This window comes from Bufo bufo, chromosome 9 (genome assembly GCF_905171765.1).
Source record: "Bufo bufo chromosome 9, aBufBuf1.1, whole genome shotgun sequence".
NCBI lineage: Eukaryota > Metazoa > Chordata > Amphibia > Anura > Bufonidae > Bufo > Bufo bufo.
This window is the reverse complement of record NC_053397.1, coordinates 62804238-62943661: the sequence shown is the minus strand read 5'-3', so window position 1 is coordinate 62943661 and position 139424 is coordinate 62804238. Positions and strand designations below refer to the sequence as shown.

Below are 139424 nucleotides of genomic sequence, written 5' to 3'. Positions count from 1 at the left end.
GAATTGTTTTCCCGGTTATAAACACGCCACAGTGTTTGGGGTTTTTGAGCATTACCTTCCATTTAGGCCACTTTATTTCAGTTATTTCACTGAACGCTTTCACCACAAATAACTGCAGAAGTGAACTGAGAATATATTTGTATTTTTGTACTGAAATAAGCCACTAAACGCTTTCACCACAAATAACTGCAACAGTTAAAAGCGTACACATGTATATTTTTCTTTCTGTACTGAAATAGGCCACTAAACGCTTTCACCACAAATAACTGCAACAGTGAAGCGCGTATATATTTTTCTTTCTGTACTGAAATAGGCCACTAAACGCTTTCAACACATCTAACTGCAGGAGTGAACGTAGATTATATTTTTCTGTCTGTACTGAAATAGGTCACTAATTGCGATCACCACATATAACTGCAGAAATGAAATGCTTATATATTTTTATATTGTACTGTAATAGGACATTAAACACTTTCACCACAAATAACTGCAACAGTGAAGTGCGTATATATTTTCTTTCTGTACTGAAATATGCCACTAAACACTTTCACCACAAATAACTGCAACAGTAAAGTGCATATATATTTTTATTTTTGTACTGAAATAGGCCAATAAATGCTTTCACCACAAATAACTGCAACAGTGAAGTGCGTAGATATTTTTCTTTTTGTACTTGAATATGCCACTAAACGCTTTCACCACATATAACTGCAAAAGTAAGATGCGTATATGTTTTTATTTTTGTACTGAAATAGACCACTAAACGTTTTTACCACAAATAATTGCAACAGTGAAGTGCGTATATATTTTTTCTTTTTGTACTGAAATAGGCCACTAAACACTTTCACCACAAATAATTGCGGAAGTGAACAATAACAATAACTGCAGAAGTGGAATGCTTGTATATTTTTCTTTTTTTTACTGAACTAGGCCACTAAATGCTTCAAAGGGCTTCTGTCACTTCACTAAAGTCATATTTTTTTTTTGGCTACTTAAATTCCTTATACTGCGATATATCAATATATAATGCTCTTACTGATTTTCGTTCTGTAGTTTCTTCAAAAAACGGACTTGTATAATATGTAAATTACCTCTCTACCAGCAAGTAGGGCGGCTACTTGCTGGTAGCAGCCGCATTCTCCTTTCATAATGATGCCCCCTCCTTATGTTGATTGACAGGGCCAGCGAACGCGCTCGTCCTCTGACTGGCCCTGTCTGCGTTCAAAATTTCGCGCCTGCGCCGTACGGGTCTTCAGTCGGTGCAGGCACACTGAGAGGAGGACGCTTGCTCGGCCGCTCCATCCTCAATGCGCCTGCGCCGATGACGTCACATCTACACCCGGTGCAGGCGCACTGAGGAAGGAGCGGCCAAGTGAGCGTCCTCCTATCAGTGCGCCTGCGCCGACTGAAGACCGGTACGGTGAAGGCGCGAGATTTAAAACGCAGACATGGCCAGTCAGAGGACGAGCGCGTTTGCTGGCCCTGTCAATCAACATGACGAGGGGGTGTCATTATGAAAGGAGAATGCGGCTGCTACCAGTAAGTAGCCGCCCTACTTGCTGGTAGAGAGGCAATTTACATATTATAAAAGTCCGTTTTTTTAAGAAACAACAGAACGAAAATCAGTAAGAGCATTATATATTGATATATCGCAGTATAAGGAATTCAAGTAGCCCAAAAAAAATAAATGACTTTAGTGGGGTGACAGAAGCCCTTTAACCACATATAACTGCAGAAGTGAACTGCGTATATATATATTTTTTGGAATGAAATACGCCACTAAACGCTTTCACCACATTTAACTGCAGATGTGAACTGAGAATATATTCTTCTTTTTGTACTGAAATAGGCCACTAAATGCCTTCACCACATATAACTGCAGAAGTGAACTGCGTATATATTTTTCTTTTTGCACTGAAATACGCTACTAAATGCTTTCACCACATATAACTGCAGAAGTGATCTGAGAATATATTTTTCTTCTCGTACTGAAATGCGCCACTAAACGCTTTCACCACATATAACTGCAGAAGTGAACTGCGTATATATTTTTCATTTTGTACTGAAATATGCCACTAGGCTTTTCAACATAGCACTTGCAGCTCAAGAACAAAGTGTTGGAATGACAGAGCTGTCTAATGGATATTTGGATCCCCAAATAATCTTTCCCTGCATTTGTAAATCACTTTTTTTTTTACAATGAGGTTTTTCCTATTACTTTCTCTAGAGCCGTCTGACGTCTCTCCTTGAATTAAGATGCTGTGAAATGATTCCTTCCTATCCTTTCCCTGCACTTATACATCATTTTTACAGTTTTTTTTTTTTCACAATGAGGATTTTCCTATTGCTGTCCCTAGCGCCTTCTCACATCTGTCCCTGCACTCAGAACGCTGGAAAGTGTCTGAATCCAAGATGACTGCCGTATTTATAGGGCTGTGACATCACAGGGCTGGCTGGCTGCTGAATGGCTGCTTGCAGGCATGTCAATCTGGGTGATACCGCCTTCCCAGAGTTCCTCACCCATGTTTTCACACGTGCAGCAGCCATTTTAGGAAATTCCCATTCATTGCAAATCAAATTTTTCCTGAAATTCGGATCGAATTCCACTTCATCAGCTTCGATTCGCTCATCTCTAATAGATACGCTCAGTGCCAAGATGACTTCTAGTTATAGAGGAAAGCTACCAGTGTCCTCTTCTCCCCAGGTTCTACCTTCTCAAAGTTGCTGCAGGGGCCCCCGTATTCAATCATCTAGTAGCATCTTGCTGCTCTGTGAGCAGGCAATATTTGAATGTATCTGTACGCTGGGCCCCCAAAATAAATTTTACTGGTGGGCCCTAGGCACCCCAGTCTGACACTGGTAAAAGGAGTGCGCTTCTTCTTGACGCTAATATCGACCTGTACGGCTGAGTTCATATTTGAGTTATTTGGTTAGTTTTGGCTCCGTGACTGCCCAAAAAAGTGAAGTGTACAGTGATTCTAAGAGCGACGCCTGTAATCTGCATGTCATACTGACTCACAGTATTATTTCACTACCACAGCAGACTCCCTCTGCATGTTACTGCAAGGCACATTGTTCTACACCACTATAAAGGCTCTCTGCAGCCAGGAAATTGTCGTTTTTTAACACAATTCATCGCTAATAAATTTGGATAGTCGGCGAATCGGCGAATTGAATTTTTGAAAAATTTGCTCATCTCTAGTAGGTACCACCCAACAAAAGTTATAAAATAATGAATTTACTACCAATTCAATCGATTAAGGATCCACACTGGGAGAACAGCTGAAATCTGATCATTTCTGAATTAGATGTATATCCAGGTTCTGACCCTGGGTGTCAGTTCATGAGAACTTTTAAAGGGGTCCAGGCATAGCCATGTTTGCCCTCCCCTTAGTCATTTGACTAGAGGCTGAGTAATCATATGCACAAATCTCACAAGCCATATGATTTTGGATTGTGCCATAACTTTTGATAGAAGATATGACCAGCAGATTTCCTATCATGATTTTACCAAACATGCTCATGAAGTATGAACATTTTAGTACCAATATATGATTCCAGGTTCCCCAAGGCCGAAATTTCTAGGACTTGCAACTAGAGAAGCACCTGAGTCTCTTGATTCTCCATATTTTGGTGGATAATTCCCAACATGAACAACGGCTGTGAGTTTTTTCAAATGTTAAAAATTATTTTGTCCTGTAGAAAGTTTTTTTAGACTGTATTAACCTCATTTAGATTATAGAGTCTAGTGATCTTTTTTATTAGTAGCCAGGTGTAGAATTAGCAAGCAATTCAGGAAGAACCTTTTCTATACAGTTGGCGATCTGAACTAATTTAATCAACATCCTAGAAATGTAATCACCCCTCTGCCCTGGAATGCAGAAAGGGGATCTGGATTTATACAGAGGAAATGTGACCCATATTGAATACAATATGATTTATAACATGCCTTCTACAAATAGCTCATATAGAATGAGTTTTAACAAAGACTCACTCCTCAATGTAGGATGATGTCGATGTCACCTCAGAGTCTGACACAGTGACTTTGAGCCAAGGAACAATGCATTTCTCATGCTTTTCCTTGTCACCAGAAAAGCCATTCAGTTGTATCATCTCTCTCTTCAATATCCCCTCCTAGGGCACCTTCTTTTATCCTAAGAGGAGGCAACAAAACCCCATGTGCTATTAAAGATACTCAAGATACATGAGACATGGGATCCAAACAGAGATGCTAAGGAGGAGGTTACATTCAAGTGAAAGAGACGAGCAGTTTAGTTACACAGCACCCCTGCTATGGATAGCATGCAGTTAAACAGTGAAGAGGCTGCAGCACTTGCACAAGCACCTCTTCAAACAGCTGATCAGCAGGGTGCCGGGAGTCCAACCACTGCCAATCTGACAGTGAACATAATTTTCAAGCCATAGTAACATAGTATATAAGGCCGAAAAAAGACATTTGTCCATCCAGTTCGGCCTGTTACCCTGCAAGTTGATCCAGAGGAAGGCAAAAAAAAAACTGTGAGGTAGAAGCCAATTTTCCCCACTTAAGGGGAAAAAAATTCCTTCCCAACTGCAATCAGGCAATCAGAATTCCTTAATTTCCCTAATAGATAGAGGGTATAACGATAAAATACTCACTAAGAAAGAAACTCAAATCCTTAAAATAGCATTTCCATCCACTCCGTATTTTTATTTCCTACCCAAAATTCGCAAACCCATGATTAACCCCCCCGGTCGTCCAATTATTTCAGGGGTCGACTCCCTAACCTCGAATTTATCTGCATACGTAGACCAAACGCTCCAGACGTATGTAAGTTTTATCTACAGAAATGTGGAACAGCAATTGGCACTAAGTTTGCTCCGTCATACGCCAACCTGTTCATGAGGGCATTTGAAAGTAGGGAGGGTCTTCTAGATCATGAGGACATCGTCTTTTATAAGAGATTTATTGATGTCCTCTTCATTTGGAAAGGGGAAATATCTCCCCTTTCCACACTCATCCATAAATTGAATCATAATGACTGGAATCTATCCTTTACTAGTGATGAGCGGCAGGGGTCATATTCGAATTCGCGATATTTCGCGAATATTTTGTAAAATATTCGTCGAATATTCGCAAAATCGAATATTCGTTATATTCTACGATTTTTTTAATAGAAAAATCGGCAAGGTAATGATCGTGTAATATGCGAATTTTAGTAATGCAAATTTTAGTAATGCGAATTTCATTGTGAATTTTTCAACTTACAACTATTAGACAAAGAAGATTATAGCACTATATTAGCTAGATTGCTCTATATTCGCTATATTGCTATAACTTCGTTTTTTAGAATATTCGTAAAATTCTAAAACAAGAATATATAGCAATATAGCGAATATTCGAAAAAAAAACGAATATAGAGCAATTTAGCTAATATAGTGCTATAATCTTCTTTGTCTAATAGTTGTAATTTTTTTTCTCATCTGAAGTTCAGATTGGAAAAAAATTACAACTATAAAAAAAAAGATTATAGCACTATATTAGCTAAATTGCTCTATATTCGTTTTTTTTTGAATTTTCGCTATATTGCTATATATAGTTGTCTTAGAATATTACGAATATTCGAAAAAACAAAGTTATAGCAATAGAGCGAATATTCGAAAAAAAAACTAACTAATATAGAGCAATTTAGCTAACATAGTGCTATAATCTTCTTTGTCTAATAGTTGTAAGTTGAAAAATTCGCAATAAAAATTAGCATTACAAAAAAATTCGCAAACAACACTACTCCTAAAGTCAAATATACTGCAGCCTTCTCATTGGCCCACAAGCTAGAAGCAGGGAGGGATCATGTGTACTGATTAAAAAAAAAATCGAATATTCAAAATTACGAATATATATCACTATATTCGAAATATTCATTTGAAATTTGAATATTCGTGATCAACACTATCCTTTACTGTTCATTCAGATCCAAATCAAATTCTCTAGTGTTTTTAGACCTCCATCTTCAAGTTTAAGAGGGTAAAATCACAACTAGTACACACTTTAAAGAAGTAGACGCAAATAGCTACTTAGATTTCAACAGTTGTCATTTCCATAAATAGAAAAAGAACATTCCCCACAGACAAATGAAAAGGGTCCGGAGGAATTGTTCAGATGATAAGATCATAGAGAAACAACTAGTACTACTCCAGAAAAGATTTAGAGACAAGGGGTATCCGAAAAATCTGATACACGACGCTAGATCCCGTATTCTAAAAGAGAGCCAAGACGATTGCTTGAAACCCCGCATAACTACCCCTGAAACAGAACCACTAGACATACAATAAAAAATTTTAACCAGCTACAATTCCCTCCACAATTCCATCAAATCAATTCTCCAGAAACATTGGTCCATCCTCTGACGGGATCCAGTCATTGGCACAACACTCCCCACTAGAGTTCAGCGAACCCGAACTGTAAAGTTCGGGTTCGTACCAAACTTTAGGTTTTTCAGCACCCGGACCCGAACCCGAACATTTACGTAAAAGTTCAGGTTCGGTGTTAAGCGCTTTCTTTGCGCTTTTTGAAAGGCTGCACAGCAGCCAATCAACAAGCGTCATACTTCTTGCCCCAAAACGCCATCACAGCCATGCCTACTATTGGCATGGCTGTGATTGGCCAACTGCAGCATGTGACTCAGCCTCTATTTAAGCTGGAGTCACGTAGCGCCGCCCGTCACTCTGCTCGGATTAGTGTAGGGAGAGGCTGCAGCTGCTGTGAGGGAGAGATCAGGGAGAAATCTTATGAAGAACTGCGTTTTTACTCAGCGATCTACAGCAAATGTGTTTTGTGGGTGCAGTGCACAATTTTTTTAAGCCTGCCCTGAGCCAACTACTGCTAAAAACAACCTTTTTTTACTTCAGTTTGTCTATATCAATACATAATCGGCAGCCATGTTATGCAACAATAGTTCACCAGCACAGGATATCTGCATGTCTGCAAGTCCAGAAATACAACTTTTTGCTTACTGGGGTTAAAAAAAAACTTTTTTTCATATAGTGCACATCTAGGATTAGACGTGCATAAGTGAGTGTCACATTTAGGCCAGAAATACAGCTTTTTGCTTACTGGGGTGAAAAAACCCCAATGATATACTGCACATCTGGGATTAGACATGCATAAGTGAGTGTCACATTTAGGCCAGAAAAACGGCTTTTTGCTTACTGGGGTGAAAAAACCCTCTGATATACTGCACATCTGGAATTAGACGTGCATAAGTGACTGTGAAATTTAGGCCACAAATACAGCTTTTTGCTTACTGGGGTGAAAAAACCCTCTGATATACTGCACATCTGGGATTAGAAGTGCATAAGTGAGTGTCGCATTTAGGCCAGAAATACAGCTTTTTGCTTACTGGTGTGAAAAAACCCTCTGATATACTGCACATCTGGGATTAGAAGTGCATAAGTGAGTGTCACATTTAGGCCAGAAATACAGCTTTTTGCTTACTGGTGTGAAAAAACCCTCTGATATACTGCATATCTGGGATTAGACGTGCATAAGTGAGTGTCACATTTAGGCCAGAAATACGGCTTTTTGGTTACTGGGGTGAAAAAACCCTCTGATATACTGCACATCTGGGATTAGACGTGCATAAGTGAGTGTCACATTTAGGCCAGAAATATGGCTTTTTGCTTACTGGGGTGAAAAAACCCTCTGATATACTGCACATCTGGGATTAGACCTGCATAAATGACTGTGAAATTTAGGCCACAAATAAGGCTTTTTACTTACTGGGGTGAAAAAACCCTCTGATATACTGCACATCTGGGATTAGATGTGCATAAGTGAGTGTCACATTTAGGCCAGAAATACGGCTTTTTGGTTACTGGGGTGAAAAAACCCTCTGATATACTGCACATCTGGTATTAGATGTGCATAAGTGACTGTGAAATTTAGGCCACAACTACGGCTTTCTCATACTGGGGCATACTGGGGTGAAAAAAAAAAAGCTGTTTCATATAGTGCACATCTAGGACTAGACGTGCATAAGTGAGTGTCACATTTAGGCCAGAAATACAGCTTTTTGGTTACTGGGGTGAAAAAACCCTCTGATATACTGCACATCTGAGATTAGACGTGCATAAGTGAGTATCACATTTTAGCCAGAAATACGGCTTTTTGGTTATCGGGGTGAAAAAACCCTCTGATATACTGCACATCTGGAATTAGACGTGCATAAGTGAGTGTCACATTTAGGCCAGAAATACGGCTGTCATATAGGGTTAAAAAAAAATAATAATTTGAGTGCAATACCCTACATCAGGGTTTTTATTGGCAGTTAATTATTTTTAACAGACTTAACCACTTTTTACTTTGCCTGGTGAACACTAACTATGAGGCAAACATCTAATAAGGGATGCGGTCATGGTCGTGGTGGTGGTGTTAGTGGAGCCTCTGGTGCAGGGAGAGGACGTGGCCATTCTGCCACAGCTACACGTCCTACTGAACCTACTATCTCAGGTCCCAGTAGCCGCCAGAATCTACAGCGATATTTGGTCGGGCCTAATGCCGTTCTAAGGATGGTAAGGCCTGAGCAAGTACAGGTGCTAGTCAATTGGGTGGCCGACAGTGGATCCAGCACGTCACATTATCTCCCACCCAGTCTTCTTCAGAAAGCGCACAGGTGGCGCCTGAAACCCATGCCCATCAGTCTGTCACATCACCCCCGTGCATATCGGGGAACCTGTCTGAGCCTCAAGTCATGCAGCAGTCTCTTATGCTGTTTGAAGACTCTGCTGGCAGGGTTTCCCAAGGGCATCCACCTAGCCCTTCCCCAGGGGTGGAAGACATAGAATGCACAACCACTTATGTTTCCTGATGAGGACATGGGAATACCACCTCAGCACGTCTCTGATGATGACGAAACACAGGTGCCAACTGCTGCGTCTTTCTGCAGTGTGCAGACCGAAAAGGAGGTCAGGGAGGAAGACTGGGTGGAAGACGATGCAGGGGACGATGAGGTCCTAGACCCCACATGGAATAAAGGTCGTGCCACTGACTTTCAGAGTTCGGAGGAAGAGGCAGTGGTGAGACCGAGCCAACAGCGTAGCAAAAGAGGGAGCAGGATGCAAAAGCAGAGCAGTCGTCGCCAAAACAGTTCACCTGCTACTGGCCACCGTCACCAGGGACCAAGCACACCAAAGGCATCTTCAAGGAGTTCCCTGGCATGGCACTTCTTCACACAATGTGCTGACGACAAGACCCGAGTGGTTTGCACGCTGTGCCATCAGAGCCTGAAGTGAGGCATTAACGTTCTGAACCTTAGCACAACCTGCATGACCAGGCATCTACATGCGAGACACAGGCTGCAGTGGAGTAAGCACCTTCAAAACCAAGAAAGGGCTCAGGCCCCTGCTGCTCCCTCTTCTGCTGCCTCGGCCTCTTCCTCGGCCTCTGGAGGAACTTTGGCACCTGCCGCCAAGCAAACAGAGAATGTGCCACCAACAACACCACCTCCGTCACCAAGCATCTCCACCATGTCACACGGAAGCGATCAGCTCTCCATCTCACAAACCTTTGAGAGAAAGCGTAAATTCCCACCTAGCCACCCTCGATCCCTGGCCCTGAATGCCAGCATTTCTAAACTACTGGCCTTTGAAATGCTGTCATTCAGGCTGGTGGAGACGGACAGCTTCAAACAGCTCATGTCGCTTGCTGTCCCACAGTACGTCGTTCCCAGCCGCCACTACTTCTCCAGGAGAGCCTTGCCCTCCCTGCACAAGCATGTATCGGATAAAATCAAGTGTGCACTGCGCAACGCCATCTGTGGCAAGGTCCACCTAACCACAGATACGTGGACCAGTAAGCACGGCCAGGGACGCTATATCTCCCTAACTGCACACAGGGTAAATGTAGTGGCGGCTGGGCCCCAGGCGGAGAGCTGTTTGGCGCACGTCCTTCCGCCGCCAAGGATCGCAGGGCATCATTCTTTGCCTCATGTTGCCTCCTCTTCCTACTCAGCTTTCTCCTCCTCTTCTACCACCTCCTCATCCGGTCAGCGACAGACCTTCACCACCAACTTCAGCACAGTCAGGGGTAAACGTCAGCAGGCCGTTCTGAAACTGATGTGTTTGGGGGACAGGCCCCACACCACGCAGGAGTTGTGGCGGGGTATAGAACAACAGACCGATGAGTGGTTGCTGCCAGTGAGCCTCAAGCCCGGCCTGGTGGTGTGCGATAATGGGCGAAATGTCGTTGCAGCTCTGGGACTAGCCGGTTTGACGCACATCCCTTGCCTGGCGCATGTGCTGAATTTGGTGGTGCAGAAATTCATTCACAACTACCCCGACATGTCAGAGCTGCTGCATAAAGTGCGGGCCATCTGTGCGCGCTTCCGGCGTTCTCATCCTGCCGCCGCTCGGCTGTCTGCTCTACAGCGTAACTTCGGCCTTCCCGCTCACCGCCTCATATGTGACGTGCCCACCAGGTGGAACTCCACCTTGCACATGCTGGAGAGACTGTGCGAGCAGCAGCAGGCCATAGTGGAGTTTCAGCTGCAGCACGCACAGGTGAGTCGCACTGCGGAACAGCACCACTTCACCACCAATGACTGGGCCTCCACGCGAGGACTGTGTGCCCTGTTGCGCTGTTTCGAGTACTCCATCAACATGGCCAGTGGCAATGACGCCGTTATCAGCGTTACAATACCACTTCTATGTCTCATTGAGAAAACACTTAGGGCGATGATGGAAGAGGATGTGGACCAGGATGAGGAGGAGGAAGAGGGGTCATCTCTAACACTTTCAGGCCAGTCTTTTAGAAGTGGCTCAGAAAGAGGATTTTTGCAACAGCAGAGGCCAGGTACAAATTTGGCCAGCCAGGGCCCACTACTGGAGGACGAGGAGGATGAGGATGAGGAGGAGGAGGAGGAGGATGGGGATAAAGCATGTTAACAGCGGGTGGCATCCAACGCAGCTTGGGCCCATCACTGGTGGGTGGCTGGGGGGATACGGAGGACGCAGACGATACGCCTCCCACAGAGGACAGCTTGTCCTTACCTCTGGGCAGCCTGGCACACATGAGCGACTACATGCTGCAGTGCCTGCGCAACGACAGCAGAGTTGCCCACATTTTAACGTGTGCTGACTACTGGGTGGCCACCCTGCTGGATCCCCATTACAAAGACAATGTGCCATCCTTAATTCCCTCACTGGAGCGTGATCGGAAGATGTGCGACTACAGGCGCACGCTGGTAGACTCGCTCCTGAGAGCATTCCTGACTGACGCCGGGGGACAAGTGGACAAGGCGAAGGCAGGGGAGGAGGAAGAGGTCTCCAAAGCAGCTGTGTCAGCGCCAGCACCTCAGAAGGCAGGGTTAGCATGGCCGACATGTGGAAAAGCTTTGTCACCTCGCTGCAACAACCGGCCTCAACTGCTGATATGGAGCGTGTGAGCAGGAGGTAGCATTTGAACAACATGGTGGAACAGTACCTGTGCACACGCCTACACGTACTGACTGATGGTTCTGCCCCATTCAACTTCTGGGTCTCCAAATTGTCCACATGGCCAGAGCTTGCCCTGTATGCCTTGGAGGTGCTGGCCTGCCCTGCAGCCAGTGTACTCTCTGAACGTGTATTTAGCACGGCAGGAGGCGTCATTACAGACAGACGCAGCCGCCTGTCCACAGCCAACGTGGACAAGCTCACGTTCATTAAAATGAGCCAGGCTTGGATCCCTCAGGACTTGTCTGTACCTTGTGCAGAATAGACAGTTCTAACAGCCTCAACCATCCATCCTTGTACTCAAGTGCACTTATTCCTTTTTTTTTTTATATGTCCCAATATTTTGGGGGATACCCCTATGTAAAAATGCTAAATAACACACATCTGTGTTGGCTACCTATTCCTCCTTCGCCACCGTTTTCACCTAGACCGCCACGTTAGCCTACACGGCCACATCCACCCATTCACCGCCTCCTCAGTGGTGGTCGTCTTTCAGCCTTTCTTACCTTGGCCATGTCTCTGAGTATTGCACACCTTGTGCTTTTGGGCACTCCACTGAAATATGGCCAAACTGGTGGCAAGTTTTTTTTTGCCTGTTCCCAAGTACTTGCCTGTACTTGGGAACAGGCAAGTAATTTATTCACCCATCTATTTATTTATTCAAGTACTTTTCTTTCTCTTTTTGGTCTTATCAGCCAGAGTTTATACCTACTTTTATCTATCTATTTAACATTCATTTATTGATTTGGGGGGGTTACCCTTTAAAAAAAAACTTGAGAAAAATATATGTGCATATATATATATATATATATATATATATATATATATATATATATACACTGCTCAAAAAAATAAAGGGAACACAAAAATAACACATCCTAGATCTGAATTAATTAAATATTCTTCTGAAATACTTTGTTCTTTACATAGTTGAATGTGCTGACAACAAAATCACACAAAAATAAAAAAATGGAAATCAAATTTTTTAACCCATGGAGGTCTGGATTTGGAGTCACACTCAAAATTAAAGTGGAAAAACACACTACAGGCTGATCAAACTTTGATGTAATGTCCTTAAAACAAGTCAAAATGAGGCTCAGCAGTGTGTGTGGCCTCCACGTGCCTGTATGACCTCCCTACAACGCCTGTGCATGCTCCTGATGAGGTGGCAGATGGTCTCCTGAGGGATCTCCTCCCAGACCTGGACTAAAGCATCTGCCAACTCCTGGACAGTCTGTGGTGCAACGTGACGTTGGTGGATAGAGCGAGACATGATGTCCCAGATGTGCTCAATTGGATTCAGGTCTGGAGAACGGGCGGGCCAGTCCATAGCATCAATGCCTTCGTCTTGCAGGAACTGCTGACACACTCCAGCCACATGAGGTCTAGCATTGTCTTGCATTAGGAGGAACCCAGGGCCAACCGCACCAGCATATGGTCTCACAAGGGGTCTGAGGATCTCATCTCGGTACCTAATGGCAGTCAGGCTACCTCTGGCGAGCACATGGAGGGCTGTGCGGCCCTCCAAAGAAATGCCACCCCACACCATTACTGACCCAATGCCAAACCGGTCATGCTGGAGGATGTTGCAGGCAGCAGAATGTTCTCCACGGCGTCTCCAGACTCTGTCACATCTGTCACATGTGCTCAGTGTGAACCTGCTTTCATCTGTGAAGAGCACAGGGCGCCAGTGGCAAATTTGCCAATCTTGGTGTTCTCTGGCAAATGGCAAGCGTCCTGCACGGAGTTGGCCTGTAAGCACAATCCCCACCTGTGGACGTCGGGCCCTTATATCACCCTCATAGAGTCTGTTTCTGACCGTTTGAGCAGACACATGCACATTTGTGGCCTGCTGGAGGTCATTTTGCAGGGCTCTGGCAGTGCTCCTCCTGTTCCTCCTTGCACAAAGGCAGAGGTAGCGGTCCTGCTGCTGGGTTGTTGCCCCCCTACGGCCTCCTCCACGTCTCCTGATGTACTGGCCTGTCTCCTGGTAGCGCCTCCATGCTCTGGACACTACGCAGACAGACACAGCAAACCTTCTTGCCACAGCTCGCATTGATGTGCCATCCTGGATAAGCTGCACTACCTGAGCCACTTGTGTGGGTTGTAGACTCCGTCTCATGCTACCACTAGAGTGAAAGCACCGCCAGCATTCAAAATGGACCAAAAAATCAGCCAGGAAGCATAGGAACTGAGAAGTGGTCTGTGGGTACCACCTGCAGAACCACTCCTTTATTGGGGGTGTCTTGCTAATTGCCTATAATTTCCACCTGTTGTCTATCCCATTTGCACAACAACATGTGAAATTGATTGTCACTCAGTGTTGCTTCCTAAGTGGACAGTTTGATTTCACAGAAGTGTGATTGACTTGGAGTTACATTGTGTTGTTTAAGTGTTCCCTTTATTTTTTTGAGCTGTGTATATATATCGTGGCAATGTGAACATTGAAATGTGCAGTAAAGTCCCGGGGAAGCATAATAAAAGGGGTGTTGTTTGCACCGGGAGCGTGTCACCAAGGGGCCCGGCCTTGGTGGAGTAAAGGCCCCTAGATTGGTGGCCACTAAGTTAGCTGGTGGACACCAAAATAGTTAGAATAGCTGGTTCCAGCTAGTCCAGGGCGGGTTTTTACTGGGAACAGGCAATGTGCTGGGTGGGTGCCTGTTCCCCATGCTCCAGTCTGGGACTTTGGGCATGCTCATGTCCAGGGATTCCATTTAATCTAGTTTCTGCAATTGGGTGTGTCTCACTCTGGAGAGTGTGCAGACAGAGGCCTGGTGAGGTTCTGTCAGCATTGTCTCAGCTACGCAAGGCTGAGGTGCCACGAGGCTATGTAATAGCCTGAAGTTTGGGGGACCTAGCGATGCCTAGAGAACGAGGGTTGCACTGGCCGTGCAACCCTCGTCTGGAGGACTACTGGGCCACACTCCCCCAAAAGGTAGTAGAGTTGCCACAGCCTGGAGGCTGCTGTATTGATGTTGGCTGAGGAAAGCCGCATTAAATGTCCATGTGTGAACTGTGCTCTACGAGTGAGGTAGGGACGTATTTTGTTTAGGTAGCGCCTAGACGGGCAGGAGTTTATTTGTGTTTTAAGTGTTGGCGATGCGGGAACCTCACCCCACCCAGTGATGTATAACTGGACTATCCTTTATGAGAAGACTGTCAAAATAAATGCACAGTTTGGACACCAAAATCCGTTGTCTGGTGAGATATTTGTGAGTGTGACCGCCTGAAAAGAGACGATCCCTTACTATATATTATCCCTTATTAGCAAGTATTGGCGTCATGTATTTGACCCTGTTCACACATTCACCTGTTCACTCAGTCTTAGTGCATTTAGTGGTGTGCTGCTACTTTATGTTTGCTGTATTATTGCCGGGTAGCTTGCACCTGCGATTTGTCTCTGGAGGTGCTGTTCCGTTTTTTGACTATATGTATATTATAAAGGACTAGGCATCCTCTTTGGAACTTAGCACTCCCCGCCCATCCCACACCCCTTGGTGTTTTTAATCAGAGTAACAATGGAGCTGGACACTCCGTGTTAGAGTAGGTCCCATCTGATAAGAAGCTACCTTGTCGTCTGGTAGGTGGGCCCGACATATTTTTGATCAATAATTTGCGCTAAGAGCTTCTTCACTGCTTTTTAGCAAGTATTGGCGTCATGTATTTGACCCTGTTCACACATTCACCTGTTCACTCAATCTTAGTGCATTTAGTGGTGTGCTGTTACTTTTTTTTGTTTTATATATATATATATATATATATATATATATACACTACTCAAAAAAATAAAGGGAACACAAAAATAACACATCCTAGATCTGAGTTAATAAAATATTCTTCTGAAATACTTTGTTCTTTACATAGTTGAATGTGCTGACAACAAAATCACACAAAAATAAAAAACTGGAAATCACATATTTCAACCCATGGAAGTCTGGATTTGGAGTCACACTCAAAATTAAAGTGGAAAAACACACTACAGGCTGATCCAACTTTGATGTAATGTCCTTAAAACAAGTCAAAATGAGGCTCAGTAGTGTGTGTGGCCTCCACGTGCCTGAATGACCTCGCTACAACGCCTGTGCATGCTCCTGATGAGGTGGCGGACGGTCTCCTGAGGGATCTCCTCCCAGACCTGGACTAAAACATCTGCCAACTCCTGGACAGTCTGTGGTGCAACGTGACGTTGGTGGATAGAGCGAGACATGATGTCCCAGATGTGCTCAATTGGATTCAGGTCTGGGGAACGGGCGGGCCAGTCCATAGCATCAATGCCTTCTCCTTGCAGGAACTGCTGACACACTCCAGCCAAATGAGGTCTAGCATTGTCTTGCATTAGGAGGAACCCAGGGCCAACCGCACCAGCATATGGTCTCACAAGGGGTCTGAGGATCTCATCTCGGTACCTAATGGCAGTCAGGCTACCTCTGGCGAGCACATGGAGGGCTGTGCGGCCCTCCAAAGAAATGCCACCCCACACCATTACTGACCCAATGCCAAACCGGTCATGCTGGAGGATGTTGCAGGCAGCAGAACGTTCTCCACGGCGTCTCCAGACTCTGTCACGTCTGTCACATGTGCTCAGTGTGAACCTGCTTTCATCTGTGAAGAGCACAGGGCGCCAGTGGCGAATTTGCCAATCTTGGTGTTCTCTGGAAAATGCCAAACGTCCTGCACGGTGTTGGGCTGTGGACGTCGGGCCCTCATATCACCCTCATGGAGTCTGTTTCTGACCGTTTGAGCAGACACATGCACATTTGTGGCCTGCTGGAGGTCATTTTGCAGGGCTCTGGCAGTGCTCCTTCTGTTCCTCCTTGCACAAAGGCGGAGGTAGCGGTCCTGCTGCTGGGTTGTTGCCCTCCTACGGCCTCCTCCACGTCTCCTGATGTACTGGCCTGTCTCCTGGTAGTGCATCCATGCTCTGGACACTATGCTGACAGACACAGCAAACCTTCTTGCCACAGCTCGCATTGATGTGCCATCCTGGATAAGCTGCACTACCTGAGCCACTTGTGTGGGTTGTAGACTCCGTCTCATGCTACCACTAAAGTGAAAGCACCGCCAGCATTCAAAAGTGACCAAAACATCAGCCAGGAAGCATAGGAACTGAGAAGTGGTCTGTGGTCACCACCTGCAGAACCACTCCTTTATTGGGGGTGTCTTGTAATTGCCTATAATTTCCACCTGTTGTCTATCCCATTTGCACAACAGCATGGGAAATTGATTGTCACTCAGTGTTGCTTCCTAAGCGGACAGTTTGATTTCACAGAAGTGTGATTGACTTGGAGTTACATTGTGTTGTTTAAGTTTTCCCTTTATTTTTTGAGCAGTGTATATATATATATATATAATTTTAAAATATTTCCTAAAACCTCTTAATTCATTGTGTGTTTTAGTATATCCTTAGATGGATTTCCCTCTTGAGTCCCATAAGTTTGTGCATATGGATTTAATTTTATATATACGTATGTTTTTTGCACTATTTTCCTCCCTTTTCCCATTAATTTTCCCCTCAACAGCTAACAGAATGGATGACCACAGGATGTGTACAAATATATATATATATATATATATATATATATATGTATATATATATAATCTTTATTTTATTTTATTATCCATACTTATTAAATGTTCCCAATTCTCCAGGTGGCACTACCCTAAGGCCTCTTCTATCCGGGAGGCATCTCTGTCCATGATGTGGTCCACAGGCCTCCATATTGGAGTGCTTCTTACTGTTATAACACACTTCCGGTTATGATGCCCTCCACGAGTGGAACGCACTTCCAGTCCCCACTAGTAGGGACCGGTGGCCTGGTTAGAAGCCCGAGCATACTCAAAGCCACTCCAGCCCTCAATATACATATCCCGCCAAGCCATTTTAATTATCTACCACATCTATATATTTTCTACGGCTTTTAGGGAAAATGGGGCTTCTGTACATTGCGGCCGAGGTGTACTTCCGGTTCCGAGTTGCGGGACAGAAAATGAACCCTTCATCACGCTTTACAGCAATTTTAATTTGATTAACTTCAGGCTACATTTTTTAATTCACCATATTTATCAGACCTTGTAACCATAGCCATACATAGACCAATTTTAAATGGTTATACTGAATATGTTCCACCGAATGGAGATCACTTTCAGTTCCGGATTTCAGGACAGGAAGTGAATCCCCCACCATGTGGAACACACCTATCCATGTGTTCTTAGACTATAAAACACTGTATTCCTGTATGTACCCTTTGATGCTCCTGAAAAAGGGGTTTTAATTGCCCCGAAATGCGTCAAGCTGTTTGTAACAATAAAGAAAATGACTTTGTACCTTGGAAGTCCGTTGGGTCATCTATCAATAGGACGACAAAGGAATTGCCAACCTATAGGCGACCTCGGCGAGGGAGGGTTCGGTGTCAAGTGTTATGTGCTTATCTTGCACCACCCTCCCTGGTGATGTGAGTACTAAACAAGATTGTTTGTACTTTCTTTGACTGAAGACATGAGAATTTGTTCTAGATTGGTTTTAAGGCTATAGCCTTATGTTAGTTCCTTATTCATGATTCTATTTTGTGATTTCACCCTTTGGATACATGGGTTCACGAACATAATTTTCCTCGACTGGACTCTGATCACTTGGCGCTCCATCAATCATCTCTTTTTTTTTTGTCCATTAACTATAGCCTGTAATATTATTACACTCCAGAAATACATCCAGGCCCCTCTTGAAGTCTTTTAGTGAACTCACCATCACCACCTCCTCAGGCAGAGAGTTCCATAGTCTCACTGCTCTTACCGTAAAGAATCCTCTTCTATGTTTGTGTAGAAACCTTTTTTCCTCCAGACGCAGAGGATGTCCCCTCGTTACAGTCACAGTCCTGGGGATAAAAAGATGATGGGAGAGATCTCTGTACTGACCCCTGATATATTTATACATAGTAATTAGATCTCCCCTTAGTCATCTTTTTTCTAAAGTGAATAACCCTAATGCTGATAATCTTTCAGGGTACTGTAGTCACCCCATTCCAGTTATTACTTTAGTTGCCCTCCTCTGAACACTCTCCAGCTCTGCTATGTCTGCCTTGTTCACAGGAGCCCAGAACTGTACACAGTACTTAATGTGTGGTCTGACTAGTGATTTGTAAAGTTGTAGGACTACGGTATGTTCTCATCACGGGCATCTATGCCCCTTTTAATGCAACCCATTATCTTGTTGGCCTTGGCAGCAGTTGCCTGACACTGGTTTTTACAGCTTAGTTTGCTGTTCACTAAAATTCCTATGTCCTTTTCCATGTCAGTGTTACCCAGTGCTTTAGCATTTAGTATGAATGGGTGATTTGCATTATTCCTTCCTATGTACATCACCTTACATTTGTCAGTGTTAAACCTCATCTGCCACTTCTCTGCCCAAGCCTCCAATCTATCCAGATCCCCCTGTAGCAATATATTGTCCTCTTCCGTGTCATTACTTTACACAGTTTAGTGTCATCTGCAAAAATGTATATTTCACTGTGCAAGTCTTCCACAAGATAATTGATTAATATATTGAAGAGAATAGGGCCCAATACTGACCCCTGAGGTACTCCACTAGAGACAGTGACCCAATCTGAGTGTGTACCGTTAATAACCACCCTCTGTTTTCTATCACTGAACCAGTTACTTACTGTGGGGTTTCACTCTGGTAGACAGGATTAGCGGATGCAGTATAGAGGCAACAACAAGTTCTTTGGATTAAACAGTTCAGTGTTTTATTCACAATTTAGGCAAGTGACAAAACAAGTAGTCATATCAAACAAAAAGTCACCTTGTGGTGTTGGTGTTAATTCACACCATGCGGCAATTCTGCCTCAAAGAGTCCTTGCTCATAGCAGCACCAACCTGTTTTCACGCAAAACAGGTAGCAAGCCTTCATCCAGACACACGGCTCCCAGATCCCAACACAGAGACCTGGCTTCTGAGCCCATCTGCCTATTTAAGGATTGCCAGGTGCTGCCAAAACCCGGACCGGTATTTGACCTCACCTGGCTGTAAATCAGCCCAGCAGCACATGCTGGGAGGAAAATACCTGCCTTGCCAGACAAAACCTCTCACTGTGTCACATTACCCACAGACAGACATTTTCTCCCAGTCCAAGCATTCTCATTTTATATACTAACCTTTTATGTGGTACAGTGTCAAGTGCTTTGGAGAAGTCCAGATATCCGACATCCATTGATTCGCCGCTGTCAAGTCTAGAACTTACCTCCTCATAGAAACTGAGTAAATTAGCTTGACATGACCGATCCCTGATCCCGAAGCCATGCTGATATGGCGTTATTTGCTTATTTTCATTGACATACTCCAAGATAGCATCTCTTAGAAAACCTTCAAACAGTTTACCCAGGACAGATGTTAAACTTACGGGCCTATAGTTTCCCAGCTCTGTTTTTGTACCCTTTTTGAATATTGGCACCATATATGCTATGATGCTATGCGCCAATCCTGTGGAACACTCCTTGTCAGTATAGAGTCCTTAAATATCAGAAATAAGGGTCTGGCTATGACATGACTTAATTCTCTCAATACAATTGAGTGAGAATAAACACATTTTTATTAATTAAGTGATATTTCTTTTGCCACAATTGACTACATGGTAAATACAAATTGTGGCAAAAGAAATATCACTTAATTAATAAAAATGTTGACTAAATTTGAGAAGGTCAGTATTTTCTTTAGTTCCCAAACTCGCCAGTCCGCAAAAAAAAAAGTTTTGGCACAAAGGATCTTTTACATATGGGCAGACAGGCGTGAAAGCTTTATTAGGTAATGGGAATACGACAGGAAGGCTACTGACTAATTTGGCCAAAGGACAAGTCTGTTTAAATAAATAAACCTACCCCAGAAACTTGATGTGTTTATTGTCACAATTACCATGGAAGAGGCCCAAAAGATAATCAGTTCACTACCATCTGGCAAGGTTCCCGGCCCTGATGGATAAACAAGCAATTTTTATAGGGTTTTAAGCATACATATCACTCCAATTCTATCAAGCCCTGCTTTAGCAGTGATGTTGGTAACTGGTCTCTCTTCCTGGTCAACACAGTTTACATAAAACAGCTCCCTAAGGAGGGTAAAGAGCAGCCTTCATCTTACGCCCTATCTTACCCATCAGGACTGAAAAATCATATCACAACTAATGGGAAAAAGATTAGTGGAGAATCTTAACAGTTTGATTACTTCATCATAGGGAGGTTTTACAAAAGGGAGATCTACTGTACCATTACTAATGTTCGAAAAGTGTTATTGGCCCTGACTGCTCTAGTAGAAATGGCGGGGAATTGTAGTGCCTGCCTTTGTCTCCAAAAGGGGTGTAGCGTGGGGGAGGCCGGGGGGGGGGGGGGGGGGGTGTTGCCCCGGGCGCCAAATTGCAGGGGGCACCAGGCAGCTGAATTTTCAATGAGGGCCACGGGAGCCTAAGGCTCCCGTCCCCTCTGTTATGCCTCATAGGCTTCAGGCCACTAGGCCTGAAGCCTATAAGGCAGTAGAGCGACGCAGGACTCGGTCAAGAATCGATTACCTCACTGTGACCTCCTGCGTCGGATCTCGGGAGATGACGCGATGATGCGGCGCGGGAAGGCACAGTGAGTCGTTCGTGACCTCCTGGGCCGGGACGCCACATGCTGTGATGGAAAGAGGTAAGTATTAATTTTTTTTTTTATGTACCCTACCCTAATTGCAGAGCCACTGGGGGCACTATGGGGGTGGGGGAGGAGCAGAAAGAGGAGGACCACTGACTGGACATCATAGTAATAAGAGTGGGAAGGCGGCCATTACATTAATAACAAAGAGGGGGGCATTATATTAACAAAAAGGGGGCCATTATAATAATAATAATAAAGAGGGGGCCAATACATTATTATTATTATTATTATTATTAATATAATGGCCCCCTCTTTATTATTAATATAATGTCTCCCTCTTTAATATAATGTCCCTCTCTTTATTATTAATATAATGTCCCCCTATTTATTAGTAATATAATGGCCCCCTCTTTATTATTAATATAATGGCCCCCTTTTTATTAGTAATATAATGGCCCCCTCTTTGTTATTAAAGAGGGTCCATCACATTAATAATAAAAAGAGGGCCATTATATTAATAATAAAGAGGGGGCCATTATATTTATTTATTTTTCTTATAAATATCTTTATTAATTTTCTTGAGCCAAAACAATATAAAAAAGTATCTGGTCACAGAGAGTGTGCACATACAACAAGTACATCTGTACAGTATATCCCTTGCTACCGGGCTGCGTGTATAAACACATAGACATCAATATCAAAAACACTTCAGTTTAGTGCCAACTCTCTGTCACTCATGTCAGAGCAAAACCGCCCCCCCCCCCCAAAAGCCTGTTCCCGCCCACCCCCCCCCTAAGAACGCCACCCCCGCCATCCCCCCCCCCCCCCCAGCGTACCTGGCCTGGTACGGCCGCCACGAGGGGCTGCAGGCTGCTCACGCCCCACTTCTGGGTATTCCCCAGACAGTCATAGGGCCAGTTCCTATTTAATTTAAGCAGGTTATGATAATGTTTTATTATTTGAAAATTGTTGAAGGTTTATTTATGTGGGAGCTTAGACTCTAAAAGTGGTGGGTCATCAGTTCCAGTCCGGTAGTACATCTCTTTCAGTCATTTCTCCTGACTATACACCTATTCCTGTCGTATGTTTCACGCCGTGCCGTTTCATGCACTCAAAGTCTGTTACTCTTGCCATTAAGTTTTGCCATTCATGTTTTGTTGGTGGTCTATCTTTCACCCAGTGTCTCAGAATTATTACCTTGGCCAATAGGAGTCCCTTCAGCCAGTAGACCTGTTCACTTTGGTTGTTTTGTTTTTATATTCGGGGGGTTAAAGGGGGGTTATATTAATAATAAAGAGGGGGACATTATATTAATAATAAAGAGGGGGACATTATATTAATAATAAAGAGAGGGACATTATATTAAAGAGGGGGGCATTATATTAATAATAAAGAGGGGCCATTACATTAATAATAAAGAGGGGCCATTATATTAATAATACAGAGGGGGCCATTATAATATACAGGGGGAATAATATTATGGGGAATGGGGAACTATCTGTCTGGCTCTAGCACAGTATTGGGGGGCAGCAGGATGACAGTGTTGAGACACCAGGAAGGAGAGGATGATAGTAAAGTGAGGAGCCTAAACTTTTTTCAGTGAAACTCTGCAGAGACGAGAAGCGGCTGAAAGAAGGTATCATGGCGGTCTAATCTCTGAATGAAGACGTTGAGGAAAGTCTACATCACAGAAGACGTCACTGGATGTAACAGGTATGGTGCGGTATTCCACTGTAATAATAATGTCCATGCACATATTTGTTTCACGGTAGGGTTGGGGGAGGAGATTGAGAATATGGCCCACCCTGCCGCATCCTGGCCCCAGACTTCAGGTCACACTGTGTTTGTTCTGAATTCTGGGGGCTCACACCCATCTACTACATTATCTGTACTCAGAGTTATCACTGTTTTATCTGAGGTGTTACATAGGACTGTAGGGAACATCTATTACATTATCTGTACTCAGAGAGTTATCACTGTGTTATCTGTGGTATTACATAGGACTGCTAGTGATCTACTACATTATCTGTACACGGAGAGTTATCACTGTTATCTGTGGTTTACATAGGACTGCTACTGATCTACTACAGTATCTGTTAAAAGGGGCGTGCCCGGGGTAGGGGCGCAATTTTTGGCTTGCCCCGGGTGCTGGCAACCCACGCTACGCCACTGGTCTCCACAGATACCAAAAATGTGATAATGTATGATGGGATGGCTAGGTCAGGTGCTGGATGTGATGGGGATTACGGAATTAATTTAATTTATGAGTGCTTCAAAATTACTTTACCCCATACAGATGGTGCCCCTTTTACTTAAAGGTGTTATCCCATGAATAATGTAAAAAATGAAAATCAGACATCATACAGTACACTACAATCTCTTTCTAACAAAGCTAGAACCAGCCCTGTACCTCACATGGATCCAGAGATCTCTCCTTTCATTGCTCTGCTAGATTTTTATCAAGCTAGAAGCTCAAGGGGAGTGTCTTTTCTGCTGTAGCTAAGGGGGTGTTTTAGCTCTCCCTATCACGGCTCAGGACGCAGTTGAAGGATGAAACTGAGCAGGTGTGGCCATCCCAGTGAGCAGGTCAAAGAAATAATAAGAAAAAAAACAGCAGGTGGTGCTATACAGATACATGCTAAATTTTACATTGCATGCAGTTACAAAAAAATTCTGATCCAGGTGCTGGTTTGAAAATTGTAGAATATTTCATGGGACAACCTCTTTGAACATACGGACATAATGATACTATATAAAGACTTATCTCATTTCTTATGGAAGTGGAATAGGCCACACATTCATATACAAAAACTAATGGAAAAGGGAAGAATAATGGCACAAGGGATAGGTTTGCCTTATAACAAGATAAAATGTAGTCTGTATTACCAAACATCTATTTGACTGGATAAAGGAGGCCAACCACTACTCTGCTTTTGATTTTTAGAGATTAGCTTTTGTCCTCTGTTGGCTTTTATTATGTTGCTGCATGCTACAAAAAGGAAGGACAGTTTCCACCTGTGGTTAAACAGTCAGTGGTTCTAAGGCTACGTCTACACGACGACATTTGTCACGCTACAATAAGTCGCGTGACAGATAGGGCACAACTACACTGCAACATTTGTAGCGCAACATTTTGTTGCACTAATGACGCGCGACAATTTTTATAATGGCAGTCTATGGTGTCGCACTGCAACATGCAACATACTGCGACGCAACAGTCGCAGAAAAATCCATCTCGAATGGATTTTCTGCGACTGTTGCATCGCAGTCGCAGCATGTTGCAGTGCGACACCATAGACTGCCATTATAAAAATTGTCGCGCGACATTAGTGCAACAAAATGTTGCGGTACAAATGTTGCAGTGTAGTTGTGCCCTATCTGTCGCGCGACTTATTGTAGCACCGCAAATGTCGTTGTGTAGACTTAGCCTAAGGCATACAATCACAGTGTGCAAGGCAATAACAAAGACATATTGCCTATCATACCAAATATCCAACTAGTAGTGTTGATCGAGCACCCGAGTATAATGGAAGTCAATGGGAGAACTCAAGCATTAAACCAGGCACCCCCTGCTCTGAAGAGGGTGCCTGGTTCATAGTAAAAGGTCAGAAATTGATGGAAAAACCACTGAAATGGTTCGGGAACAGCATTGGAAGGATGTCTGGATACATCTTGGACTCCTAGGTCGCTGCTGGTAACGATGTTGTTGAAGTAGTACGCCACTTTTACAGACTGACAATAATACGCACCAAACCAAAGATAAAATCGATTTTTGAGGAAAATTTTTTAGGAAACATTCTTTCCTGTAGATTTACTTGTATATGAAGTGCAAGTGCTTCTAAAAATTACAAGGAATAGGCACTCCGATACAACCTGTATATCACACTGTGGTACAATTGTTCAGGTAGTGGGACTCCTACACTCATAAAGCCTATGCACTAAGTGAAAGGTCTGCCAAAAATTACAAGGAACCAGCACTCCAATACACCCCTTGTTACACATAAAGGAGGGCATCATGCGCAGCCTTGAAAAATGATGATTGATGGCCAGCTGGTTACCCTCAAAAACATTTGGAGCAAGGGCCTACTGATCTGACCATCTAAAACATTATGGGTGAGGGCCTGCTGCCGTTTTGGTGACTCTAGTTAACCTGGGGCCGATCGCACGTTCCCGTGACAGCGACGATGCATTCGGATGTCTGGCCTATCAACTTTCGATGTTATTGTCAGCGCAAACCATGGTGACTACAGGTAACGGGGAATCAGGGTTTGATTCCGGACAGGGAGCCTGAGAAACGGCTATGGCTACCACATCCAAGCAAGGCATCATGCACACAAATTACTTATTAGGTATAATTGGGTGTGGGCTTGCAGGTGAGCTGACCCTGTAAAAGATTTTAGGTGCAGGCCTGCAGGTGAGCTGACCCTGTAAAAGATTGTAGGTAAAGACCTGCTGGTGAGCTGACCTGGTAAAAAATTATCTGAGAGGGCCTGCTGGTGAGCTGACCCTGGAAAACATTATATGTGAGGGCCTGCGGGTGATCTGACCCTCTAAAAAACTATATGCGAGAGCCTGCTGCTGAGCTGACCCTTTAAAACCTTATGGTTGAGGGTCTGCTGCTGAGCTGACAATTAAAAAAATTATGGGAGAGTGCCTGCTGCTTAGCTGACCATTGAAAAAATTTACAGTGTTCAAAGCAGGCCGGGTCACCTGAATACTTCAGCTAGGAATAATTGAATAGGACTCCATTTCTATTTTGTTGGTTTTCGGAACTGGTGCCATGATTAAGAGGGACGGCCGGGGGCATCCCTATTGCGCCACTAGAGGTGAAATTCTTGGACTGGCGCAAGACGAACCAAAGCGAAAGCATTTGCCAAGAATATTTTCATTAATCAAAAACGAAAGTCGAAGGTTCGCAGATGATCAGATACAGTCGTAGTTCCGACCAAAAAAGATGACGACCGGTGATCCGGCGGAGTTACTCCCATGACCCGCCGAACTGCTTCCGGGAAACCAAAGTCTTTGTGTTCCAGGGGGAGTATGGTTGCAAAGCTGACAAAGTACAGTGTATGTCACAGAAAAAAATTTTAAGCGCACACATTACACTGCAGATGTGGCCCTGGTAAGGTCAATGTCAGGAGCGGACACCATCTACGGAAAAAAAAAAATTTATGTCACAGAAACATTTTTGAAGCGCACACGTTACACTGCAGATGTGGCCCTGGTAAGGTCACTGTCAGAAGCGGACACCATCTAGGGAAAAATAAAATTGTATGTCACAGATACATTTTTGAAGCGCACACGTTACACTGCAGATGTGGCCCTGGTAAGGTCACTCAGAACAGGACACCAACTATGGAAAAATTTTATTGTATGTCTCAGATAAATTTTAGAAGCGCACATGTTACACAGCAGATGTGGCCCTGGTAAAGTCACTGTTAGAGGCGCACACCGTGTAGGGAAAAATGAAATTTTATGTCACAGAAATTTTTTTGAAGCGCACACGCTACACTGCAGATGTGGCCCTGGTAAGGTCACTGTCAAACGCGGACAACGTCAAGGGAAAAATTAAATTGTATGTCACAGAAAATTTTTAGAAGTGCACACTTTACACAGCAGATGTGGCCCTGGTAAGGTCACTCAGAAGCGGACACCATCTATAGAAAAATTTAATTTTATGTCACAGAATTTTTTTTGAAGCCCACACGTTACACTGCAATTATGGCCCTGGTAACGTCACTGTCAGAAGCGGATACCGTCTAAGGAAAAATTTTGTTATTTGTCACAGAAATGTTTTTGAAGCGCACATGTTACACTGCAGATGTGGCCCTGGCAAGCTCACTCAGAAGCGGACACCGTCTACAGAAAAATTACATTTTATGTCACAGATAAAGTTTTGAACCGCACACGTTACACTGAAGATGTGGCCCTGGTCACTGTCAGAAGTGGACACCGTCTATGGAAAAAGTACACTGGATGTCACTGATGTTTTAGGGATGCGCACACTTTACACAGGAGATGTGGCACGGATGATTTAACTGTCCGCAGCGGACACTGTCTACGGAAAAAGTACACTGGATGTCAATGATATTTTAGGGATGTGCACACTTTAACCACTTCACATCTGGGCCATTTGCCCCCTTCCCGACCAGGCCTAATTTTGCAAATCTGACATATGTCACTTTATGTGGTAATAGCTTTTCAGAGATTGTTGTGACTTCATTGTACTTCATGATAGTCAGAAATTTAAGTCAATATATTTCACTTTTATTTATGAAAAAATCCAAAATTTACCCAAAATTTGGAAACAATTGCAATTTTCTAAATTTCAATTTCTCTGCTTTTAAAACAAAATGTGATACCTCATAAAATATTTAAAATTTAACATTCCCCATGTGTATAATTTATGTTGGCATCATTTGGTAAATGTCATTTTATTTTTTTAGGACGTTAGAAGGCTTAGAATTTTAGAAGCAATTCTTAAAATTTTTAAGAAAATTGCCAAAACCCACTTTTTAAGGACCAGTTCAGGTCTGAAGTCACTTTGTGGGGCTTACATAGTGGATACCCCATAAATGACCCCATTGTAGAAACTACACCCCTCAAGTTATGTAAAACTGAGTTTACAAACTTTGTTAACCCTTTAGGTGTTCCACAAGAATTAAAGGAAAATAGAGCTGGATAACAGTTAGAAAGCGTGGTAGAGGAAAGAGTGCCAGGGAGGCTAGCCCTGATCTGACACACCCCAACAAGTTTGCACATTTGGCAGATGAGGGGGATGTCAGTCCAGGGACAGCACTGCTGCAGCCGGACGCTTCCTCTGCCAGTCAGGGGAATGTCAGCTCCAGTAAGCAGGGAACCAGGAGAGCAGGGCAGGCCAGACAGGTGCTGGTAGTGGGAGACTCCATTATTAGGGGAACAGATAGGGCAATCTGTCACAAAAACCGTGATCGCCGAACAGTGTGCTGTCTTCCAGATGCTAGAGTTCGACACATCGCGGATCGGGTTGACAGATTACTGGGAGGGGCTGGAGAAGATCCAGCGGTCATGGTTCATATCGGAACCAATGACATAGTTAGAGGTAGGTGGAGAGTCCTTAAAAATGATTTCAGGGATTTAGGTCAAAAGCTTAGGGCAAGGACCTCAAAGGTAGTATTTTGCGAAATACTGCCTGTACCACGGGCCACACAAGAAAGGCAGTGGGAGATTAGGGAGATTAACAAGTGGCTCAAGAACTGGTGTAGGAAGGAGGGGTTTGGGTTCCTGGAGAACTGGGCTGACTTCTCTATCGGCTACAGGCTCTATCGTAGGGATGGGCTGCACCTCAATGAGGAAGGGGCAGCTGTGTTGGGGAGAAAGATGGCTAGAAGGTTGGAGGAGTGTTTAAATTAGGGACTGGGGGAGGGAAATTACATTATAGGAGGGGAAGATAGTGCAGATAGAGACCGGGGGCAAGGTAATAGGACTGGGGAAGGAATGAAAGGAGGGACTAGAACAGTTCAGAAGGAAAGGTGTAGGGTAAAAACTATACATAAACCTCCCAAATGTATGTATACTAATGCCAGAAGCCTGACTAATAAAACTGGGAAACTGGAATTAGGGATGTGTGAGAGGAGAACTATGACATAGTGGGAATAACTGAGACATGGCTGGATGATAGCTATGACTGGGCAGTTAATGTACAAGGTTACAGTCTGTTTAGAAAGGATCATCAAAACCGGAGAGGGGGAGGGGTTTGCCTTTATGTAAAGTCTTGTCTAAAGCCCACACTCCGTGAAGATATAAGTGAGGGACATGAACATGTTGAGTCACTGTGGGTAGAGATACATGGAGCTAAAAACAATAATAAATTACTAATAGCAGTTTACTATAAACCACCTAATATACCAGAGTCCACAGAAAATCTACTACTAAACGAGATAGACAAGGCGGCAAATCATAATGAGGTGGTTATTATGGGGGACTTCAACTACCCAGATATAGACTGGGAAACTGAAACTTGTATATCTCATAAAGGAAATAGGTTCTTGGCAATAACCAAAGACAATTACCTCTCCCAACTGGTTCACGACCCGACTAGAGGGACGGCCATACTGGACTTAGTATTAACCAATAGGCCTGACAGAACAACAGACGTGCAGGTTGGGGGACACCTGGGAAATAGTGACCATAAAGTAATAACCTTACAATTATCATTTAAAAAAGCGTTTCTACAGGGAGGAACAAAAATACCAAACTTCAAAAAAGCTAAATTTAGCCAACTAAGAGAGGCCATAGGCCTAACTAACTGGGACAAAGTCCTCAAAAATAAAAAATACAGCCACAAAATGGAATATCTTTAAAGCATCCTAAAATCTCATTGTGAGAGGTACATACCGTATGGGAATAAATGGTTAAGGAACAAAAAGAAACCAATGTGGATAAATAGAACTGTAAAGAAAGCAATAAATGACAAGAATAAAGAATATAAATCACTAAAACAGGAGGGTAGCACGGAGGCACTGAAAAACTATAAGGAAAAAAAATAGAACATGTAAAAAACAAATGAAAGCAGCCAAACTAGAGACCGAGAGATAAATTGCCAAAGAGAGTAAAACTAACCCTAAAATGTTCTTCAATTATATAAATGGTAAAAAGTATAAATCTGAAGGTGTCGGCCCTTTAAAGAGTAATGAGGGGGGAGTCGCAGAGAGCGATGAGGAGAAAGCAAAGCTGTTTTTTCTCCAATATATTCACTGAGGAAAATAAACTGTCAGATGACACGCAGAATGTAAAAATAAATTCCCCATTAAAAGTGTCCTGTCTGACCCAGGAAGAAGTACATCAGCGACTTAAAATGTCAGCCCCTTCTGAGCAGGAGCCCATGCAGCTGGGGTTGATTGCCTCTGACAATAGAAGATTCAGCCCGCATGGGAGGGTTTGTTTTTGTTGTGGAGGTATAAATCATTTGGCAAATGTTTGTCCCTCTAGGAGATTCAGGCAGTCTTCTGGGAGTAATAAAGAAACAAAAAGGAAAAAATCTTTTAAAAATGTTCCGTCTGTTACTATTGGCAGGGTTGAGGCGGAAATTGAAGGTTTTCAGTTTGCTTGTAGTTCCCGTTTTGTCCTGCCTGCTAGGGTGGCGCTAGAGAGCAAGAGCATTTTTTGTGAGATTTTTGTGGATAGTGGAGCAGCTGTCAATCTCATTGATAATCAATTTGCAATAACTCATGGTTTCCAGGTATGCACTTTGGGAAAGGATATTCCTGTTTTTGCTATTGATTCCGCTCCACTTTCTCAGAAATCATTAAAGGGCATAGTTCACAATATTTGTTTAATTGTGAGTGATGCTCATATTGAGGATGTGTCATGTTTCGTCCTTAGCGGTTTGCCTACTCCTCTAGTGTTGGGGCTACCCTGGCTCACTAAACATAACCCCACCATTGATTGGCAAGCGAGGCAAATAAATGGTTGGAGTGACTTTTGCAGAGAGAATTGCCTCATGACATCTGTTTCTGAGGTTTCTACTAAGACTGTACCACCTTTCCTCTTTGAATTTTCGGATGTCTTCTCTGAGAGTGGAGTTCAGGATTTGCCCCCGCACAGGGAGTACGATTGCCCTATTAATCTCATCCCAGGCGCCAAACTGCCTAAATCTCGTTTATACAATCTTTCCCACCTGAGAGGGTCGCTATGCGTGCTTATATCTCTGAGAGTCTGAGAAAAGGGCACATACGACCCTCGAAGTCACCTGTTGCCGCTGGTTTTTTCTTTGTTAAGAAAAAAGATGGCTCTTTAAGACCTTGTCTGGATTTCAGGGAGCTGAACAGTATCACTATTCGTGACCCTTATCCGCTTCCTCTGATCCCGGACCTGTTTAACCAGGTTGTTGGGGCTAAAGTATTTTCCAAATTAGACCTAAGAGGGGCATACAACCTGGTCAGGGTCAGAGAAGGAGACGAATGGAAGACGGCTTTCAATACCCCTGAGGGCCATTTTGAGAATTTGGTTATGCCTTTTGGTTTGATGAATGCCCCAGCCGTTTTTCAGCATTTCGTGAACAGCATTTTTTATCATTTAATGGGAAAATTTGTATTAGTGTATTTGGATGACATTTAGATTTTTTCTCCTGATTTCAAGACTCATAAGGAACACTTACGTCAGGTCTTGCTCATCCTGCGGGAGAATAAATTATACGCGAAACTGGAAAAATGTGTGTTTGCGGTTCCAGAAATTCAATTTCTGGGGTTTCTTCTCTCCGCTTCTGGTTTTCGCATGGACCCTGAGAAGGTCCGCGCTGTGCTTGAGTGGGAGCTTCCTGAGAATCAGAAGGCGCTGATGCGTTTTTTGGGCTTTGCCAATTATTACAGGAAATTTATTTTGAATTATTCCTCTGTTGTTAAACCACTCACTGATATGACCAGAAAGGGGGTAGATTTTTCTTCCTGGTCGGTAGAGGCGCGTAAGGCCTTTTCTAATATCAAGGAGAGTTTTGCTTCCGCTCCCATCCTGGTACAACCTGATATTTCGTAACCCTTCATAGTTGAGGTTGATGCTTCTGAGGTAGGGGTGGGTGCGGTCTTGTCTCAGGGTTCCTCTCCTGCGAAATGGCAACCATGTGCCTTTTTCTCGAAGAAACTCTCCTCCGCAGAGAGAAATTATGATGTGGGAGATAGGGAATTGTTGGCCATCAAGTTGGCTTTTGAGGAATGGCGCCATTGGCTAGAGGGAGCCAGACACCCTATTACCGTGTTTACTGACCATAAAAATCTGGCCTACTTGGAGTCAGCCAAGCGTCTGAACCCGAGACAGGCCAGATGGTCTTTGTTCTTTTCAAGGTTTAATTTTGTTGTCACGTTCCGCCCTGGGGTTAAGAATGTGAAGGCAGATGCCCTGTCACGTTGTTTTCCGGGAGGTGGGAATTTTGAAGACCCGGGTCCCATTTTGGCTGAAGGTGTGGTGGTCTCTGCTCTTTTTCCTGAATTGGAGGCAGAGGTGCAGGCAGCCCAGTCAGAGGCTCCTGATCTTTGTCCTCCTGGGAGGTTGTTTGTGCCTCTCGCTTTGAGACACAAGATTTTTAAGGAACACCACGATACGGTCCTTGCTGGGCACCCGGGGGCAAGAGCCACACTGGATCTCATCGCTCGGAGATTCTGGTGGCCTGCGCTTCGTAAGTCGGTTGAGGGTTTTGTGGCAGCTTGTGAGACTTGCGCTCGTGCCAAAGTCCCTCATTCACGGCCATCAGGTCCTCTCCTTCCCTTACCCATTCCTTCCCGTCCTTGGACACATCTGTCCATGGACTTCATAACGGACTTGCCTCGTTCCTCGGGGAAGACTGTGATTCTGGTGGTGGTGGACCGTTTTAGCAAAATGGTGCATTTCATCCCTTTTCCTGGTTTGCCCAATGCTAAGACGCTGGCGCAGGCATTTATTGACCACATTGTCAAATTGCATGGTATTCCTTCAGACATAGTCTCTGATAGGGGCACGCAGTTTGTTTCCAGATTCTGGAAGGCTTTCTGTTCTCGCTTGGGGGTTCGGTTGTCATTCTCTTCTGCTTTCCACCCGCAGTCGAATGGCCAGACAGAGCGCGTCAATCAGAATCTGGAGACATATCTGCGCTGTTTTGTGGCGGAGAATCAGGAGGATTGGTGTTCTTTTTTGCCCCTTGCTGAGTTTGCTTTAAATAACCGTCGTCAGGAGTCCTCTGATAAGTCACCATTTTTTGGTGCATATGGGTTTCATCCGCAGTTTGAGACTTTCTCGGGAGAGGGGTCTTCTGGTTTACCTGATGAGGACAGATTCTCCTCGTCTTTGTCATCTATTTGGCAAAAGATTCAGGATAATCTAAAGAGCATGAGTGAGAGATATAAGCGTGTGGCAGATAAGAGACGTGTGCCTGGTCCGGACCTGAATGTTGGTGATCTGGTGTGGTTGTCTACCAAGAATATCAAATTGAAGGTTCCCTCCTGGAAGTTGGGTCCTAGGTTTATTGGGCCTTACAAGATCCTGTCTGTCATCAATCCTGTTGCCTACCGTCTTGATCTTCCTCAGACTTGGAAGATCCATAATGTTTTTCATAAGTCCTTATTGAAACCTTATGTTCAACCTATTGTACCCTCGCCTTTGCCTCCGATTATGGTTGATGGAAATCTTGAATTTCAGGTCTCTAGGATTGTGGATTCTCGTCTTGTCCGCGGTTCCCTCCAGTACCTCGTTCATTGGGAGGGTTATGGTCCTGAGGAGAGGATGTGGGTCCCAGTGACGGACATTAAGGCCACTCGTCTCATCAGGGCTTTCCATAGGTCCCATCCTGAGAAGGTGGGCCCTGAGTGTCCGGAGTCCACTCATAGAGGGAGGGGTACTGTCACAACTAGACAGCTGAGAAGCTCTGACAGGAGCTTTCCAGATCCTCCTCCTTGAGTTTCTTTGTTTTGGTTAAGTTCCTCATCTCGTTAGTCTATCTCAGCTGTCATGCAGTTGGACTGATTGCTTCCCTTTAAGTTCCTCCCCATGATGCATTAGGTTGCGCCTTATACAACTTCCTGGAGTGTGTGTGCATGCTGTTTCTATTCCTCAGTCCTCTGCAAGATAAGTGCTGCTCCTTTATTTGTGATTTTCTGTCTGCTGGATTTTCAGGTGACCCTGACTCCCTCCGTGTCTTGTGTAGTGAGCCGGTGGTCGTGTCCCCTCACTATTGTAGGGTCTTCAGGTATTAGATAGCCGAGGTACGTGGATATGCGCCCATCCACCTTTGGGGTGTTCGCATAGGCTGAGCAATTAGGGAGAGTGGCAGGTCTCATGTAGGGGTCTCCCTTTTGTTCCTTAGTTGTGGATCCAGTGAGTCATTAATTGTATTGCATTGTCTTGTTTCCTGTACACCATCCGTGACACCTGGATTGACCTCAGCTCTGACTGTTGACTTTACATTTACCCGCTCCATTTGTACTCTCGCTTCTCCTGTTTCTGACCCTTGGCTTGTTGACCTTCCATATCTTTCCTCTGTGCACTTATGTAAGTAAGGGACCGTCGCCCAGTTACGCCCCGTCGCCTAGGGCGGGTAGTGTAAGTAGGCAGGGACAGGGGTTGTGCACCCTCTTTCCTTCCTCTCTGTTCCCTGACATTTTGTGATGTAAGGTGACAAAAAAGACTTCTTTTGACACCGTTTTTATTACATTATTTTACGGTGTTCACCCTGCGGGTTAGAACATGTGATATTTTTCTAGAGCTGGTTGTTACGGACGCGGCGATACCTAATATGTATACTTTTTTTATTTATTTCACTTTAACACAATAATAGCATTTTTCAAACCAAAAAATTATGTTTTAATGTGTCCATGTTCTGAGAGCTATAGTTTTATTATTTTTTTCTTTTTGTGATTTTCTTATTTAGGGGCTCAATTCTTGCGGGATGAGGTGATGGTTTTATTGGTACCATTTTGTGGGACATACGTCTTTTTTGATCACTTGGTGTTGCACTTTTTATGATGTAAGGTGACAAAAATGGCATTTTTTTACACAGTTTTTATTTAAATTTTTTTAATGGTGTTTATCAGACTGGGTGGATCATGTGATATATTTATAGAGTTGTTGTGTGGTGAAGTGCTAAAATTACAGCCCTTTTTGTCGTGTATTAGTGGCAAAAGTAAAATATATTTGCTGGTCAGCGGTGCAGTTATATGTTGTAAAGCATTTTTTGGCGTGCATTAGTGGAAAAATAAAAATATATTTTCTAAATCCCTTTCAAACTATCGAATATGCACACGCTTGAAATATGTTAGAGAGGAACGGGGCCAGACCATATGTATTGTCCATATGTTACCAGAAGATATTTATTGCAGCTTAGGCCTCAGCCAAGCAATCTTACTCTGCTGACAGTCTTAGAATAACTGAAACATCTCCTTACTATAGAATGCATTGAGATGGAAGTGCTTAAAGAAAAACATTTCTTTAGGAAGTGGAAATAATTTATTATTCATTATCTAAGTATAACAGGTCACAGAGCATGCCTAGAAAACCTCCCAGAGAAGTCAATGAGTTGTGAGTCCTGTCCATTAGTTATGAGCGGCAGGGGCTATATTGGAATTCCCAATATTTCACGAATATTTTGTAGAATATTCGTCATATATTCGCGAATTCGAGATTATTTTATTGAATGCGAAAAATCGGCAATGTAAAAATTGTGGAATGCAAATTCGGAATCTGAAATACAGACGTGGGTCACTTTGGCTAAATTTTTCAAGCTGCTAGAAGTTTCATGAGTTTCTCCTGAGACTGGAGAAAATGGTTGGAACGGCAGAACAATACAATAGCTTTATATTCAGATAGACTCAAGTCCTCCAATATATTTGCAATTGCGCTAATCGGCAGTGATTAGAATATTTTTTCGCACTACGTGCAACTTCACATTTTAGCAGGTCTGACTACAGATTACTGATTGGTGCACTAAGTATTGTTGTGAACTTGACATTGCTTCCTTCTCATTGGCCCATAAGCAAAAAGCAAAGATTTGTTCAGATGGAAAAAAAATGCAGAATATTCGATATAATGAATATATAGCACTATATTCTAAATATTCGCAAATTCTCGAAGTGGCGATATTTGCGATAAAAATTTGCAATTCGAATATTTGCACTCAACACTACTGTCCATTGCGTCTATGGCCCATAGTGGCTGCTGTAAAGCATATCTGTAAATGAGGTTAAGATATGTCATATATATGATGGTTCTGTCCACTTATTCAACCTTACTGGAAAACAGTCGAGTCCAACTGCAGAATAATTAAGGGTCTACTCTTCTCACTAACTCCCATACTTATTTTGATCTGGTTGCCTTCTGATAACTTCCAGCCTAAACACCATAATCTACAGTACTTAGACGGCTGATCACTGCAGCCAAACTTTTTACACCCCCCTCTACTGGAAATCTCAACATACTTCCTGCATTCTAGAATGGCTGTCTAAAGTGGACATGATATGCAGAACGAAAGAGCTTCTAAGCTGGGAATTACCGTACTCAACCATAGCAAATTTCAAAAAAGCTCCTGGCTGGGCTTCCGATACTACACCTTAAAAAAAAAAAAAAGGTTAGGCAAGACGGCATCCCCATAATAAAGTTCCGGAAATAGAATTAAAAAATCTGCAATCAGAAAATAAAAACTGATTTGGAAAAAAGGATATATGTCGCTAACTGGCAGAAAAAAATATGATTTTAAGAAGATTTTTGTGAGAATTTCTGGTAGTTCCTCTAATATAAAAGATACAGCACAAATAAACAATTACATGCCCTATTCACACATGCTATTCCTTGTCATTTCTGAAGTACCACATTGTCTTGCTTCGGGGAAATATACCATTAAACTTTGTTTCTATTGTAAACCTTTGTCTCCTTATAACAGGAAGAAAGTGTTTTAATATATCCAGATAACTTGTAACCTTTGATCAAAATTTTACTTCCTTTTCTTAGAGCAAACATATTCAGACTGAAATACGTAATCTAACTATAAAATACAAGGTTGTGGAGCACTATGACAGCAGCTGGACTAAAATATTATACCTACAAGGCCAGGCCTAAAAATAAAAATATTTGACATCATTGAGTTGGTTTCTCTGGGGGATGAGTTCTAATCACTTTCAGCTCCTAATATATTCCCTTACATGCATTTCCAGTACCTAGATATTGATGGTCTGTCCTCAGGATAGGCCATCAATAGTTATTAACAAATTTCTTGAAAGTCTATTTGAATTTGGTTCGGCCGAATTTGATTCAAGTCCGAATAAATTCACCCCAAATTGAAAGTGCTCCAATTGCCCTGAAAAGTTGTGGATGATACTCTGATGTCTCCTAGGATTGTATGAAAATACTTTCAAGCTTCTTAAAGTGACAACGATATATATGGCTATGGATAATAATTTTTTACATTTTTTTTTTTTTAAATGGTTTGAAAAATGTTTAGCTTTTTCACAAAAATGAGCTGAGCTGCAGCAGGCATGGACAGAACCTTATGTTTTGGCTCAGTCTACTGTAACGTTTCTGGATTTGGTGGCTGCCCAAAACTGATTGGCAGAGCTGCCAGGTGTTGGACCACCAATGATCTGATATTGATGACCTGTCCTGAGGCTAGGCCCTCATTATTTAAGTACCGCTAAAAAACTAAAAGTGTCTTTGTCATGTACTGTTACTTGACTGCATTCCAGTGACGAGCCAGCCATTCTGACAGTGCAGCTGGTCGACCTATCAGGGAGCAAGGACTCCAGACAAATGAGGCTTGGTGTTGGCGTCACATGCTTCCAGTGCAGGCCAAACCTGGAGCTGAAAGAATGGGGGAAGGCCGGGCACGATTAGGTTTGGAGGGAGTGAAATGGGAAGGAAGGCTAGTAAAGGGTTAACATGTGGACAGGAGGGGGCGGCGATTTAGGGGAGGGGTGTAGGTGTTATAAAGGGGGAGTTAGAAAGGTGTCATCTTGAGGGGACAGCAAAAGGGAAGCAGCCGTGAACCCGAGTACCTGTTGCTGTTGATGTCTGTCCCAGGCGCGATGTCTGATGTGGAAGCGCTGTTGGTGCAGCTCCGGGCTGCAGCGGTGAGCAGAGGGACGGAGTGGCTGCAGGAGTCCATCCAAGGATTGCTGCCGGGCTCGGGGGATGCAGGTGCCACATCTTTCTCCCATTGCCGGCCATGGAGGACTAGGCTTCTGGCGCGCCTTAGTCCCAACGAGACCCCGCGGGTCCAGCGCCGAATCAGGAGACCCTCCGGCACCGCGACCGCAGTGGCCCGATCACGTGCCGTGCCGGGAGGAATCCTATCTTTAGACGGGACCCGGGGAGGACATCTCCTCCTCAGCTGCAGATGGCAGGGACGCAGGACCGGGATCGGTGAGGGTGCCTGGCGTGGGAGGGTGATTCAGTTGAGTCTGGGTGATCAGCGGGGTCAAGATGACGGCCCTGTGCTGGAGGATAGAGTCGGGCAGCATGTGGCTGGCCTGAAGGCGACATCAGCCCCTGCGGTAGCGGCCCCTGGTGGCGAAGCTGTGGTACTGCAGGCTTGGAGGACTGAGATGGCAGGGGAGGGCAGAGGCGGTGCTGAAGAACCAAGGACGTCCAGAGGAGAGGTCTGCGCCGGTCAAGCTCCACTGCATCATGTTGCGGCTGGTGGAATCACAGCGTCCACGCAATTAGGTGAGACACATGGGAATTTCCCTTTAACGGTTTCTTGTCTTGGGGGGGAGGTACCGGTAGTCGGGGGGGGGGCCCTGGGGCGGCTGTCGTGGGCGGTCTGGGGGAGTTGTTATTGGGTTCACGGGATTTGGCTAGGGGGCTGGTAGGGACTGGGCCGGTGCCCGGGGTGCCATTGCCTGCGTGGGGTTTACCGGGGCTTGGACCAGCAGATAATAGTGGGACGGGTGGAAGGTGTTCGGAACCGCGGCTAGTGGATCGTCGGGGACGGTGCTGCAAAGTTCGGCTGATAAGGAAGGGGAGAAGGAGGGGGGAGAAGGAGGGGGCTAAGGATAAACAGGAGCCTCGTCTGGACGATCCTGGGAAGCGTTATTGGGGAGAAGGCACTTTTTTGTTACCTGGATGCGGTTGGGGAGGCGTATCGGGTATACGGAGACCAGGGTTGGCTGCGATATGATGAGCAGTTTCGGCAACGGAAGGTGGTCCATATGAATATCCGTTGGGACCACAAAGACATTGGCTTGTGGATGCGGGTGATGGCTCTGGTTATGGCAGGGCAGGCTTTTCAGGGAGGAGCCGGGGGTTCCTGGCAATCGGAGTGCTCGGCGGCCTCTCAAAAGGGGTTATGTTTCCAGTTCAACTAAGGGGGATGCAAATATTGGGACAGGTGCAAGTTTAAGCACGAATGTTCCTCATGTGGGGGGGGATCACGGAGCACAGAGGTGCTTCAAGGGATGCAAGGGGAAGAGTTGGGGGGATGCAGCTGGAAAAGGGGCGGGGACGCAAATTCGGGTGGCCGAAATGGCGCCGTTTCTAAGTAGGTACCTGAATGCGGTGGCGGCAGAGTTAATTTTGGCGGGTTTTAGGTAGGGTTTTCTTATTCCGTTCGTGAAGGGCGAGGTTTGACAAGGGGGGAAGAATCTGAGGTGGGCGGCGGAGTTTCCGGGGATGGTGTCTGAGAAGTTGCGGAAGGAAGTGGAGTTGGGTCGCATGGCGGGACCCTTTGGGGAGTTGCCGATGCTGGAGTTATGGGTGTCGCCGCTGGGTCTGGTACCGAAGAGGGAGAAATTTCATCTTATACATCACCTTTCTTTTCCAAAGGGGGGTTAGGTTAATGACGGGATTGTGCTGGAGTTATGGTCGGTGGTTTACACATCGTTTGACGAAGCGAGCGGTTTGTTGGGTTAGGGAATATGGGCAGGGGGCTCTGTTAGCCAAGGTTGACATTGAGGCTAAATTTCGTCTTTTGCCTGTGCACCCTGAGTGTCAGCATTTGCTGGGTTGTTTTTGGGAGGGTGGGTTTTTGTTGATAGGTGCTTACCCATCGGTTGTTCGGTTTCGTGTGCTTACTTTGAGTCGTTCAGTACGTTTTTGGAATGGGTGGCTCGGGAGTGGTCGGGCTGGGGTTCCATCATCCATTATTTGGAAGATTTTTTGTTCATCGGGCCGCCAAACTCAAAGGGTTGTTCGGTTAAGTTACGCTCCTTCGAGGCTATGGCACATCGTTTTGGGGTTCCCTTGGCGTAAAATAAAACGTTGAGTTTTTTAGGGATAGTTATTGACACGGTGGCAATGAAGTGTAGGTTGCCTGAGGATAAGGTGGAGGATTTACGGCAGGTAGTGGCGGCGGCATGCGGGTGCAAAAAGATGCGGCTGTGGGAGGTTCAGTCGTTTTTAGGGAAGCTCAATTTCACATGCCGTATCATGCCCATGGGGCGGACTTTTTGTAGAAGGTTGGCTAGAGCAACAGCGGGAGTTCAGTCCCCTCATCATTTTGTGTGGCTCTATCTGGAGCTGCTGGATGATTTGGGGGTGTGGGCGTCCTTTTTGGAGACGTAAAATGGGCGTTCATTTTGGATGGCGGACGTGATGGTGGCAGCGGATCTCGACTTGTTTACTTACAGATGCGGCGGGGGGGTATGGTTTCTGGGCTTATTTGCAAAGTCGGTGGTGCATGGGGGAGTCGCCAGCGCATTGGAGAGAAGAGGGTTGGGTGAAGAATCTGGTGTTGTTAGAGCTCTTCCTCATTGTGGTGGTGGTGGCTATTTGGGGGGATTTTTTCCGGAATAAAATTTGGGGGTGGTAGAGTCCATTAATCATGTCACCGCCAGTTGTGCGCTTGCTGCAGCACCTGGTTTTCGGTTATTTGTCTTTAAATGCTTGGATAGTCGCAGCCCATGTTCCTGGGGAATGGTTTCGGGTGCTGGCACCGGAGGCGGATGTGGAAGGAACAGGCTTCCCTCAGGAATTGTGGAATCTGCCATTTGGTCGGTAGACAAGTTGGTGAGGGGGTCATTGGCGTCAGGTACCTCGGCGGCGTACGAGAAAGCATAGGATCTGTGGGGTACATGGAAGCAGCGTTTTCAGGGGTGTGGGCTGGAGGACAGGGTTTTGTTGCTGATGTTTGTGGGGCATTGACGAGAGGAGGGATGCTCAGTATCCAGGATGAACAAGTTTATGTCAGGGGTGGCATTTGGTTGCAGGAGCCGGGATGTGCAAGATGTTACAAAATCATTTTGGATTGTTCAGGCGCTAAAGGGTTGGAAGAGGACGTCGTCCGGGGGTTATCACCGCCAGCCGGTCTCCTTTGAGTTGTTAGGGGATCTGATTGTACAGTTGAAGCAAGTTTGTGGGTCGGTAGGGGAAGAGAGGTTGTTTAAGTTGGCTTTTTCTCTAGCATTTTTTGGGGCATTGCGTATTGGGGAATTGGTTAGTAGTGTGTTGATCACGAATATTCGAATTGCAAATTTTTATTGCGAATATCGGCACTTCGAGAATTCGCGAATATTCAGAATATAGTGATTTTTTTAAATCAGTACACATGATCCCTCCCTGCTTCTAGCTTGTGGGCCAATGAGAAGGCTGCAACATCTTTGACTTTAGGATTTTTCGCAATCAAGAAAATAATGACTGGAGATAACGAATTCTCGAATTCGCGAAAATATGGCAAATATTCGCCCAAATATTCGCCAAATATCACGAATTCGAATATTGCACCTGCCGCTCATCGTTGTTGGTTAGCCCAAGCAGGTGCCGCGCTGGGGGTTTGCGAAGGGAAGACGTGGTCTTGTTTCACGATAGGATTGAGTTTTGTATCAGGAGGTCGAAAACTGACCAGTTGGCTAGGGGTTGTAGAGTGGTTTTGTTTCCGGTAGAGGGATCGGTTGCGTGCCCTGTAGGGTGTCTTAGGGAGTTTAGGGTGTGGTGAGTTGGGGTAGAGGGGCCGTTGTTGGTTCATGAGGATGGATCATTCTTGTCTCGTTTTCAGTTCATAGCCGTTTTAAGAGGGTGTTTAAAAAAGTTGGGTAGGGACCCCTCGCTATTTGGGAGTCATTCATTCCGTATTGGGTCGTCTACTGAGGCAGCTCGTAGGGGTCTTGGGGACGATGTTATTCGTCATATTGGGCGATGGGAGTCCATTCGGTTTCGGTCGTATGTCAGGCCGGCGTTGTTATGAGAGTAGTTGGCTTGGGGGCATGAGTCAGGTTGGGGGAGGGAGGGGGCCTTCTATTGTTGACTTTGTGTTTTGTAGGTGGTGCGGCTTGTCTGGATTATGGGCCCTATGTATTTTGGGTGGCTTTGCGGGTGGATGTCAGGCCGTATGGAAGGTTGGGGAGGCGTATCGGGTATACGGAGGCCAGGGTTGGCTGCGATATGATGAGCAGTTTCGGCAACAGAAGGCGGTCCATACGAGCATCCGTTGGGACCACAAAGACATTGGCTTGTGGATGTGGGTGATGGCTCCTGTTAGGGCAGGGCAGTTGTTTCAGGGAGGAGCTGGGGGTTCCTGGCAATTGGAGCACTCGGCGGCCTCTCAAAAGTGGTTAAGTTCAACTAAGGGGGATGCAAATATGGGGACAGGTGCAAGTTTAAGCACGAATGTTCCTCATGTGGGTGGAATCACGGAGCACAGAGGTGCTTCAAGGAATGCAAGGGGAAGAGTTGGGGGGATGAAGCTGGAAAAGGGGCGGACGCCAATCCGGGTGGCCGAGATGGTGCAGTTTCTAAGTAGGTACCCGAATGTAGTGGCGGGTTAATTTTGGCGAGTTTTAGGGACGGTTTTCATATTCCATTCGTGGAGGGCGAGGTTTGACAAGGTGGGAAGAATCTGAGGTGGGCTGCGTAGTTTCCGGAAGGCCGGCATTGTTATGAGAGTAGTTGGCTTGGGGGGATAAGTCAGGTTGGGAGAGGGAGGGGGCCTTCTATTGTTGACTTTTTGTTTTGCAGGTGGTGCGGCTTGTCTGGATTATGGGCCTCTCCTATGTATTTTGGGGGGCGTTGCGGGCGGATATCAGGATGGAAGGTAACTGAGTTTTTCAAGAGACGTAGCGGTGATTAGGTGGTTGGGGTTGAGGGGCATGCTGTGGAGTTGGGTGCTACCAGAGTTCCACAGGTTTGCAAGATTGGATGCTTCCCCAGGGGTCTTAGTGTTGTATGTGGGGGGCAACGATTTGGGTGTGGCCCCTGCCGGGAGCTCACAAAAGATATAAAATTCAATCTGCTTCAGCTGTGGGCGCAGTTTCCAGACGTAGTGACGGTTTGGTCTGACATTGTGCCGAGGAAGCATTGGAGGGAAGCCAGGTCGGTGGAAAGACTGAACAAGGCAAGGATAAAGGTCAATAGGGTGGTAGGCCGTTTTGTGGCGAGGAATGGCGGTGTTGTCGTGAGGCTCAGGGAGCTTGAGGCAGGGGAAGGGGTGTTTTGGAGAAGTGATGGGGTGCACCTCAATGCAGTGGGCATTGATTTGTGGTGGGCAGGGTTGCAAGACGGGATTGAGGTGGCTTTGTGGGTTTGGCGGGACGCAAGGGGGTGAGGTGTTCCTCCCCCTTGGATCGTGGGCGGTGGGGAGTCCTTGGATTTAGTGGTTATGGTGGCTCTGGCGTGCTTGGGAGGGAGCCAAAGGAGGCTCTGGACTCCCCAGGGATTGGTTTATGGAGTGGCATATGGCGGGTATCTGCCCTCGTTGTTGCCCATGGTTACCAGTTCTGCCTCTGAGCTGGCGTTTAACGGCTAGAGGTAATTTGAAGGAGGGGCTGGGCAGTTACCCGTCAGGTTTGCGGGGCTCCAAGGACCCCCCTTCCCGTGATTTCAAGTCAGGTTTTAGGTTGGTAAGGTTCTGCGGGCAGGCCTTCAGGTGGGAAGGCCTTGGATATGTTATTTAATATTTATGTTATCTATGTTTAATAAAAAAATGGGTGCTGTGGCCAATAAAATCCACCTATGTTGTTGTTTCTTATTAGGGAAATGGGGTATGGGAAGGGAGAACGAATTGACAATACGGTAGTCAAGTGCAGGCCGGACCAGGAGCTGAAAGTCTGGGGGAAGGCCGGGTATAACTAGATTTGGAGGGAGTGAAATGGGGAGGAAGGCTAGTAAGGGGTTAACATGTGGGCAGGAGGGGGTGGCGATTTAGGGGAGGGGTGTAGGTGCTATAAATGGGGAGTTGGAGCGGGAAAGGTGCCATCTTGAGGGGACATTAAAAGGGTAGCAGCTCTCACCCACCCACCCTGAGACTGCAAAATTCGCTGAAAGTGATGTGGTGTTCTGGAAGGCGGGGCTTGGGGTGTTATGGAAGGGGTGGAGTTTATTTTGGCCAGGCAGGACGGTCGGGGCGGTCGGGGGTCCTTGGAGTTAGTGGTTATGGTGGCTCTTGCGTGTTGGGGAGGGAGCCAAAGGAGGCTCTGGACTCCCCAGGGATTGGTTTATGGAGTGACATACGGTGGGTATCTGCCCACGTTGTTGCCCATGGTTACCAGTTCTGCCTCTGAGCTGGCGTTTAACGGCTAGAGGTAATTTGAAGGAAGGGCTGGGCAGTTACCCGTCAGGTTTGTGGGGCTCCAAGGACACCGTGATTTCAAGTCAGGTTTTAGGTTGGTAACGTTCTGGGGGCAGGCCTTCAGGTGGGGAGGCCTTGGGTACGTTGTGTCCTTTTGGGGAAATGGAGCATGGGCAGGGAGAACAAATTGACAATACACTAGTCATAAGGTTGGGCTATTTAAACCGGCTGCTGCTGGCTACAGTTCCCTGTGATTGCTATTTCTGCCTCACTACCTAGCTTTATGTTTGTTACTCTGGATGGCTGATCTTTGGCCTGTTTCTCTGACTTTGCCTCTGTATACTGATTTTACCTCTGATGTGACTTCCTGGTAATAGACTCTGCTTGATCTTGACCTCGCTTTGCCTAGTGACTTTGTCTGTCATTCTCTCCTGGTTTCACTCTGCTGTGTATTTAACTTTAGCTTTTGGATTATGATCGGGTCCTGGTTTTGCCTGTCTGCTTTTGACCTCATTCTGTCTGACTTCTCTTTACCCCTCTAAGTTAGGCCTCTGCGCTTAATTAAGTCAGGGAACGCTGTCAAATTGTGGGCCACCGCTTAGGGCAGATAATGCAAGTAGGCATGGACAGTGGTGTGGGTGGAGTTCAGGGTTGCACTGTTCCCTACCCACCCATGACAGTTTTAGTTAACTAATATCTAAGGGGTTAGTCTATGTCTGAAGAAGTCTGACTCTAGAAAATGGGGTTTATAGATTTGTTCAGAGGGGCTTTGACCAATGAAGTTTACCGTTCACATAAAAAGTAAATAAATTGTGGTGACGCCAGTGCTGTTTTGTGCCAACGTGTGCTTCTATCCCTTTTTTGACCCCTCACCATTTTTAAAGAAAGTGGGTTGGAAGGCAGGTCAAAGGCAGTACCTCCACAGCCCAACACATAATGAGTGCACCAGCTCTACCAGTGACATCTATACTAGCTCCTTAATTTTCTGGCACATCCCAAGGGTATGCCAAAATTATAAATTCTGGTGCATCAGAAATAAATTGCCTCATAGATACTGAAGGATGCAAGCACATAGGCAGACTTTCCCACACAATAGATTATTTATCTGATTGCTGTATACATTATCTTGTTGCTACATAATACTATTAATCTGGATATTATATAGCCTACTAGCAAAAGGACCCGGCTTCGCACGTGTGTTATTAAAAGATATCGACAGTATCCACTATAACAGTGATATCTACAGTACCTCGCCCCTTTAACAGTGACCTCCACAGTGGCCTGCCCCCTTAATAGTAACATCCACAGCGCCCTCCCCTTTAACAGTGAACTTCACAGCGGCCACCCCTTTATTAGTGACCTCCACAGTACCCGGTCTCGTTAACAGTGATTTCCACAATAACCCGCCCCCTTAACAGTTACCTCTACAGAGCTCTGTTCCCTTAAAATGGGACTTCAACAATACCCTGCCTCCTTAACAGTGACCTCTACAGCACCCCACCCCACTGACATCCATAGTGGACCGTCCCCTTAACTGTGACCCCCACAGTTCCCTGTCCCCTTAACAGAGACCTCCACAGAGCCCATCACTTTAACAATGACCTCAACAGTATCCCGCCCCCTTAACAGTGACCTTCACTGCATCCTACCCATTTAACGGTGACCTCTACAGCCATTTGCCCCTTAATACTGACCTCCATAGCGGACCGTCCCCTTAACTGTGACCTCAACAGCAGCCAGAGGTCCGGTTTTAGGCCGGACAGTCCGGCTTCCAGACTTCCTGTCCTCTGTCTGGCACAGGGCCTGGATGGACACACGGATGTTTTTTTGAATTGCTTAACCTCAGACAGCAGCACATTGCTGTCTAAGCGTGAGCTGCAGGGAATAGATTTTTACATTCATTTTTTTCAATCCCTGTTGGCTGCGGAGTGGGAGGGGGCGTGACCTAACCAGATCGGGCCGTGGCTTAGTCAAACCTGGGGGCAGGGTTTTTAAGTCTGTCTTTTGAGGGTGGCCTGAATGGCCACCCTACCTGCCCCCTGAACTGTGACCTCCACAGCACTCTGCTCACTTAACAGTGTCATCCACAGCGCCCTGCCCCTTTAAAGCTGACCTGCAGCAGTGAAGAAAAATGGCTGGGTTGTTATGGAAACCTGGTGAAAAACTGTGTATGTGGAGACTAAGGACCTGCGATCTTCTATTGGCTGATAAGGGACATGTGACCGTGTGTATGGCAGTTCGGATATGAAGAGAAAGACCTGCAGGCTTCTATTGGCTAATGTAGGTCATGTGATGTGCCGTATTTGCATTTTTTTGGGAATATCTCAGGAACGGTACGTGCTAGAAAGCTGAGACCCGGTCTAAAACCTTCCCGGACACCTGATGTACCTGTGTGCCAAATTTCATGATTTTAAATGCGAAGGTGCAGATTCCTTTAGCGGACATACATACACACATCCACACACATACACTCAGGTTTATATATTAGATTTATATGAATGCTATATAAACAGTTAATTTGTATGTTGTATGAATTGTATCTTGATGTTGTATATAATGTGCCACAATATCGTATCCGCACTTGCTCATCGGTGATGTGTCGCCAAGCAGCATGTCACTGATGAGTCATGTGCTGCTTGGAGAAACATGACAGCTGAATTCGGTCAATGGCTGCAGCAGTGAACATGACCCCATCCATCCTTAAGATAACAGGACAGGAGCCAGAAGACTGCAGAAGGGAGCTGATGAGCTAAAACTCAGGTGAATCCTCTCAACTGGTACAAAAGGCCTCTAGTGACAAAAAAGCACAAAAATCTGGACAGCCCCTCTAAATCTTTGTAACTTGTTCTGCACCATTTAGCCTATGAAATTTGTGTCTGACCAAAGATGTAATTTCAACACTCACAAACAATTCTGCTTAAATGTTGCCTTCAAGTGGTTCACTCATGAGACTGGTCCTTGACATTTTTGCTTTGCCTGCCTACCAAGTCTTCAAGCCAAGTACCAGTCAGTACAATATACTTTACAGGAGAGGAAGTGTTATAGATGAGTATCAGTACTCAGTAGGCCAGTGTTTCTAAGTCACAGTTTGTTGGCGAGCCTTTGTTGGGGAGATATAATTTGACAAAATTGATTATAAGCTGCAAAAGCCTTTCTATGGCTCTGGTTTAGCACCGTAACCAACTTCTTCTGGACTTACTTTTTGTTCTTACAGGAGTGAAACAAACTTTGGCATAGACTAAAACCAATAGTGCACTAAGTCATATTTCTGGTTGTGTCCAGAGTATATTAGAAAATGTAAAAAATATTTTTTGTAGAAATTAAATATCAAATCGCACTTTGTTTTACCTTAAGCAATCAACGGGAAATCTTAAAGGGGTTATCCAAGACTAAAAAATGTCCCCCATTTGCCCGGGGCCCTCACACTAAATATAATCACCTGGCTCCCGCTCTCTGCGCCGCTCCTGGACCCCACATTGCCGCTGCAGCTTCTCCCCATGCGCGGATGAAAATTATCCAGTGGTGGTGGGGGGAGCAGCCAATGACAGATGGGGATGGGGACGACAATATATATGAGAGAGCGGCTCACCCTCTGGTTGCACTGGATAAGGTGCTCTATCTATGTGACTTCACCTCATCACAATAAAGTTAATTGGATAATTAAATATAGTTATAGATAGGCACACTTCACCTGGAATTACTCAGAGATTTGAATATCCCTGAATACTATTTAATAGACATTCCCTAACAATAAAAAATAAAAATATTGACCCAAAATAAATTTCTCCCCAAAAAATAAGTTTGTAATCTCTTCTCTGTATATAATAGGTACAATCAATTAAAATAAAATACATCACTTATAAGGCCGGTGAAGACAACATACTCCTTTTTACACCAACTTCCAATATGGCTATGTAGGTGACCACTGCTATTGTATATGACTCATACGTATATAATATAGTGGTTAATTATACAGTATATAGCTGTATTGTTGTATTCACATACACAATATAGCTATTGGATATATATGGTTAAAGGATATATATGGTTATCTTCTTGTATATTATAATACAGTATATAGCCAGGTCCATAAATATTGGGACATGGACACAATTCTAACATTTTTGGCTCTATACACCACCACAATGGATTTGAAATAAAACTAACAAGATGTGCTTTACCTGCAGACTGTCAGCTTTAATTTGAGGGTATTTACATCCAAATCAGGTGAACGGTGCAGGAATTACAACACTTTGCATATGTGCCTCCCACTTGTTAAGGGACCAAAAGTAATGGAACAGAATAATAATCATAAATCAAACTTTCACTTTTTACTACTTGATTGCAAATCCATTGCAGTCAATTACAGCCTGAAGTCTGGAACCCATAGACATCATCAGATGCTGGGTTTCATCCCTGGTTGGTGATGCTCTGCCAGGCCTCTACTGCAACTGTCTTCAGTTCCTGCTAGTTCTTGGGGCATTTTCCCTTCAGTTTTGTCTTCAGCAAGTGAAATGCATGCTCAATCGGATTCAGGTCCGGTGATTGACTTGGCCATTGCATAACATTCCACTTCTTTCCCTTAAAAAACTCTTTGGTTGCTTTTGCAGTATGCTTTGGGTCATTGTCCATCTGCACTGTGAAGCGCCGTCCAATGAGTTCTGAAGCATTTGGCTGAATATGAGCAGATAATATTGCCCGAAACACTTCAGAATTCACCCTGCTGCTTTTGTCAGCAGTCACATCATCAATAAATACAAGAGAACCAGTTCCTTTGGCAGCCATACATGCCCACGCCATGACACTACCACCACCATGCTTCACTGATGAGGTGGTATGCTTAGGATCATGAGCAATTCCTTCCTTCTCCATACTCTTCTCTTCCCATCACTCTGGTACAAGTTGATCTTAGTCTCATCTGTCCATAGGATGTTGTTCCAGAACTGTGAAGGCTTTTTTAGATGTCGTTTGGCAAACACTAATCTGGCCTTCCTGTTTTTGAGGCTCACGTGTTGGTTTACATCTTGTCTTGAACCCTCTGGTGAAGTCTTCTCTTGATTGTTGACTTTGACACACATACACCTACCTCCTGGAGAGTGTTCTTGATCTGGCCAACTGTTGTGAAGGGTGTTTTCTTCACCAAGGAAAGAATTCTTCGGTCATTCACCACAATCTTTTTACGTGGTCTTCCGGGTCTTTTGGTGTTGCTGAGCTCACCGATGCGTTCCTTCTTTTTAAGAATGTTCCAAACAGTTGTTTTGGCCAGGCCGAATGTTTTTGCTATCTCTCTGATGGGTTTGTTTTGTTTATTCAGCCTAATGATGGCTTGTTTCACTGATAGTGACCGCTCTTTGGATCTCATCTTGAGAGTTGACAGCAACATATTCCAAATGCAAATAGCAGACTTGAAATGAACTCTGGACCTTTTATCTGCTCATTGTAATTGGGATAATGAGGTAATAACACACACCTGGCCATGGAACAGCTGAGAAGCTAATTGTCCCATTACTTTTGGTCCCTTAACAAGTGGGAGGCACATATTCAAACTGTTGTAATTCCTACACTGTTCACCTGATTTGGATGTAAATACCCTCAAATTAAAGCTGACAGTCTGCAGTTAAAGCACATCTTGTTCGTTTCACTTCAAATCCATTGTGGTGGTGTATAGAGCCAAAAATGTTAGAATTGTGTCGATGTCCCAATATTTATGGACCTGTCTGTATATTCCTGCCATATATCTTTATACTTCTACATTCAAAGTCTGTTGGTACTGGTTGAATTCAAATAGTCCACATTAGTGAGGATGTGGACGAGCCTCTCTAGCGTCACCCACGATGGAGAGGAGAGGAGCACATACTGTCTGCTCCCTACCTCCTTCTAGCTCTCCCTAGAACTCTCTAGAGCTAGGGGTTGGAGCCATCCCACACCCTAAGAGCCCTTGAGCCAGGATTATTTTTTATTTTTTTTTTAAATTTGTCTTTATTTTAAATTTAAGAAAATGACATAAAATTAATACATAACCAATATTAATCATATTAGTATATAATATATATAAATACATCACATAACAAATCACGATCATGTATATAATATAGAAATCAAAAATATCCCTATAGCCCCCCCCCCCCATCATTGGCTGTCGTTCCCCTCTGTTCAATCAAAAAACAGAAAACACAATTACTTATTTCTACTTATTTCTACGTGGCTCTGCGTGCAACTCTCCGATTCCTTTCAATCTCTTCATATACTTTGATTTGCTGATAGTATAGAGCCCACTCCCTTGACGAAGGCTGGGAGGCAGAGCCCCAATACCTAACCAAAATAGCTTTTGCTACCATCAATCCTCTCAACCAAATCCGTCTAACCTGAGGGGGAACTTCTGTTTCAGAACCATAATCTCCAAAGATCACTATCAAGATCCCCGGATTATAATTCATTGTGGATTCCTTTTGTAAAGCAAAAAAGACCTCATCCCAAAATTTTCTTACTTTGCTACAGCTCCAAAGCAAATGGCCATAATTCGCATTCACATATCCACATTTTGGGCAACAACAGTCCCGATCCCGATTCTGGGGGAACGTTCCCTGAATTTTGGGCGTATAATAGAGTCTATGGAGGATCTTAAATTGAATTAATCTATGAGCACTGGAGACTGTCACCTTTCTCACGTTCTTATAGATAGTAGGCCACTGTAAAGGAGGGCAATTCAGCTCTTGCTCCCATTTACTTGGACTTTTAAAAGGTGTTACAGTAGCCAGTGCCCTACGAAGTTTAGCATATAAACTAGATATCTTCACCCTCTCGTCCTTCTGAGCGTCACAATAATCAAAAAATAAATTATCTTGTGGAAAAATACGGCCCCTATTCCTAGAGGCTTCAAATATATGTTTCAAACGTGCATACATGAATAAATCTAATGGTGAAATATCAGTTAAACCAAATTCCAGAAGTGATTTAAAGCGACCTAAATAAAGTAGGTGGGACACCCTATTGATGCCTTTACGTGACCAATAACCGAAATCTGTAATTTTACAAAATTCCTCTAGCCCCCCATTTCCCCACAGCGGGGTGAAGGCGAACGGGCCGGGGACTCCAAGGATCTCCTTCAACCTATTCCACAACCTCTGTATTGAGCAGGGGATCAACAACGACTTCCTCATTCCCATAATCCCTGTCTCCAAACATGCGAAAATATTATCTATTGACTTATTAATAACAATATTCAAATAACGTGTGAGTAAACTCTCTTTCCAATTACAGCAGCGCTGAATCTGTGCACAAAAATAATACCCCTGAAAAAAAGCTAATGACAGCCCACCATCTTCCTCCGACAACCATAAATATCTCTGCTTTATTCGCACCCTCTTCCTGCCCCAAATTAGATCATTAATCAAGGTCTCCAATCTATGAAAAAAGATGTCCTCAATCCAAATAGGGGACGCACACATTGGAAACAGGACCATAGGCAAAATAATCATCCTGATCAATGCGATTCGATCTGTCTGTGCCAGCCTCAATTTACGCCAAGTCCCAACTTTGATCCTGACTTTATCCAGCACTGAGGCCAGATTGAGCTCATAAAACCTACTTATCGGAATCCCAATCTTAACCCCCAAATAGTCTAAAGTATCATCGGGGGCCAAAACACGGACTCGGGTCCCTACATCCACAGCTTTCCTGTTCAGCGGAAGAAGCAATGACTTCATCCAATTAATCATATAACCTGATAATTTACCATAATGTTCTATTACCTCTATGACATACGGGAGAATTTTACAACCCTGATCCAGAAAGAGAATCACGTCATCTGCATATAGGCTTATTTTGTCGCTCACTCCTGCGACCCCAAAACCCTCTATGCGCTTATCAAGACGAATCCGACAAGCCAACGGTTCTATAAAGAGAGCGAAGAGGAGAGGAGACAGGGGACAACCCTGTCTCATCCCTCTCCGCATCATAACAGGAGAAGTACCAATACCATTAATATTAATATATGCAACCTGCTGTTGATATAGCATTTGAGTCATTTCCAAAAAAAGTTTCCCAAAACCAAAATAAGACATTGTAGCCCACAAAAAAGACCACTCCATCCTGTCAAACGCCTTTGCGGCGTCTAATGACAGGACGGAGTGGTCCACACTGCCCCCTACAGACAGGTTCAAATAGACCCTATATATACTCGTATGTATTTGTCAACCCGGGATAAAGCCCGTCTGGTCAGGATGTACCAGCCCGGCTATAACCCGCTTCAGGCGACCAGCCAAAATTTTTGCGAAGAACTTATAGTTGGTATTTAGGAGCGATATAGGTCTATATGACCCCACATCGCATATATCCTTATCCTTCTTCAAGACCAAAACAATCACTGCCTCTCTAAAAGATGGTGGTAAAGAACCGAATAAGCAGGATTCATTAAAAACCCGAAGAAGGATTGGCAGAAGTGATTTGGCATGGTACCAGTAGATTTCAAACGGTAAACCATCTATTCCGGGAGATGAACTATACTTTAGGGACGGGAGAGTCGCCTGAAGTTCCTCCAAAAGAATGGGGGAATCCAGCATTTTTCTGGCTTCAATAGATAACTGGGGGAGCGCCAGTTGTTGGAGATAGTAGTCCATGTCAGAACGACTAACCGTAGATTCAGATTTGTATAGAATAGAATAATATTTCACGAATTCCTCTCTAATCCCGTCTGCTGATCTCACTCCAATTCCCTGTGGATTCCTAATTTCTTTTATACTGATATCCTCTCTCTGGTTGGCCACCAAACGGGCCAAAAACCCACCTGTTTTTCCCGACTCGCAAAAACGGTTTTGGCCCTGAAATAAAAGCTTGTGTTGTGCTTTTTCATATAAAAGTGTCTTAAGCTGAGAATTAGCCTCCTTTATTTGAGTGATAAGCTGCTCCCTGTGACAGCCAATCAATGCGGCACGCAAACTCCTATTTAAATCTGTCAGTTCTTTCTCCCTTCGTCGTGCTTCCTTTCTGAATCTATGAATTTTATTAAAGTACAGACCCCTAATGTGGGCCTTCAACGCGTCCCACACATAATGTATGTGTGTCGAACCAACGTTGAAGCCCCAAAATTCTGAATATCCTGATCTACTTGGGCTTGCTCCCCTATCACCTCAAACCAATGTGGGTTCAATTTAAAAGTCTTTACGGAGGATGAAGCTTCCGAAAACACAATCAGAACTGGGGAATGATCCGATATTCCGTGAGGTTCATACTTCATCCTCAGGATGCGACCGCACAGATCCCGACTTGCAAAAGCCAAGTCAATACGGGACATCGATCCGTATGACTGGCTAAAGCAAGAGAAGATTTTTTTATTGCCATAGAGGTGGCGCCAGATGTTCACCAGCGCCAGCTCCTGGCACACAGCGATCAAGGGAGACCCACTGCGGCCGCGCCCAGCAATTGAAGAAAACCGGTCCAACTCAGGGTCTAGAACTGCATTAAAGTCACCCGCCACCAATGAGGCACATTGATTTTTGGTAGATATATATTGGGCTAGATGAGAAAAAAACGTTGATTTAAATGGCGGGGGGACATAAATAAACGCCAATATCACCTCCTGCCCTTTCCAATACCCATGAAGAAATACGTATCACCCTTCTTTATCAATGATACTGTCTAATGGTTGGAACTCCGTCCCACAATGGATATATACGCTAACCCCTCTTGCATAAGCAGAATAACAAGCATGGTACTCGAAAATAGCCCAATTCCTTTTCAATATATAAATCCTATCTTCTGTTGCGTGGGTCTCTAGAAGTTCCACAATCGCAGGCAAATGACGGACCACAAGATAAAATACCACCGTTCTCTTCACTCTATCTCCCAGCCCTCTCACATTCCAACATAAAATGTTACCTACCATATTAAATCAAAAAAGAGTAGCCCCCATCTCAGCGGAGAGGCACGCACAGCCACGAGACAGAGAACAGCAGCCAATCCCTCCCTTAAACCCACCCCCAAAAACCCCCCCTACATGGTTGACAGGGCATTTTACAATACCCATCAACCTCTCTCCTTCCTCCAAAAACCCCCCCCCCCGCCACCTCCCCTCATTGACCTCCCTCCTCACCACCTCTTCATACTATTTCATAGACCCTTAGAATCCAACCATTGCGCCGCCTCCACATGTGTGGGGAAAAAACAAACCGAATCGTTATGTACCACTCTTAATTTAGCTGGGTATAACATTGAATACTTAATCTTAGCTGAAATCAATCTTTTTTTAACCTCAACAAAAGATCTTCTTTTATTTTGGGTCTCTCGGGAGAAGTCAGGGAATATTAATATCAGATTACCATCAAAATATATTTCTGATACTTCTCTTTTACGTCTAAGAACCCAATCCCGGTCTTTTGAACAGACACATTTTGCTAGAATTTCCCTAGGGGGGGCACCTGGAGGAGGTTTTTTAAACGGAATTCTATGGGCCCTTTCCACACAGAAGGAGGACACGTCGCAATCTGGCCCCAAACTTTCTACCAACCACTTCTGAATAAATTTTGACGGATTATCCTGCTCAACCCCTTCTGGGAAACCTATTAAGCGCAAATTATATCTACGAGATCTATCCTCCAACTCAACCACTTTCCTTCTTAGCCAGGCGCGATCTTCATCTACTTCTTCCAGTCTGTTCTTCAATACCCCATTCTCTACAGTGACAGATTTAACGACAGTCTCCAATTCCTTAACCTTTACTCTCAACTTCGTCACTTCATCTCTTATTATAGAAACGTCCCCTTGTACTACTGCAAGAGAAGAGGTCAGCTCTGCGACCGAAGTGCTAGTGGCATTCACCACTCCCAAAATATCCTGCAATTTATTATTAATGCTCTCAAAGCCTTCACTGTGGGAGGAACTGGTCTTTAGTATACCCTGCTCCGGTCCATATTATCTGAACCTGTCTCAGCCTGAGGCGCCAATCTCTGTACTCCCCCTCTAGTTTTGGGTGGAGGGGACTTCAAAAATTTATCAAGTCGAGCCTGCGGGCTCCCCCCTGATCCACCTTTTGGGGAGGTCAGACCACCTGATTTACGATATTTTGGCGGCATTTTATATATACGTCAATATATTCCAACTACGTAGAAAATTCCAACACAGCTTTGTCTCATTTGAATAAATAGCGGACACCCCCATCAATGATTCACAGAACTCAATAGAGAAAGGGGACAGGTAATAGTGGATATACAGAACGAGCAAAAGCAAAAAAGGCGCTGAGACAGTGTATATATCCTTCAAAAGCCCCAGATACAGCTCGGACTGCCTGGTTACTCCCCCCAGGAGACAAGATAGAATATATTGACCAGGAATTATTTAACGACCATATAGATAAAGATATACATACAGGTAAATTCAGAAAAATAGCTGAGTATAAATCAAGGAGTATATAGACAAAGGACGAGCTAAACTAGGGGGAACGGCGTACAGATATTCTGCTGACACCCTCCCACCGGTATATCAGCTGGAGGGCACCTTATAGAAATGCAAGTTCCTTTTAGCTCTAGAGTCTAGATCAAGATCTAGTTCATCTAGTCCAGAAAGCATCAACCCAAAGTAACTATAGGGCCAAAAAAGCTTGCTTCAAAAAAAAAATAACTTATAGGTCTTATCAGAGTGAAATAATATAGTACATGAGTCCTCTGTAGAAAATCCAGTAGATACCTCCTCAGACTACACGAACCTGCCCAGCCGTTAAAGACCCCAGAAGGGCCTGGTCCCCCCTTTAGGAGACAATCCCCAGAGAAATAACAGGTCATACAGCCATAATCCTCTTCAGCACCTGATATTTAACCAGGAGGCCATCCAGCATGGTATCTCTGCATATACAACTATCCGATACCAATGGTGCCGCTGGTTGCAACAGATGATTGCCCATGATCTCCAACCCTCACACGCACGCCAAAGAGTGCATCCAAGGACCTCACTCCACAGAACATCAAGATCCAGCCTCCACTCACGGATCCACCGACGTCCACGGGCAGGCACCGCCACTCACCAGCATCAACCGCCGGATCCGAAGAAGAAAAAGCGCAGCACCCACCACGGGGTCAGCACACGGCATCCACGGCAGAGTCAGGACAGAGCGAGGCACACAGCCTCCACTGCAAAGTCAGCAGGATCAAGACGGGACCAAGACGGGACAGAGCACCGCAGCACTCGCACTTCAACTCCAGAGAGGGCTCGTCAGCTTCCGACGCCCACCCAAGGTAAAAGAATGTACCTCAGCCGCTCCACACCAAACACCGCCGGGGCCCTCACTTTGCAGGTGAGCAGGTAAGCCAGGAGTATGGGTTCCAGAGCGTTGTAGTCAGGGGACGCCAGATTCCAGCTTCAGAGTCGGCGGCTGCTCCCGGCGCAGCACAGATACAGCTGCCGGCAAGTTCACCACCAGGGCTCAGCGTACTAGATCCAAATGGGGGGCATGGAGGGAAGGGAGGGGCTGTAGCGAAGGGAGAAGCGCGGCACGCACCCCTACGTCATGCCACACACAGTAGTCGTTGAGCCAGGATTATTAACCCTGGCTGTATCTACACCATGCGCAGACATTCTAAGTACACATTACATAGCATAGAATCACAGTATATTACCAAACAATTGCAGATACTCCCATACTGGGCAATTGCACATGTATATATTCTTCCCTCCGCTGGTGTACTGTGGGGAGCCAAAAAGTGTTAAAAATCTGGAGAACCTCCTTTACTATAGTACAATGTTCCCTCAAATTACAAAATGTATTAATTACAGGATGACCTGTTAAAAATACTATCACTTGAAATCATAACTCTATGGGAAACTACTAATTGCTTCAGAAGTTTCCAAAATGTCAACCCAAAATAAGAAAGAAAATGAAGATTAAATAAAAATAAAATAATGGAAATATATATAAGGCTACTTTCACACTGGCGTTTTGGATTTCCGTTTGTGAGATCCATCATGGGCTCTCACAAGTGGTCCAAAACAGATCAGTTTGCCCTAATGCATTCTGAATACAAACGGATCCGTTCTGAACGGATGCAGACGGTTGTATTATCTGAATGGATCTGTCTGTGCAGATCCATGACGGATCTGCACCAAACGCGAGTGTGAAAGTAGCCTACATATTTATATATATACTAGCAGAAGGACCCGGCTTCGCACGGGTATATTTCATCTATTTCATTTTATGTTTCCATGTGTCGTAAAAAGATATCGACAGTTTCCCCCATAACAATGACCTCTACAGTACCCACCCCTTTAACAATGACCTCCACAGTGCTCGCCCCTTTAACAATGACCTTCACAGTGCACACACTGCCCCTTTAGCATTGACCATCCCTTTAACAGTGATTTTCACAGTGGCCACCCCTTTAATAGTGATCGCCCCTTTAACAGTGACTTTCACAATGACAGCCCCTTTAACAGTGACTTTAACAGTGACTGTCCCTTTAACAGTGACCGCCCCTTTAACAGTGACTGCCCTTTTAACATTGACTTTCACAGTGACCGCTCCTTTAAACAGTGACTTTCACAGTGACAGCCCCTTTAACAGTGACTTTCACAGTGAACTACCCTTTAACAGTGACTTTCCCAGTGACTGCCCCTTTACCAGTGTCTTTCCCAGTGACCGCCCCTTTAATAGTGACTGTCCATTTAACAGTGACCGCACCTTTAACAGTGACCACCCCTTTAACAGTGACTTTCCCAGTGACCGCCCCTTTAACAGTGTCTTTCACAGTGACAGCCCCTTTAACAGTGACTTTCCCAGTGACCGACCCTTTACCAGTGTCTTTCCCAGTGACCGCCCCTTTAATAGTGACTGCCCCTTTAACAGTGACTTTCTAAGTGACAGCCCCTTTAACAGTGACTTTCACAATGACAGCCCTTTTAAGGCCTCATGCACACAACAGTATTTTTTCACGGTCCGCAAAACGGGGTTCCGTTGTTCCGTGATCCGTTTTTGTTTCCGTGTGTCTTCCTTGATTTTTGGAGGATCAGCAGACATGAAAAGTGAAAAAAAAATCTAAGTCAAGTTTGCCTGGCATATGATAGGAAAAAAACGGACGCGGACGACAATCTTGTGTGCCTCCATGTTTTTTCACGGACCCACAGGTCATATTTTTTTGACGGACTGGAAACACGGATCACGGACGCGGATGACAAACGGTGCATTATCCGAGTTTTCAACGGACCCATTGAAAGTCAATGGGTCCGCAGAAAATAACGGAACAACGGACATGGAACACAACAACGGTCATGTGCATGAGGCCTAACAGTGACTTTCACAGTGACAGCCCCTTTACAGGGACCTTCATAGAGCTCGCCCCTTTAATAACAGTGACCTCCCCAGTGCCCGCCCATTTAATAACCGTGATCTCCACTGTACCCGATCATTTAATAACCGTGACCTCCACTGTGCCTGCCCCTTTAATAACCGTGACCTCCACTGTGCCCGCCCCTTTAATAACCGTGACCTCCACTGTGCCCGCCCCTTTAAAAACAGTGACCTTGACTGTGCCCGCCCCTTTAATAACAGTGACCTCCACAGTACCCGCCCCTTTAAGCAGTAAAGAAAAATTGCTGGGTTGTTATGAAAACCTGGAGTAAAACTGTGTTTATCGCAGTTGGGATTTGAAGAGAAAGACTTGCAGGCTTCTATTTGGGGGGGGGGGCTCATTTATTGGTAATATCTCTAGGGAGCTGAGACCCGGTCTAAAGCCTTCCCAGACACCTGATCTACCTGTGGGCCAAATTTGGTGAAGATCGGTCCAGTCGTTTGGTCGTGTTTAAAGAACGTCCAGACGTCTAGACAGACAGACAGACAGAAACTCATTTTTATATATATATAAGAGATATATAAAAGCCAGAATGAGCTGCTGCTGATAGCTTTTATGATGAGGGCAAGAACTTCTTCAAGGTCCAGTATAGTACACCATATACCATAAAAATCTAATGCACCCAGGGCTAAAATGAGCTGGTCATTCTGGCTCAGTGGCAGAGCAGTTCAGAACATGTAGTACTGGACTGGACTGTAGAGGCGCCACTAGACAATCAGTGCCTGCTCTCCTGCACTTCATTAACACAGGTGTTTTACAAGTAATGATCATTAAATGTTGAATATTATCTAAAGTTACCATGACCCAAGGAAGACCACTGTGCTTGTATCTACTGTAGAGAGACCATCAGATCTTATGTTGTAGATATGTATACTCTAATTAATCCAAAAATAACTATTTAACAGATATTTGAGTGGTTCCTGACTCTTCCTATGAACCAGAAACAACTTCAAATCTCATAATATTAGTACGTGCTATAATATATCTTTATTGTCTCAGGAAGGAAAAATAAGGAAACTTTAAATTTCTTCATTCAGCCAATGCTGATGACTCATCACAAATTACAAGCTCGTAAAGAGAATCATTTTCAAACTCCTCATAAACAAAACCCACACACAATTATGGATAAGATATAAGAGTATATAAATGTTACATACGAGGAAATAATGTTCATATAGCATGTTCATACAGTCGGCGTAATCGTTGACAATGGCCCCAAGAATTTATTTGGCATTAATTTTAATTTTTCACATCTTTGCTAAAAGTGAGTGTTCCATGGTAAAGCTAAATAATGGGGGATATGAAGATATAGTTATTGCTATTCATCCGAATGTCACGGAAGATCTGCAGATCATTAAGAATATTAAGGTAAGAATTGGAATTTTAAGCTTTAATGAATGATAAACATGATATTTATTAACCTTAAAAAGCTGCTCATTTACCTTTCTTTGGTGTAGAAAGGAATTGGAGGACATTGTGTAAAAACACAAAGAATCATGTTGATTTGCTATTTGCAAATTAAGTATATATAGTGATAAGCTCAGTGATTTCTTATCTGTGTTTTCTACTTTGTTGTAGTGCACTTGGACTAGCACAGGTGATAAACTGGGCTCCATATGCTGGGTACTGCATACTAGTTCAGTAGACACCATTCATGGAAGGAGAATGATGCATGCAGAAGTGGTCGAGCATACACATTGCCCGCTCCATGCAAGTCTATGGAAGATACAGTTTGTTCTATAAACACCACGTGCATGCTTAGCCACCTCTTCATGCATCTCGTCACATAAAGGGGTTTCTAAACTCGAATCCGACGTTTCAATGTCTTAGGGTATGACCACACTCAGTTTTTAAAGCCAAAATCAGGAGTGGATCATAAAAGTAGAGAAAGTATAATGACATATATGACTTCTGTTTTTTTAATTCTCTTGTGGTTTTGCAAGTGTGTCCATACCTTCAAAGTGGTCCTACCAGGTTTGTTGTAAAGATATTTGATTGAGGTCAGTTAATTCAGTATTTCCACGTAAAGTCTGAAAAATCCATTTGACACATTCATTCTTTTTCTGTCAGGCACTTCTGTCTGTCTAGGATTTTAAATTACCGTTTACTACAAACATTTTCATGTCTATGATGTTGTGATCAGGGCCACCAAAATGTTTAGACACACGTACTGTAGAGCTGTCCTTTTTTCTTTTATTGTATGACAATTCATTCTTGTCCTAGCTCTGGACAAATAATGTTTCTCTTCAAAAGCAATACTTAAAAAAGTTTTCCAAAATTTTTATACTGATGACCAGTCCTCTGGATACTACCACCACATAGTAAGCAAATACTACCACATTGCAATTACTGCATAAAACACACTGTAAAAAGACCAATGTTACCAGCATACACAGAACATACCAGTTCTACACAGACGCTCTGCAGACTACAGTTACATCCAGTAATTTACAGGTAGCATTCTCTAATTGGAGTTGCCCATTTCACCTCCAGGCTGAACTGGATGTACAGATGGACACATGTCTTTTTACAAACTATGTTACCTCCATCTGGCCAAGACCAGCATTAAAACTTAAAGGGGTTGTCTCACCTGGAATATTTGTGGCTTATCAATGGGAAATGCTACCAATGTCAGATAGGTGTGGGTCCTACCTCTGGGACCTGCCCATATCTCTAGAACGGGGTGCTAAAGTTAGGGAGAGTGCACGGCGCATTCTTTTCCACCCTCCGTTCATTTCTGTGGGGGTGCCCAAAAATAGCCGAATGGCGCACCAAATGGAATGGAGAGCACACGTGCAAGCTCAGCCACTGCTCGATTCACTTCTATGGAATTGCTGGAAATAGCCAAGCTAGCCAAGCTGACTTGGTGCGCTCTCGTGCTCCATGGGAGCTTCATTCTAGAGTGTGGGTCCCACCTACCACATAACTGACATTGGTGGCATATCCTAGCAATATGCCACCAATGTTCCATGTGAGACAACCCCTTTAAGGACTTCTCCCGATCATGACTTGTCATTGCAGCAATTTGACAGGCAGACATCTTTGCAGCACACTTCCCACATGTTCCCCACCTTCTAAATAAACTTTCCTTCCATAGTAATCCAGACGGTAATAGTACCACTCTTGGTGTTCCCCTTTTGTGCCATCTATAGGCGCCACATTGTCAAAGTGCCAATTGAAATACCCTTTACACAGTATATTGCCCACTTTTGACCTCTTTACTCAGTATTTATGTCCCCTTTTACTGTCTCACTCAGTACTCATGACCCCTTTCATGCCCCCACTCGTTAACATTGTTCCCATTTATCCCCTCCCTCAGTAATAATGTATCCACTTATGCCCCCTGCAGCAGCAGTTACACCAACATTAATGGTGTCCCCTTTTGATGCCCCTCTCAGTAATGTCCTCACTTTTCCCTTCTATAGCAAAAGTGACACCATCATTAATAGTTCCCCCTTTGTACTCATTTAAAGGCGTTGTCCAGGTTCAGCTCTGAACCTGGACATACCTCTATTTTGACCCAGGCAGCCCCTCTGATATGAGCATTTCATGCTCCGATCCTCTCCTTTCCCCTGCGCTGAATCGCACATTGCAGAGGTTTTTTAAGAGATCCGGTGACGTACTGGGCTCTCTATAGGGAAGTCTAGGTGAAGGCTAGTAGTGGGTTCGATGATGTCACCGGCACTAATGGGTGGGCTTTAGCGCTGCCCTAGCCTGTAAATCTTGCCCATTAGTGCTGGTGATGTCACCAAATACACTGAAATGCTCCGATGCTAATATCGGGGGGGGGGGGGGGGGGGGGGGGGTTTTGCTGGAGGGATGAAAATGGGGGTAGTCTGGGTTCAGCTCTAAACCCGAACAAACCCTTTAACCCTGATCCCGCAGTGACTTGAGACCTCTTCCTCTGCATCTATAATATTTTATAGACTCTAGTGTGTGATCAAACTTCAACTGCTTTTAACAATGGAATGTGTAGCATGGCCCCAGAACAGCCATTCTGTTATTAAGCCCCTGTAGAGGTCTCATGCAGATAAAGTAGCCAGGATGATCAGAAACAGAAGGCTCACTTTAGAGCAAACAATTCTTGTAGCTCAATGATGTATTTTAACACAAGATTTTGCTGTTAAATTCTACAGGGTGTGCAATATTGGATGGGGAATGTCCACATGTCAGGTGGCCTGGAAAATGGCTGGAAAGCCCTTTGATATGGCATCAAGCCAGACCTCTGCTCCATCTCTGAGGGAACGCCCTCTGCGCACTATTTTTACACTCTTCATTCTCTTTTATTATCCTTGTAGATCTCTTATATTCAATAAATTCTCCACTTAACACTTTGCTGCCTGTGAAACAAGAGACTTTTGTTTCCAGAAGCGCGATTTACCATATGCAAGTCTCTTATCTATCTTAACCTAGAGAATTTGTTGGCCTTATATAGATGACTGCCTTATTTTATGGGACAGCACTCAAGAGATACTGGAAAATTACTTGAGGGGCATTAACAACAATACCTAAAATGAGAACTAACTTAGGAAATTTGCAGTTGTGAAATTAGCTTTTTGGATTTGAAAGCCCTTTAAGGGATTGTCCAGTTTTATAGTAGTTTTGAACTAGCCTCTGGGGCCAGGGGCGTAGCTAGAAATGCATGGGCCCCATAGCAAAAAAATGTATGCCCCCCCCCCCCGTGCCATCCACAGATCCCCCCTCCCCTAAACAGTGCCATCCACAGATCCCCCCTAAACAGTGCCATCCACAGATCCCCTCTCCCCTAAACAGTGCCATCCACAGATCTCCCCCCTAAACAGTGCCATCCACAGATCCCCCCTAAACAGTGCAATCCACAGATCCCCCCTAAACAGTGCCATCCACAGATCCCCCCAAACAGTGCCATCCACAGATCCCCCTAAACAGTGCCATCCACAGATCCCCCCCTAAACAGTGCCATCCACAGATCCCCCCTAAACAGTGCCATCCACAGATCCCCCTAAACAGTGCAATCCACAGATCCCCCTCCCCTAAACAGTGCCATCCACAGATCCCCCCCTAAACAGTGCCATCCATAGATCCCCCCCTAAACAGTGCCATCCACAGATTCCCCCCTAAACAGTGCCATCCACAGATCCCCCCCTAAACAGTGCAATCCACAGATCCCCCCCTAATAACAGTGTCATCCACAGATCCCCCTAAACAGTGCCATCCACAGATCCCCCCTAAACAGTGCCATCCACAGATCCCCCCTAAACAGTGCCATCCACAGATCCCCCTAAACAGTGCCATCCACAGATCCCCCCTCCCCTAAACAGTGCAATCCACAGATCCCCCTCCCCTAAACAGTGCCATCCACAGATCCCCCCTAAACAGTGCCATCCACAGATCCCCCCCTAAACAGTGCCATCCACAGATCCCCCCCCTAAACAGTCCCATCCACAGATCCCCCCTAAACAGTGCCATCCACAGATCCCCCCTAAACAGTGCCATCCACAGATACCCCCCCTAAACACTGCCATCCACAGATCCCCCCTCCCCTAAACAGTGCAATCCACAGATCCCCCTCATAACAGTGCCATCCACAGATCCCCCCTAAACAGTGCCATCCACAGATCCCCCCTAAACAGTGCCATCCACAGATTCCCCCAAAACAGTGCCATCCACAGATCCCCCCCAAACAGTGCCATCCACAGATCCCCCCAAACAGTGCCATCCACAGATCCCCCTAAACAGTGCCATCCACAGATCCCCCCCTAAACAGTGCCATCCACAGATCCCCCCTAAACAGTGCCATCCACAGATCCCCCTAAACAGTGCAATCCACAGATCCCCCTCCCCTAAACAGTGCCATCCACAGATCCCCCCCTAAACAGTGCCATCCATAGATCCCCCCCTAAACAGTGCCATCCACAGATTCCCCCCTAAACAGTGCCATCCACAGATCCCCCCCTAAACAGTGCAATCCACAGATCCCCCCCTAATAACAGTGCCATCCACAGATCCCCCTAAACAGTGCCATCCACAGATCCCCCCTAAACAGTGCCATCCACAGATCCCCCCTAAACAGTGCCATCCACAGATCCCCCTAAACAGTGCCATCCACGGATCCCCCCTCCCCTAAACAGTGCAATCCACAGATCCCCCTCCCCTAAACAGTGCCATCCACAGATCCCCCCTAAACAGTGCCATCCACAGATCCCCCCCCCTAAACAGTCCCATCCACAGATCCCCCCTAAACAGTGCCATCCACAGATCCCCCCTAAACAGTGCCATCCACAGATACCCCCCCCCTAAACACTGCCATCCACAGATCCCCCCTCCCCTAAACAGTGCAATCCACAGATCCCCCTCATAACAGTGCCATCCACAGATCCCCCCCTAAACAGTGCCATCCACAGATCCCCCCTAAACAGTGCCATCCACAGATTCCCCCAAAACAGTGCCATCCACAGATCCCCCCAAAACAGTGCCATCCACAGATCCCCCTAAACAGTGCCATCCACAGATCCCCCCTAAACAGTGCCATCCACAGATCTACCCCCTAAACAGTGCAATCCACAGATCCCCCCTCCCCTAAACAGTGCAATCCACAGATCCCCCCTTCATAACAGTGCAATCCACAGATCCCCCTTCCCCTAAACAGTGCAATCCACAGATCCCCCCCCCTAATAACAGTGCCATCCACAGATCCCCCCTAAACAGTGCCATCCACAGATCCCCCCCTAAACAGTGCCATCCACAGATCCCCCCTAAACAGTGCAATCCACAGATCCCCCTCCCCTAAACAGTGCAATCCACAGATTCCCCCTAAACAGTGCCATCCACAGATCCCCCCTCATAACAGTGCCATCCACAGACCCCCCCCCTCATAACAGTGCCATCCACAGATCCCCCTCCACGCCGCTCACAGCAGTATATTTATAAACTAATCAGTAACTACTTTAACTTTAATAATTGCTCATTGCTGAGCTCTTTACTTGGATTTTTTTTATATCTTACTCTGTCTTAGCTCCTCCGGTAACAGCAGGCAGTGCGGGGGGCGGCGCTCACTCACTGACGTCACGCGCCTGTGCCGCCTAGTGGGAGGAGCTAAGACAGAGTAAGATATAAAAAAAATCCAAGTAAAGAGCTCAGCAATGAGCAATTATTAAAGTTAAAGTAGTTACTGATTAGTTTATAAATATACTGCTGTGAGCAGCGTGGCCCTGTATATTCTAACCCCCAGGCAAGCGTCCCTGTCACCATGGGAACGCCTGGGGGTTAGAATATACCATCGGATTTGAGTTTATACAATCTCACTGAGCTCGTGAAAACTCAGATCCAATGGTATATTCTAACCCCCAGGCAAGCGTCCCCGTCACCATGGGAACGCCTGGGGTTTAGAATACACTATCGGATCTTCTGAATTCTCAGTGGCCTGGCTGGAGCCTCCCCAGCCACTGTGTTGGCCCGGCCCTGCGTGCACCCAGCTCCTGACTCCTCCCCAGCCAGGCCCGAGCCTCGGACCGCCCGCGTCCCGCCCACTACACTAGTCTAGTGGCTCTTGCCTGGCTGCCTGTGTGTAGTGTGTGTGGAAATAAAAAATAAATAAAAAAATCAACAGAAGTCGGCACGGACGGGCCCCCAGTGGCTTAGGGCCCCATAGCCACTGCTATGGTTGCTATGGCGATCCCTACGCCACTGTCTGGGGCGTTTTGTACATAGTAAAAAGAATCTCACCTGTTCCTGCCACTCCACTCTAGCACTGTGGCTCCATTCCACAATCTACTGGTTTCCAGCCTAAAAGCTTCCAGATGGGGTCTAATAAAACCTTTAAGGAAAAACTGTGAAAATTATGCCAAAAATGTCTATTTTTCCTTTCTTATCAATTTGTTTTTCTAACTGTTATAAAAGATTTCAAGACAAAACATTTCTACATTTTTAAATTTTTAAAAAAAAGCAAAAAGTAAAAAAAAATGTGTGTACATTTGTATATTTTACACACACAAAGTCCACTATACTATAGCTAAGGGTACTTTCACACTAGCGTTTTTCTTTTCCGGCACTAAATTCCGTCATAGGGGCTCAATACCGGAAAAGAACTGATCAGTTTTATCCCCATGCATTCTGAATGGAGAGAAATCCGTTCAGAATGCATCAGGATGTCTTCAGTTCAGTCACTGAACGGCGTTTTGGACAGAGGAAATACCGTTGCATGCTGCGGTATTATCTCCGTCCAAAATTCCGGATCAGTTGCGGCATTAATTTACATTGAAATGTATTAGTACTGGATCCGGCATTAAAAATACTGCAATGCCGGATCCGTCCTTCCGGCCTGCGCATGCGGTAAAAATGTAAAAAAAATATATAATGGATCAGTTTCTCCGGATGACATCTGGAGAGACGGATCCGTTCTTGCAATGCAATACATCCAGATCCGTCTACAAATGCTATCCGTTTGCATGCAGATTGCCGGATCACTCTGCCGCAAGTGTGAAAGTAGCCTAAAACTAATATATATATATACAGTACAGACTAAAAGTTTGGACACACCTTCTCATTCAAAGAGTTTTCTTTATTTTCATGACTATGAAAATTGTAGATTCACACTGAAGGCATCAAAACTATGAATTAACACATGTGGAATTATATACATAACAGTGTGAAACAACTGAAAATATGTAATATTCTAGGTTCTTCAAAGTAGCCACCTTTTGCTTTGATTACTGCTTTGCACACTCTTGGCATTCTCTTGATGAGCTTCAAGAGGTAGTCCCCTGAAATGGTTTTCACTTCACAGGTGTGCCCTGTCAGGTTTAATAAGTGGGATTTCTTGCCTTATAAATGGGGTTAAGACCATCAGTGGCGTTGAGGAGAAGTCAGGTGGATACTGCTTTAAGAAATGAAGGTCAGTCAGTCAGCCGAAAAATTGGGAAAACTTTGAAAGTAAGGGCTATTTGACCATGAAGGAGAGTGATGGGGTGCTGCGCCAGATGACCCGGCCTCCACAGTCACCAGGACCTGAACCCAATCGAGATGGTTTGGGGTGAGCTGGACCGCAGAGTGAAGGCAAAAGGGCCAACAAGTGCTAAGCATCTCTGGGAACTCCTTCAAGACTGTTGGAAGACCATTTCAGGGGACTACCTCTTGAAGCTCATCAAGAGAATGCCAAGAGTGTGCAAAGCAGTAATCAAAGCAAAAGCTGGCTACTTTGAAGAACCTAGAATATGACATATTTTCAGTTGTTTCACACTTGTTTGTTATGTATATAATTCCACATGTGTTAATTCATAGTTTTGATGCCTTCATAGTTATGAAAATAAAGAAAACTCTTTGAATGAGAAGATGGTCTGTATATACATATATATATCCAAGTATAATCAACGCAGCACTCCTCTTGTAAAAAAACGCAGTGTCTTTATTCACACATGTGACACAAAATAGGCAACGTTTCAATCCCCTTCCGGGATCCTTCTCAAGCCAAGCACTTGGCTTGAGAAGGATCCCGGAAGGGGATTGAAACGTTGCCTATTTTATGTCACATGTGTGAATAAAGACACTGCGTTTTTTTACAAGAGGAGTGCTGCGTTGATTTTACTTGGATATATACACCTGATGTCAAGGGGGAGACGCATGCACCGGATAAACTACTAAAGCGAGTGCTGCCGGATTTAATATACTATATATATATATATATATATATATATATATATATTATAATTTTTTATATATATATTTTTTTTATAAACGATAAAGGGGGAAAAATGTGTGCATGTGTGTGTACCTAGTTTGCTATACAATTGCTAAGGACCAGTAACTATAGCTATACATTTTTTTATTTTTTTATTTATTAACTATGTTTTTACTTATTTATTTTTCATGACAAAGGTGAATTAAACCCTTCCTGCCACAGAGCAAGAAGGGGTTAATTTAGGTCTTACAGCTCACAGTTAGGCCTCTTTTACATGAGTGAGTTCCATGCATTGGACTTTCAGCGTGAGTATGCTACAGCACCTGTCCTGATGTCCCAGCACCTTCCTGACCTCCCTTACAGTTCTGGAATGCTGTGCGTGGAATCTGCTGCGTGAAAGACAGCCAAGCCCCGCTCCGGACAGCAGAGATGGAGCATTAACATGATTGATAATGCTCCGTGCCTCTCTGTGACCTTTTTGCTACAAAATCACAGTGACAGCTTTATCTCACTGTGATTTTGTAGTAACAAGCTCACAGAGAGGCACCGAGCATTATCAATCATGTTAATGCTCCATGTCTCTGCTGTCCGGAGCGGGGCTTGGCTGTTTTTTACGCAGCGGATTCCGCGCACGGCATCCTCTCGTTTGAAAGAGCCCTAACACTGACATAATGCTGTCAGTGTTACACAATACATTCTAGAACTGTAAGGGTTACACAGCATCATAAATCAATATAATGCTATGTGATCCTGTCAATGCTGGGAGGTCAGGATGGGAGCTGCCGCATACTCACGCTGCATGTCCAATGCGTGGAACTCGCTCGTCTGACAGGGGCCTTAATTTTATAGCCAGCATTGGATGTGCTCACATTAAGAAGAGAACTTCCCTGCGAGCTTATACACTTTACACTGCGATAGATCATTGTAGCAGAGAGCCCGCTTCTGCTTGTCTTAGAGTTCCTCAGAGATCCTTACTGTGACCACAGCTGTCTAATAAGAGACAGAAAAAAATGAAAAATTATATATATGTATATATACACAAAAATGCTTCAATAAACAAGACTACGAGACTTTCAGCACACTGCAGGAACAAGCTATTTTGCTGAAATATTGCAAATGCACAGAAAGTCCTTTCTGTTCAGCCTCCTCCATCTTCAGCTACACACCGACTGGGTGCCAACAGTATAAAAATAGAGTTAGTTGTTTAGCTCATCCACCTTGATATCTACACTGGTGTCTTAATTTGTGGAAGTACGCGGAGTAATGCCATCTCAGTCCTGAGAAATTACTCCATCAGGTAGAAAATGTTCCAGTGCTTGGAAGTTTAATAAAAGCTAATTCTTGTATATTCATTAAAAAAGACAACCCGGTTAAAAATGCAAAAAGCTATGCATTTTGAAATTATGTGCATTGGCTCTTAGTCAAAGCGTTGACTTCGAACAGGTCCACATAGGTTTGAAACACGTAGCTTTTTATATTTTTTATTAGGGGACTGTGTGATTTTTTTTTTCATGATATACAATAAAGAATTAGCTTTTATGAAATTCAGAATAAATGACAGATTGGAAACAAAATTTGTAATTATATATTATATATTATATTTTATTAATTTTTCCCCCCCAAAGGATATGGTGGAAGAAGCTACAGGTGTTTTATTTAATGCCACAGAAAAAAAGTTCTACATACGAAGTGTGAAGATCTTGATTCCCAAGTCTTGGTCAAATAAGAACTATACGAGACCCAAAACAGAAACCTATGATGCGGTACAGTAAAATGCAGGATGATTTTTTTTAAATGACTGGTGTGTTTTATATTTGTTTCATTATTTATCTGTAAATATAATGTATTTGTGTGTTTGTAATGTTAGGCAGATATTATCATCGCTAAGCCTACCGTGCAGCATGCAGATGACCCTTATACCCAACAGTATGGAAAGTGTGGAGAACCAGGCAAATTAATTCACCTTACACCAGATTTCATGACTGATGATGGGCTTATCTCAGTGTATGGCCCTCGAGGTAAAGAGATTTCTTTGCTTTCTTTTCTTTGATAAAATTATTATATATTAAATCTTTTCACTTTTAATGTTGTTAAAGAGAATGTGTCACCATGAAATGCAGTGCAATCTGCAGGCAGAAAGTTGTAGAGCAATAACCAATAAGAGTATATGCGCTTGAATAATAAAAAAAAAACTTTATAGTTACACCATAAACATGAATATATCATTAAATTTTTGGCATACACAAATGATTGGCATACACAAATAAATTAAAGTAAAAAATAACACAAATGTGGTGCTCGGACGGCAAGATAAAAATAAAGTGCAAAGTTGTAGAGCAAGAGCTGAGCAGATTAGATAACGTATTTTTCAGCCTGTAAGACACACCTGACTATAAGACGCACCCAGGTGTAGACATCATTAAATTAGAAAAATATATTTTCTACTTATTAATCCTTCCATGGTGGTTTAAGGAAGTGGAGGCTCATTCATTTTGGGTTCTAGAATAAAGGTTTTGGTCAGTTCCTGTTATCCTTAGTGTGTCATCTGTTGAATATTGTAAAAAACTGCAATGGTGCATGTGGTCACCTCATTAAAAGTGTCTTTACCCTAAGTAAATGCATCTCCTGTCATTTCTCTGCAGTGTCGTGCCATGCTTGTTCTGCCAGATTATTTACTTTTTAAGTTTACTCGCCATGATTATGGCATTATATAAATACACACATAGCATTGCAGTAAGCATATCTTACACACACACACAGCCGGCAGTACATAAATTATACACACAGACACAGCTCTGCAGTATGCATATTATACACACACATACAGACACACCACATAGAGCTTTGAAGTATGTATATTAGTAACACAGACACACAGCCGTACAGTACGCACATTATACACACAGCTCTACGGTACACATATTATACACACACAGCAGTGCAGTACGCACATTATACACAGAGCTCTACAGTACACATATTATACACATAGCAGTGCAGTATGCACCTTATACACAGAGCTGTATGGTACACATATTATTCAGGGAGTGCAGAATTATTAGGCAAGTTGTATTTTTGAGGATTCATTTTATTATTGAACAACAACCATGTTCTCAATGAACCCAAAAAACTCATTAATATCAAAGCTGAATATTTTTGGAAGTAGTTTTTAGTTTGTTTTTAGTTTTAGCTATTTTAGGGGGATATCTGTGTGTGCAGGTGACTATTACTGTGCATAATTATTAGGCAACTTAACAAAAAACAAATATATACCCATTTCAATTATTTATTTTTACCAGTGAAACCAATATAACATCTCAACATTCACAAATATACATTTCTGACATTCAAAAACAAAACAAAAACAAATCAGTGACCAATATAGCCACCTTTCTTTGCAAGGACACTCAAAAGCCTGCCATCCATGGATTCTGTCAGTGTTTTGATCTGTTCACCATCAACATTGCGTGCAGCAGCAACCACAGCCTCCCAGACACTGTTCAGAGAGGTGTACTGTTTTCCCTCCTTGTAAATCTCACATTTGATGATGGACCACAGGTTCTTAATGGGGTTCAGATCAGGTGAACAAGGAGGCCATGTCATTAGATTGTCTTCTTTTATACCCTTTCTTGCCAGCCACGCTGTGGAGTACTTGGACGCGTGTGATGGAGCATTGTCCTGCATGAAAATCATGTTTTTCTTGAAGGATGCAGACTTCTTCCTGTACCACTGCTTGAAGAAGGTGTCTTCCAGAAACTGGCAGTAGGACTGGGAGTTGAGCTTGACTCCATCCTCAACCCGAAAAGGCCCCACAAGCTCATCTTTGATGATACCAGCCCAAACCAGTACTCCACCTCCACCTTGCTGGCGTCTGAGTCGGACTGGCTCTCTCTGCCCTTTACCAATCCAGCCACGGGCCCATCCATCTGGCCCATCAAGACTCACTCTCATTTCATCAGTCCATAAAACCTTAGAAAAATCAGTCTTGAGATATTTCTTGGCCCAGTCTTGACGTTTCAGCTTGTGTGTCTTGTTCAGTGGTGGTCGTCTTTCAGCCTTTCTTACCTTGGCCATGTCTCTGAGTATTGCACACCTTGTGCTTTTGGGCACTCCAGTGATGTTGCAGCTCTGAAATATGGCCAAACTGGTGGCAAGTGGCATCTTGGCAGCTGCACGCTTGACTTTTCTCAGTTCATGGGCAGTTATTTTGCGCCTTGGTTTTTCCACACGCTTCTTGCGACCCTGTTGACTATTTTGAATGAAACGCTTGATTGTTCGATGATCACGCTTCAGAAGCTTTGCAATTTTAAGAGTGCTGCATCCCTCTGCAAGATATCTCACTATTTTTGACTTTTCTGAGCCTGTCAAGTCCTTCTTTTGACCCATTTTGCCAAAGGAAAGGAAGTTGCCTAATAATTATGCACACCTAATATAGGGTGTTGATGTCATTAGACCACACCCCTTCTCATTACAGAGATGCACATCACCTAATATGCTTAATTGGTAGTAGGCTTTCGAGCCTATACAGCTTGGAGTAAGACAACATGCATAAAGAGGATGATGTGGTCAAAATACTCATTTGCCTAATAATTCTGCACTCCCTGTACACACACAGCAGTGCAGTACACACATTATACACAGAGCTCTATGGTACACATATTATACACACAGCAGTGCAGTATGCACATTATACACAGAGCTTTACGGTACACATATTATACACACAGCAGTGCAGTATGCACATTATACACAGAGCTTTACGGTACACATATTATACGCAAACAGCAGTGCAGTATGCACATTATACAGAGAGCTCTATGGTACACATATTATACACACACAGCAGTGCAGTACGCACATTATACCCAGAGCTCTAGGGTACACATATTATACACACACAGCAGTGCAGTAGGCGTATTATACACAGAGCTTTACGGTACACATATTATACACACAGCAGTGCAGTACGCACATTATACAGAGAGCTCTACGGTACACATATTATACACACAGCAGTGCAGTACACACATTATACGCACAGGTCTACGGTACACATATTATACACACACAGCAGTGCAGTATGCACATTATACAGAGAGCTATACAGTACATATATTATACACACAGCAGTACAGTACGCACATTATACACAGAGCTCTATGGTACACATATTATACGCACACAGTAGTGCAGTATGCACACTATACAAAGGGCTGTACATAACACATATTATATGCACACAACAGTGCAGTATGCACATTATACACACAGCTCTACGGTACACATATTATACACACAGCAGTGCAGTATGCACATTATAAACAGAGCTCTACAGTACACATATTATATACACAGTGCAGTACGCACATTATTCACAGAGCTCTACGGTACACAAAAATATACACACAGCAGTGCAGTATGCACATTATACAGAGAGCTCTACGGTACACATATTATACACACAGCAGTGCAGTATGCACATTAGACGCACATTGCAGCACACACATTACACATACACAGTATATACACACTCATACACAGAGCTGTGCTGCATGCACAGCCGACATACATACCGTACATACACATACATACAGTTCTGCTGTATACATAGCTGACAAACACAATTCTGCTGCATACACAGCTCTGTCTCTCACTTACAAGCAATATTAATTTACATTTCTGTGCATCTACAACCACCGTATTTTTCATCCCGGTCTGGCCCCTCTTAGTTATGAGATCATGATCCGAAAAGCTCTGTATTAGTGCACTGCTGGATCATTAAAGGGGTTTCCCAAGATTTTCATATTGACATATTTAGTTTAGGTTATCAATTTGAGATGGCGGGGATCTGACCCCTTGCATCTATGCCAATCAGCTGTTTGAGGAGGTTGCAGCACCCTGTCTAGCACTGCTGCCTTTTCCTAGATCAGTGACATTACATTTATTAGTCTGTAGCCTAGGTGCAGCTCAGTCCCATTTAGGTGAATGGGCAGAGCTGTAATACAAAGCATAGCCGAAATATGTTTGATGGCAGTGTGCTTGGTATGCTGTGAGGAGGCTACAGCACTCACCTGAGCGCCGCCTCCTCAAACAGCAGATTAGCAGTAGTGCTAGGTGTTGGACCTCCACTGGTCTGATATTGATCACCTATTCATTGATTTCACCATCTCAGAAAACCCATTTAAGGAAGCAGTCAGGAAGGTCTAACACTGCTGGACTGTGGCAGGCGCAGCACTATGAAGTGCCTTTTGCACTGTGGCATTAGAAGAATTTTGATATCTCTGACTTTTAGTCTAAACAGACTGTCTGTTACTCTGTAATTCCTCTAGCGTCGTTCTATGGAAACAGTAGGTTTAAAGAGCACACCAAATGGTTCAAATAACTTCTTTATTAACTTCAACTTTTCTTCATATATAACACTGCCGCCTCCGCAGCAGATAGTCCATGTACAAAACACGTGTTGAAAAGATATCACAAAATGGCGGTATGCATAAGATGGTGGTTCAATCTTCTCATTCAACATAAAATGGTGGATATATTTCTCTCTTGAGTATCTATACTCTCACTTTAAGTTATTTAGACACTTTATGATCTCTCTGAGAAATATATATGAGGTCGAACTAATAGTTCACTTGCAGTATGCAGTTAGCACTGACTATTTGCAGATTGGTTGAGTATGATCTGGCATGGTTGTATGCAATTTGGATTGCAATATGTTTGTATGGTATTTGTAGTAGTTCACAGTTTGCAACTGTAGCTTGCAATTTATATTTGTACTTTGCAATTGAATTTGTATGGTTGCAATTGATGGAACTGTAAGTAAACACATATATATCTAGTTCAGTATACAGTTCTAAACACAATACTAACAATATAAACATTATATAACTTGTTTTCAATACCTATATTGGCCTCTTGTTCCCATAAAACTTAGCTCTCAGTGGAGTGAATGTCTCTTCAGCTCCTGTCTATGGTAAATAATGATTCTAGCAGCAGGAGCTGGGAGGAATTCCCAGACAGGCTGTCTGTGAGGCTGGCTGTGATTGGTGAAAACTCTTGCTGTATGAGAAGCTGGCTGTGATTGGTCTAGACAGATTAACACAATGCTTTCTGTTGTTTCTGCTGTGTCACTGAGCTTACCTTATATGAATCTTAAAGGCATATTATCTTTTTCTGCTTCTGTGAACACAAAATATAACAGTTATATGACATCCAAAACATGATGTCACAGTAAATAACTCTGCTTTTGTCTTTAACACATAAACATAGGAACTGTATTAAGGCTATTGGCAGGTCTAGCTGTATACACATATAAGCTATACTAGCAACCTAGGAAAGATCTTAGCTGGCCAGCTACATGGATCACCCTGATGGCAGACTATAAGATGCAGACACTTTTTAGTAAGACTTGTGCTGTGAACTCTGGCAGTCTGTTCTGGCGGAGGAATAGACTGCTGGAATTCACTATAAACAATGTATATGCCAGCTTTTGGCCAGACCAAAAATATAACACACAGCATTTTTTGTCCAGCTGAAAACCGGCCTATATGTTGGAAAACAGCCGGATCCCATTACAGTGAATGAGATCCATTGGTGCACGGTGGTATTTGGCTATGCTGGATTTTGTGAACCAGCAGGCTGTTCCTCCACTGGAATGGACTGCCAGAGTTCCCAGTGCATGTGAACCCTGCCTTAGAAGCTGGAAGAGGAGGGGTGGGAGGGAGATAAATAGTTCATAACAGTAGAACTAGACATTTCTCTGTGATAAGTAGGGTTGAGCGAACACCTGGAAGTTTGAGTTCGCCAGGTTCTGGTAAACTTCGCCGCAAGGTTTGGGTTCGGGACCCGAACTTGACCCCGAACCCCAAAGAAGTCAAGGGGGACCTGAACTTTGGGGCACTAAAATGGCTCTAAAAAAGTCATAGAAAAGGTTAGAGGGCTGCAAAAGGAAGCAAAATAGGGGTAAGAGCAGGACAATTGCCCTGCAAACAAGTGTGGATAGGGAAATTCATTAAAATAACATAGAATAAAAAAAAGTACAAAATAATGATCTTATACTAGGAGGCGGAGGTCAAAGTGGAGTAAGAGGTTGAGGAGGCGGTGTACGTGGCGGTGTAGGTTGAAGCGGTGGTGGAGGAGGAGGTAGCCAACACTATTTTTGTAGTTTATTTTTTTATTTTATATGAATTTGGGAAGTATAAAAAGAAAACAAAGAGAAAGCGCGCTGTATAACAATGGCTGGTTGCGGCTGGTATACTTGTCTATTCTGCACAAGGTACGGACAAGTCCTGTGGGATCCCTGCCTGGTTCATTTTAATGAACGTGAGCTTGTCCACATTGGCTGTGGACAGGCGGCTGCGCTTGTCTGTGATCACCCCCCCCCCCCCCCCCCCCCCCGCTGTGCTGAACACGTTCGGACAATACACTGGCCGCAGGGCAGGCCAGGCCAGCACCTCCCAGGCATAAAGAGCAAGCTCAGGACATGTGCCCAATTTGGAGACCCAGAAGTTGAATGGGGCAGACCCATCAGTCAGTACGTTCCACGATGTTGCTGAAATGCTGCCTCCTGCTAAGACATTCCATATCAGCTGGTGGTGCTGGTTGTTGTGGCGTGCTGACAAAGCTTTTCCACATTTCGGCCATGCTAACCCTCCCTTCTGAGGTGCTGGCGGTGCCCCAGCTGCGTTGGCGACTTCTTCCTCCGCCTTCGCCTTGTGCTTCCACTTTGCCCCTAGTGTCAGGTGGGAATGCCATCAGCAGCATGTCTACCAGCGTGCGCTTGTACTCGCGCATTTTCCGATCACCCTCCAGTGACGGAATTAAGGACAGCACGTCCTTGTAGACAGGATCCAGCAGGGTGGCCACCCAGTAATCAGCACTGGGCAACTCGGCGGTGGTTGCGCAGGCACTGCAGCATGTAGTCGATCATGTGTGCCAGGCTGCCCAGAGGCAATGACAAGCTGTCTTCTGTGGGAGGTGTATCGTCTGTGTCCTCTGTATCCCCCCAGCCATGCACCAGTGATGCCCATGAGCTGCTTTGGGTGCCACCCTGCTGTGAACACGGTTCATCCTCATCATCATCCTCCTCCTCATCCTCCAGAACTGTGCCGTGGCTGGACAGTTGTGTACCTGGCCTCTGTTGGTGCAGGAACCCACCCTCCGAGCCACTTGTGAATGACTGGCCTGATAACCCGTGGAAATGATCCCTCTTCCTCCTGTGCCACATCCTCTTCCATCATCACCCGAAGCGTTTTTTCAAGGAGACATAGAAGTGGGATATTAACGCTGATGATGGCGTCATCGGCACTGGCCATGTTGGTGGAGTACTCGAAACAGTGCAACAAAGCACACACGTCCCGCATGGAGGTCCACTCAATGGTGGTGAAGTGGTGCTGTTTCGCATAGCGACTCACCCGTGAGTGTTGCAGCTGAAACTCCACTATCGCCTGATACTCGCACAGTCTCTCCAGCATGTGCAAGCTGGAGTTCCACCTTGTGGGCACGCCGCATATGAGGCAGTGAGCAGGAAGGCCGAAGCTACGCTGCAGCGCAGACAAGCGAGCAGCAGCAGGGTGAGCATGCCGAAAGCGCGCACAGATGGACCACACTTTCTGCAGCAGCTCTGACATATCAGGGTAATTTTTCAGGAACCTCTGCACCACCAAATTCAGCACATGCACCAGGCAAGGGATGTGCGTCAACCCAACAAGGCCCAGAGCTGCTACGAGATTTCGCCCATTATCGCACACCACCAGGCTGGGCTTGAGGTTAAGTGGCACCAACCACTCAGCGGTCTGTTGTTCCATGCCAGTCCACAGCTCCTGCTCAGTGTGGTGTTTTTGTGCACCTGAGGAAGGTGTTTCATTTGGGCGTGTGGCTGGCACAGATCGACTACGTCCTCTTCCTGCAACAGGAACTCCACCAACCCCAGCAGCACCATGATGCTCTCCTCATTCTTTGAGGTCACCCACTGAACTAACAGACAGATTAACTATATTATTTTCCCTGTCACGTATGCAGTGCAGGTGTACTTCATGCAATAAATGGGCAATAAATGGGTATATGACGTACACCTAACTAACAGACGGATTAACTATATCACTTTCCCTGTCACGTATGCAGGGCAGGTGTACTTCACGCAATAAATGGGTAAATAACGTGCACCTAACTAACAGACGGATTAACTATATTATTTTCCCTGTCACGAATGCAGTGCAGGTGTACTTCACGCAACAAATGGGTATATGACGTGCACCTAACTGACGGATTAACTATATCAATTTCCCTGTCACGTATGCAGCGCAGGTGTACTTCACGCAATAAATGGGTAAATGACGTGCACCTAACAGACGGATTAACTATATTATTTGCCCTGTCACATATGCAGTGCAGGTGTACTTCACGCAATTAATGGGTATATGACGTGCACCTGAATAAGAGACGGATTAACTGTATCATTTTTCCTGTCACATATGCAATGCAGGTGTACTTCATGCAATAAATGGGTATATGACGTGCACCTAACTAACAGATGGATTAACTATATCAATTTCCCTGTCACGTATGCAGCGCAGGTGTACTTCACGCAATAAATGGGTATATGACATGCACCTAACTAACAGACGGATTAACTATATCAATTTCCAACCTTTTACTTCCTTATGCGTAGCGGCATGACGCAGTAGCGTTGACATGCCGCGTTCTCCCCCGCCTCCCCTTCTCCTGCCCTCTATCTCCTCCCTTGTCTTCTTGCGCCTCTAGCTCCATGCTCCGGATGACTCTCTCCGCTACTCCCGCGATGATTTGAAGTATCGCGCGGGCCGAGGGTACTATCGTGTGGAGACGCGAAGATTTGGAGTCAGCTACACTGCTCCCTGACGTCCCGGCAATCCGGTTGGTGATTACTGCGGGCGACTTTCTATCCTTGAGGATATCAAACAGACGGCACCTGGGGTGCATGAGGTATACCGCGTCTGAGATGCATGAGGTGTCTTGACATCCGAGTTTTTACCGGGCCGTAGCTGGTTCAACGGCCCGCATCTTGTCGGCAGCTCGTCCTCCAAATTCCATCTCTGGAGCTTCACGAACACCACTGGCGAACCCCCACATCGTCTTTCTTGCCGGCCCTGACACGCTATCAGAACAGGCCCCTTTTACCCTGGGTAGGAGTTAATTGGGGCTGAAGATTTGGGAGTACAGTGGTCGGGAGGTTTCCCTTGCAAGCCAGTATCCACGTGACTGGGAACGCCCTGTTTATGTTCCATGATTATTGTGACATACGGTGACATATGGTGCTTTTTACCATCTAAATTTTGACACTTCTGTTTTGCTCCTACTGCTCCTCTGAGGAGAACATTGGGGTATTGAAGCCATTTTCAGATGAGTCTGTGTCTCATTAGAACCTAGTACCCCTTTATTTATATAATAATCTAAGTGGATTTTGTTTTGTTTTTTGGTGATATAATGCCTCCTCCTTTTGTGGTGCTAATATTGATTATGTATGGAAACCAAGATACTGAGAATTTTGGAACTGCTTACTGTTTATAAGATCATCTTAGGGGTTGGCTCTTCTCCTCCCAGTAAACTGCCGGCTGGGTTGAAGGACATCAGTCCTTCTGGGTCTCATATCTATTATTTTTAGTTCACATACCAGCTTATCGTCTTATATTCCTGCCCCTTGAATGAAGGTCTGTTTTCATTTGGTCCCATTCCCCTTTATTTAGATCTGATTTCCAGTCTGGGACTCTTGTTTTTGGGTAATGGGGAATTTTCCTTTGTGGTTGTTTACACATGTATGACCTATATCATGATATTTTGGTATATTATCTAATCCATGTATAATAGGGTAGGTCTCTCTTTATTGGTAATTACATTTTAAGATTGTCCGCTGTGGAAACACTTAAACAACACAATGTAACTCCAAGTCAATCACACTTCTGTGAAATCAAACTGTCCACTTAGGAAGCAACACTGAGTGACAATCAATTTCACATGCTGCAGGAGTGGTTCTGCAGGTGGTAACCACAGACCACTTCTCAGTTCCTAGGCTTCCTGGCTGATGTTTTGGTCACTTTTGAATGCTGGCGGTGCTTTCACTCTAGTGGTAGCATGAGACGGAGTCTACAACCCACACAAATGGCTCAGGTAGTGCAGCTTATCCAGGATGGCACATCAATGCGAGCTGTGGCAAGAAGGTTTGCTGTGTCTGTCAGCGTAGTGTCCAGAGCATGGAGGCGCTACCAGGAGACAGGCCAGTACATCAGGAGACGTGGAGGAGGCCGTAGGAGGGCAACAACCCAGCAGCAGGACCGCTACCTCCGCCTTTGTGCAAGGAGGAACAGGAGGAGCACTGCCAGAGCCCTGCAAAATGACCTCCAGCAGGCCACAAATGTGCATGTGTCTGCTCAAACGGTCAGAAACAGACTCCATGAGGGTGATATGAGGGCCCGACGTCCACAGGTGGGGGTTGCGCTTACAGCCCAACACTGTGCAGGACGTTTGGCATTTGCCAGAGAACACCAAGATTGGCAAATTCGCCACTGGCGCCCTGTGCTCTTCACAGATAAAAGCAGGTTCACACTGAGCACATGTGACAGACGTGACAGAGTCTTGAGACGCCGTGGAGAACGTTCTACTGCCTGCAACATCCTCCAGCATGACCGGTTTGGCATTGGGTCAGTAATGGTGTGGGGTGGCATTTCTTTGGAGGGCCACACAGCCCTGCATGTGTTCGCCAGAGGTAGCCTGACTGCCATTAGGTACCGAGATGAGATCCTCAGACCCCTTGTGAGACCATATGCTGGTGCGGTTGGCCCTGGGTTCCTCCTAATGCAAGACAATGCTAGACCTCATGTGGCTGGAGTGTGTCAGCAGTTCCTGCAAGACGAAGGCATTGATGCTATGGACTGGCCCGCCCGTTCCCCAGACCTGAATCCAATTGAGCACATCTGGGACATCATGTCTCGCTCTATACACTGCTCAAAAAATAAAGGGAACACAAAAAGAACACATCCTAGATCTGAGTTAATTAAATATTCTTCTAAAATACTTTGTTCTTTACATAGTTGAATGTGCTGACAACAAAATCACACAAAATAAAAAAAATGGAAATCAAATTTTTCAACCCATGGAGGCCTGGATTTGGAGTCACACTCAAAATTAAAGTTGAAAAACACACTACAGGCTGATCCAACTTTGATGTAATGTCCTTAAAACAAGTCAAAATGAGGCTCAGTAGTGTGTGTGGCCTACACGTGCCTGTATGACCTCCCTACAACGCCTGTGCATGCTCCTGATGAGGTGGCGGACGGTCTCCTGAGGGATCTCCTCCCAGGCCTGGACTAAAGCATCTGCCAACTCCTGAACAGTCTGTGGTGCAATAGAGCGAGACATAATGTCCCAGATGTGCTCAATTGGATTCAGGTCTGGGGAACGGGTGGGGCAGTCCATAGCATCATTGCCTTCGTCTTGCAGGAACTGCTGACACACTCCAGCCACATGAGGTCTAGCATTGTCTTGCATTAGGAGGAACCCAGGGCCAACCGCACCAGCATATGGTCTCACAAGGGGTCTGAGGATCTCATCTCGGTACCTAATGGCAGTCAGGCTACCTCTGGCGAGCACATGGTGGGCTGTGCGGCCCTCCAAAGAAATGCCACCCCACACCATTCCTGACCCAATGCCAAACCGGTCATGCTGGAGGATGTTGCAGGCAGTAGAACGTTCTCCATGGCGTCTCCAGACTCTGTCACGTCTGTCACATGTGCTCAGTGTGAACCTGCTTTCATCTGTGAAGAGCACAGGGCGCAGTGTCGAATTTGCCAATCTTGGTGTTCTCTGGCAAATGCCAAACGTCCTGCACAGTGTTGGACTGTAAGCACAACCCCCACCTGTGGACGTCGGGCCCTCATATCACCCTCATGGAGTCTGTTTCTGACCGTTTGAGCAGACACATGCACATTTGTGGCCTGCTGGAGGTCATTTTGCAGGGCTCTGGCAGTGCTCCTCCTGTTCCTCCTTGCACAAAGGCGGAGGTAGCGGTCCTGCTGCTGGGTTGTTGCCCTCCTACGGCCTCCTCCACGTCTCCTGATGTACTGGCCTGTCTCCTGGTAGCGCCTCCATGCTCTGAACACTACGCTGACAGACACAGCAAACCTTCTTGCCACAGCTCGCATTGATGTGCCATCCTGGACAAGCTGCACTACCTGAGCCACTTGTGTGGGTTGTAGACTCCATCTCATGCTACCACTAGAGTGAAAGCACCACCAGCATTCAAAAGTGACCAAAACATCAGCCAGGAAGCATAGGAACTGAGAAGTGGTCTGTGATCACCACCTGCAGAACCACTCCTTTATTGGGGGTGTCTTGCTAATTGCCTATAATTTCCACCCGTTGTCTATCCCATTTGCACAACAGCATGTGAAATTGATTGTCACTCAGTGTTGCTTCCTAAGTGGACAGTTTGATTTCACAGAAGTGTGATTGACTTGGAGTTACATTGTGTTGTTTAAGTGTTCCCTTTATTTTTTTGAGCAGTGTATATATACTTATATACTGTATATATATATATATATATATATATATATATATATATATATATACAGTACAGACCAAAAGTTTGGACACACCTTCTCATTCAAAGAGTTTTCTTTATTTTCATGACTATGAAGGCATTAAAACTATGAATTAACACATGTGGAATTATATACATAACAAACAAGTGTGAAACAACTGAAAATATGTCATATTCTAGGTTCTTCAAAGTAGCCACCTTTTGCTTTGATTACTGCTTTGCACACTCTTGGCATTCTCTTGATGAGCTTCAAGAGGTAGTCCCCTGAAATGGTCTTCCAACAGTCTTGAAGGAGTTCCCAGAGATGCTTAGCACTTGTTGGCCCTTTTGCCTTCACTCTGCGGTCCAGCTCACCCCAAACCATCTCGATTGGGTTCAGGTCCGGTGACTGTGGAGGCCAGGTCATCTGGCGCAGCACCCCATCACTCTCCTTCATGGTCAAATAGCCCTTACTTTCAAAGTTTTCCCAATTTTCAGCTGACTGACTGACCTTCATTTCTTAAAGTAATGATGGCCACTCGTTTTTCTTTACTTAGCTGCTTTTTTCTTGCCATAATACAAATTCTAACAGTCTATTCAGTAGGACTATCAGCTGTGTATCCACCTGACTTCTCCTCAACGCAACTGATGGTCCCAACCCCATTTATAAGGCAAGAAATCCCACTTATTAAACCTGACAGGGCACACCTGTGAAGTGAAAACCATTTCAGGGGACTACCTCTTGAAGCTCAACAAGAGAATGCCAAGAGTGTGCAAAGCAGTAATCAAAGCAAAAGGTGGCTACTTTGAAGAACCTAGAATATGACATAATTTCAGTTGTTTCACACTTGTTTATTATGTATATAATTCCACATGTGTAAATTCATAGTTTTGATGCCTTCAGTGTGAATCTACAATTTTCATAGTCATGAAAATAAAGAAAACTCTTTGAATGAGAAGGTGTGTCCAAACTTTTGGTCTGTACTGTATATATATATATATATATATATATATATATATATATATATATACTCAGCAGATTTTTGGAAAAGATGCCTCCAAAGAATCTTAATAGGAAATCAAATAGTCCGGCCTCTCCTAAAGGGGCAGGGTCCAGTAGCCCATTGACTAAGATGGACAAGTTTTTAAAATCTCCCCAGCCCAAGATGAGGTTGGCCCAGAATATATTAGGATTCTAGATAGAGAAGGAACTGGGAACAGCGTAGAAGTAGTAGGGGGAGAGGCAATATTAGATAAGAAAATAGAACAGATTGATAGTAACATAGTAACATAGTACATAAGGCCGAAAAAAGACATTTGTCCATCCAGTTCGGCCTGTTATCCTGCAAGTTGATCCAGAGGAAGGCAAAAAACCCTGTGAGGTAGAAGCCAATTTTCTCCACTTTAGGGGAATAAAAAATTTCTTCCCGACTCCAATCAGAATAACTCCCTGGATCAACGACCCCTCTCTAGTAGCTATAGCCTGTAATATTATTAAGCTCTAGAAACACATCCAGGCCCCTCTTGAATTCCTTTATTGCACTCACCATCACCACCTCCTCAGGCAGAGAGTTCCATAGTCTCACTGCTCTTACCGTAAAGAATCCTCTTCTATGTTTGTGTACAAACCTTCTTTCCTCCAGACGCAGAGGATGTCCCCTCGTCACAGTCACAGTCCTGGGGATAAATAGCTGATGGGATAGATCTCTGTACTGACCCCTGATATATTTATACATATTAATTAGATCTCCCCTCAGTCGTCTTTTTTCTAAAGTGAATAACCCTAATTTTGATAATCTTTCAGGGTACTGTAGTTGCCCCATTCCAGTTATTACTTTAGTTGCCCTCCTCTGAACCCTCTCTAGCTCTGCTATGTCTGCCTTGTTTACAGGAGCCCAGAACTGTACACAGTACTCCATGTGTGGTCTGACTAGCGATTTGTAAAGTGGTAGGACTATGTTCATATCACGGGAATCTATGCCCCTTTTGATGCAACCCATTATCTTGTTGGCCTTGGCAGCAGCTGCCTGACACTGGTTTTTGCTGTTTAGTTTGCTGTTTATTAAAATTCCTAGATCCTTTTCCATGTCAGTGTTACCGAGTGTTTTACCATTTAGTATGTACGGGTGACTTGCATTTTTCCTTCCCATGTGCATAACCTTACATTTATCAGTGTTAAACCTCATCTGCCACTTATCTGCCCAAGCCTCCAATCTATCCAGATCCCTCTGTAGTAGTATACTGTCCTCTTCAGTGTAAATTACTTTACACAGTTTAGTGTCATCTGCGAAAATTGATACTTTACTATGCAAGCCTTCTACAAGATCATTAATAAATATATTGAAGAGAATAGGGCCCAATACTGACCCCTGAGGTACCCCACTAGTGACAGTGACCCAATCTGAATGTGTACCGTTAATAACCACCCTCTGTTTTCTATCACTCAGCCAGTTACTTACCCACATACAGATGTTTTCTCCCAGTCCGAGCATTCTCATTTTATATACTAACCTTTTATGCGGTACAGTGTCAAATGCTTTGGAGAAGTCCAGATATACGACATCCATTGATTCGCCGCTGTCAAGTCTAGAACTTACCTCCTCATAGAAACTGATTAAATTAGTTTGACATGACCGATCCCTCACGAAGCCATGCTGATATGGCGTTATTTGCTTATTTCCGTTGAGATGCTCTAATATAGCATCTCTCAAAAAACCTTCAAACAGTTTACCCACAACAGATGTTAAACTTACCGGCCTATAGTTTCCAGGCTCTGTTTTTGGCCCCTTTTTGAATATTGGCACCACATATGCCACGCGCCAATCCTATGGGACATTCCCTGTCAGTATAGAGTCTGCAAATATCAGAAATAAGGGTCTGGCTATGACATTACTTAATTCCTTTAGGATACGGGGGTGTATGCCATCCGGTCCTGGCGATTTGTCTATTTTAATCTTTTTAAGCCGCTGATGTACTTCTTCCTGGGTCAGACAGGACACTTTTAATGGGGAATTTATTTTTGCATTCTGCATGTCATCTGACAGTTTATTTTCCTCAGTGAATACATTGGAGAAAAAAATATTGTCAGATGACATGCAGAATGCAAAAATAAATTCCCCATTAAAAGTGTCCTGTCTGACCCAGGAAGAAGTACATCAGCGGCTTAAAAAGATTAAAATAGACAAATCGCCAGGACCGGATGGCATACACCCCCGTATCCTAAAGGAATTAAGTAATGTCATAGCCAGACCCTTATTTCTGATATTTGCAGACTCTATACTGACAGGGAATGTCCCACAGGATTGGCGCGTGGCATATGTGTTGCCAATATTCAAAAAGGGGCCAAAAACAGAGCCTGGAAACTATAGGCCGGTAAGTTTAACATCTGTTGTGGGTAAACTGTTTGAAGGTTTTTTGAGAGATGGATAGGAAATTGATTATTATTTTAGAGGCAGTTCAACTCTCTAATCAATCTTTAGGAGACCTATCCACAAAGATAGCATCTGTTCAATCTGATATTATACTAATAAGAGACGAGATTAATAAAATTCGTGAAAGGGTTAAAGATCTACAGAAGTTCTCAATAAATATTAAAAAAGAGATGGATTTAACAACCAAGAGAATTCAGTTATCAGATTAGAGAGCAAATCATTACGGGAAAAACTTGTTGAGTTAGAAGATAGATTTAGAAGATTAAATCTTTGAATATTAGGTTTACCTGAGGGGACAGAGTCTGATGACACTGCAGGTTTTATTCAAAAATGGTTATTGGCAGTATTTGGTGTCGAATATATCTCTCCTCTATTTGCTGTTGAGAAGGCTCACCGGATTCCAGGGAGAAAACTTCCCCCTGGTAGCCCTCCCAGGGCCATTTTGGTCACCATGCTGTCCCAGAAGGATAGAGATATGATTATGAAGAGGAAGAGGGATGTTTGAGACTTACAATACAATTGTAATAGAATAGAGATTTATCCTGATTTCGCCAGAGAAACTCAGATGAAATGAAGAGAGTTCCGAGAGGTTAAGAAAAGACTCATAAGTGCCAAGATTAAATATTCCATGATACATCCCGCTAAAATGAGAGTGATTTATCAAGAGAGAGTTTTGTTTTTTACAAAATCAGAAGAGTTGTTGAAATGGCTCGATGAGAGGGGAATAGGTACTTGACTTAACTGTATCATTCATGGTTACATAAGGAGGGGGGAGGCAGGTGGGAAGGGCAGATAGTGGAAGGTTTTTAAGGTTGTATCTCCTTGCGGACCAAGTAGGGATTGGGGGGTGGAGGGGGGATCAATTTTGTATTGTCTCGAGGGCTATGGAAACGAATAACACCCAGGGAATGTCTCCCGGAGGTAGTGCCTTAGTGTATCTTGTTTCGGGAGAATGACTCAATAAATCCTGGTTTGGAATGTTAGGGGCTTAGCAGATAGAACTAAAAGAATAATCGTTTCTGATTTAATTAATATTCATCTCCCTGCGATAGTAGGATTAATAGAAACGCATTTAACATTGGAAAAACTGGCATGTATGAAAAAAAAAGGGCACAGTATGAGTATAATTCCTGTTTATCATCTTTCTCTTGTGGGGTGAGTGTTTACATACACAGAAGGGTGGAGTATGAGCCTATTGAACAAAAAATTGATAGGGAAGGAAGGTTTGTCTTTCTCCATTGTCGGTGGAATGGAGTTGTTTGCGTGTTGGCTTTCGTGAACATCCCTCCATCACTCTCCTTCATGGTCAAATAGCCCTTACTTTCAAAGTTTTCCCAATTTTTCGGCTGACTGACTGACCTTCATTTCTTAAAGTAATGATGGCCACTTGTTTTTCTTTACTTAGCTGCTTTTTCTTGCCATAATACAAATTCTAACAGTCTATTCAGTAGGACTATCAGCTGTGTATCCACCTGACTTCTCCTCAACGCAACTGATGGTCCCAATTCCATTTATAAGGCAAGAAATCCCACTTATTAAACCTGACAAGGCACACCTGTGAAGTGAAAATTATTTCAGGGGACTACCTCTTGAAGCTCATCAAGAGAATGCCAAGAGTGTGCAAAGCAGTAATCAAAGCAAAAGGTGGCTACTTTGAAGAACCTAGAATATGACATATTTTCAGTTGTTTCACACTTGTTTGTTATGTATATAATTCCACATGTGTTAATTCATAGCTTTGATGCCTTCAGTGTGAATCTACAATTTTCATAGTCATGAAAATAAAGAAAACTCTTTGAATGAGAAGGTGTGTCCAAACTTTTGGTCTGTACTGTAGGTGCGGATCTGTCTGTGCAGATACCAGACGGATCCGCACCTAACGCAGGTGTGAAATGAAGGATCATGAAAAAATATGTAGTGAAATTAAAGAATTTTGGCTTATGAATTTTAGCTCTACTCATGTACATTATGTTTGGGACGCCCTAAAAGCATTTACTCTTGGAATTTTTTTAGCCAAATTAAATAAATTAAAGCTAATTTCACAGAAAATGAGATACAACTTAAACAGAGGGTTAGATCCTTACAGTCCGAGATTAGTAATAATCAAAATTCAGAAGTACAATGTCGTCTTAGGAAATAAGGGAATATAAATTATACCTCCAAGACAAATCCCAACAGCTGGCTTTTTTTGCAGGTCAGAAACAATATTGTGAAGCAGGTAAGCCAGGTCGCTTCCTTGCTACTATAATCCAAAATCAAAAGGTCTCTAACAAAATTAAATCTATTAGATAAGAAATGGTTGCCTGTCTTCTGATAGTGAGGAGATTAAGCAGGAATTTACTGTCTATTTCTCCTCATTATATAGGTCTGAGACGGAAAGGGAGGAAAGAGATCTTTATACATTTCTTGATAATATCACCCTGCCAGCTCTATCAGAAGGGGACAGGGCCTCACAAAACCTTCCGATTCAATTAGACGAACTAAAGGAGGCTTTGAGTTTTATCAGTGGCAATTCTTCCCCGGGCTTGGACAGACTTCCTTTTGAGCTATATAGGAGATATGGTGAGGTATTGCCTCCCTATCTATTGCAGGTATTAGATTTATCTTGGGAAGAGGGTAGGCTCCCTCCCTATCCGAGGCAATTATAACACTTGTATTAAAGAAGAGCAAGGATGAACAGGAGATCGTATCGTCCTATTTCATTACTTAATACTGCTTATTAAATATGTGCCAGAGTCCTGGCCAATAGACTAAAGAGGATAATTGGTAAAATCATACATCCAGATCAAACTGGGTTCATCCCTAAGCGGCTTGCCCAATCCAACATTCGTAGAGCAATAATAAATGTTCATGTGGGGGATGGGGAGGACCGCTCCATCCTGTCATTAGATGCATCCAAGGCGTTTGACAGGGTGGAGTGGAAATTCCTATGGCAGACTATGGGGAAAATGAATATGGGCTTTAATTTTATCAGGTGGGTAAAGTTATTATATAACCAACCCACCACAAGAATAAATATTAATGGAACATGTTCGGATGCCTTTATTTTATATCGATTAACAAGACAGGGCTGCCCTCTATCCCCCCTCCTATTTGCTATTTTTTTGGAACCCCTTGCTTGCAGAATTAGATCGGATTAGAGGGTGCGGGGATTTGGGGGGAGGGGTGTTCATGATAAAATAAGCCTCTATGCAGACGACGTCCTTATTTTTCTACAAGATGGTTAAAATGGTTTAGCATTACCTTATGTAATGAAATTAATAAATTAATTTGGGGCAGTATGGGGTTATGAGGTGAATTGGTAGAAATATGTTTAACTCCCCTTTAACCGCCCCCCCCCCCCCCCATATTATAGATGCCGAGGTTAGGATTCTTACTCCAACAGACTCCCTGGATAATTTGGGCATTAGGATTAGTCCCTCGGTTTAGGATTATTATAGGTTAAATATTTCACCACTTACGGCCCTTGACGCGGTGAGTGGCTTACTATGCTTTGGCCAAAATATAAACCAATGTCTCATCCAGCATGGAGGGCAGAGTGCTGGATGTAGTGTGCGATCACATTTGCATTTTCCGTTTGTATATGTATTTCGCCATAGTGATGTGCACCTGCAGCAGGTTGTGCTGACCCAACCCCTTATTTTTTTCTTTGTAGTATATATTGGAGGCGTGGCGATCTCCTTGGAGTCATTGCACACCTGACCAGTTAATCTGTCCTTGAGGCTGGTTTTAAAGTCAGTATAAAACTGAGTCTGCTTGTATAGAACCTACCATTAGCCATCTGGCTCCAGGAGAAGTATATGGTAGGTTCAGCATGCATGTTGGTACTTGCATCCCTGGATCCGATGAAAGCTGTAATGGCACCGGACGGGGTTACAAGCAAAGTGTACTTGGCTTGCATGCTGACCTGCATTCCCTGGATTTTATGTGGCTGTCATGGCCCATGAACAGGTAGGAACAAGAGTTAGGGACCACTCATGAGACAGCCTTGACGCGGTGAGTGGCTTACTATGCTTTGGCCAAAATATAAACCAATGTCTCATCCAGCATGGAGGGCAGAGTGCTGGATGTAGTGTGCGATCACATTTGCATTTTCCGTTTGTATATGTATTTCGCCATAGTGATGTGCACCTGCAGCAGGTTGTGCTGACCCAACCCCTTATTTTTTTCTTTGTAGTATATATTGGAGGCGTGGCGATCTCCTTGGAGTCATTGCACACCTGACCAGTTAATCTGTCCTTGAGGCTGGTTTTAAAGTCAGTATAAAACTGAGTCTGCTTGTATAGAACCTACCATTAGCCATCTGGCTCCAGGAGAAGTATATGGTAGGTTCAGCATGCATGTTGGTACTTGCATCCCTGGATCCGATGAAAGCTGTAATGGCACCGGACGGGGTTACAAGCAAAGTGTACTTGGCTTGCATGCTGACCTGCATTCCCTGGATTTTATGTGGCTGTCATGGCCCATGAACAGGTAGGAACAAGAGTTAGGGACCACTCATGAGACAGCCTTGACGCGGTGAGTGGCTTACTATGCTTTGGCCAAAATATAAACCAATGTCTCATCCAGCATGGAGGGCAGAGTGCTGGATGTAGTGTGCGATCACATTTGCATTTTCCGTTTGTATATGTATTTCGCCATAGTGATGTGCACCTGCAGCAGGTTGTGCTGACCCAACCCCTTATTTTTTTCTTTGTAGTATATATTGGAGGCGTGGCGATCTCCTTGGAGTCATTGCACACCTGACCAGTTAATCTGTCCTTGAGGCTGGTTTTAAAGTCAGTATAAAACTGAGTCTGCTTGTATAGAACCTACCATTAGCCATCTGGCTCCAGGAGAAGTATATGGTAGGTTCAGCATGCATGTTGGTACTTGCATCCCTGGATCCGATGAAAGCTGTAATGGCACCGGACGGGGTTACAAGCAAAGTGTACTTGGCTTGCATGCTGACCTGCATTCCCTGGATTTTATGTGGCTGTCATGGCCCATGAACAGGTAGGAACAAGAGTTAGGGACCACTCATGAGACAGCCTTGACGCGGTGAGTGGCTTACTATGCTTTGGCCAAAATATAAACCAATGTCTCATCCAGCATAGAGGGCAGAGTGCTGGATGTAGTGTGCGATCACATTTGCATTTTCCGTTTGTATATGTATTTCGCCATAGTGATGTGCACCTGCAGCAGGTTGTGCTGACCCAACCCCTTATTTTTTTCTTTGTAGTATATATTGGAGGCGTGGCGATCTCCTTGGAGTCATTGCACACCTGACCAGTTAATCTGTCCTTGAGGCTGGTTTTAAAGTCAGTATAAAACTGAGTCTGCTTGTATAGAACCTACCATTAGCCATCTGGCTCCAGGAGAAGTATATGGTAGGTTCAGCATGCATGTTGGTACTTGCATCCCTGGATCCGATGAAAGCTGTAATGGCACCGGACGGGGTTACAAGCAAAGTGTACTTGGCTTGCATGCTGACCTGCATTCCCTGGATTTTATGTGGCTGTCATGGCCCATGAACAGGTAGGAACAAGAGTTAGGGACCACTCATGAGACAGCCTTGACGCGGTGAGTGGCTTACTATGCTTTGGCCAAAATATAAACCAATGTCTCATCCAGCATGGAGGGCAGAGTGCTGGATGTAGTGTGCGATCACATTTGCATTTTCCGTTTGTATATGTATTTCGCCATAGTGATGTGCACCTGCAGCAGGTTGTGCTGACCCAACCCCTTATTTTTTTCTTTGTAGTATATATTGGAGGCGTGGCGATCTCCTTGGAGTCATTGCACACCTGACCAGTTAATCTGTCCTTGAGGCTGGTTTTAAAGTCAGTATAAAACTGAGTCTGCTTGTATAGAACCTACCATTAGCCATCTGGCTCCAGGAGAAGTATATGGTAGGTTCAGCATGCATGTTGGTACTTGCATCCCTGGATCCGATGAAAGCTGTAATGGCACCGGACGGGGTTACAAGCAAAGTGTACTTGGCTTGCATGCTGACCTGCATTCCCTGGATTTTATGTGGCTGTCATGGCCCATGAACAGGTAGGAACAAGAGTTAGGGACCACTCATGAGACAGCCTTGACGCGGTGAGTGGCTTACTATGCTTTGGCCAAAATATAAACCAATGTCTCATCCAGCATGGAGGGCAGAGTGCTGGATGTAGTGTGCGATCACATTTGCATTTTCCGTTTGTATATGTATTTCGCCATAGTGATGTGCACCTGCAGCAGGTTGTGCTGACCCAACCCCTTATTTTTTTCTTTGTAGTATATATTGGAGGCGTGGCGATCTCCTTGGAGTCATTGCACACCTGACCAGTTAATCTGTCCTTGAGGCTGGTTTTAAAGTCAGTATAAAACTGAGTCTGCTTGTATAGAACCTACCATTAGCCATCTGGCTCCAGGAGAAGTATATGGTAGGTTCAGCATGCATGTTGGTACTTGCATCCCTGGATCCGATGAAAGCTGTAATGGCACCGGACGGGGTTACAAGCAAAGTGTACTTGGCTTGCATGCTGACCTGCATTCCCTGGATTTTATGTGGCTGTCATGGCCCATGAACAGGTAGGAACAAGAGTTAGGGACCACTCATGAGACAGCCTTGACGCGGTGAGTGGCTTACTATGCTTTGGCCAAAATATAAACCAATGTCTCATCCAGCATGGAGGGCAGAGTGCTGGATGTAGTGTGCGATCACATTTGCATTTTCCGTTTGTATATGTATTTCGCCATAGTGATGTGCACCTGCAGCAGGTTGTGCTGACCCAACCCCTTATTTTTTTCTTTGTAGTATATATTGGAGGCGTGGCGATCTCCTTGGAGTCATTGCACACCTGACCAGTTAATCTGTCCTTGAGGCTGGTTTTAAAGTCAGTATAAAACTGAGTCTGCTTGTATAGAACCTACCATTAGCCATCTGGCTCCAGGAGAAGTATATGGTAGGTTCAGCATGCATGTTGGTACTTGCATCCCTGGATCCGATGAAAGCTGTAATGGCACCGGACGGGGTTACAAGCAAAGTGTACTTGGCTTGCATGCTGACCTGCATTCCCTGGATTTTATGTGGCTGTCATGGCCCATGAACAGGTAGGAACAAGAGTTAGGGACCACTCATGAGACAGCCTTGACGCGGTGAGTGGCTTACTATGCTTTGGCCAAAATATAAACCAATGTCTCATCCAGCATAGAGGGCAGAGTGCTGGATGTAGTGTGCGATCACATTTGCATTTTCCGTTTGTATATGTATTTCGCCATAGTGATGTGCACCTGCAGCAGGTTGTGCTGACCCAACCCCTTATTTTTTTCTTTGTAGTATATATTGGAGGCGTGGCGATCTCCTTGGAGTCATTGCACACCTGACCAGTTAATCTGTCCTTGAGGCTGGTTTTAAAGTCAGTATAAAACTGAGTCTGCTTGTATAGAACCTACCATTAGCCATCTGGCTCCAGGAGAAGTATATGGTAGGTTCAGCATGCATGTTGGTACTTGCATCCCTGGATCCGATGAAAGCTGTAATGGCACCGGACGGGGTTACAAGCAAAGTGTACTTGGCTTGCATGCTGACCTGCATTCCCTGGATTTTATGTGGCTGTCATGGCCCATGAACAGGTAGGAACAAGAGTTAGGGACCACTCATGAGACAGCCTTGACGCGGTGAGTGGCTTACTATGCTTTGGCCAAAATATAAACCAATGTCTCATCCAGCATGGAGGGCAGAGTGCTGGATGTAGTGTGCGATCACATTTGCATTTTCCAAATTAAAGATAAAGTCTGAGTTTGGCAAAAATTCACTCTTTGTCAATCAGATAAAATTGCCTTGATTAAAATGATTCTTACTGCCTGCTCTGTTTGGATAGAGGACTCCTTTTTCAGACTTTGGAAAGTCTCCGCAATGACCTGATATGGGGAAGGAAGAGAGTCCGGATTAAACAAAAATATTTATGGCTCTCAGAGGAAGACGGGGGCTTATCTCTCCCCTATCTCCAAGGATATTATCTTGCCGCCCAGATTTAGTGGTGTATGGGCGACACAGATAATATAATATATCATATCCTCAGTAGAGAATTTGCAGGTCCTCAACGAGCCATATTTAGTATTTTGGAATCAGGTTTTATGGGAACACGAGGGAAAAAATGTCCCATGAGCAATGCAATTAACTTAGTATGGAAAAAAGTTAAACTGATATTAAGGATCACATACACTTTAACTTTTTCTCCCCTTTGGCATAACGCCAATCTCAGGGAATTTACGTTAATTGAAGATTATAGGTATTGGGTAAATTTGGGTATCACAAGGGTTTCACAAATAGTCTCCTCTGGAGACATAAGAAGGATGGAGGATTTGTGTGGCGAAAATATACACGGGACACTAGTTTATTTTAGATATGCTCAGTTAAAACATGCGTTTTTGTCTACTCAGAATAAAAGTTATTTTGTTGTGAATACAAATGAGTTCACTGACTTTTGTTATAATTTTAAAGCGAATAAAGCCTCTATTGCACAGATTTATAAGAAGATTAAAAAAGGCTTAAAGGGAACCTGTCATGTGGATATTTGATTATAATCTAACTAATTATATACAATCATTAACTACTAAAAAGTGCCTTAGATGTATTCACTTACTGGTGTGACAGATGGTTACCTCATAATATACACACAAACATGCCACATGCCGCAAGCTAATGAGCTGATTTGAGTCCAGCGTGATGTCATTGAGTCCAGCGTTAATTTAATTCACAGCTATAGCCACTCCCCTGCCCACCTGCTGCTGATTCATATGGAAAAAAACTGTCAATCTGCAGCCAGTAGGCGGGGAGAGTCAGGACCTCATGAATATTCATGACTCATCATTATGAGCTGGAGCTTTTCAACACAAGATGTTGGCAGATTGACTGGGTCAATTAAAGAAAGTGACCCAGCATTTTGCTAAGAGAATCAGTCACTTATTTATGTTGCTCTTAGTTAGGACACCATAAAACTGGTGACAGGTTCCCTTTAAGTAATGTAATTAAGTTTAAAAGTGAGTTAAAATGGGGTCAAGATTTGGGTATAAATAATTCACTAAATTGGAAGGTTATATACAAGAATGTAAAAATGGCTTCCCTATCTAGCAACCATAGGCTAATTCAGTTTAACATTCTCCACTGTCTGTATTATACCCTGGCTATTCTCGAATATACAAAAACTCGGACTATAGGTGCTGGAAGTGCAAAAAGGAATAAGCAGATTTCCTTCATATGATTTGGCTATGTCCACCAATACAGCTCTTCTGGGGTAGAGTCTTTGAGGCACTAGTTAGCAGGACCGCCATAAAACCCTCCTTTGACGCTCAATTGGCCATATTGGGCCTTTTTTCTCCTCCCCAAGAAATGTCTGGGAGTGTAGAAATCTTCTGGCTTAAGACTTTATTATTAGCCAGAGTAATAATAGTAAGAAAATGGGGATCAAGTACATAACCAGAACTGGAGGAGTGGCTAAACTTAACAAGGAAGGTCAAGAATTATGAGAGACTTGCTATTCAGAGCCCCTGGCAGAAAATAAAGTGCAGAAAAACGTGGGTATACTGGTCTTAATCTGTACCCTGCCGTCCTCTGGCCATGCATAATATTCCAAACCGGGGACACATAAAATAGAGCATGTATAATTGTTTTTTCCAAAGGGGATTTGTTCCGTTCCATAGCCCTAGAGACAATGAGACAAAGGGATAATGAGGGAGGAGGGGGGGATTTCCGGCGGGACAGGGGGGACCTTTCATTATTTTGTTTTATTATAAGAATTTTGGACAGAGTCAGAGAATCCTGATTTCTTATGATGTTATTGTCGCATATCATACTTGTTCAATTGCATAATTTGTTTATTGTAATTTAGTCAACCATGACTTCGCTGTCCAATCTTTTTTTATTGTATTTCTATAATGAATATAAATTTTAAAAACAAATCTTAAAAAAACTAAAAAAATAACTATATAAATTTCCCTGTCGCGTATGCAGTGCAGGTGTACTTCATGCAATAAATGGGTATATGACGTGCACCTAACTAACAGACGAATTAACTATTATATTTGTGTGTCAGGGGTACAAAGTACAATGGTGGATTGCACCCACAAAAAAAAAAAATCGCTGTAGGTCACTCACAGAATTAACAGCCAGATTTATGATTAGCTTTCTGTGTCAGGGGTACAAAGATGGTGTATTGCACCCACAAAAAAAATCGCACTAACACTGTCCCTCACTTCAGCTGCCTGCTTTCTGTCCCTTCACTACTGAGAGCTGATGGGTGGTGCTACACGTGATCCAGCTTATATAGAGTCTGGGTCACATGATGCACCTGCCAATCACAGCCATGCCATTAGTAGGCATGGCTGTGATGGCTTCTAAGGACACACAGCTTAAAAGCTTGTTGATTGGCTGCCCTGCAGCCTTTCAACAAGCTTTATTAAATGCCTGAACACTGAATTCGAACCCAAACTTTACCGGCAAAGTTCGGGTTCGGGTCCGGGTACCAAAAATCGTAAAGTTCGGTACGGACCCGAACGTTACAATTTGGGTTCGCTCAACATTAGTGATAAGATATATTACCATTTTTTTAATGATCGCCAGGGGCGTAGCTATCGGGGAAGCAGGGGACCCTGATCCAAAAGTGGCCCATCCAGGAGGAGGAGGACTAAAAGATTTTGTCAGGGCCCCCTCAACAATATTACACAATGAAATGATATACAGTGACAGTATAGACAGTGTAGGAAACGGATGGAACAGCTGCCGGGCCTGGTCTGAGAGAGTGATCTTTACTAGCCACAGAAATGGGGGCGGCATGAAAGGAAGCGGTTGTGAATTTTTTTTTGAATGGGGCCCCCCCCAGTAATTTTTTCACAACCGCTTCCTTTCATGCCTCCCCCATTCCTGTGGCAGCCACTTCTAGCTATGCCACTGATTGATCGCTTGTATTATTGATTTATGCAAAGTTGTGCTAGAAGTTAGTGACCATTTAACTACCGATGTAGTAGAGTTAACACTCATGCTTTCTGAGATTTCTGAGATGTTTTAGCTAAACTAAGCAAACACCTTCAATTGCTTTTCAATGGCTTTTGTTTCAAGATAACACTATGATTTAAGAGATTTGAGTTAAGAGTTTGAGTGCTAACCCTGCTACATCTGTAGTTATCACTAAAAGAAATTAAGAAATGCTCTTATTGTTGTCTTTGATATAGGCACCAACTTTAGACATTTTCAAGCAGCTTACATAGGTTTTAGACTCATTAACCACTCCAGCCAACAAAGACAATGGATGACTTGTTTTTTATTGTGGCAGAATTTGTATTTTCCAGTGGCATTTTTTATGACGTAAACACGCTTTTTTTTATAACATTCACCTTGCAGAATAAATTGCATGTTACCTTCATTCTGGGATTTGATATGATTCCTGCAAAATCAAATGTATATAACGTTTTACTGCTTTTACATAATAGATATGCAATAAAAGAGGAAGAAGTCTCCAAGCTCCTCTGTTATTCTCACCCTACCACCCTACTACTTGTTGATTCTTCTTGATCTCTCTGCGGTGTTTGGCGGTGTAGATCACCAAGTTATACCACATTTGCTCCATTCTATTGGACTTAAACTGGTTTTCTGGAAATGACAGTATTAGCAATTAACTTATGGTTCCTAGCATGGTTCATCTAAAGAAAAATTCATACCTGCTCCCAGCTGCTCCAGTCATGCACCCTGGCTCCCATTCTGCCATCTTCCATTTCCTGGCATGCTTAATTATGGCCAGGTATGGACATAATCACATGCACCGCTGCAGTCCATCACTGGTTTCAGTGGTGACATGTCCCCATGTGGCATGTGACCTAGTGGTGATGTGCCACTTGAGGGCATGTCACTGCCAAAGCCAGTCATTGGCTTCAGCAGTGTACATAACCCAATCAATACCTTGCCAGAAGTAAACAAGTCGGGGCATGGAAGATGGCAGAACAGAACCATACATTTTTATTTTGCTAGTGACAGAGTTGCATGGGGACTTGTTTTTTGTGGGAGGATCTGTCCTTGTTACTGGTAATATTTTGTGGTACACATGAATTTTTGATAACTTTTTTTTTTCTGTTTAATGGGAGGATTCTGTGCCCCCACAATCACCAAGCAGTAAATGTGTGCCATTTTTACAGAGACTATTTTCCACTGAGAACTTTCATGTACGGATGTATCCTTTCTTGAAATTCCTAGACAAGACAAGGAGCTAAACGTGTTCTGATATATGTGTAACCAGATGACCACCTATTCAAAACAACATTGACTTTGAGATACTGTATTGTGTCACAAGAATATCTATTCTAGGGCTGTGAAGCCACCCAGTGGTTGTTATGAGTGTATCCCTATTAACGGTTTTGGTAGCGCGTCATGAAATTATGTCAAATTAGTTTCATGAGAAACTAGAGTATTTAACCAAAAGAGATAAGGCAGGAATGTAGACATCTTACATCAAATGTAGGGAATGGGTAAATGTATGATTATCAGATACATAACATTTTAATGCTACTAGAAACTAATATACATGAGAAATCATATAACTAAACCATTTCATTATAAATGAGGGCTAGTGTTAAAACTTATGCAACCTGATTCAAGAAGTTTAAAAGAATAATCCTTATACTGTAAATTCACAGGTGTGTCATGCTGTAACTATAATGAAAGATTTTTTAAATCTAACTTTCAGGTAAAGTATTTGTCCATGAATGGGCTCATCTCCGTTGGGGTGTTTTTGATGAGTACAACTTAGATACACCTTACTATGCTGCAACAAATGGTGAAGTGGAAGCTACGAGGTGAGTTAGTTAAATTAATATATTGCCTAAGGTGGAAAATGTGTATTTTACAGGGTAATGGCCTGACTTAAAGGGGTTTTCCGAGATTTTGATACCGATGACCTATCCTCAGGATAGGTTATCAGTATCTGATCGGTGGGGGTCTGACACCCGGGACCCCTGCCGATTAGCTGTTTGAGAAGGCCCCTACCTATCAGGATAGGTCATCTGTTTCAAAATCTCAGAAAACCCCTTTAAAAATGAGTGAAACAGTTCGTACTGAATCAGGTTTGGCACGAACGCTGCAATTTTTCAGATGACAGACAAACTTGAACTTTTTCAGGCTCTTTTCAGACAAATCCAGTAAAATGTTGCATAGCACCATTTTACTGCTCATGTCACTGGGAAAAAAAGCACTAGGGAAGAAGAAGAAGGGTGCTCACATGACCCTGAGAGGAAGTTGGAGGGAGGGCTTGCCCTGATTTGCTCCCAGGCTGACAGCTTGGATGAGAAAATCAGTGAATCAGCAGGCAGGGAGGTGCCCTAGCAGAATGAGCAAAACGTAAATTTGTGCTGGGCTGTGAATGAGGGTGGTTGGGTCTTACAGTGTCTGCCAGAAAAATGATCTTAATTCTTAAGGAATCAGAGAAAGTGAAAAAACAACTAAGCTTGTTGTATTCTACTGCCAGGGACATTGAAGAGCGAGGCTAGAATTACAAAGAAGAAGAATTGTGTGTGTAGAATAGGGACAGGCAGGGAAAGCTGTCAGCCAGGGGGCGAGGAGTGAGGAGCTGAGCCTGGCTTTGCCTCCTAGCACAAATGCAGCAGCTGCAAATCTCAAAAGCAGCTACCTTACATTACTTTCATTTTTTCCCCATGTTAATAGAAATCCTTTTTTTTTGGGGGGGGGGAGGGGGGTAAGTGGAATAAGCACAAAACTGTATAACAAATGTTCTACCATTAATCTATTCTATAGCACATAGAATACTATCGTGAACTTCCTGTCAGGGCATCTGACATATTTCATTTTTTTGTTTTTTGGTTTAAGTTATCTGTAAGTAATAATGTGCTATTTATTCTTTCCCCACATGGCTGGAATTTTTTGTTGCTGTTGGGGTTGTTTAAATTAATTAAGCCGGCATATAGGTGATCAGTACACCAATACATAGGGTAGTGCAACAAATTACCTGTGAGTGATAACATGATATTAACCATCAGGCCTCAATCATCCATTTCCATTTATTGCTTTCTCCACATGGATGGAATTTAATATTTTTGTGGGAATTTTTCAAGTTGATTAAACCAGCATATAGGTGATCAGTATACCAATACACAGGGTAGTGCAACAAATTATCTGTGAGTGATAATGTGATATTAAGCATCAGGCCTCAATAATCCATTTCTATATATTTCTTTCTCCACCCGGTTCCAAATTTTTTGAGGGGTTGTTCAATTGAAATAAATAGCATAAAGACATTCACTACACCAAAACACTGGATAGTGCACCAAATTATATGTGAATGACTACCTAATATTAAGCGTCAGGCCTCAATCATCCATTTCCATTCATTTCTTTTTCCACATAGCTCCAAGTTGTTTTGGAGTTATTCAATATAATTAAACCAGCATATAGTTGATCACTACATCAATACGGTAGTGGACTAAATTATCTGTGCGTAATTACATGATAGTAAACGTCAGATCCCATTTCCATTTATTTTTTTCTCCACAGAGTTGGAATTTTATTTTTTTGCGGTGGTTGAATTAAACTAGCACATAGTTGTTCACTACACCAATACACAAGGTGTTTTCCTATAATGTGATATTAAGTGTCAGGACTTAATCAGCCATTTCCTTTTATTTATTTATTTATTTCTCCACATGGTTGGAATTTTTTTATTTATTTATTATTATTATTATTTTGGGGGGGCTGATTAATGTATTTAAACCAGCATATAGATGATTAGAACACCAATACACAGGATATTTCACCAAATTATCTATGAGTGATAAGAATTTAGGCCTAAATTTAGGCCTAAATCCGCTTCCGTTTATTGTCTTCATAAGGTGCCACTTTTATTTAGGGGTTGTTGACTATATTCAAGCCAGCATATACGTGATTACTACACTAATACACAGGGTAACACACAAAATTATCTGTGAGACCCAAAAATGTCAGGGCTATGGAAAGGTTCCAAACGAAAGACCCAGAGCCAGAATATAGGTAGCAGCAGCACCAGAAGTAGTAGTAGACCACAGTTGCCCCTGCTGGCTTTGGAAAAGCGTATCATTTATATTTGAGGTGAAAGAGTATGAGATTGTGGATCGGATGTCTTAATCCTCTTAGTCGCAGCAGGATGACATGAAGGTGACTTCAGAGTCTGACACTGTGCCCTGGAGCCAGGGGTCACAGTGTTTCTCCTGCTCCTCCTCCTTGCAGCCCCAGAGAAGACTTTCAGTGGAGTCTTCACTGCCCCTTACTATTGGGGCGCCTTCCTTTTTCCTAAGAAGTGGCAAGAAAACCCTGCAACGCCCTACAGCAGATAGTCAACAGAGTCTCCTTGTTGATGACTTGTGTGAGAGCCGTCACCGTTTGGGCTGCCCTTAGGAGGAGGTTCGGGAGAAGGCTGGGGAACCCATGCATAGCTGTTTTGATGGTGGTGGTAATAGTGGCATCTGTTGCTGTGGCATTGGTGGTGGGGGCAGCAACAGTGGCAGTCAGGGAAAATGCAGAGTAGGCGGGACCAGGAGTCCACCATGATTATTCAAATTTATTCTGATAAAATTGGCAGGGAGGGTGAGTACTCCAATGACAATTGTGTGCTGGAGAGGACATGGGAGCTGAATTGGGGTGCTGAGAAGGAGGCAGCTGACACTGTGGGTGGGTTAGGCCCAAAATGTGCCAGACCTAAGCTAAGCTTTGCTGCCTGTAGCTCTGTGTGAGTAACTACCATATGGTGTTTTTTTCTCCACAAGGCAGGCACAAAACCACAGCTGTGTGCAAAATAGGCAGGACTAAAATAAGCAGTGGCCGTTGAAACACAATTAAGTACCAGAAGTCTATTGCAGCACATAAGGTGGCAGCACCAGATCATTTGGGAAAATACAACTGGCCAACATTCAAAACAAGTCTGTCTGTCCTTCTCCTGGTCCTCTTTTTGGAAGTCAACTCACATCCTCAAGCAATATGATATCTGTCATCATTATCACCATCACCTTCTTATTCTCCTTCTAAGACTCTTCTTTGTCCTTGGCTCCATCATGAGACATCTACAACAGAATGTTTGGCTATCAAAAAACTTTTCTCCACTAACAATTAGCTTGTCTTCAAGCTGAACACCCACCTGGCCATGTTGCTGGTGATACACTTTCTGCAGTATCATTGTAGAAGTGCCTTATACTCTCAAGTGGTGGAGTATATGTGCCACTCCTTGCAATTCTAACTGTGTGGCAAGCTACACTCCATGGTGGACAGCTGGAGCAGCTGTTATGGGGACAGTACATGTCTTTCATGGCCCACTGGAACAATGTTTTTTTTGGCAGCGGCGAGGCAGCACCTCAGCAACTAGGCAAGGTCCTTTTGACCCCTCCATGATTGTGTCATCCTGGCTCCCACACGGTCACTTATCCATCTCTGTCCTCAACAGCAGCAGGGCACAGGGTTGCTCCCACCACACCTCCTTCCTATCACATGTGTCAAGTCAAGTGTTGCCATGCAGTGATCGATCTAGGTGAGAGTAACCGCTCCGGTGATCAGTTGCTAAAGTACATCAAGCAGAAAACATCCCGATGGCTGTCACCCCACTGTCTCCAACTGGGCAAGGTGGTCAGCAACAGGGGCCGCCACATTCTGGCTACCCTGAACCTGGGGGAAATAGCACATGTTCCCTACATGGCTTTTTAAAAAACTGCACTGGCTTGCCCAAGGTGCTGGCAATGTCCAGGAGACTGTGCCTTTTTTCAGCAGCATGTGTGGTTTCGAGGTTGGGCGGTGGCAGTCCATGCCAATCATGCTGCAGTTGTCCTTAATCCCCCTCATATGTATTTTTGAAGAGACACTGATTCTTATGCAATAGGTTGTGACGAAGGAGGAGGAAGAAGAACAGCTAATGCATCTTGTTGTCCGCTTTGTAGCTGTTGGGGACCCACAATGAGAAACTCACATGGTAGAGGAGGAGGAGGTGCTGCCACTGGAGGAGGAAGAAGAGTCAGAGTTGGAGGAGCAAGAGGATGAGGATGATGAGGGTGACACATGCCATTATAATATGAAGCACTTCAGTCACCTGTAGCAATTACAAGTCCACACCAGGAGCTCTGCTAAACCCAGCACTAACAGTCTTTCAAACTTGCAGACTTGTGTGTTCTTTTTACCTCATTGTGCCAATATTGTATGTGAGTGAGAAATAGAAGCCATACTCACAAGTCGCTGGTACAAAAGCTTTTGTTTCTTTTATTTCTTTACTTCATTCCAATATAAAATGATACATCATGAGGGACGCTGAGACAGACATCGTTCACACTTTCTCCCCTCCACGCGACATTTCGGGAGAACATGCCCGATTACTCATGCTTGAGAAAGGGGGTATGTTCTCCCGAAACATCACGTTGGGGGGGAGAAGGTGTGAACGATGTCGGTGACAAAGGCCATGACACCCATCTCAGTCAGGGACAGAGTTGGAAAGACCTAGCTCCTCAGGCACACTGGCCAGAATGGCGACCTTTAGACTCGCTTACGCAGTTACAGATGGATCGTTGAAATCAAGCAGTCTGATGATTACTGGATAGCCATGCTTTTAGACCCTCGCTATCAAAGCAAAATGGGGAAATGTTTTACTCCAACATAAAGGAAGGCCAAATTACATTACCAGGAAACACTGTATATGCAGCAGCTTGCTGTAGCGTACGGTGAGCATACGCCTGCTGCCAGCATTTATGAAAGGGAGGCCCCTCTCCACCCCCTGCAGAGTCATCCCCCTTTTCAGTCTTCTGAACATGATGGAGAATTTTTCCAAGTGCTGCGCCAGGCTGAGGCCAGTCAGCAAGCCTACAGTTCCCACCTCAATGCCCAGATTCAGGCCTACCTAAACTCTGGCAGACTGGAACAGTGGCTCGTACTGGCACAGCAGGTTCACTTTCTTGCCCAGCCTCTGGTGTCATCTCAGAGAGGGTTTTCAGTTCCATGGGAGGAGGGGTGGGGGGGATGGTTTGTGAGGACATGCAAATGGACCAAGTTGTTCTCCACCAGTGTCCAAAACATAATTTTTCTCAAAATGATCCAAGCCTGGATCTATGAGCATTTTTGCACTCCTCTGGCTGAGGCCGATCTTGCCACTGTTGCTGCCAGCCTGCATCATGCCACCACTGCCATCATGCCACTGCTGCGACCTGTTGACCATCATGTTCTGTACGACTGTTGCTGCCTCCATCATCTTACCGCTACCATCATCCCATTGCTGCAGCCTGCTGACCATCATGTTCTGTATGGCTGCTACTGCCTACTGTCACGGCTGTATGTGAGCAACAATAGTATACACAGTAAAAGAGCTACTGACCGGACCCAAACTAGGGAGGATAAAGGGTGACCCCTGTCCGACCCTCAAAGCTCTCCCTATGCTGCTAAAGCACATGCCCGGATCCAAATGGCGGAACGAGGCATGCCCACGTGCCTAAGACTGATGACCACTGTAACACCTACAATAGTGGAAGGGGCACGGCCACCGGTGCCCTACTCAGTATATGGAGGGAACCGTGGCCACCTCAGATCCAGTCAGAAAATAATCAGGTACACAACAATGTCTGTACACTTAGCTGAAGGTGTTGCAGCTGCAGAGAAGACGGATCCAAGGACAGCTGGTAATATCCGGAGTGCTTGCTGCAGCAGAACACAGGTCCAGTGAACTGATAGCTACAAGTGAAGATACTAAAGCAAGAGCTACAACTGAAATGAGAACTATAATCCACGCCCTACAATAGGAGGAGGGGTGATATAAAGAGAGGGAAATCAAACGCATGAGGAACAGCTGGGAGGAAGGAAACCAAAAGTAAACAGAGCAGTGAGAACTCCTCCCAGCTCTAGTAGTGACATCATCACAGGGGTGGAGAAACAGAGCTGTGAGAACGTCCCAAAGCTCTGGTAGTGACACCTACATCATGCCACCACCACCATCATGCCACTGCTGCAGCCTGCCGACCATCATCTTCTGTAAGGCTGCTGTTGCCTCCTTCATGCTGCTGCCTGCCAACATGTACCATATGGCTGCTGCTGTCGCCACTGCCTCAGTGGCTGCTGCTGCTCCTCACTGCTAATCCCCTACTGCCACCACTATTAACACAAAGCATCTGCCACTACTAGCACTACCAGTACTACTATTACTACTACTACTACCCATAGGCAGCCGACCTACAGCCTTGCATGCTGCTTCTGCTGCCACTATTATTGCATTTCACTATATCTGTTCCCTTTCCACATCCATACTGTACTGCTGCTGCTCCAGATTAAAAGAGAGAATTTTTTTAGGCTCGTTCCTCAAGGCACTTTAAAAATTCAAATTATCCCATAACACTGCTTGTATTTAACCATTGTCTGTCCTTGATAAGGGACAATTTAGAAGCTTTGGAATATAGCATAACATATGTGAGAGAGAGTTAGGGAGCAAAATCTTGTGTTTTCTCCATGTGTAGTGTATGGGAGACATCATAACAGCAAGTCACCCACCCGGGAAAACTGAGAATTGCAAGTGTAGCTTGCGGAATTCAAAAAAGAAAATACAAAAAAAAAACTTCACCAGCAAGTTATCATATACACATAGATTAGACTTTGTATGACTAACATGTCTTTGTCTAAATACAACTATAAATACTGATACTAAGTCTTACACTGTAATTTTCAGATGCTCTGTTGATATATCAGGTGAGAACAAAATTCAGAAATGTCAAAGTACAACCTGTACGGTTAATCCATGTGATCGTGACCTCCAAACTGGACTCTTTGAAAAAGGATGTCTTTTTGTGCCTAACCAGGATCAGTTAGTCCGAGAATCGTTAATGTACATGCAGGCTCTTCCTGATGTAAGTATAAGTAAAGCCTGACGTTCTGTCATACAATGCGTAAGGCATTTTCTATTAGAAGATCTGAGTGCTGTGATTTCTCTTTTAGATCACTAAGTTCTGTAATGGAAGTAACCACAACACCGAAGCTCCAAATATGCAAAATAAAATGTGCAATTACCGTAGCACATGGGATGTGATCATGAGCTCCAATGATACGAAGTCCACAAATACAAATCCTGGCCTCAGTATTCCTGTCCCCACAATCACACTTTTGCATTATTCAGAGAGAGTGGTGACATTAGTGCTGGACGTCTCTGGAAGCATGGGTGCCGTAAGTGATCTCTATAGCATCTAATGTCTTGTAATTAAAGAATGTTTTCAATGCAGACCAAGAGGAAAACCAAGCTTTTGTCAACAGATGCCTATAATTTTGTAGACATGTGTCAGAATAAAGCAATTCTGGGTGCTGAGAATGCCAATCTATAGAACAATGGGGCGGCATAGGTCAACAGAGGGCCTTGGTCCTTTTGTTCTATTGTCTTTTCTTGGCATAGGATTTAATATGCCCCCCAGGGTATATGACCTGGCAGCACCTCTCCAAATCTAGAGTCCTCTGATTCTCTATTTTACTGTATCTTAGCGGTGCACCTTCAATGGAGGCAAACCATGCAACTGCTATGGGGTTAAGGGAGATTAGGGGAACTAATTTTCCCCGACAAGAAGACAATTCATTTTCATGCAGCCACCACTAGAAGGAGCACAATACAAAGAGATTATATCCATTCCAGTAAATGGTAACTGAGTAAAGTTTTATGCACTGAGCTCCCCCTAGTGGTGGCTGCGGGCAACCAGCTTTATAATAGAAGGGAAATGGGTTTATCAATGTACTTTTGACAGTTATCTGGTGTAAATACATTAAGAAATATGGTGCTCAGAATGAGTGCTGTATGTATAAAGTATCTATTCTACATAGCAGTGGTAGAGAGAGACTTTATTGCAATTTTTTTAAAATTAAACTTTCTTCTGCTTAATAAAAAAAGTCAATAAGTCAGAAAACTGGGGCGCTGCGCTTTGCATCCTGTATTGCGTAGGAGTGATTGTCTTGTGCATGCTAGGAAACGGTGAGTCAAGGGGGGCCATACTGTTTTGCTATAGGGTCCTATGAGTTTCCTGTAAATAAAGATTATTCACTGAATAATCAAAATTTAGCTACTTTCCTCTACTCCAAGGTCTGCTGTCAGTGATGGGAACATTCGTGTTTACATCCAAATAATGAAAACCTATCTTGATCATTGACATACATTTTAGTCCCATATAATTGAATAGCCCTTTGAATATTTGAAATAAAAACATACGGCAATTTTAACAATTTTTTTTCTTTAGAGCAATCGAATTGGACGTTTGAACCAGGCTGCAGAAGTATTACTTATCCAGGTTTTTGAGATTGATTCTTACGTTGGAGTGGTGACATTTTCAAGCGCTCCCACTGTAAAATCAGAGCTAGTCCAAATTAAAAGTGATGCAGATCGTGAGCGGCTAAGAAAACTTCTGCCAACAGTAGCAAACGGAGGAACAAATATATGTTCTGGACTTCAGAGCGGCATTCAGGTAATGTACAAGAAAGCATCTTCTCTCTAAATTATCATATTATGGAAATATTAATAAGTGACTGCCAAGAGCTTCCACTAGGGATACAGAAGACCAAAAATATAATTTACTACGGGGCTCATCTATTAGAAAGATGAATGTCTGTTTAATAGGATAAAATGATAAATCTGGAGTACATAACTGGCAGAGGAGGGTCCAAATGTGCACTATAGGACACCAGCTGTCTGGACCAGAGGAGGACAAGTATCCCCTTAATTTGTATGGCCATGCAGCTTCCATACTTATCCCCCTGAGGCAGGAGGTTAATCTGCACATAGACTGTACAGAGAAGAATAAATGTCCTTATTCTACTGCAGCAACAAATATTCAGGACTCATTCAAGTGTAGTGGTTTTTCTGAGAACTGCTGGTCAAAAATACATGAAATCTAGAAAATTATAGTTGGCACTAGAAAACATATAATGTGAAGGAAACCACACAAGATATATAAAATGAAACTATTTAAACCTGCATAAAATTACAGGGCAAATCCCATATTTATGCAGTAGGAGGTCTACAATCCATACAAAAGGCGACAGGAATATAAAGCAAGGAGATTAATGAGTCTACACAATGTTGTTGCAGCTGGATAAAAAAAATAATAATAATTTATGTATGAAAAAAGGATAAATGAACAGTGAAAAAATATGTACACTAAAAAAGATCAAGTATGACTGGCAATCCTCCTATGTATTTAAATAGTGCACACACTTTTATAAGTTATGATCATTAGAAATGGCCTTGCGGTTCGCCCGGCGGTCGTTTCACGGCGAACTTTGCACGTTCGCGATTTGCCGAACATATGGCGATGTCCACCGACGCCATATTCTTTTGCATTGTGCTGAACTTTGACCCATGACACATCCATCAGGTGGGACAGGACAGCCAATTGAGACGTTTCAGCACCTGGACACACCCCCACCCTATCAAAGAACCCGATCAAGTATGACTGGCAATCCTTCTATGTATTTAAATAGTGCACAGACTTTTATAAGTTATGATCATTAGAAATGGCCTTGCGGTTCGCCCGGCGGTCGTTTCACGGAGAACTTTGCACGTTCGCGATTTGCCGAACATATGGCGATGTCCACCGACGCCATATTCTTTTGCATTGTGCTGAACTTTGACCCATGACACATCCATCAGGTGGGACAGGACAGCCAATTGAGACGTTTCAGCACCTGGACACACCCCCACCCTATCAAAGTACCCGATCTGGCAGCCATTTTACATTCTGTGTTTTGCCAGTATAGGGAGAAGTTGCTTTGTAGAGCAGGGACAGGCTGTTAGGGACACCAAATGCTAGCTAATAGGGCCACAAAAGTAATTTTAAGGACTAGTATAGGTGTGCTATCGATAGGTGTGATATACTGATGGGTGTGATATACTTATAATATACTTTCTAACATAGAAAGTATATTATAGTACATTTGTATTGTGCAGCAGTTGTGTGCGGTTCTGCTGCGATACCGCAGCTATATAGAGGGACAAGCGCTATTGGAACAACTATTTGCAATGGGTGTGATATACCTGTTACCCCCAAAAAAATGATTGAGGGGTGTGATATACCTTCTTCCACAAAATACTAATTGAGGGCTGCGATATACCTGTTGCCTTAAATAAACATGGTGGTGTTATATACTTATATATACTTATATATTAACTGTTGTGGCAAAAAAAAAATTGAGGGGTGTGATATACCTGCTTCCACAAAATACTGATTAAGGGGTTCGATATACCTGCTTCCACCAAATTTTGATTGAGGGGTGCAATATCCCTGCTTCCACAAAATACTGATTATGGGGTTTGATATACCTGCTTCCACCAAATATTGATTGAGGGCTGCGATATACCTGCTTCCACAAAATACTGATTAAGGGTTTTGATATACCTGCTTCCACAAAATACGGATTGAGGCCTGCAATATACCTGCTTCCACAAAATACTGATTAAGGGGTTCGATATACCTGTTTCCGCCAAATATTGATTGAGGCCTGCAATATACCTGCTTCCACAAAATACTGATTGAGGGCTGCGATATACCTGCTTCCACAAAATACTGATTAAGGGGTTTGATATACCTGCTTCCACAAAATACTGATTGAGGGCTGCGATATATTTGTTTCCACAAAATATCGATTAAGGGGTTCGATATACCTGTTTCCACCAAATATTGATTAAGACCTGCAATATACCTGCTTCGACAAAATACTGATTAAGTGGTTTGATATAACTGCTTCCACAAAATACTGATTAAGGCGTTTGATATACCTGTTTCCACCAAATATTGATTGAGGCCTACGATATATCAGCTTCCACCGAAAATTGATTAAGGGGTTTGATATGCCTCCTTTCACAAAATACTGGTTGAGGGCTGTGATGTACCTGCTTCCACAAAATACTGATTAAGGGGTTTGATATATCTGTTTCCACCAAATATTAATTGAGGCCTGCGATATACCTGCTTCCACAAAATACAAATTAAGGGGTTTGATAAACCTGCTTACACTAAATACTGATTGAGGGCTGCGATATACCTGCTTCCACAAAATACAGATTCAGGGGTTTGATATACCTGCTTCTACAAAATACTGATTAAGGGTTTTGATATACCTGCTTCCACAAAATACGGATTGAGGCCTGCAATATACCTGCTTCCACAAAATACTGATTAAAGGGTTCTATATACCTGTTTCCACCAAATATTGATTGAGGCCTGCAATATACCTTCTTCCACAAAATACTGATTGAGGGCTGCGATATACCTGCTTCCACAAAATACTGATTAAGGGGTTTGATATACCTGCTTCCACAAAATACTGATTGAGGGCTGCGATATATTTGTTTCCACAAAATATCGATTAAGGGGTTCGATATACCTGTTTCCACCAAATATTGATTAAGACCTGCAATATACCTGCTTCGACAAAATACTGATTAAGTGGTTTGATATAACTGCTTCCACAAAATACTGATTAAGGCGTTTGATATACCTGTTTCCACAAATATTGATTGAGGCCTACGATATATCAGCTTCCACCGAAAATTGATTAAGGGGTTTGATATGCCTCCTTCCACAAAATACTGGTTGAGGGCTGTGATGTATCTGCTTCCACAAAATACTGATTAAGGGGTTTGATATATCTGTTTCCACCAAATATTAATTGAGGCCTGCGATATACCTGCTTCCACAAAATACAAATTAAGAGGTTTGATAAACCTGCTTACACTAAATACTGATTGAGGGCTGCGATATACCTGCTTCCACAAAATACAGATTCAGGGGTTTGATATACCTGCTTCCACAAAATACTGATTAAGGGCTGCGATATACCTGCTTCCACAAAATACTGATAAAGGGGTTTGATATACCTGTTTCCACCAAATATTGATTGAGGCCTGCAATATAACTGCTTCCACAAAATACAGATTAAGGGGTTCGATATACCTGTTTCCACCAAATATTGATTGAGGCCTGCGATATTGGAAGCCAAGAGCCACACCGGTCCTGCATTGCTTTCAGCTCTACGGTCACAGGCCGATCAGTGGTTAACCCCGCTCAATTTGACAGTTGGTAAAATGGTGTGTGACAACGGTGCCAATCTGCTGAGCGCACTGAAACAGGGCAAAATGACACATGTGCCGTGCATGGCACATGTCCTGAACTTAGTCGTGCAGTGATTCGTTGCCAAATAACCCGGGGTCCAGGACATCTTGCAGCAGGCCAGGAAAATCACTGGCCATTTTATAAGATCTTACACGGGCATGGCTCGCGTTGCTGACATTCAGCGGCGACATCACTTGCCCGTCAGATGTCTGATTTGTGACAGCCTGACGAGCTGGAACTCCACCTTGTATATACTTGACAGGCTGCTCCAGCAGCAACGTGCCGTTAACGACTACCTGTAAGAACTCTGCAGTAGGATGCATGCAGACTTCTATGACCATTTGATGAGACTGGTCAGTCGCAGCCAGGGCGCCATCAGTGACATCGTACCTTACACCTTCTTTCTGGAGTGTCCATTGTATTGTGTCATTGATCAAGCCATTGAGGAGCAGGAAGATGAGGAAGTCGCAATGCTGAATGAATTCCCAGTGGGGGCTACTCCATCTGAGACAAGTCAGCAGGAGTCTGAAGAGGAGTCAGAGGAGGATGGTGGCTGGGGGGGGGAGGAGGAGGAGCAAGAAGAGTAGGCTTTGAGGGGGACTTTAAACTTTTCAGGGATCCCTGGTGTTGTCCGTGGCTGGGGGGAGGAGACTGAGGACGACATTCTCCTGGGCGATGAGCAGGAGCCAGGGCGCTCCACCGCTTCCAATTTAGTGCAAATGGGGGCCTTCATGCTCCAGTGTGTGAAGAGGGACCCCCGTATAAAAAGCATAAAGGGCAAGGACCAGTACTGGGTGGCAACATACTTAGACCCCCAGTACAAACACAAAATAGAGGACATGTTACAACTTACCAGCATCACAGAGGGCTGGCAGAATGCAGCATTTCCAGGCCTTGCTGTGAGAGATGCTGCATTCTGCTGTTGCAGGCGCTGGCAGAGGAACTTCCACCCACAGCAAAACAGGTGCGGGTACCAATCCTATTGCGCCTGCAAGAAGAGGGCGGTTTGAAGATGTGTTGGTCACTTTTGATATGAGATCATTCTTGCAGCCAACCCATCGACAGCTGCCCTCCGGATCCAGCCTCAGGGAACGCCTAGACCGACAGGTGTCCGACTACATCGGGTTAACGGCCGATGTGGACGCTCTGAGGAACCCCTGGACTACTGGGTGTGCAGGCTTGACCTGTGACAAGAGCTGGCACAATTTTCCATTGGACTCTTGGCATGCTCCTGGTCGAGTGTCTTGTCTGAAAGGACGTTCAGAGCAGCAGGTGGGATCGTGACCGATAAGCGTACTCGCCTAGCTCAAGATAGTGTGGGCTACCTCACATTTCTAAAAATGAATAAGGCATGGATCTCGGATGAATTCAACACCTGTGACAACCACGTGTAATTGAATTTCCTCATGCCAGCCCACACATATCCGCCATCACTTAGAACAATGAATGGTCCTTGTCTTATGTATATACAGCGGCATAAAAGGCCTTTTCTGTCAGGTGAATGCCTAATTTTTGGGGCCTGTACTGGCCTACAGTAAAATTTGGGTCCAGTGACCGCCTAATGTACCTCCAGCCACATCATCACAAGTTCTTTTCTGTCAGATGAATGCCTAATTTCTGGGGCCTTACTGGCCGACAGTAAACTTTTCAGCCTGTGACCGCCTAATGTACCTCCAGCCACATAATCACAAGTTTTTTTCTGTATGGTGAATGCCTAATTTTTGGGGCCTGTACTCCCGTGGCCTAAAATAAAAAATTTCTAGGCTCCAGTAGGGCACATTTTTGAGAGTTTCCTAAAAATGGCCCCTGATTAAAATACATATTTTTTGTGGGAATTTTTGCCAATGATCCCCTCTGGTATGTCACTCTCCATGTTGTGTGACTATTTGTGCACTTCTAGTAAGTATTTGGTGGTTGCAAATATGACCTGAAGGTTTTTCAGGTTCGCCTGCCATTAAAGTGAATTGGTCTCGCCGCGAACGCACGGTTCGCGAACATTTGATCGCGAACGTGCGTTTGAGAACTGTCCCGGCTGATGTTCGTCCATCACTAATGATCATATTCAATTTTCTCCATGGGCCCCTCACAGTATATTAATCAATAACTGACCGGGGCTTGCATGATTAAAAAAATACTGTTAAAAATCATAATCCAGAATATAAAAACTTTGCATGACTATGTCTTGTGGCTAAATATATGTATCTCTCATATTGTGTGCCATATATCTCAGAATTGTAGTATTCAGAGTATCGGTTTTAATCATATATACTGTATATACACGTCTTGATTCCAGGTAAGTCTTGCAAGTATATGAATTTATGAGTATATCCCAAAAAAGCTTGTGCAAGATGTGCCTTGCCGCCCCCCAGTGTGTTGTATTCACTTGCAGATTTTGTTCTCCACTTGTCTTTATTCCTTAAATGAATGTAATGCTGGCTCTCGCGGGTTTGCGGGTGTACTACATCCTGCTTCCTCCCAGCATGTGTTATTCACTAATGTCTCCGGAAACCACATATCTTGCTGGTAATATCAATAGGAGAAAACTTAAACAAATCCAAAAAGTGCCTGTCGTTCTGGTGTGGATATCAATTATGTCTACCAGACGCATTTCGGAGTTGTCTCACCTCTTTCCTCAGTGGTGCCACTGTGGAGAAAGGCAATAGCAATGATTAAAGAACTGATACACCCTCCTAAATCTTGTGCACATCTGTTCAAAATCCAGAGCAGAAATGTTGTATGGAATGCATTAGGTCATGTTCACACAGCATAAATTATTTGCCATGGAATCCACAGCAGAAATCTGAGGCTGACCCTGGGATTTCAGCCAGTTTGCTTTGCCGAGGACACATTTTAGACAGCTAATCCATGTGTGGCTAACCAGTATGTTGTCTACCACTGAAACTAGAACTGTTCATTCATTTTTACTAAATTACATTGCGGATTCTTATTACAAACAATAGGAGGCTAATTTTAAGTATTTTTTACATGCAGATTTCAGCTTGGAAAATGTGCCGATACCATTGTAAAAAATATGCTAAGTGATCGTGTCCATAGGTGTTACTGAACCAAGAACATGTAAAAGAATTAGGGTGTCATTTACAACCCGATATACTGTACACGAGTTTTTGAGAGTATACCTGTCACAATCTGCCACTTTTGCCCGATCACCCCAGTTCTAAAAAAGTGGGGCATGGCATGGGGAAGGGGCGGACAGGCCCATCTCATTCAGCATTTTTTACTCCTGGTTTAGGTGTGGAAAATGGTCTAAATTTAAGCCAGCAAGGAAGCTGCCTTAGATTTAGACCGGCACTGGATATGCCGAAGGTATGTAGAGGCTAGCATAATTTTGGTGCGCAAATGGGCTTTAAGACCGGTGTCTAAAACGCTGGTCTTAATAAATGACCCCCTTAGTTTTTAGTGGTGTTACAGTATGTAAAAGATTCGAAAATTCCAACATAAGCTTGGAGGAATTGAAAAGGGAAGGAGTAAAGAATTTGGTTTTCTAAAATTTGTTTCATCTATGACTAAAGAGATGGTTAATATGTATTATTTATTTCCCATGTTACCACACAGGTAAATAAAAAGCAGTATGGCTCATCTGATGGAACTGAAGTCATATTACTATCAGATGGAGAAGACAATTTTGATACCAACCTTTGCGTCCCACAAATTTTAGCGAGCGGTGCCATAATTCATGTCATATTCTTCGGAGCTGCTGAAGAACCAAGACTAAAAGAGATTGCAAAAGCTACAGGTGAGCAGAGCACTCAATCTACTCCTTATTACAAATTTATGTATTAGATCTAATGCACTACTAGTGTAATATAACTCTACATGACCTCTGAGTTGCATGCAGGCACAATATGGCAGCCATAGAAATTTAAAAGACTCTAGCCTAAGGCCTCTTTCACACAGGCGTTGCGGGAAAATGTGCGGGTGTGTTGCGGGAACACGCACGATTTTTCCGCGTGAGTGCAAAACATTGGTCCACATGGTCCATCACATGATCCATCACCATGGTAAAAGATCATGTGATGGATCATGTGATGACCGGAGTGACGTCACCACAGGTCCTGTTCCTACAATCAGCAAAGAAGGAGACAGAAGGAGATGCCGGCAGCGCGATCAAGTGGACTAAGGTGAGTTAAATTATTTTAATTTTTTTTTAACCCCTCCAGCGCTAATTTACTATGCATTCTGTATTCAGAATGCTATTATTTTCCCTTATAACATTGTTATAAGGGGAAATAATAATGATCTGGTCTCCATCCCGATCGTCTCCTAGCAACCGTGCGTGAAAATCGGACCGCATCCGCACTTGCTTGCGGATGCTTGCGATTTTCACGCAACCCCATTCACTTCTATGGGGCCTGCGTTGCGTCATGTGAACAGCCCCATAGAAATAAATGGGTCAAGATTCAGTGCGGGTGCAATGCGTTCAACTCACGCATCGCATCCGCGCGGAATAGTCGCCCGTGTGAAAGGGGCCTTAGGGTTCATGCACATGACCATATGTATTTTGCGGTCGGCAAAAAAGGGATCCACAAAAAATACGGGTGACTTCCGTTTGCATCCCATATTTTGTGCAACAGCTGGCCCCTACTAGAACAGTCCTATCCTTGTCCGTGATGCGGGCAATAATATGACGTGTTATATTTTTTTGCGGAACGGACATTCGGACATATGGAAACGGAATGCAAATGGAGTAACTTCGCAAAAAAAATGGAACAGACACGGAAAGAAAATACGTTTGTGTTCATGAGCCCTAACTCTATATTCCTCTGATTTCACACAGAGGTACATGAATGTTTGGCTATTAGATTACATATGAATCTGATCAGACACTATTGGTGTTGAACGAAGTGGAATTCGATCCGAATTTCAGGATAAATTTGATTTGCCTCAAAGCTAGATGGTAGAGAATCAATTTTACCTGAAATAGTGTAAAAAAAACTAAAAGAAACATACTTACCTCCTTAATTTGCTCACGACGGGCCAGCTGCCTCCATCTTGATTGAAGATCTCGCACAAAATCCTGTACACGGTGACATATGCGGTCACCACGCCAGCCTACGCCAGATTTTGTGCCAGATATTTAATCAAGATGGAGGCGGCAGGCCCTTCACTATCAAATGAATGAGCGTAAGTATGATTTTATTATTATTATTATTATAAAAAAAAAAAAATTATAATTTTTTTTTGCATTATGTTATTACTATCAGATGCTGTGATCAGCTATGAACGTGGCATCTGAGGGGTACAATGACGAGGGGTGGCGCAAATGCAGCTCCCTCTCATTGTACCCACTACTTGCTTCATGATGAAGTCATTCGTCAAGAACCACATTTCTTTGTTAAATTTGGGCGAAGCAGCCGAATCAAATTTTCCAATACTTCACTCATCTCTAGACACTATATTAAAGGGGTGCCCATAAAGTGTTAAAAAAAAAAAAAAAAAAAGATCACTTGGCTTCTGAAGGACCTGGCTTTCCAGTGCCTTGGCTCTTGTTCCACAAGACCAGCAGTGAGGATGCACTGTTCCTAGTCATGTAACCACTGCAGACAATCATTAATCACTGTGTGTGGGGGGGGGGGGGGGGGGTGGGGAGGGTTATTAAACAGCATCTATCACCATTAATAATCCTATTAAACCTGGCATATTGACTGGTAGGGTTGATCATTGTGACTTAAATGAGTTCTTTTTCTCTGCAATCAGTGTTACTGATGCATAGAAGTTATTATTTTTAGTTATTATTTTTAGTTTTTAGGCTACTTTCACACTCGCGTTTGGTGCGGATCCGTCATGGATCTGCACAGACGGATCCGTTTAGATAATACAACCGTCTGCATACGTTTGTATTATTTTTAACATAGCCAAAACTCATCCGTCTTGAACACCATTGAAAGTCAATGAAGGACGGATCTGTTTTCTATTGTGCCAGATTGTGTGTTAGAAAACGGATCCGTCCCCTTTGACTTACATTGTGTGTCAGAACGGATCTGTTTGGCTCAGTTTCGTCAGACGGACAGCAAAACGTGGCAAGCAGTGTTTTGGTGTCCTCCTCCAGAGCGGAATGGTGACTGATCGGAGGCAAACTGATGCATTCTAAGCGGATCCTTTTCCATTGAGAATGCATTAGGACAAAACGGATCCGTTTTGGACCGCTTGTGAGAGCTCATGACGGATCTCACAAACGGAAAGTCAAACGCTAGTGTGAAAGTAGCCTTAGAAGTTCTTATTTTAGTTATATGTAAATAAGGTGTTGACCTAGCCCCTCGGAGCACCTCTTCACTTCCTCCTCTCCCTGTCAACATTCTTTCTCCCAGTGAGATTGCAGGGGCAGGCATCCTTACTGCTCCCAATGCTTGGCTCTGAAATCCCGTGCATGAGCAGACAGAAGTATCATTGGCGCACGTGCTGTGAAGATCTCACAGCAGAGAGGACTACTTTACTGCAGCTTGCATGAGATTTCAGGAAGAGACATCGGAGCAGGAGGATGCCTGGCTCCTTTCATCTCACTGGGAGGCATAGTGGTGACAGGGAGAGGCGAAGATTAATTTGTGCTCCGAGGGGTTAGGCCTCAGTGCTCTGAGCACCTCATTTACATTTAGCTAAAAATAATAACTTCTCTGCATCGGAATGTACCACAGCCCCTCAAAGGGAACATTCTCCTCAATTCTACTTTTCACCAACCATCTGTCACAGCGTCATGTCTCCTCTTAATGTGTGAGACCATTCATTTTAGTTTTACCCAGAGGAGAGGCTGACCTCCGGTCTACACAGGACTAGCTCTGGACTGGCAGTCAGACTGGGATTACATGACACAGCTGGTCCAAAGAATCCTATAGTCTGGAAAATATGGTAACTTATTCATAGCAAGTACACAAAGTTATTAACAGATAATTTGCCCACTGAGAAAAAATGCAATTTTGGATATCTTTCAGGTGGAAAAACCTATGTTGCCACAGATAGTGTGAATACAACTGGGTTAATTGATGCCTTCAGTTCAATGACAGCGAATAATGGAGATTTAACTACACGTTCTATACAGGTGAATGTTTCATTTTCCTCTATAATATGAGATATTGAGAATTTATCTTATACTCAACTCCAACACACTAGGGTAAATTTTATAGGAAGCTAATATATATATGCAAACACGATTGAGAACATACAAACTCCATGCAGATGTTGTCCTTGGTTCGATTCAAAGCCAAGACCCCAGCGCTGCAAGGCACCAGTGCTAACCACTGAGCCACCGTGCTGCCACACTGAAGAACGACAGCAGAAAAGAAGACCACATGGTCCACCTAGGCGGTCCTTATAGTTTTCCTTTTTTTTTCATAGAATGAATATGTTTAAGTTCACTTACTGTTGATTTTCCAACCAGGTCTGCTGAAGGTTTGTCCAAAACATCTAATACTATATTTTCTATCTTTGCTATTGATCTTCCCCCAACTAATTTCAGATTGTGCCCCCTTGTTTTTCTGGTCAGTTTCATATTAAATAACGCCACAGATTGAGCATATAATGGTGACATAACAGATAAAGGCCTCATGCACACGACCGTTGTTTTGGTCCGCATCCGAGCCTCAGTATTTGCAGCTTGGATGCGGACCCATTCACTTCAATGAGGCCGCAAAAGATGCGGACAGCACTCCGTGTGCTGTCCACATCCGTTGCTCCGTTCCGTCGTCCGCCAAAAAAATATAACCTGTCCTATTCTTGTCCATTTTGAGGACAAGAATAGGCAGTTATATTAATGGCTGCCTGCACCGTTCCGCAAATTGCGGAACACACACGGACACCATCAGTCTCATAATACAGAAAAAGGCATCACTAAATACTGTAAAAATCAATATACAGAGACCAATATTACCAAATATTACCCCCATACTGTGACCATATAATTGTTAATACGAGTTGTGCATGGGCACTCTGCAGACTGTCTAATTGATTACAGTACAATTACATCCTGTGACTTACATGTGACATTTCTTGATTTTGCTTCCCTTTTTCTTTTCCATTCGGTTCAGTCTGCCATGATGATTTCTCCCGACCATGTCTTGTCTCAGCAGAATTTGACACAGGCATCTTTGGATCCTTGATTTTCCAGCACTCTCTGCACTTATTCTTCACCTTCTACACAAAGGGGGTCATTTACTAAATGATATACACCAGTTTTTTGACAGACTTTTTCCTGCTCATGCCAGGTCTAAAAAAGGGGGATGGGAAGGGGACAGGCTGGCAGGCCCATCTCATAATTTTCTATGCCTGTTTTAGGTGTAGAAAGTGGACTAAATTTACGCCAGCAAGGAAGCTGGCTTACAATTAGACTGGCGTTGGATGCACCAAAGTTATGTAGAGGCCGGCACCTCTACATAACTTCAGCAATTCACCGCCAGCGCACAGGGTTATTAAAACCAGCGTCTAAAACGCCGGTCTTAATAAATGACCCTCAAAGTTCCTATTTATACTCCACCAGATTTGCCACCTTTTGTGCCCAAAATAGAAATAGCATCCCCTTTTTTGTACCATCTATAGGCGTCACACAGTAAGTACCATTGTTAGTGCCATGCACATAGTAATAGTACCCCACAAATTAATAGTGGCCAAAACTGTCATAATGTAAACTGTAAAAATGCCTAATTTGTGCCCAATTTAATAATAATACTCCTTTTGAGGCATCTACTCAGTACCTATTGTCCTTTTTATGCTCCTACTCAGTATAGATGCTTCCTTTTATGTCCTCACTCAGTAACAATGTCCCCTTTTTGCCCCACTCAGTACTAGCTCCAGGGCGGATTGAGAATTTTAAAGTGGCCCCGGAAAAAAACTAAAAGTGGCACCTTGTTGTAGGTGGGTCCAAATTGACAGAAAACGGGACAAAACAAGTAGGTAGGGACAACAAAAGTAGTCTGCACAGTAGTGCAGCACAGAATTCCGCCCCAGTAGAACCAAATACCACAGGGCAGCAGAAAATACAGTCCCAGCAGAACCAAATACCACAGGGCAGCACAAAACACTACCACGCCAACCACAGTATTCAGTTGTATCACAGTTTAGTTCAGGAGGGCACCTGTGGCCGTTGATCATCAGATCATTATATACTTTGCCTGCAGCCATCAAGAGGGTTTGAGTGACCCCCTAGGCATTGGCCTACCAGGAAATTTCCCTGCAGGATCTATGTCCAATCCACCCCTGAATAGCTCCCCTTTATATGCCCTTCTCATTAAAATGTGACATTTTATGCTCTCACACAGTATTGACCTTTTATGTTCCGATCTTATGCCACCCACAGGACCAACACCCCCTTGCAGGGCCGATCCTACACGGGGTGCAGTGGGTGCCCCGCACCCCAGTGCTGCGGCCCTGGTGACAAGTGGGGGCGGCCGCGGCCGGCGGCAGGGCAGAGCAGGAGATGAGCGCCTCCATTGCGGAAGCGCTCATCTCCATAGTCATCTGTATTGCCGTCCTCAGGACGGCAATACAGATGCCTGTCTGTGCTGCGGCAGAGGAGGGAGAGGTGTGTCCCCTCCTGTTCCTCTGATAGGCTGCCGGCTTAGTGCTGGCAGCCTATCAGAGGCCGGTGATGGCGCGATGACGTCATCGCGTCGCCTGAGCCGTATAGCGAGGGACACAGATGGAAGAGGTGGCCTGCATCGCATCGCATTGCTGGAGGTAAGTATAAGTGTATTATTTTATTTTATTTTTTTATATAGGTACAATACTGGGCTGGCACATAAGGGGGGCTACTGGGCTGGCACATAAGGGGGGCTACTGGGCTGGCACATAAGGGGGGACTACTGGGCTGGGCTGGCACATGATAAGGGGGGCTACTGGGCTGGCACATGATAAGGGGGGACTACTGGGCTGGCACATGATAAGGGGGGACTACTGGGCTGGCACATGATAAGGGGGGACTACTGGGCTGGCACATGATAAGGGGGGCTACTGGCACATGATATGGGGGGCTACTGGCACATGATATGGGGGCACTCTGGCTACTGGCACATGATATGGGGGCACTCTGGCTACTGGCACATGATAATGGGGGGGATCTGGCTACTGGCACATGATATGGGGGGGGGCTCTGGCTACTGGCACATGATAAGGGGGGGGGGCTCTGGCTACTGGCACATGATATGGGGGGCTACTGGCACATGATAAGGGGGGCTACTGGCACATGATAAGGGGGCTACTGGCACATGATAAGGGGGTCTACTGGCACATGATAAGGGGGGCTACTGGCACATAGGGGGGCTACTGGCACATAAGGGGGGCTACTGGCACATGATATGGGGGGCTCTGGCTACTGGCACATGATATGGGGGGGCTCTGGCTACTGGCACATGATGGTGGGGGGGCTCCTATTTCTGGCACATGATTGGGGGCACTCTGGCTACTGGCACATGATATGGGGGGCTCTGGCTACTGTCACATGATATGGGGGGGCTCTGGCTACTGACACATGATATGGGGGGGCTCTGGCTACTGGCACATGATGGTGGGGGGGGGCTCTGGCTACTGGCACATGATATGGGGGGGGGGCTCTGGCTACTGGCACATGATATGGGGGGCTACTGGCACATGATAAGGGGGGCTACTGGCAAATGATAAGGGGGCTACTGGCACATGATAAGGGGGGCTACTGGCACATGATAAGGAGGGCTACTGGCACATAGGGGGGCTACTGGCACATAAGGGGGGCTACTGGCACATGATATGGGGGGGGCTCTGGCTACTGGCATATGATATGGGGGGCTCTGGCTACTGGCACATGATGGTGGGGGGGCTCTTATTTCTGGCACATGATTGGGGGCACTCTGGCTACTGGCACATGATATGGGGGGCTCTGGCTACTGACACATGATATGGGGGGGCTCTGGCTACTGACATGATATGGGGGGGCTCTGGCTACTGGCACATGATGGTGGGGGGGCTCTTATTACTGGCACATGATTGGGGGCATCTATGGGGGCACATCTTACTGCAGATTATTGGGGGGCACTATAGGGGCATCTACTGAGGCTAAAAAAGAAGATATTTTATATGGGGGCTCTGTATAGGGGCATTTTATACTGGGACACATTATGGTGGGTACTATGGGGAAGGGGGGGCACTATGGGGGTCATCTACGGGGGCACTGAGAAGGGGTATTTTATATTGGCACATTATGGGAACATTAGCTCAACTGGGGGCATTACAAATGTTTTGCATATTATAAGGAGAATTATTACTACTGGGGGGGCATTATGGTGGGCTTTATTACTCCCCCATGGTATGACCCCCTAGTAGCAGCACCAGCCTCTCCCTGTTCTGCTATCCCTCTGCCCTTTCTCCAAATCCTTATTATGAAATCTTTCTCATTAGGTTAAAGCACAACATCAGCTCCGCCGAGCCCCCGGCCAAAGTGTTGAAGTGGCGTCCGAGATCCCCAAGGGCCAAGTCAAGTAACTGTAAGTTTTTATGGGGGTTCTACAAAAGAGCTATCGTAGGGCAAAGTTCATATTCGTGTTTACACACGTGTTTTAAAATGAATGCTTTCTCCTATTATAAACAAGTAAATAATGACGCAATGCTGTGGGGCTGGTGTGCAACTTTTTCCAGGGCTGGTTTTTATCCCCAGTCCGGCCCTGGCCGAGCGAGCCGCCGGGACTTTTTTTTTTTTTACTTTTTTTTTTTTTACTTTTTTTTTTTTTTAAGCCGAGCAGCCGAGCCGCCGATTCGTGGGGCTGAAGTTGTTGCCATAGAAACATTGTAAAGGGGAGGAGTTAGTAAGATAACCACGCCCATGTGGGGGCGCCAGAAATATTTCTGCACCCAGGCGCCTGTGACCCTAGGATCGGCCCTGCCCCCTTGTATGTTCCCTACTGCAGTATTGCCCTTACCACTAATAATGCCCTCTTTGTGTTTCTGAAAATAAACTTATACTGACCAACCAGGTCCCAGGATGAGTTGAGACTTCTTCCTCTGCATCAGTGGCCTAGCACAGACTGCATGATAATGTTATTGCATCCTGCAACCTGCCACTGACATCATTCTCCTGATGTCTCAAATCCCAAAAGAAGCCTACAGCCTATGAGATGAGGGAATGGTGGGACAAAAAAACAAAGACTCTCTATTCCATCATAGTTATAATGCAAGGCATCTGGCACACACCTCGGTTTGCTAGGTGTTGCCACTAGCCTTCTGTGTCAGGATCCAGTGTGGTCTGGGGTGGGGTGGGGGGCAACTACAGTCACTGCTCCCTTCCTGTGTCCACCTCTGCACCCAGTTGTCATTTAAGCAGAGGCTCTTTGTGGAATACAAGGATTTACCACAACAAAGTGGATTTACTGCAAGTCAGGGGTGGTGATATCTCTTCCATAAATCCAGTGACTCCTCGGTGCTGTGTCTGATTGTGAACATTCTCTTTCCTAATTTTTTCCATCCAGCCCAGATCTCTATAATGACTTCTCTTGACCACTGCAGAGTTTGATGCTAATCCATCTTTGCCCCCTAGCACATATTTCCATATCAGCACAAATTCAGCCCCAAGATCAGACAAGAAAAATATTTTCAGGCCTCAAATAAGATTAATTTACTTATACTTACACTCCTAGCATCTCTGCTCATCCTCAGGTCCAGGTGCTGCTGTCTTGGAGACCGACAACATAGAGCCTGGATCTGCAGATGAGTCTAAGAGGATAAGTAATACTAGTCACTATCTTTTTGATTAATTCAACAGATAATAGGAAGTTAACAATGGGCAGTGATCAATATTTCCTCTAAAGGTGGATTTAGACGTCCCAATGTTCTGGCCAATTATCGGGAACACAGAAAAACGGTGGGCCCAAATTATCAAAAATATATTCACTTTATTGAGTTACATCTACAGTTGCAAGAAAAAGTATGTGAACCCTTTGGAATGATATGGATTTCTGCACAAATTGGTCATAAAATGTTTTTATTGAACACACCATGTAAACATTCACAGTGCAGGTGGAAAAAGTATGTGAACGCTTGTATTTAATAACTGGTTGAACCTCCTTTGGCAGCAATAACTTCAACCAAACGTTTCCTGTAGTTGCAGATCAGACGTGCACAACGGTCAGGAGTAATTCTTGACCATTCTTCTTTACAGAACTGTTTCAGTTCAGCAATATTCTTGGGATGTCTAGTGTGAATTACTTTCTTGAGGTCATGCCACAGCATCTCAATCGGGTTGAGGTCAGGACTCTGACTGGGCCACTCCAGAAGGCGTATTTTCTTCTGTTTAAGCCATTCTCTTGTTGATTTATTTCTATGCTTTGCATTGTTGTCCTGTTGCAACCCCCATCTTCTGTTGAGCTTCAGCTGGTGGACAGATGGCATTAAGTTCTCCTGCAAAATGTCTTGATAAACTTGGGAATTCATTTTTCCTTCGATGATAGCAATCTTTCCAGGCCCTGACGCAGCAAAGCAGCCCCAAACCATGATGCCTCCACCACCATACTTCACAGTTGGGGTGAGGTTTTGATGTTGGTGTGCTGTGCCTCTTTTTCTCCACACATAGTGTTGTGTGTTTCTTCCAAACAACTCAAATTTGATTTCATCTGTCCACAGAATATTTTGCCAGTACTGCTGTGGAACATCCAGGTGCTCTTGTGCAAACTGTAAACGTGCAGCAATGTTTTTTTTGGACAGCAGTGGCTTCCTCTGTGGTATTCTCCCATGACATCCATTCTTGTTTAGTGTTTTACATATCGTAGATTCGCTCACAGGGATGTTAGCATATGCCAGAGACTTTTGTAAGTCTTTAGCTGACACTCTAGGATTCTTCTTCACCTCATTGAGCAGTCTGCGCTGTGCTCTTGCAGTCATCTTTATAGGATGAACACTCCTAGGGAGAGTAGCAGCAGTGCTGAACTTTCTCCATTTATAGACAATTTGTCTTACCGTGGACTGATGAACAGCAAGGCTTTTGGAGATACTTTCAGGCAATGCTTCTTGTGAAAAGCAAACCCAGAATTGGTGTGTGTTCTTTATAGGGCAGCTGTAACCAACACCTCCAATCTCATCTCATTGATTGGACTCCAGTTGGCTGACACCTCACTCCAATTAGCTCTTGGAGATGTCATTAGTCTAGGGGTTCACATACTTTTTCCACCTGCACTGTGAATGTTTACATGGTGTGTTCAATAAAAACATGGTAACATTTAATTATTTGTGTGTTATTAGTTTAAGTAGACTGTGATTGTCTATTGTTGTGACTTAGATGAAGATCAGATCACATTTTATGACCAATTTGTGCAGAAATCCATATCATTCCAAAGGGTTCACATACTTTTTCTTGCAACTGTATTAAACAATGGAGAAAAAAAGGAAAGTTGGAATGAAGATACATAGAGAAGCAAGAGGCCAAACCTCCCTGGACAACCATGTCTCTCCACAGATTATGATAACAATCTCTAGACAAAGGGTAACACACTATACCTCACATAACGATGGTCAGAAGAGGTAAGGGTAGGGAAAAAATAATGATAATATATAAATCACCAAATTACATCCCAAACCACCCCAGTAAGGGATTGCAATGTGTAGTGAATGCTACAAAAAAGAAAAAACACTGACCACAGTTGAATATGAGGCACACTGGTCCAATATGACTATGTATAAATACACAGAAAAATTAGAAAAAATACAGTCACCCAACTACGATGTATAACACTGATCTAGTGTGGACCATATGGCGTAACAATGTGACCATAGTCACATTATATAACGAACGTACCTGAAGACATGATGTGACCAGAGGACGTATGGAGCCCCAAGCGCAAGAACTCGACGCGCGTTTCACCTCAAACGGCTTCGTCAGGAGGTACAGAAAGGTTACAATTTATCGGGAACGAAAGTTCCTACGAACACTCATTCCCGATAATCTTCCCATGTAAAGGTGCTGCAAATCACCTGATGATCCCTTGTCTTCACACTGTTGAGGTAATTGCTGCATGTAAATGCAGCTCTTCATGTCCACGTAACAAGCAACCGACTGTCGAGAACAAATACTTCCTTCCCGACAATCAGCTTGTCGTCGCCCCGTGTAAAGCCAGCCTTTTTGAGCAGGGCTATTAGGGACCTATGTGGGTATTGTTCCATCCTAGCTAGGGGATCCGAAATAGCAGAAAATAAATATTGCTATATAGCCCCAAATAATTAACTATAATTAGCTTGTGTAATTAATGGGTTTACAGTGGGAGAAAGAAGAACTGTAGAATTAAAAACATTGAAAATGGGGAAGGTATATTATTCCTGTTGCTGACCATTTGAATAGCTACTACTGTTCAGTATTTCCAGAAAGTGGCTTTTAGAGTTATAATATGTTGGGGCTGAGCATTACCACTGGTTGTAGGGATTCTGCACCAGTGTTTTGGAACATCTATCTTTATAACGGAGCCTGTATTCATGTCTACAGGAGTGCCAAAAATAATCGAGCAGTGTGCTCGGCTATTTTGGAAAGTCCTATTGAAATAAATTGGAAGTGCATTGTGCAAGAGCAGCCTCCATGCCATTTGCTTCTATGGGGCTGTTGGAAATGGCACAGCCATCACCTTTCTATTTTCAGTAATGCCATAGAAATTAATGGAGGGCGGCTGTGCATGGGCAGTGCACCTTCCTTGACTTTGCAGGCTTCGTTCTAAAGATAGATACGGGTCCCAGAGGTAGGACCCACACTTATCAGACATTGGGAGCATATCCTAGAGATATGCCCCTAATGTACAAGATGGGCCATCCCCTTTGAAGTTAAATGAAGCAACGGGTCCAGATGGCTTCCACGCCTAAAAGAACCAGCCACTTCTAACAGGTTATGTTCCTGATAAATGGAGAAAGACCAATGTAACCATCCATAAGTAGTAGACAAAAAGACAGTATCTACAAGCCACTTAACTTGACATCTGAAGTAGTAACAATAAAAGGTGGTAGCGTTGATCTAAAGTGTTGATTCAGAGGAAGGCAAAAAAAAACAATGAGGCAGATGCCAACTGTCTCATGTTAAGGAAAAAATTATCTAGACTCCAAATATTTATGGCAGAATATGTCTGAACAAATCCCTAGATCAACAAACCATTTCCAGAACTCTAGTACTCATAGCCTGCAATATTTTAAGATTCTCTAAAATTAGTTGGGGAGGAGATGAAACAATGTCAGAAAATAGTAGTAGTAGATGCGTGGAACAAACATCTAGCAGATGTGGTTGGAAAATCAATATTAAGTGAATGTATACATGCCAGGAATAAACGTAGTCCTAAAAGAAAAATAAAAGGAAATAAGGGCAGACTAGTTGGACCATGTTCTGCCGTCACTTTTCTGGGTAAAATGCTTTGCTCTACCCACCTTCCAGCCATATTTACAGCAAAGGGTGAGAGAGGGCACTACCCAATGTTTTCAGCCTCACTTACATTAAATGTTCTTCTATTAACAGCTGGAAAGCACTGCCTCAAGTCTTCCATCTGCTCAATGTCTGAATGGCACCATTTTCATTGACAGCACGGTGGGCAATGAGACTTTCTTTCTAGTAACTTGGCAAACTGCGGTACCAAATATTAACTTACGAGACCCAAAAGGGATTATTTATACAGCGGCACAGTTTGTCAATGACACCACTTCTAAATCATCAAGGCTTGCCATCCCAAGAACAGCAGAGGTAACACTTTACCATTTGTCATTTTAAAGTAATCAATTTTATTTCAACTAAAATGGTCTTAAAATAAATATCCACTACTTAAGACCACATTTAGCACTTCTTAATTGCTTAAATTATCTTTAAGCAGTCTTTGTTCCATTTTTCTGCTGCAAAGCTCCAAATCCCTTGCTTAGAAATATAGTTAAATGATTAAAATCAGTCTGCCTGCAATCACCAATAGCAAGAGTATCAAGGCTTACTGAATACTGTTTAATTAGTGAGTTCAATGTATAAAAGGTATACAGTAAAATCCTATTCTCCCCCTTGTGGTGGTTGAGGACAATCAGAATTTTTAAATTCAGTTCTATTTCTTTGCTGTACGATCTGGAGCTCTGTGTCAGGGCTCTGATCATTAAAATATATATTTTATGAAATTAATCAAATCAGAATGTTGGGCAAATTTAAACAGCAAAAAAAATTGTGTTCAAGGGTGCATATTCAGTTAATGTAGTTGAAATGGATACATACAAGAAATGGGTTTCCAGGATTTTACTATTGGTGGCCTACCCTCAGGATAGGACATCAGTATCAGATTGGTGGAATTTGACACCCCAGAGTCCGGTCAATTAGCTGTTTTGGGGTAGCTCTGGTTACGGCAGCTCTATTAATAATCTAACATATGCAGCCTTGTACCTTATTGGTTCATATAGATAAATGCCTAAGACAACTCACATTGCTTGCAGTCCATTCAAGGAATCCTTTATTTTCAATAATCAAATTTGTGTCAAACATGAGAATGCTGAAGCATAACCTCACAGGAACCACTAAAAAAGGTTTCAGGGCACCCTACCCCCTTTCTCATACTGCAGCACTCCTGCCATTCACTTCAGCTGCATAGTTCCGGTGCTGACTTTTGGAATCGGAGCTACCCTGAAACCACAGATCAGCAGGGGTGTGGGGTGTTGGACCTGAAGATAGGCCATCAATAGTAAAATACTGGGCAATCCTTCTAAGTCATTCAAGAATGTTCATGTGTAAAAAATATTTTCTTCATTCAGGTGAAATTCATAAATTATAGCTGTGTGGTTATAAAGATGTCATGACAAGGAGACTTCTAGAAATATTTCTTAGCTTAGAAAATTGGTGTAGGAACCAATAATACAAAATATTTAAACATTGAGAAAACATATATAAAGCAAAGCAAATAAGAAAGTCATCTTCTCACATGTTCCATTAGGACAACCCCTGTCCATATGCCTAATAAGGGCATATGGACATCATAGCAGAAGGGGATCCTGCTCAGAACCTTCACGATAAGCCACAGCAGAGACCTTCTAACAAGCTCTCTCTCTCTTTCCAGTGGACGTAGCTTTGGCCACGTATTACATGGACAATTATTTATGTGAGTGGCCTCTATATCATACTATATTTCCCCTTGTAGCAGCCATTTCAATGGAAAAGATTAGCTAACGGGCTCCTTCTACTAGTTAAATGTACTGTTCAAATATTGACATTTTTGTTGTAGTGATTGTGCTAAATTTGATGATGATAAAGAGCTTTCCTTCTCTTTTAGAGAGGACCCTGGATTTACAGTCTTTGCAATTCACGTAACGCAGTTGAGGTTTTAGGTTTAGTTGTGAATTCTAAGGCTTCAGATGCAAATGTTCCCCCAATCATTGTAAATGCTCATATGAACCAAGACACAAACCAGTATCCCAACCCTATGGTTGTCTACGCCTTAGTAAGTCAAGGACTGATGCCTGTCACTGGAGCAAAGGTTACTGCAATTATTGAACCTGTCATTGGAGCAATAGTGACCCTAGAACTTTTGGACAATGGAGCAGGTTAGTATATGTGTAATGTGTTTACTATGTGCTGTTATTATGGGCTATTGTTATTTGTAATGGATGTTCTTCATCTTCAGACTGCAAAATTCATAATTATACTGTAGTACTAGTACTTATATATTATAAGAGTGTACAGTGTCATATATAGAAGTGGTGGTGGTTAATTGTCTTTTGAAGACCATGGTAATTACTTGCAGCTATTTAAACTTATTTTTCCCTAGGTCCACCCCTTAGGACCTTAATCATGTAATCTCAATAATGTGCTCTTTGACCTATGGACTACGTTCAGACAGGAGTTCTCTATGGACTACATGAGAAAATGATTCTAAGCGGCCACTCTCATTTCTATACAAAATATGTGCCCACCTATATTTACCTACATGGTGAATCTACAGTATACTGTTATAATGAAATAAACGGGGCATATTATCTGTAATGTCTATTAGTTTTTAGTGAATTAATAATAAAGACCCTAACAGCAAGTGTTGTCTCTGAAGTCAGCTTATAAGGTTGTCTTTAATGTGTCAGAGCCTAGGTCCTTTGGTACTATAGAGATACAGTCTAACCATGATACCAATATGCCTGAAGATAACAAGTAAAGGGTGGCACCTCGCTGAAATACTGCAGATGCGTATTGTTCAACATATGACGCATGATGGTTCCTGCCACTTAAAGTGGTCTAATACACTTGTTATTTTAATACTTGAATAGATGCTTAATACCAACGTAGCCTTATGTGTAGAGATCTCTTACTGGGACCCAGAGGACCATGCTCCACACCACTAGTCCCTCAGATGATCACCCTACAACTCAGTGGTGCGGGCGAAAGCCATCTAAGAGGACCAAAAAGTTTGATTACTAGTCTTTTATATAGAGACATCATCTCTTTAAGAGAAATGCTTTCACACACACAAACCGAAACTGTACAGTATTGTAACCCCACCTAATGTGAGCCTGCCACATGAATTGCCTTTCTCGTCACTTCTCCATCTCTGTCGCATAAGATTACTTGGCAATACTTGCATCTTCTCAGCTTGCAGGAGGAGAGTTCACTGGAAATTATTTGAAAATATTTTCCACTTGCAAACTCATCCCTGGACTACTGTAACTCTGGGCCACACACTCTGTCTGCGTAGTTCTCGCCAGAACTTCCTTTAGATCTCCAGGAAAACAATCCTTTAGGGTCCATTCACACATCCGTATGTGTTTTGCGGATCCACGGACACTCGGATCCGCAAAACACGAACAACGGCAATGTGCGTTCTGCAGTTGGCGGACCGCATATCACCGGCACTAATAGAATATGCCTATTCTTGTCCGCAATTGCGGACAAGAATAGGACATGTGCTATTTTTTTCGGGACCGGAAATGCGGACCCGGAAGTGCGGATCCGCATTTCCGGATCTGGGCAGCACATCGTGCGGCCCCATAGAAATGAATGGGTCCGCAATTCCGTTCCGCAAAATTCTGAACAGAATTGCGGACGTGTGAATGGACCCTACAGCTATAGTCTTACTGTTACAGGATAAACCAGGATGTAGAGGCTAAGGCCTCATGCACACGGCCATATGTATTTTGCCGTCCGTGTGCATTCCGTATTTTGCGGAACAGAACAGTACTATCCTTGTCCGTAGTGTGGACAATAATAGGACATGTTAAATTTTTCGAAGAACGGAAATACGGACATACGAAGATGGAATGCACACGGAGTAACTTCAGTTTTTTTTGAGGACCTATTGAAATAAATGGTTCCTTATACGGTCCGCAAAAAATACAACAGAACGGACACGGAAAGAATATACGTTCATGTGCATGAGCCCTAAGGGATTATGCTTTCTTCACGCTATGTCCCCAATGAGGAGGGATGGACTTTCCTTCAGTGAATCCCCAGGTTACAGTGTAGTCTTGGACTAATGATGGCAGTAGCAAAAGTAGTTCAGTAACAGGTAAAGATTGTCAACAGGATGTCAACAGAAGTACGAGGGTGAAGACAGTAACACAGTTGAAAGCAACACAAGTAACAGAAGTTTAGATTGAAAGCAGTGGAACCACAGTTTTCAGCAGTTAGAAGAGCAAAGCAATAGACAGGTTAGAGACTTTGAATCCAATAGAGAGAGTCTAGCACAAAATATAACCAGGCAAAGCCTGAAGACCAGGGAGTGATTTAAAACCTTCTGCCGATTACATCATCTTTGGATGTTACAGTATCTGCCTGGGCAACTGCAGTTCACTGGACCCGAACCAGAAACTGGTGCTGGCCAGGAAATGTTGGATAGGCCCAGAAGAAAATCTTGAAGAGGAAGCAGTGCTCACCCAAGTGCCACCTCCTCCTGAAACAGCTGATCGATGGGGGTGCCATAAATCAGACCCCCGCCAATTTGATATTGATGACCTATCCTGATCTGTTTAAAATGCTGTTTTCAGGTCCTGATATTATGAAGAATGATGGAATATATTCAAAATACTTCACACAATTCTCAGCAAATGGAAGATATGGTTTAAAAGTGCGAGTTGAAAACAATGCTAAGGGCAAAAGTCGATTGGTCCTCCCCAAGAACCGCGCTCTCTATGTTCCAGGATATATAATAAATGGTAAGAGATTTGAGACAATTTATTAACATAGAAATTAACTCGGACAATTATTTCACAGCAATTTGAGAATTTTCAGTGCACACCAAGCAACCCTTAGGCCCCTTTAACACGGGCGTCACGGATTTTGTCCGGATGCGTTGCGGGTGCATTCAGCAGGACCTGCTCTGACGATAACGGCTGCGCGATCAAGTGGATGAGGTGAGTAATGTTTTTATTATTTTTTTACCCTCAATTGACATGCTATTATTTTCCATTATAACCATGTTATAATGGAAAATAATAAAGTGAATGGACCTCCACATCATCTCCTTAGCAACCATCCATGAAAATCGCATAGCATCCGCACTTGCTTGCGGATGCTTGCGATTTTCACGCAGCCCCATTCAATTCTATGGGGCCTGCGTTGCGTGAAAACGCAGAATATAGAACATGCTGCAATTTTCACGCAACGCACAAGTGATGCGTGAAAAACATCGCTCTTGTACACAGCCCCATTGAAATGAATGGGTCGGCATTCAGTGCGGGTGCAATGCGTTCACATCACACATTGCACCCGCGCGGAATTCTCGCTCGTGTGAAAGGGGCCTTAAGAAGATATACCTCCAGTTATAGAGATCTGATGTGTTATATAGACACATATCCAAAGTTATAATTTATTTAGTCTGGGCAATGAGGCCCCCATTGAAAGCTAGAAATAGGATTCCATAGATTTTTTTGTGACTGCATTTGAGTGAGAGAAGCTGACAGGATCCATAGGCTCAGATATAGTCTTCTCTTGCCAAGAAGAAATGCTAAATTTTCGCTCCGACATCCTGCAGTGCCATCAAAGGCAGCACAAATAATATCTTTTGGCAGAGTCCACATGTCATTACCCAGACAATGTAAATTGGACAATCTACAAACATTTGTTCATCCAAATTATTCAATGTCCTTTCATTTCCTTATTAGTTGAAATAATCAAAATCTCTTATTGGAAATCTCTTTGTAGGCACTGTTGTCATGAACCCTCCACGCCCTGAAATTACAGATGAAGACCTTAATGTTGGAGAATTCAGCAGAACAGCTTCAGGAGGATCTTTCTTGGTATCTAATGTGCCCCCAGGTGGTCCTCCTCCTCAGCAAGATATCTATTACCCTGATAGAATAAGTGATTTAGAGGCAAAAGTTGATAATGATACGATTATGTTATCTTGGACTGCCACTGGTGATGATCTGGACCAGGGGAATGGTGAGTAATATGTTTATTAATCCCTTTCCGTATATGTAATGTGAAATTTGCAAGGATGTGAATGGAGTGGACCCAGGAGCTGAACCCACCCAACAATTCAATACACGATGGGTGCCGGCTGTGTTATTCAGCTGACTCTCATCTGCAATAAGGTTTCGGCCACAGGGTGAGAGAGGCGCTCAGAGGGTAAATAGGTCAAGATACAACAGCTTCCTTCAAAAACGGGTGGATATAATAAACTCACCTGTTTTTGGTTGCACCAAAATCAGGTGCAACTGTATTGAAGGTAGGCTGTGGGATTTGTAGGTAACAGGTTGGTGCTGCCAGATGCGTCAGGAAACCCTTGGGGCGAAGGCCAGGTCGCCACTCGGGTAAATATTGGAAAACGTATCTCAGCTTGTCACGGTGGAGTGACCCAGCCAATAGACAATCGTAAGGCGCATAACCACAACCTGATGCAGGATACAACAAAGTTTATTACTAGACAACGCATTTCGGGGTCTCGATGACCCCTTTATCAAGTCTACAAGGGACATAAATAGTAAAAAATATAGTAGAAAATAAATAGTAGAAAATATATGTATGTATAAAAGTCGTATATAGAATTTGATATATAGAGATCTATGGACATATACTTGCATTAATAAATAAATACATAGGTAAAATAGAACACATAATTGATTGGACAAGTACATCAGTGAGTATAAGAAAGTATATATAAAAAGAGATCTGTAGGTATATGCTTATGTACATAAATAGATAAATAAATAAATAAGTAACAATTAAAATACTTCATTGAGTGAGTAAATACATCAATAACATAAATTCATCAGTAAATATATATAATAATGGTGTATACATAATTCATTATCCACATAACTAATGTATACGTAAATCAATATGACGAGACGATTTATGTTGATAGGACTGACATACGTTAATACACATTGACAAAAAATGTTTGCGTATTTAAATGTACCTGTGTCACCCCAGTTTAAGTGCAGCTGGGTGTATACTGCCTGGTTCCTTCCAAAAATGGCGCGTGTCGGTGCCTATGCGGTCATGTAAAACAGAGAGCGAAAGTTTATAGAGAGTTGACTAGGGCAGAGTAACAGGTAAATATATACCTTTCCCTTTCCCTTCTCTTTTTTCCTTCCCCCCCCCCTCTATATGTATGTAACTGTTTTGGAGAAGAGGACCTTTGAATATACGTAACAGTCTGGGGATGTATACAGTAAGTGTGTCCATTTAAGGATAATTACCTTGTTTCAATTGTAGATAGAGTTTGTGTACCAGTTTACTGGAGCGTTCTTGCTACAGTCATGCACGTGGCACACGTGGAAGGGACACGCAGGCAGGAAAGTCTGCGCGCACTAACACATGGGTCCACCGCCCTCCCGATATCAACCCCTGTGTTAGTGCGCGCAGACTTTCCTGCCTGCGCGTCCCTTCCACATGTGCCACACTATTATTATATATATTTACTGATGAATTTATGTTATTGATGTATTTACTCACTCAATGAAGTATTTTAATTGTTACTTATTTATTTATCTATTTATGTACATAAGCATATACCTACAGATCCCTTTTTATATATACTTTCTTATACTCACTGATGTACTTGTCCAATCAATAATGTGTTCTATTTTACCTATGTATTTATTTATTTATGCAAGTATATGTCCATAGATCTCTATATATCAAATATACATACATATGCATATATTTTCTACTATTTATTTTCTACTATATTTTTTTACTATTTATGTCCCTTGTAGACTTGATAAAGGGGTCGTCGAGTCCCTGAAACGCGTTCTCTCGTAATAAACTTTGTTGTATCCTGCATTGGGTTGTGGTTATGCGCCTTACGATCGTCTATTGGATGGGTCACTCCACCGTGACAAGCTGAGATACGTTCTCATCTGCAATGGCTGGGATCGGAGATAACAGCTAGCAGTTTAACCCCTTAGATGTAGTGGTTAATAGTGACCTCAGCCTTTAACAGATTAGATTAGAAAGAGGGAGAAGATACCCTTTGTCACCCCATCAGTCCCCCTGTGACAAGAGATTATCACAGCAGCCAGAAGCCTAGTAAAAGCCCCAGGTCTTTCATTCGAGCGCTGCTATTGCACCAGAAGCCAGGCACCATACATTGTAAATCAGAAGTATTACAATGTATCGTACAAGCAATTACAGTTGCAAGAAAAAGTATGTGAACCCTTTGGAATGATATGGATTTCTGCACAAATTGGTCATAAAATGTGATCTGATCTTCATCTAAGTCCCAACAATAGACAATAACAGTCTGCTTAAACTAATAGCACACCATTTCATTCCAAAGGGTTCACATACTTTTTCTTGCAACTGTATATAGTATAAAGTCCCTTGGTTGGTCTTAGTTGGTAAATAAAGAATAGTAAAATGTTTACAAATATAAAAAAAATGCACACAAAATATACATTTTCCCGTTTCTTCCATAATAATATAAACAAAAAAAAATCTGATTGGTTGCTATGGCAACTAAGCCAGTTTTACTTTACACCTGTTTTAATAAATCTCCCCCATGCTATCCTTCACCCCCTCCCTCCTCCTTAGGGAAGCCTTTGTAGCATTCCTTCCATCCCCTGCCTCTGTGTGTGTCAGGTAGAGGCCAGACTCCATCTTGGAGTGGTGGTTGGCAGAACACACTCAGGTCAGTTTGTGGTGTGGATGCAATTTTGGATTTGTAAATACAAACTTGGAATAGAAGTACATGGACAGGGCTTTTTCTGATGCAAGAATAGTGACAGGGAGGAAACCTTGTGCTAAACTCTGTGTTTAGATAGATGGAGACAAAATAAATTATTCAAGAATAAATGCATTTCTCACTCTTTTCTGCAGCTTCAAGTTATGACCTAAGAATGAGCACCAACCCCAGTGACCTCAGAACCAATTTTACTGGATCAGCACCTGTCAACATTGCCACCCTTACTCCCTTACCCGCTGGATCCAGAGAAACATTCTCATTTGTGCCCGAAAATGTTGTTATAAAAAATGGCACTGTCCTTTTCTTTGCTTTAGTTGCTGTTGATAAAGTCACTCAACGATCAGATGTATCAAACATAGCCCAGGCCGCTCTCCTCATCCCCCCAACACCAGATCCTACAACTGAATCCACGACAGCCAACCTGACCACAACTGAATCCACTACAACCAAACTGACCACAACTGAATCCACTACAGCCAACCTGACCACAACTGAATCCACTACTACCAAACTGGCCACAACATCAACAAAATCTGCTAATGACAGCTCTGATGGACTGAACATAACACATATTGCACTGATAGTGTGTGCAGCTGTTATTGCCATTGTATCATTATAAGTATTACTGTCTGCATTGTCAGCTGTCAAAGGAGGAAAAGTAATCCAGGAGTGAGAGTATAAAGCGGAAAACTACCCAGATTTGTATATTAAAATGTCAATTTCATTGTTGAAATATTGCAGTGAAATGTGAAATGCAGTCATTCTATGAAATGCCTAAAACCCCCAGGCAAAATAATCTTTTTATACATTCCCTAGAAATTCGATAGTATATCTAGCTTGTATTAGGCGGTGTGAAAATGATCAAACTGCAGCCCAAAACCTGCATAAGGCCATTTTCACATTACTTTTTTGTTTTCTGTTCTGATCTGTCATAAGAAAGAAAAAAAATAAAAAAATAAAATGGATCCTTTATTTTGAGCATCCATTGTGTTCATTTTGCATCCATTTTGTCAGTTTTGTCAGACATCCGTTATTTTAGACGGGAGAAAAAGTCCTGATGGAACTGACAAAAACTGATGCAAGATTAGCACAATGGATGTTTAAAATAAAGGATCCTTTTTTTAGATATTGTTTTTTTATTTTTAACTTTTTTTTGGACTGATCAGAAGAATGGGAAGCAGAATGTTGATGTGAACCTGGTCTTAGGGCTCTTTCACACTTGCGTTGTCCGGATCCGTCGTGTACTCCATTTGCCGGAGGTGCCCGCCGGATCCGGAAAAACGCAAGTGAACTGAAAGCATTTGAAGACGGATCCGTCTTCAAAATGAGTTCAGTGTTACTATGGCAGCCAGGACGCTATTAAAGTCCTGGCTGCCATAGTAGTAGTGGGGAGCGGTATACTTACAGTCCGTGCGGCTCCCGGGGCGCTCCAGAATGACGTCAGAGCGCCCCATGCGCATGGATGACGTGTCCATGTGATCACGTGATCCATGCGCATGGGGCGCCCTGACGTCATTCTGGATCGCCCCGGGAGCCGCACGGTCGGTAAGTATACTGCTCTCCCGCTCCCCACTACACTTTACCATGGCTGCCAGGACTTTAGCGTCCTGGAAGCCATGGTAACCACTCAGAAAAAGCTAAACGTCGGATCCAGCAATGCGCCGAAACAACGTTTAGCTTAAGTCCGGATTAATGCCTTTCAATGGGCATTAATTCCGGATCCGGCCTTGCGGCAAGTGTTCAGGATTTTTGGCCGGAGCAAAAAGCGCAGCATGCTGCGGTATTTTCTCCGGCCAAAAAACGTTCCGGTCCGGAACTGAAGGCATCCTGATGCATCCTGAACGGATTTCTCTCCATTCAGAATGCATTAGGATAAAACTGATCAGGATTCTTCCGGCATAGAGCCCCGACGACGGAACTCTATGCCGGAAGAAAAGAACGCAAGTGTGAAAGAGCCCTTAAATAAGTAAATCTGTGCTAGCTTTAATAAATAAAAGCCTAAAATGATACAATCTCAGCTTTCAGAAGCAGTTTCCTTATAGTATTTTCTTAATTCTTAATTGTAATTGGTTGTGTTTCACAGGTTTCAATCTGTCAATAAATCAGAATATTTTTATTTAGTTGATGCCTCATATACCAGTTTAAGTGCATGTGTAAGACAAAGTGCCAACCTAGAAAACGTTTTTGTATTAAAGGGACACTGTCATCTGGATTTTACTTACTGAGCTATTAACATCACCACATTAGTCTCCACGATTTACATTAAAATATACTAGTATTACTGCCCTGTGTCTTTTATTTGGTCTATAAAATCGGTTTTATTAATATGTAAAGTACCTCAATAAGGAGCCCAAGGGGACGTCCCTCCGGCAGTTGGAGCCCAGCCGCTCCTATTACTTTGGAGCCTACCACCGCCCCACTGCTAATTTAATCACTGCTCAGTGCTGACGTAATGTTTGTGCAGCGCCCTGGCATCAGCCTCACAAAACATATTGCGCATGCGCCAGCTGCACAAACATTACGTCGGCGCTGAGCAGTGAATAAATTAGCAGTGGGGCGGTGGTAGGCTCCAAAGTAATAGGAGCGGCTGGGCTCCAACTGCCGGAGGGACGTCCCCTTGGGCTCTTTATTGAGGTACTTTACATATTAATAAAACCGTTATTATAGACCAGATAAAAGACACAGGGCAGTAATACTAGTATATTTTAATGTAAATCGTGGAGACTAAGGTGGTGATGTTAGCTCAGTAAGTAAAATCCAGGTGACAGTGTCCCTTTAAGAAAAATGTACTACTGCATGCAACTCATCATGTAATTCACATGGTTTCACAATGATGCAATGTTGGGTTGTAAAAGCCAGTTTGCTAATAAAATGTGCTCATCTCTCTTCCGTTTTACATGATTCAGTTTGTTAATAATATGTACCCCTCTTGCCTCTTATTTAATCTTAAAGTATATCAGGTCAGAATTAAATAACCTAGGCATTTTATAGCATGCCTATATCCATATACTGCTTGCATCCTCCTCACCTCGCAGCAGGTGCTCAGAAACTCTTAAAGGCAGTGGATTTGGGCTTTATTAAAAATGTTCTACAGTTTTTTACTCTACGGCCCCTTTCACACGGGCGAGTATTCCGCGCGGATGCGATGCGTGAGTTGAACGCATTGCACCCGCACCGAATGCCGACCCATTCATTTCTATGGGGCTGTTCACATGAGCGGTGATTTTCACGCATCACTTGTGCGTTGCGTGAAAATCGCAGCAAGCTCTATATTGTGCGTTTTTCACT

At 43.7% G+C, this 139424-nt stretch overlaps 1 protein-coding gene across 1 annotated transcript; it reads left to right on the top strand.

The window, feature by feature from the left end:
- The first annotated feature begins 59615 nt into the window (after positions 1 to 59615).
- LOC120978989 (calcium-activated chloride channel regulator 1-like) lies at positions 59616 to 136755 on the top strand. Its single transcript, XM_040407474.1, has 15 exons — positions 59616 to 59708; positions 69621 to 69758; positions 69863 to 70013; positions 98685 to 98793; positions 105663 to 105840; positions 105929 to 106153; positions 107206 to 107430; positions 114649 to 114829; positions 118020 to 118126; positions 127520 to 127741; positions 129294 to 129564; positions 131992 to 132159; positions 133148 to 133387; positions 136271 to 136601; positions 136665 to 136755. Exons 1-15 carry the CDS (start codon positions 59616 to 59618, stop codon positions 136753 to 136755), a joined length of 2730 nt encoding a protein of 909 aa, XP_040263408.1.
- The last annotated feature ends 2669 nt before the right edge of the window (positions 136756 to 139424 follow it).

Bases quoted from the DNA above. Each gene is read 5' to 3' on its own strand.
- LOC120978989 (XM_040407474.1), top strand. From the start codon at position 59,616: ATGGTAAAGCTAAATAATGGGGGATATGAAGATATAGTTATTGCTATT. The intron at 114,830-118,019 runs GTGAGCAGAGCA...GATATCTTTCAG, and splicing joins AGAGATTGCAAAAGCTACAG to GTGGAAAAACCTATGTTGCC. The intron at 132,160-133,147 runs GTAAGAGATTTG...ATCTCTTTGTAG, and splicing joins TCCAGGATATATAATAAATG to GCACTGTTGTCATGAACCCT.